At 38.2% G+C, this 142525-nt stretch overlaps 11 protein-coding genes across 22 annotated transcripts in view; 8 read left to right on the top strand and 3 right to left on the bottom strand.

The window, feature by feature from the left end:
• LOC103701802 (MADS-box protein JOINTLESS) overlaps nt 1–7347 on the bottom strand; it is an 11462-nt gene extending 4115 nt beyond the window's left edge. For 2 of the 5 annotated variants that reach the window (XM_039130055.1, XM_039130059.1), the window contains exons 1-6: nt 7118–7336; nt 6767–6963; nt 3636–3714; nt 1118–1179; nt 889–988; nt 770–811 (exon numbers count right to left, since the gene is read on the bottom strand). In XM_039130055.1, the coding sequence (XP_038985983.1) occupies nt 770–811; nt 889–988; nt 1118–1179; nt 3636–3714; nt 6767–6948 (465 nt within the window). In that variant the 5' untranslated portion in view covers nt 6949–6963; nt 7118–7336. Of the gene's footprint in view, nt 1–769; nt 812–888; nt 989–1117; nt 1180–3635; nt 3715–6766; nt 6964–7117 lie in introns of all 5 variants that reach the window. The other 3 variants (XM_039130056.1, XM_039130057.1, XM_039130058.1) reach the window with 3 other exon arrangements.
• An 8903-nt stretch (nt 7348–16250) lies between these two features.
• On the top strand, nt 16251–17938 carry LOC103701801. Its single transcript, XM_008783974.4, has one exon. The coding sequence runs from the start codon at nt 16325–16327 to the stop codon at nt 17543–17545; it is 1221 nt and encodes a 406-aa protein (XP_008782196.2). The 5' UTR covers nt 16251–16324; the 3' UTR covers nt 17546–17938.
• A 6583-nt stretch (nt 17939–24521) lies between these two features.
• Nucleotides 24522–35081, top strand: LOC103701800 (AP-4 complex subunit mu-like). 4 transcript variants are annotated; one of them, XR_005513307.1, is made up of 14 exons: nt 24522–24725; nt 26214–26308; nt 29428–29631; nt 29849–29965; nt 30083–30211; nt 30769–30895; nt 31401–31507; nt 31676–31780; nt 31899–31993; nt 32907–32994; nt 33183–33243; nt 33358–33431; nt 34254–34759; nt 34870–35081. XR_005513307.1 is itself a non-coding variant. In XM_008783973.4 (13 exons), exons 1-13 carry the CDS (start codon nt 24668–24670, stop codon nt 34350–34352), a joined length of 1356 nt encoding a protein of 451 aa, XP_008782195.1. In that variant the 5' UTR covers nt 24522–24667; the 3' UTR covers nt 34353–35080. The 4 variants fall into 4 exon arrangements, 2 of the variants coding, with proteins under 2 accessions (XP_008782195.1, XP_026658298.1); XR_005513306.1 differs by having other exon boundaries at nt 34853–35080; XM_008783973.4 differs by having other exon boundaries at nt 31404–31507; nt 34254–35080.
• Nucleotides 35082–37289: 2208 nt separating this feature from the next.
• Nucleotides 37290–38924, bottom strand: LOC103701799 (AT-hook motif nuclear-localized protein 17-like). Its single transcript, XM_039130053.1, has one exon. It carries the CDS (start codon nt 38322–38324, stop codon nt 37440–37442), a length of 885 nt encoding a protein of 294 aa, XP_038985981.1. The 5' UTR covers nt 38325–38924; the 3' UTR covers nt 37290–37439.
• A 9390-nt stretch (nt 38925–48314) lies between these two features.
• LOC120111895 (dolichyl-diphosphooligosaccharide--protein glycosyltransferase subunit 4A) lies at nt 48315–48625 on the top strand. Its single transcript, XM_039130054.1, has one exon. The coding sequence runs from the start codon at nt 48315–48317 to the stop codon at nt 48426–48428; it is 114 nt and encodes a 37-aa protein (XP_038985982.1). The 3' UTR covers nt 48429–48625.
• A 4871-nt stretch (nt 48626–53496) lies between these two features.
• Nucleotides 53497–64401, top strand: LOC120111993 (SEC12-like protein 2). The gene is made up of 12 exons (XM_039130568.1): nt 53497–53765; nt 56471–56565; nt 57221–57243; nt 57338–57488; nt 61203–61289; nt 62149–62162; nt 62302–62400; nt 62486–62561; nt 62646–62766; nt 63511–63624; nt 63742–63809; nt 63898–64401. Exons 1-12 carry the CDS (start codon nt 53497–53499, stop codon nt 63975–63977), a joined length of 1197 nt encoding a protein of 398 aa, XP_038986496.1. The 3' UTR covers nt 63978–64401.
• Nucleotides 64402–65486: 1085 nt separating this feature from the next.
• LOC120111894 (protein CutA 1, chloroplastic) lies at nt 65487–73365 on the bottom strand. The gene is made up of 6 exons (XM_039130051.1): nt 73273–73365; nt 71913–72028; nt 68944–69006; nt 66516–66547; nt 66012–66106; nt 65487–65841 (listed from the first exon to the last, which is right to left on the bottom strand). The coding sequence occupies exons 2-6, from the start codon at nt 71977–71979 to the stop codon at nt 65757–65759; spliced, it is 342 nt and encodes a 113-aa protein (XP_038985979.1). The 5' UTR covers nt 71980–72028; nt 73273–73365; the 3' UTR covers nt 65487–65756.
• Nucleotides 73366–75996: 2631 nt separating this feature from the next.
• On the top strand, nt 75997–78907 carry LOC120111893 (cyclin-D3-1-like). Its single transcript, XM_039130050.1, has 6 exons — nt 75997–76562; nt 77184–77270; nt 77441–77539; nt 77632–77833; nt 77940–78061; nt 78160–78907. The coding sequence occupies exons 1-6, from the start codon at nt 76245–76247 to the stop codon at nt 78388–78390; spliced, it is 1059 nt and encodes a 352-aa protein (XP_038985978.1). The 5' UTR covers nt 75997–76244; the 3' UTR covers nt 78391–78907.
• An 11967-nt stretch (nt 78908–90874) lies between these two features.
• On the top strand, nt 90875–94436 carry LOC103701895 (protein EMBRYO DEFECTIVE 514-like). The gene is made up of 2 exons (XM_008784112.3): nt 90875–91453; nt 93882–94436. The coding sequence occupies exons 1-2, from the start codon at nt 90959–90961 to the stop codon at nt 94212–94214; spliced, it is 828 nt and encodes a 275-aa protein (XP_008782334.2). The 5' UTR covers nt 90875–90958; the 3' UTR covers nt 94215–94436.
• A 4949-nt stretch (nt 94437–99385) lies between these two features.
• LOC103701792 (transcription factor SAC51) lies at nt 99386–102976 on the top strand. 2 transcript variants are annotated; one of them, XM_026802496.2, is made up of 4 exons: nt 99386–99550; nt 99990–100472; nt 100606–100748; nt 100846–102976. In XM_026802496.2, exon 4 carries the CDS (start codon nt 100871–100873, stop codon nt 101819–101821), a length of 951 nt encoding a protein of 316 aa, XP_026658297.1. In that variant the 5' UTR covers nt 99386–99550; nt 99990–100472; nt 100606–100748; nt 100846–100870; the 3' UTR covers nt 101822–102976. The 2 variants fall into 2 exon arrangements, with proteins under 2 accessions (XP_026658297.1, XP_026658296.1); XM_026802495.2 differs by having other exon boundaries at nt 100835–102976.
• A 2405-nt stretch (nt 102977–105381) lies between these two features.
• Nucleotides 105382–140838, top strand: LOC103701791 (WD and tetratricopeptide repeats protein 1-like). 4 transcript variants are annotated; one of them, XR_003384644.2, is made up of 21 exons: nt 105382–105728; nt 110507–110575; nt 114532–114609; nt 116131–116265; nt 116346–116453; nt 116693–116821; nt 120040–120155; nt 120275–120392; nt 120659–120764; nt 122623–122765; nt 122861–123031; nt 123109–123219; nt 123359–123470; nt 125995–126341; nt 126877–126967; nt 132740–132835; nt 132917–132987; nt 133057–133184; nt 135267–135393; nt 139897–140003; nt 140318–140838. XR_003384644.2 is itself a non-coding variant. In XM_008783963.4 (20 exons), exons 1-19 carry the CDS (start codon nt 105657–105659, stop codon nt 139976–139978), a joined length of 2283 nt encoding a protein of 760 aa, XP_008782185.2. In that variant the 5' UTR covers nt 105382–105656; the 3' UTR covers nt 139979–140003; nt 140318–140838. The 4 variants fall into 4 exon arrangements, 2 of the variants coding, with proteins under 2 accessions (XP_008782185.2, XP_008782186.2); XR_003384643.2 differs by lacking the exons at nt 135267–135393; nt 140318–140838 and adding an exon at nt 139512–139622 and having other exon boundaries at nt 139897–139984; XM_008783963.4 differs by lacking the exon at nt 135267–135393.
• Nucleotides 140839–142525: the final 1687 nt, after the last annotated feature.

Below are 142525 nucleotides of genomic sequence, written 5' to 3'. Positions count from 1 at the left end.
AAACTGAAAACATTTTTTCTTCTGATGATTTCGCAGGTTCAAATTCAGCATAACAGTGTATGAAAATATTTTGACGAGCACAGTAATATTCTAATTGTTTATTTGGTCATCTTCTTCACACTAGAGAAGGCCTGGCAATCTGCATCCTTCTGGGCACAGCGGAGATCAAAGAGAATTAAACCACAACTGAGTAGAGGCTTGAGATTTTCTAGTCCTGGCGATCTCTTGGTGCATTTGGAAGGAAAGAAACAACAGCATCTTCCTGAACAACAAATCTTTTTCCATGCAGATCTTGCATAAAATATAACTCCATTTTGAAGATTGCATGAGATTTGCACCAAAAAAACTGAAGGACTTGGAAGATTCTAAATCCTCTATTCACATGGCCTGTGTAGCTACTTTAGCCAGAAAAGAGAATGTCAAGCACTATAAGGTCTTTTTTTTTAAGTTTCCACCCGTTGAGGGGGCTTTGTTTTCTCCATCTTGAAGCTTGTTTTGCACTTTTTGTATTCTCATTGAAAGGTATGGTTTTTTTTTTTTTTTTTGCCTCATCCTTTTTCATTCAATAAAAATGTTTATTGTTAATAAATTATGAAATTGTTGTAGTACATAAAGCAAACTCCGTTATTTTATTTTTTGTTCTGAAGCCTAAACATCCTTCAATTGTTCCATAAATAAAGGAGAAGGCATTTATCAGTACTTATGGTGTAAATAAATTTGCACATTGCTCCAGAAGCCTAGCACGCAGTTTGTACATGTCCAGTCTCACCTTTTGTTGAAGACAATTGATCTGCTCCATAATTTGTTGACCCTGACACATTCATTATTCAAGAGGTGAATGAAGGGTATATGATGAATAAAAAGAACATCAAGGGCATGGAAACCTACCTTTCTTTCCAGCACACAGCTTAATCCTGTTTCAAGAGTTTTTTCTAGCTGCTGCAGCTCCTGTATGGTTAATCCTTGGAGCTCTTCTCCTCTCATCTGTCTGCAATATATGGAGCATACGCAAGTTCTCAATAATTGCTATATATGTATGCCTATTTGTATTTTTGTATGTATGTATACAAACATATTTATATTAGTTTATATATCACAGATTGAATATATGAAATACCTCAGTTGAAGGCTTGCTTCTGCAACTTGTTTGTTCAGTCTTGTGTAGTTGCTATTCTCTAGCTGAAAATAAAACACACAGTTGTTTATTAGCATTGCTGCTAAGCATGTGATCTATAGTTATAAATATGGTTGCATGGATACAAAAACGAGAACTGTATTTAGATATGTCAAAATGTTTTGACTAGGCAAGAAGAAAAAAAAGGAGATTTAGGGATAAATAGAAAATTAATTTTAACTAAATCATGTGTATTTAGATACTGTATAAATTTTTTTAGAAATATTATTTATTAAGGTCTTCCAAGATGGATGTTTCTTATCCAAACTTCCCTATTAGTTTAAAGATCTTATTAAAATGATATTTTATAAAGTCATTTTAATACCTACATTCTTGAATTTTTAAAAAAGAGCAAAATTTACTTTGAACGCTATTGTAGTAAGTCAACCACATTATTAATTTTAAGATCTGCAATTCAAAACTTGATAAATATCAAAGTGTCCAACATGTATGTATTGAGGATATGTTTCTGACATGGATTTTAAGACCTAGATGTCAGCGTCCATGGAATATAGGTTATAAACAACTATAGAAAGTTATCTACGGCCAGGGTACAAATTAAATAATAATACTTTTATGAATCCATGGATCAAAAGCAAAGATCTTGAGCACTACAAAATAGTAATATTTGTGCATATATTGCAATGCTAATGATTTGACTTGAGACATGACAAAAATGAATTTTATTGAAACATGTGAATGTAATTATAATTTCATATAGAGCACAACTTTAACCAGCTCATAGTGAAAGATCATTGCTAATGAGTAGTTTTAATCTCTTATGTTATGCCACTTCATTCAAGTTTAGTATTTGGCTCTCATAACTTCAACTGTAATATACCAAATATCTCATCTTTATTGTCAACCTATTGGATATATGGAACCAAACAATGTCATTAGTACCATATCATTCTGATAGAGAAACAGAATTGGGATAAATGAAGGATACAAACTGAAATGTACGACCGTCCCAGCCCATTCTGTCCGTCCCAATACTTGAGATGCACTAGGACGGTCAAGAGATGATCGGGATGAACCAAGATGCAAACCTTTTTATTTTTATTTTCATTCTTATGATTACAAACTATTTCAATCTGTTCGAACGCCATATAATCCCATCCTAGTACCGTATCATCCCAGGAGGAAAGTGAGAAGGGGTCCAAAGCCAAGATTTAAACCCTCGGATACAAGCTCATGCACATGTCAATATCATGAATTTTCAACTAAATGATAAATTCTTCACTTCACAATAGTGCAAAAAATAAAGAAGATTAAAGATTAAACAAAGTTACAATAGTCCCATCATCTACTTCCTAATCTTAATTGTAGATATATCAGTGAGTCCACATCATAGAATATGAAGCATATATGATTTTGACTCCACTGCCAAGTGCAAAAGACAAAAGTAAACATACTAGTATTAATGAGGTGACCAAATTTAATGTTGAACAGCAAGAAACAGTAATAATAGGGAGAAACTTTTTTTAGTAGCAAGGTAAAGGTTCATTTAGATTTCCCCTTCATAGTTATCAACCCTCCAGATCACTTGCCAATTTATCAAGGTAAATAATTTTCTCTTTTTCTACTTATATTTTCTTTAAGATAAAAGAAAATCCAATAAGCTTATGCTTTATGCTCAAGGCTTATGCCATGGCTTATTGAAATCCAAATGACTCACCTTAAACCACAATATCTGCAAAAATCTTAGCAAAATAAGCACACTTACAATGAGGTAAGATTGCTTTTTTCTAAGTAACCTTTTCTATAATTATATACAGTATATATGGAGATGGGTTTAATGCTCTCAAAGCATAACTAGTTTGGTTTGCTCCTGCATTGGAATGCACAGTGACTCATTATCCACATCATTCATTGCACTCTACATACTTAAATCACATGTGGACTAGGATTTAAGCTGTTTAAATAGCTACCAACAGGAGATTAAAACACATATTTTGTTTAGTTTTCGGTAATATATCTTTTACTCGTCGCTGGCTTTTCCAAAACATTTAAAATTAATAGATCATGCTTACAAACACTATGGATGTTCTATACATGATGGTTGTGTGGTTATCATTTAGATGCCCCATGAACATTAAAGTCATTCCAAAATTACATCTAGATCAATAACATACACTAACCATGAAGCTAATCAGTGGAATTCTAACACTTTTGTAATGTCCAAATTTTGGTAAAGTTGTAATCATCTGCAATTAATCCAGGTTCACCTCATACCCATTCAGAGACAGTACAAGAATTATGGAAAAAGATCAGAAATGACAGTATTTACTCCTATTTCTCTCCCAGTGGCCTGCTGATTTTCAAGTTGCATCCAGACAAAACAGACTAGAGATATAATGATACAATCCATTATCGCTTGTTTTGATTTGCCCGTATGAAGGCCAAATTGATAGAGTAAACCTGGAAAAAAAATAATGATAAGGATGTCAGGATAGCTTACATTCAAGTCAAGAGATGGTTGTTCTACTTTCTGTAGGTTCTTCGAATGCAGACTGTGCTTTTCGAGGATTTCCTTCATACTTCAAAAATAGAAAATAACAAAAAAAATAAGCATGTCAACAGCATTTTCATAATTTTGAAGCTATTGAGTTGTTTAAACTTTGCAGAATGCTTCAATAGGCACATACTTGGTGTTTCTTTACTGAACTTGAGTGATTAGTACTTGTTTCACATAGGGAAAAGCAGTTTATAGAAATAGAATCAGCGGTAATTTACAAACTATAGCGTCAAATCCTCAATAAAGAGGAGAGCTTTGTATCAAGCTCCTAAAGTTTTGATTATTTCCTCTCCTCCACAAGCTTCGATACTCAATTAAATTTGCGTACCGGAATGGTATTATAAACAGCATAAATTTTGGACCACTAAAGAAACACACTTTATTGGATAAGGATCTATCTAATCAAACTAGTCTGAATTCACATTGGCGCATTCTTATACATCATACCAGACTTGAACTATGTTGCTCAGCTTTTAATAAAGAGACTTAATTTACCTTAGGTTAGTTAGATACCATTATATATTCTTTCAAGAAAATTATTATAGTTTCAACTATTTGAGTGATTACGTAGATGTTAAGGGTTTAGCTTTTCCGTACATTTCCTCAAATGTAAATTCATAAGTTTCAAAACTGAGCAACATTTTTTTTTTAATTTGTGCTGATGGGGTGTGCTTTTCTATTCCAGAAAGGTACCTGAATCAATATCAGATGTTATCCATGACATGAAGAAATATTCTGACTCTACCTCAAAAAGAACTTGTTGAACATGTAATTTGATGGTATGCCACTAGGTAATGCCCAACATATTAGGAAATACTCTTCCCTGATAGTGTTCCTTATATACTTTTGGTTAAAGGTCTTGAGTTACATAGAGATATCTTGTATTGCTCATCCAGTAGATCAGGGTTTGACAAATAAGCCTGCCACTAGGTGCTCCTTAAAAATCATGTATCAGCACATTTAGCACAAATAACAAGTTCATTTAGAGCATAAAACACCAAAAAACAAAAAAAAAAAAAGAGAGGAAAGCATACAAAACATATGTTGTCTTCTTTCAGCCTTTTTATGGCTTTCTCTGAACTCCTTTTCCTTTGGTGAACAGTGAGTACACATCTAAAACATTTTCAGACTATAGATATCTTTGATTTTTCTTAACTAATAGGAGTAAATATATCGATCCTTTATATTTTCTTTTCTGTGAAATTATTCGTAAGAGCATATGATCTTTTTTGTCTGATCAAAGACTAAGCATATTAGTCTTAGTGTTATTAATGGGAATTTAGAAAATTAGTTACATCGGGTTCAACTGCTGGTCTTTTAAATATACTTATTGCTCCATAAGAGCCATGTCCAGGGATGTGCACTCCATTTAATTTTAATTATACATCACACTGTCCTGGATTAACAATTAAATTTACAAAGAGGTGTTTAAAATCCAAGACGACAGTGTATATTGTTTGGAGAGATGGTGGTGTTAAACTACTTCACTTTTACCAGATACTGTCATCTTTTGCTTTTTATGATTTGAAATTAAATAATTATGAAATCAAAGGAATTTTTAGAAGAGCTGGTAGCTAACTCCTTAATTGGTTCCCTGACAGTCAAGTAAGACCTAATTCATGATCATTTTAAAAAAGACAAGTGGAACTCTCTTCTATAACCCATGTAGAACTTTCTTAGGCATTAGATCATGGAAGATCACCACATTGCTCCACTCCCTCGTTTTGATATTTGTGATTGAGCATTTTGATGTGTGGTTGCTCATGTTAAGATGCTGGAGATCAAAGTCTAATAGCTTATTTTCCATGATATTTAAGCAACACACATGGTTTGATTTTTCACCTTCTAAGTAATCATTCAAGGCACGGCTTGCTTACCTAAAAAGCACATCTTTATACTACCAAACAAGTGTTAGTTACTTCATAATCACTTTGGATGGTCCTTTCTATCACAAAATAGTCATCCAAAGCTGATATTTGTTCTTTTGTTCACCAGGAAAAAGAAACATAATACTTTTTCCCATGTGAATGCTTATCCTTGTGCTTAGCTGATTAGATATAAAGATCTAGATGAATAGTCTGCCCAACTAAACCAGCTACATCTTCGAAGCTAAACCAGCTGTTGTCTTCTGAACAATGATGAATCTTCACTGAGTCTTAAGGTGCAAAATACTTGTGTCACATATACTACATGAACCAAAAGTCCCATCTCTTCCAGATCTTCTCATCATATCACATAGGTTTATTATATTACGACTGTCCACACTTGAGCACGTGTCCTCTGGGTAATAATCATTTTCACCGTAATCTCTCTAACCCGAGAAGGTTGCATCTTCCAAAGTGGCTCACTCGAAAGTGTCTACGGTGAACAACCTGTGATCACTAGCTACCTACGCCAAACTATGTGCACCCCAATTCTTCAAGGCAGGTTCTGATACCTCGACACTACCTGAAAGTGTACAATTGGTGACCAAGTCATCAAGACTATTCTCAGAATACTCTTCATTATGGATTAAAAGAAACAAATAAAGGACCCAAAACCCGCTTAGCTAAAAGCCCGAATGGAGCTTCACCCTGATCGAACACCTTAAAAACCCTAGAACCCAAGGAGATGATAAGAGTCCAACATATTATCCTAGAACCCAAAACAAATCCAAAAAGAACCCATGAAACCCACTTTACTCCCAAAAGGACAGTCATCTATAACTCTATAGTAACAGACAACTATCCAAGAACCTTCTTAAAAACCCCAGAAAGCCCAACAAGGTAATGGAGAAGATCGGTAAAACCTAGATCCTCTCTATTTATCCCATATTTTGTTGAACTACCCGGAGCTGAGGAGTTCCAAGAAAAGAATTCAGAAAACCAAAATCCAAAACCCAAACTAAGTTCCAAGAAAATTCAGCAAAAACACCATTCTACAATAAGTGAAAACAACTGAAACAAAGTTCAAAGACACGAAAGGAAATGGTGAAATTGAAAACCCAAAGCTAGCTCCTCCTTTATTATTATTATTATTTTTTATGTGTGTGTTTGTGCGTTGGGGGGTTCATCTTTTTTTGTCCAACTGCTTACTTTAAGCTGGAGAACTCAAAAAGCTTGCCAGTGGAGGAGAAGATGATGAGGGCGACGTCGGCGTCGCAAAGGATGGCGAGTTCCTCGGCCTTCTTGAAGAGCCCCCTCCTCCTCTTGGAGAAGGTCACCTGCCTCGCCGTCGCGTTGTCTATCTTCCTTATCTGAATCTTCTCCCTCGCCATCGCTCTCCTCCAAACCTGTAATTAAATAATCCACCAAACAAACCAAGAAAGAAAGGTTTCACTGAAAAAAAGAGATAAAAAGAAAAAGCCAAACCAAGAAAGAACAACCAAACAAAGTAACGAAGAGGGAATAAAAACTCCACGTAAATATGGCAAAAAAGAGCGGGACCTTTCCAAATTAAGTAGAAAGAGCCCTAAGACTAGTCAGTGAGGGTTTCTAATGGGATCGGAGGAAGAAGAAACAAGAAACGAACAGAGAAGAGGGAAGGCGAGGAATAACCCAACAATATCTTACACCTCGGATTCCGGATCTCTTTTTTTTCAACGCTTATGATCGAATTGGATTTGGCCTTCTATGGGGTGGTCCAGAGGCCAATGGGTGGGGGAGGGAGGGTAAAGAAGGGGGAAATGGCGATGCTTTTTATGGTAAATTTGCGCCACAGAAGGCACCAGTCACACCTCTGAGAAGGTCTTCCGTGTAGTCCCTTTCGGGGAACTGTGGCCTTTCGGAGTACAGTCAGCGTTATCTTTAACTCGAGAAAAAGTGGGGAGAAATTTAAGATGGGGTAGGTGGCGGAATCTTATTAGGCGGATGGGGGATGATTCGTCTGCTTGGGTGGAGAAATACATGGTTGTGTTAGGTCTCTTTCCACCACGTATCCGGTCGTTCACGGAAGGGATAACTAATGCAATTAATGGAAGGCTCCAGAGGCACTGCTCGGTGATGAATAAAACGAGAGTGATTAATAATAGAAAGATATCGTTTAACCGCTCGCATAGAAAAATTCTATGTACAAGTGAAAATAATCTCCCCTCACAATCACTATTGCCGCCGAGGAGGTGGATTAAATCTATCCCAAAAAAAAACAGTTGTCTAAAAGTTTTAATAATTTGATCGAAATTGAATCATGGGATTTTGTATTCAGATCAACTAAATTTTAATAGTTATAAAAAAATTAAATTTTCTAAATTGGTGAATTGGACCTCCTTGATGTCCATGCTTGGCCTGCATCACATGATCAAAAAGTCACATTTCATTGTAAATATCTTATCAGTGCCCCCCGAAAGACCTTCTAAACCTAGGATAGCTGTCAAAGCACTTTGCAAATAGTATTCTTTTTATTGCTTTTTGGCATGTTCAGAAGCCTCGTATGCTTTCCGTGGAATAAACAACTTAAAGAAAGAAAAGGAGAAGAAAGAGGAGAAGGAGGAGGAGGGGGAAAAAAAAAAAAAAGGAGGAGAAGAAGAAACAACAGAAGATGAACAAAGACAATTGCAGAAAGGATGAGAGAAGCACCAGCAAGAGAGCAATCCGAAAAACAAATAAATATTATGTTTTTTAAAAAAATATATACTTTTTTGGAACTATTATAAATGAAAGTTTCTCATGTATTAAGATACTTACTCTTTCATAAACTCCCATATTTTGAAAATGTATCAATATTATTTCACAGATAAAACATAACAATCCAAACAATTCCTTATGTAGGAATATATTAGCTTGGATGTTCACTATTAGACCACCTAATGATGCATCGTATTAATGACTCACTTATTCTAGAGATGCACGAGATGCCCGGCTAAGCAAGCTCAACGCATCCATTGTGCAAATGCACAATGTTTTCGCGTGCTTTAAGAGATTAATATAGGCATTAAATTTATTTTTATTTCTAATATGTGTTTGTCCAAGTATAGCTATATTCACCTTTCTCATTTGTTATCTTCTTTTTCAAATAAATAATTACTAGATATGTTAACAAACTTCTGTCTCATATTTATTACTCTATATCCTTGGAATCTAGATTTAGAAGCTCAGAACAATGGTACATAGAGTTCTGTCTCTTTTTTGTTTCATGTCAAAGAATTGGATGCCCCCTTGCTTTTTCAAAAAGCATACACCATACAAAAAAATATTAGCTACTGATAATATGAAGATAGATTGCTAACGAGGTATATAAAGTTAGAAAAGATATTAACTATGATTGGTAATAGTAGTCAAACTATTAGTTAAATGGTAAATATTAAGGATATTTACCATTTTTGTATTAAGGATATTCGTGACTTGTTTTTCATTTTTGTATCTCCATTCAAGTCAAATTAATTAGATCGTGACTTGTTTAAGTTTTCGAGTTAACCTGTCAATCCCCATCCCCGCCCTCTCTCTCGAATTCTAAGCATGCATAAAGTTCCTAAACCATGAATATATTGTCTTCTTCCATTAGAGGATGACAAGCAAGAGAAAAATGTACAAATAGGAGATCTGAAAAGGAGTGAGCTAAGATAATTGCAAAGAGAAATTTATATAGATGATTAAGAATATAAAAAGTAGTTGTACAATTGTTGACCAACCTAACTTATGGCATCCAAATATGGAATATCTGCAACAACACAATTTCCTCTTCCATCTTTGCAAATTCAAAAACTAAAAAAATAACGGTTCGAATATATAAAGAGAATGGAAGTATTATTCAACAAGACTTCCATGATTCGAGTGTTATAACCAAGTCGATCACCTAGGCTTTCACTTTTGCCATGTTTTAAAATAATAGCCATTATAGCATCACAACAAAATAGTTTCAGAAGAGGACTGTTGAGTTACAAACAATGCTTATTATTTCTTTGTTATTTCATTGTGTGGCTGTTATATAACAGGAAATCAAGATAGCTGTCATTATTTGATATTTGCACTATTCATTTAAATAAAATATTTTTAAAATATCCAACAGCTAAAAAAGGTTCTTTCATTTAAATGTTAATTAGACAGTGGTTTGATAGTTAAGAGTTGTTATTTTAGTAATTACTGACTGCTATTTTTCAACATTATCATGACAGCCACCATTCAAATATCTTTTTGTTCTCAAATAATTTTTATTCAAGCACATATATCTGGATGCATAATAGCTGTTATATTCCATCTGTGGGGAACAAGCAGCTGTCATCAAGTCATAACCATTATAATGGTGTCGTTCTAAGTGGATTGCGTTGTTATTGAAACTTTAGATCTGATTTGAAGTTTGATCTTTCACTCTCACATGTAATGTTGCTTCTTTGGCTTTTAATGGTTGAAGTCCGCATCGAGTACTACTGGAACTGGCTGTTCACCACTACTTGGCCATGAATGAAATTTTAGGCAGCCTCCTAACGTGCTTCCACCGAGAGAAATATTTGCCATCCCCAAAAGCCTGTCTATACAGACCATGAGGGTATAAAAAAAATAAGTATTCCATATTTTCGAATCAATCGAAGCTGCTTAGGTTCCAAATGGAACGAGTTATTCTTGAATAATTTGCCCGGCCTTATAACAACCTCACTAAAGTTCTTCTAGTTATGAGATGGATCAAGCTCGCCCTATCTTAGTTATAAAAAAATCAAACTGGACTGATCCTTGCCCATGAAACTACAAGCTTGGACCTAGTCCAAGAATCACCCATCACTATATTGTGCTAAAATATAGTATGACATCTAAGTTTATATGCAATACAAACTAATATATTGTATTTTTTAAAACTTACTAATTGATATTATTGCAAACTAGAGTAGTTTCCATCAACAAAAAGGAGAAAAAAATCCTATAATGTTTAAGATTATGATCGGTGGCAAAATTTAAAAAAAAAAAAAAAACAAAAACAAAAGCACGAGTGGATAACTGGCCTCTAAAGAATCTTGTTCCTCTAATAAAGATTACAAGGAGCTAAAACTAACAAAAAGAATCCATGCAGCAAGAAGAAATTCTAAGAATAACCCTCTTCTCGCTATCATACACTACAAAAGAAAGGATATCTCCCGACGGTTTTTTTGGTCTCTACCGACGCTTTTAAGCGTCGGCGAATATCCAGCCCACGCACCGCAAAGCGTGGGTCAGACATCGGGCAGGTGGGCGTGGGTCCAGTTTTTGCCGACGCTAAGAGAAAGCGTCGGCACAAAAAGGACTTTTCCGACGCTAATGAAAGCGTCGCGAAAATACTCAACGCCGACGCTTATAAGCGTCGGCGTTAGCAACCTGTTTTTTTAAAAAAAAAATAAAAACAGATGCATTAATGGCTTTCGAAAGCAAAGGAATTAAAAAAATACTCAGCTCTCTTCTCTTCCCCGCCTCCTCACCTTCAACTCCTTCCTCTCCCTTGCCGTCCGCCTCTTCTATTCTTCCTTCTTCTCCATTTAATTACTTCGGTTTCTCCCACTTCTGTAGCCTCTGGCTTTTCTATTGCCTCGGTCTCTCTCGCTTCCTCTCCCTCCGCTGAGCTGTCTTCTTCTTTCTTCTCCTCCTCCCCTTCACGAAAGGCATTCTCTTCTTCGGGAATGAGGCCTCCTTTGTCAACGGAGAAGCTCCATCTTCTCCTACGTTCGACGGAGAAACTGGCTCTCCTCGCTTCTTTCTCGCTGGAGTAGCTGTGACTCCTTACATCCCTCTCCGTGGAAAAGCTGTGCCGCCTCCTTTCCTTGTTTTTGGAAGAGGAGCTGCGCCCCGCTCCTTTCCTTTGCTCGGCGACGCGGGCCCGCCGCCTCCTCCTCCTCCTCCTCGATCGTGTTCAGATCGATCCCCATCCTCTCCCTCCCAACACCCCACGCCAAAGAGTAGCAGAAAGAAGAACGGAGAAGCCCAAAGGTGCAGTAGATAAAGAAAAGGGGAGAACGGGTGGGGTCTCCAGTGTGGGATTAAAAGAAGAACTTCGGCGGATGGAGCGGCTGGGTGAAAAAGGAGGGATCGGGGGAGCGGCTGGGTGAAGAAGGAGGGATCGGAGGAGTTGGGCCCCTTTTGGCCTCCGACGACGCTTTAAAGCGTCGTCGTCTCTAAGATCGGGGGACCCGCTGCGTGAAGAAGGAGGGATCGGGGTAGTTGGGCCCTTTTGGCCTCCGACGACGCTTTAAAGCGTCGTCGTCTCTAAATTTCACCCGACGCTATAAAAAGCGTCGTCGAGTTTCGACCCCCGCTCGAAATTCGCCGACGCTTTTTGATAGCGTCGGCGGGGAAGAGTCGGCAAAACCATATTTTTTTGTAGTGATATATAGCCTTCTCTCTCAGCCTTCTCATCTCTCTCATCCCTGTACTTAAAACCCTAAACATGTGCAGCTACCTCTTCATATATACTTTCCAAAACTTTTAGTATAAAACCATTGCCATTAGATCCTTTGTGTATGTCTTTCCCTTTCTCTCCAAGGCATAGTAAGAGAATCCCAGGGAAGCTTAGTTGAGTGATTAAACCCCTCTTATTTTATATTTCTTTGGTTAGGATGTCTAATTGCCAAGCAATTAGACCTTGTATTTTCTAGACATGACCCTTTTTATTGCTATATGACTCTGTCTCAACATTCGTTCCTTTTTTTACCTTAGTCGTAAAGAACAAACCATGATTTCCCCCATCAAGTGAATTCAAGGTTGTCATAACCTTGGAGCAATGGATCACTTTGATGCTCTGGATGCATGCTCCACGAGGTGTAGGGGCAAACCTATTTTGAGTTTTGGAAGAAGTTTGGTAAGGATGGCCATTGAAGGCCTAGGATTGGCTATGGAAGGCCTAGGATTATTCAGCAGGAGAAGAAGCTGGTTTTGGTGGTTTAGTGGATCCTTGGCAACAAAGAAGGCTAGTTTAAGTGGTTAGAGAAAAAGATGGAGCTAAGGATTACAAGATGTCCGATATGGACTTGGAATAACCAGGGAACATGTATTATAGGAATGATCTCTCTCGATCTCTCTCTCTCTCTCTCTCTCTCACACACACACACACACACACACACACACACACACACACACACACACACACACACGCATGCACACATAATCTATCTCCCACACGTGCACATGCACACACTCTTCTCAATCGTTTGGCCCTGTCATGTACTTCTTTTTGCTTCTCTTTTGAGAAACAAAGAAATTGACATCCCAACAAAAGTATTGATATAAGTGAAATTTGATCTTAATTGTAAAATTGATAACCAATTGAACAATCTTTGGTGCTATACTTTCATTCATAGCTTATTTGTCCATTTCGCATGAAGAATCTTGTTCTCCACTTCTTTATACAACTTATTTTTGTGACTTTGCTTTTAAGTCCGGCAAATCTACTCTCGATTGAACTCAGTGAAATGATGCCTCTTGTACAAATAAACTAATTTTGGTCCATATCAAGATCCATTGGACTGATTTTATCGCTATAGTTGACTTTTACAACTAATAGGTCTTGCTTTAGGCCTACTTAAAGCCACCTTAATTCATTGTATTGGTACTAGTGATGTGCTGGTTTTTTGTTACATTTCAATGAATCTCATGTAAAATGATGAATAAGATTTAGAATAATCTAGTGATGTGCCTTTTTTTAGAGCTAAGGTTGTTCCATCAAGATTTCTTCTTATAAAATAAAAAAGTATTTGCCCTAAAGGATATATTTGTTAAAAGCCATATCTCTTTTGGCTGCATAGTGAGCCTCCATTCTTGTTTGCAAACCTTTCTAAAAGTTGCATATTATACCATATTTGGCTGGTCTTTTGAATATTTTTATCTTGTATGACTAAATATTGATTAATGTATTGTGCACAGCTATTTAAATGCAAAACATCAAGCACAGACCTCAATATTTCAATACCGCATAGATTTTAGCATAATCCTATATTAATTTGTTGTTTTCTCTCATGAGATATCCCAATATTTCTTTACTAGCAATCCACGTGGTTAGCAATTTATACTATATGATTGCATTTTTCATGGGCATGATTTGTTCTTAACTAGGGATGGCAATTTGTGACTCAATTCATAAATGACTCGCTTTAAGCAGTTAGGGTTTGACATAAACGGATTTGGATTATAAATAGGTCAAACCGTCTAAACCTGTTTATTAGATGGGTTGAATTTAGATTTAAACCTTTAACCCATTTAAACCGTTTTGACTCGTTTAATAATTAGGTTAGGTTATTATCCGACCTATTTAATCTAATCCGCTTAACCTGTTTAAATCCATTTAACCCATTAAAAACCTATTTAACTCGCTTAACCTATTTAATAAATAGATTATGTGGGTCGGATCGGATTATCTATTTAATAAATAGATCAAATTTAGATTTAAAATTTTGACTTGTTTAATAAATACATCCGATTCGGATTGATAAATTTTTGATCCGACCTGATTGCTATCCCTATTCTTAACCTTATAGAAGCAATTGCATATATGAGTACCAAAATGGAGCACTCTTCTTTTGTTGCTTGGGTGGTAAGTTTTATCTAATTTTGTTTTATAGTTTATCATTATATAATTCCCATATCCTACTTTTAGCATCACATTATATATATTTATTGTCCTAACATTATTGCCGCTCTTCGAGATGCTGAATCAATTTCATGTGCGAAGATATTGAAATTGATTACTTTTTTATATAAAATACTAGCTTATCGCTTGTTCTACAATAGTGCTAAAGTATTTTTTTTTTGGCTATTTAGAAAATTTTTGAAAAAGAAGAATGAAAACTGGGGGATAGTAAACATAAATTTTTAATTTCTTTGACTTGGAAAGTCCATTAATTTCTTTTTAGGTTTCTACCATCCATATAATTGAAATTGTATTTTTAACAAATTTTTTGAGGTATTTTTGCGACAAATCAAACTCATAAAATTGAGTAGCTGAAGATACTCAAATATGATGTTACCACACCTCGCTTTTAGTTATTATGGTTCATTTTGCTTGGTGAAAAATATAAATTTATGATTATGGTGATGTACTTAAGTGGTTTATCATGAAGTTGTTGGAATAAAATCCGATCAAAAAGAAATGCGATGCCTCCATGCAGATAAAGAAATTTCCAAAACATTCCAACAGTTAACTGAAGATGAATATAAATAGCATAAAAGTAGATTGTGTTCTTTTGTAGCTTAAAATTTTTCATTCACTGTTATGTGCTCCTGTGTGCAACAGAGTTGGCTTTTTAGGGGAGATAAATTATGAAGAAATTTAAAAATTCTACATTTTAAATCTAGCTGATACGAATTTGGGCCTAGGTCCATTTCCTTAAAATTGATGGCAATAGAAGAATTTAAAAATTATACAACTTCAATATCTCCATTATATATATGATGGAGAAATCTTTACGTAAAAGGATGTTTTAGAATTCTAATATGCCACTATGTCTTCTTGGGTTTTGAATTTGCGAGGCTACTTATCTTTAGATTTCATGTACTTAAATCTTTTAAAATTAAATAAAAATAAAGTCAACACCTAGCTCCCTCATCTCCTCTTATTTTCTTATTCATATGCACCACTTGTCTCCATGTCTAGTTCTAAGGTCCCATTTAGCAGAGTTGTTGGCAATAGAGCTTTAGAAGTAGAGTTTTTGGAATAGAGATTTTCAAAGTAGTGCTTTTTATAAAAAACTATTTGTTATTTAGTAATTGCATTATTAAAGTGCCATAAAACTTTAATATGTGTTTCGTCAACAAACAAAAAAAATACTTTTGATATCACAAAATGGCCATAAAAAACAGTGTATTTCTCATCATCCTTCCTAAAAAGATAGCCAAACAATAAAGATTTCTGAGCGCCTGCCCGAGTGCTAAAAATCTTTTGGGCTGCTTGCAAATTTAGTTGAGTGATCACCAGTACAATAGAGCATAATAAAATATAATATATATCAATATATAAATATATAATATAGTCTAATATTACTGTAATATAATATAATAATATTCTAATATAGTTAATATAATATTATATACTATAGCATATTAATATAATATAATTCGATACTATATAACCTGACACATTAATATATTATAATATAATATTATATTGTATTATATTTATAATATAATATAATATTTTATATAAAATATTATAATATTTATTATTATATATCAATATTTATTTATATAATATTTTTAGATACTAATTTTTAGAAAAAAATATAGAAGCACGCAATTATATAGAGCCACGTGGCATTCACGACATGGGAGCTTTGGTCACACTGTGGTATATATCTCTCGGCTGCGCACGTATGTAGGATTTTTGACATTTTTTATCATTAATATCTTATATATACATGCAATTTTAAGAGAACCATTTCCGTATTAAAGTAGGACCCACATTGCAATGCAGTAAGTTACACGTGGCTTCCTGTTAAGCTTCTAGGACCATTTCTCGTCCAATGCAGCCACCACATCATCCCACGCTGATCAGCCAAAGTTGGTCACGGCACCCAAGGGGTGGGGCATTCTGGTCCGCCGCAGAGCATATGATATTTTTAAATGACCATGTGCCCCCTTTCGATTAACAATGAATATCTGTCATTTTAAGAGACTTCATGTCCTTTTTCGTCATTATGATCTTTCTCCAGCGCATATCCTATTTTCTTCCTCCTCCTTTCGCCGTACCACCAGAGAGTGCTGGAAGAAGCCATGGATCCCGGCGGCCGGGCAGAGGCGGAGCGGTGCCTGGCGATCGCGGAAAAGCTCCTCGCGGCGCGGGACCTCGTAGGGAGCAAGCGGTTCGCGGAGCGGTCTTTGGAGGCGGACCCCCTCATCGACGGCGTCGACCAGATACTCGCCGTCGCCGACGTTCTCCTCGACTCCCAGCGCCGCGTCAACAATCACATCGACTGGTACGCCGTCCTCCAGCTCCCTTCCTCCCCCGATGGCCGCGACCCCTCCGCTGTCAAGCTAGCCTACCGCCGCCTCGCCCTTCTCCTCCATCCCGATCGCAACCGCTCCCCTGGCGCTGATGCCGCCTTCCGCCTCGTCTGCGACGCCTGGTCCGTCCTTTCCGATCCCTCCAAGAAGTCCCTCTTCGACGCCGAGCTCCACATCGCCGCCTCTGCCGCCTCCAAACCCTCCCCATTCTCTGCCGCCGCCGGCGACTCCGCGGCCACCACCTTCTGGACCGCCTGCACCTTCTGCTGCCGGCTGCACCAGTATGCCCGCGCCTACCTGAACTGCTCCCTCCGCTGCCCCAACTGCCGCCGGGCGTTCAACGCCGCCGAGATCACCGCTCCGCCGCCCATCGTCCCCGGTACCGACATGTACTACTGCTCCTGGGGCTTCTTCCCCCTAGGTTTTCCCGGCGGGCCGGGCTTCGGCGGCACCCCGGATCTCAGTAGCGGGTGGAAGCCCTTCCATCCGATGTTCCCGAGGTCCGGGAACCACCCCTCGCAGCCGCCCCCCGACAACCAGCAGGGCCCCCGAAATGGGCCCAGCGAGACACCGCAGGATAATGAGAGGAGGGAAAATGCGATGAAGCCCCAGTGGACGACAGCGCCGGCCGCGAGGAATAAGAAGAAGATGGCGAGGAAGAAGGTTGGTGGGGACCTAAAGAAGAGGACTTGGAACACAGAGAGTGAGGGGAAGGGTGGCAACGAGGCTGAGCCAGCGATGCTTGGCCCTGAGGTATTGGAGGGCAGTAGGGCGAAGGCTGCCACCATTGATGTTGATGAAGAAGTAGAGTTCAGAGACATTAATATTAACGAAGCAGCCAAGGGTTCGGAGGGCAATGCTGAGATTGTGGGAGATGAAGGGGACACGATGAACTTTCATATCGACATGGATGCTACAGATGAGCTCCTGGGTAATCTTCAAAGCCTTCCCTTCTTGAAGGAGGAAGAGATTCCAGGGCATATGCCGTAATAACTGTTGTAGTAATAGGGAGCAAACTCATGGGGCAGAATAGATGGTAGTTGTGATGTGTTTTGCTTATGGGGTCGGAAATGTTGTATTCTAAATGGCCCTTGACTACATCCTAGAATGTACAATTGTGATGACGTGATTTTCTTTTTCAAAATTTTTGATGGCTGAGGTTCGGTTAAGCCACTCCTGTGGTATTTCAAGTTTTAAGTCAACCATTCTCAAGTTTGGATATCAGAGATCACTGCCTGCTTAGGTGGGAAAAGTGCAGTTGTCTCTGAACCGTTTTGGTTCAGGGGAATTTTCTATTACAACTCAGTACTTCTTCCCTCATGCTGCGGTAAATGTGAGGAATCATAATGGTATCTGTTAAGCTTTAAATTCTCTTCTTTACTTGATTTGATTATCTTTATCCATTCAATTGTTTATAATTTCATAGCAATTACAACTGATTTGGTTCTCTTAGGTTGGTGTCGTTTGGCTATCCATGTCCAATTGGTTTTGTGGCTTGTTGCTTGTTTTAATATGAAATCAGTAATGCGATCAATACTATATGATGATGGTGATGGTTATAACTTTACACTCTATATGCTATACATACTCATGAATTATATACTTTTTATTGTTGCCTGTTCTATAGTTTTTTATGTCATATGCCTTTGAATAGTATTGTCAGCATTTGGGTTTTGCAAGTATCTGACTTGTATGCTTGAGGTTGCAAAGCATTTGGATACTATAATTGGCACTGTCTTCTTAATGGTGTGGGTGCATTCTGTGTTACTTTAGAAATTGAAAGATGTGAGCTTTCTAACAGCAGATAGGTGAGACCCTTTACGTTACACTGCTCCTTTGCTCTTCTACGATATCATGTTATGGCTAGAGGGATAAGTTACAGGCTCCTGGGAGGTTATGAAAGCCATGGATTGAAATTCTTTTGGATCATACTACATTGGAGAGAAGTGTCATAGCATAAGTCCATTGAAGGATATTTTTCAATGAGGTCAAATGTTCTGTGGAGAAGATATATGTTTAAGTACAAAACTGTGTTGATTGAAAATCAAAGAATCAATGTTATAAGCAAGAGTTTCTTTCTTAGAAAAGAATGTGGATGAAATGGTAATGGTGTAGTATGGGGACGAGATATTCTAGGGGCATCTTATCTCGTTTGTAGCATCGAGTATCCTGTGTCTTTGGAACTAAAAGAAGCAAGAGCAAGTAATGCTGCTTGGGAACCATGTTCAGGTGCTATCCAGCTTCCTCTTCATTATGGAAGGGAGCTGCATAAAATTCTATACCTAAACGTTCCAAGAAAGAATACATATAAAATTTTCATAAGATTTATTTTTACAAAAAAGAGGATTTACTTCGAAATTTGTCTCTTCAGGATTTAATTAAGTATATATTGGAGATCATTGGAATATTGTGTTACAAATGAAGAAGCTGGTCCGACTGTTAGGGCATCATTGAAGGGTAAAATGTGTTAATGGTAGCAAAGCTTTGAAGACTCAATGTATAGGTTTTGTTGATTGCCTACATGGCATGGTCCATATCTTGAAAACATCTTTGCAGCTGATTATGATCTTATAATGTAATCTTTATCAAAGAATAGACCTGTCAATAATTACATAAAGTTGCTCCTGGTGTCAATTTTGTAATTGTTTACTAGTATTGAATCCCTAAAGGAAGCAAGGTTCCTGATGGTTCTTAATGTGGAGGTGAGACTTGATACAGCAACAACTTATACACCTATACCTGCGATGAATTTTTTTTAATTTGTGCTATGAATAGATGACGATTCAAAGATTCACCTTCAAGACAGGACCAGAAGGCCGAGAGCTGATCGCTGCTACAGGTCCCTACCCTTCTTATTGTAATAATGATGGTTGCTAGTGTGCATGTGCCTGTGTTGTAGGTAAGCAAGTAAAAAATTGGAGGAAACAATACGCATGAGTTTATGGACAAAGAAGGTAGAACTGTTTATAGCAATTCCTGAACAAAGAAGTCTTAGAATCCTTATGGTTTTGAGATTTCTGATTCTTAACCATGCATGTACGCCCTACTTCCTTGTCAACTACCAGCTTAATTATATGTGTTTGCGTTTGTCTTGCTTTTTTTTTTTTAAAAAAAAAAATCTTGATCTTTCTTCCTTATGAAGATTTAAACTATCTAGGAAAAGAGCTTCAAACAAGAAAGGAATCCGCTAACAAGTACAAATATGTTTTAAAGAAGGATAAAAAAATTGAAGGCCAGACTGAAGTGCTAGACTAGTTATTTACATGAGGATGTGTTAGAGGTTGATACACATAGACTACTGAGGAAACATAAGAGTGGAATTTTTTTTAGGTGAAGGGAGGTGCGAACACCACCCGGTTGAAGTGAAACCAGTTGAGGACAGGGAGATGGTGAATATGGTGAGATGATTTGGACATGTGCAATAAAGATCCAAGAAAGCCTGGGAGGTGCTTAATTCTTTGTTGGCATGTCTATGAAAAGGAGGGGATGACCTAAGCATCATGGGTGAAGGTTGTGGGAAAATATATAAAAAGCTTGTAGTAGAATTAGAGTTTGTCCTTCACAAGAATTATTGGTGAATGAGGATTTGTGAAGTAAATTTTAAGCAGTAGCAAAAAGGTTTGTTGGTTATGGTAATGATTATAGAGAAAACCTCATCAAGTTGATGAAGGTAGCTACAGGAAATATTTGCAGTAACTAATTTTGTGATTCAAATGAAGTGTGTATACCATGCATTATTTCTCACTTGTTTATTGTAGTTGATTAACAATTGGTTATTCTGATGCAGAAGTACTCCTGATTATTAGTGGCATGTTTGAGAATAATGAATTAGGGCTTAGTTCTTCTTGGTTTAAGGGAATAAAAGAACAAACAAGGACTAGAATAGGAACTCATTCTCCACATATAGCAACAATTTGATGAAGTTAATGCATCAGAAAATGAGGATCTAAATCCTAATATTTCAGTGAGAAGGATAACTAGACCGAATTTTACATTCTGTCTTGAATAAACTCTTGAAGTCCCTATTTTCAGAGAAGTGGGGTGCATAATAGAGGTCCTTGAGTTTACAGAAAATAATTGTAGTGGCTATTGTTCTCTCTTCAAACTGCAAAAATTCTTGGTTTTGCAGGGCTTTTGAGAATGATTACAGAATGAAAATGAGTTCGTGAAACAATGCCAAACATGGAAACAAAAACACTGCATTTGATACAATTTTGAATCAAAGTTTATCAGTTACTAGGAAATGAATGTATGAGGTCGAGGAACTTGACAAATATGATATGGTAAACAGTAGTCATGGCAACCATGTTTATCTTGAATCTTAAGAGCAATCTTAGCTATTTATCTAAGCATCATCAATTCTTATACTGACTCTTACCTATGTACAACCTGTAATATGACTTATTCTCTTGAATAAATGACTTGAGGTTATCATGTTCATACATATTAGTCATGCTTTTTGCTTCAGGTGGATCCACATTTGATGCACATTGGAAAGCAAATGTTGAAGTTCTTCTCGTTGAAGCATACTTCTGTTCAGGTTATTGGACTGCAATGATTGTTTTAAATTGAAACATTTTGATTTTTCTTGCATTATGCAGTAAAAAATTAAATTAAAATAAAAGAGAGTTCAAAAATCTAAATTTTGGAAGAAGGAAAAATGTTAATTTTCAAGTAGCCTATTGTTGTAAGAGTTGAAACAGTACATTGGTGATATTGCATAAATGATGCATATTGTGAACCTCTGATGCGAATAAGAATGTCAATGAAAAGGACATGATAATATACAAGGCTCTTGCCACTGTAGGGCCTGAGAATAGTCGGATGTACATAGCCTTACCCCCGCATGCATAGAGCCTGTTTCCATGCTTCAAACCTGTGACACCCAGATCAAAATGGAGCAACCTTACCGTTCTGACAAGACCCATCCTCTCAACTAAGAATTTTAACAAAAAACACTAAAAGATAATGCATTTCTAGAGTCGGGGGTTCAAAAAGACAAGTAATAACCAATTAAGAGAGTAATTGCTACCTAAATGGGATCAGAATATGGTGCATTTGTTTAAAATTTTCTGTTCCAATACTCTGACTTGCTTGTTTCACTGAGCTATTATTTTGTATATCTTGTAGATAAGAATGTGAATCCCAGTTAACAGCAAGTGGTCTAATGTGTAGACATGCACTATATCAGAGGCATATTTATCTTTAAGGCTTGAAAAACAGTTGCAGTATGCCAGCAGCTGAGGTACCGCATTTTGCCTGAGCAGTATGCAGCCACGTGGGTGGGTACCTAGACTGTTCGTATATGCCAAGAAATTAAAAAAATAAATAAATTCATAATCACAGATTAAAAAGGCAGAAAAATAGAAATAACTAGGAAAATGTAGAAAAATAACAAAAAGTTGGATAGAGGACAGGAGGAGAGGAAGCACTCGATCACTTATCCAAGGTTTGAGCTTATGCAGGCGACTTGGGCAGCCACAGTCTGTTCTTTGATACAATCCTTATCTTTTTTCGCCTTAAGTGGATGCTTCTCTTATAATAACCATTAAGGAACCACGCAACCCTAATCAAAACCATTATCCCCTCCCTTCTTTTTTACTTCTATCTTCCTCTCACCTTAATGGGTTTCAGGGGCATATTTCTGCTTAATTGCAAGGAAATTAAATCCTTACAGGTATTAGATCCTCAACTGATAAATTTTTGCTATTTTAGAATCCTTATTTTAATTTTTATGGTCCGAAACACTAAAAATAGGAACTGAAATGTCGACTACTTCTCATCTGATATCCCCAAGTTTTCACATTAGTTGATATCATGATGGAGCTTGTGTTTTTCTACAAAGCATTAAATGTTATTGGTTATAAGAGTCAGATTCATGTATATTCTTTTTATTCTTGTGCTGCAGTGCATTCATGCTACAATTCTTGTGTCATCATGACCTTGCCACCATCATCTTTATACCCCAATTTTTGTGCCCTTACCCAATGCTATTCTCACTGACACGCAAAAAAGACTTCTCTGAAATTTCTCGGTAGACCATTTCACCTGAGTGATGTTTGCACTCTGGATTTTTTTTCCCTGGGTAGGATACCATAACATAGAAATGAGCAACTAGTTTTGATTTGTATGCAGAGACCCATTCTGGTTTGGTTGGATTCATAAAGCAAGCCAATAAACAAAAGTATATCTTGAAAGCAAAGCATGCATAACAACTTACCAGCACCTGTTTTATATCCTGTTATAAATAAGTTGATCTTTGTCACTTGCACAGCATATCAAGGTTTTGTTTTTTCAATGGAACTCTAGTATATATCTTTTCTCTTGCCGACGCAAGCCTTGCTTATCATAGATAAGAATCATAAATAAACATTCTTCACCTCTCCTCTGTCCATCCTAACATCTTTTCCTAACCGAGATACCGATGTCTTTGTTGATTATTTCCTCTTTGAGTCTGCATTGATGTTAGTCAAATGCTGCCTTCTCATTAGAGAACCATCCTGTTATTACATTTCCCATCCCTTGACTCTGGCCTAAACTTCTTTCAGCAGCCACACCAATCTCTGGAGGTCTCTGGTCCTCTCTCTCAAATTTCTTTTTTGATACATCTGCTGTATCAACTTCAAATCGATCCACAGCCAGTTCTCATACAGAAGAGGAGAAACTATGCCAGAATAATCAGATCAAATCCTTACTCTTATTTTGATGGCACAGAACAGTCCCTTGCTGTTTCTTTCATCTGCTGAAACAATTCTAAAACAAGGATGTAATTGTCACACTAAACTCAGGGCTTCTGAAATTTGACTCAGTTATAATTGCATATATCATTTCAGCTGCTTGCAAATTCAAGCCCTCCAATCGATCCGTGCCTCTTTTCATGCTCCTAGAATTCGATACTTTGTGTTCACTTGAATCTTGCATTGGAAATCTCAGCAAATCCAGGATTCAGGTGGTTAGATTTGAAAACTGCCAGCATAATTAAATCAAGCCAGGCAAAGGCTTTAAGCGCAGGCTAATGATCGCGGACATGGCTTGGGATGGATTTGGGATTGCACAGAAATTGCTGTAGAGTGGTAGGATCATCAGCCACATTCAATGGTGCTATTGCATCCTAATTTACTGCACTGAAATGCCTGGCCACCAAAGGACCAAAGCCCTGTTTGGCAAAATGAAAGAAAAAATAAAAATCAGATTGCTGCATCCACACTATAACCACTCAGGACTATATCTAGAGGATATACATTCAAGAATCAAGCTTAGAATCTTTGGCTGCTAGGCAAAGGAAGGAGCAACTCTTACCTTTAGAAAATCTCATATGCGGGAAAAATAAAAGCAGCATATTCTAGCAAAATAATATTTCTTCTTTCAAATTGGCAAGTTCCAACAAAATGGTAAAGACTTGAAATGCTGTCTTCGACGAGGAAAATAGATAATGAACATCACCTTCTCAGGAAAGGTATGTTGCAAGAGTCTTTCAGTATCGCACTGCAGTATAAAATGTTGGCATCAATAAACAAAGAAAATCCTCTCATAATTAACGGGGTAAAAGATGAATATCGAATCATCATGTCTATTTACTTGGATTTTAGGTGGATGATATGAAGTCCGCCCATTAAAAGGCCTTAACGCTTCTGGAATCACTACAGAGTCATCCTCTCCCCAGCACGTGCGGTTGCAATAAGAGAGTGCACAAACTTTATAAATTTCACATTATTACTTTATCTAAGTATTATTATTATTATTATTATTGCTAAAATAAATATTTTATATACTATAAGTACCGAATAAATTTATTAAAATTAAAAAATAATAAGTTTCGGAGTGCTCTAACTCCTAAGCAACTTTCTTTTCTGAGTCTACTAGGTGTATTAGGAGTGACAGGCTATATAAAATATTACTTGGTTTATAATTTTATTGATCTTTTTAAATAAATGCTTAGTATTATTTAGGGCTTTTAATCGTGCCGACCTGATGACTACCATTATATATTTTCTTGGCGTGCAACGCACGTGTCGAAAGGCCCGGTGAGAACCGAAGGGCTCTTTAGCTAGCTACCAGCGTCGTCCGTCCGCCTTCTCCTTCGGGGCTTTCTTTGTTCCAAGCAAAGAAGCGATGATCTCGCAGTTCTTCGTGCTGTCGCAGCGAGGCGACAACATCGTCTTCCGTGACTGTATGCTCTCGCTCCTTCCCCTTCTCTCTCCTTTCCAGTTTACTCCCGAGATCCCATCGCGAAGCGCCCTTCTTCGGTGAATCAAAACCCTAACATTAGATCGGCGCGAGGGCGATGGTATCCGTGGGATACCACTGGCTGGAGAATCTCTGGATGCCTTCTTTGCTATCCTGAATTGGCCTTTGATGGATTCGAATATGATCTATGTCCCACGGGTTCCTTTCCACCGAATTGATGACCAGAAATCCATAGAGTAGTTATATTGGTTCTTTAAATCGATGCCTCAATTCTTGTTTGTGCTATAATGTCTTGAGTTGATCTCTTTTTTACGAGATCGGTCACGATCCCGGCTGCTTTTTGGAGCTAGAATTGTATACTGGTGCCCGGATTGCCGTTTGTTCCCTTGTAAATTAGTTGTAAAGCTGTATTGACAAGCCTTTTTTCCTCAATGTTATAACATTGATCATAAAAACAACTCCTTTCGGTAGTTATATTTCAGTGTTGCCCACGATGCCACCTTTGCCCTTGTTCGAGTTTTGATGTATTCTCTACTACACAGTGAGATTGATCGTGAATCTGACCTTTTTATTAGCTAATGCTATACAATTATCCAAGTTTCGTTTTTTGTTCCTGCATAATGTCTATATTTTGATGCTTTTCCTGCTTTGCCGCAGGACTGGTCATGCACCCTACTCCTTTCTGTAGCGAGAGTTATACCATGAATATGTGGATCATGTCAATTGCAGTTTTTGTTGAAATTTGAATTGCAAATACTGAACAAAAATGTATTCTGTAGTATATTTTGTTGTGTGGTTTTATCTGTATATAATGCTTCATCAAGGAAAAAAATCAGAGGAGGATATTGAGAAAGCTCGAAGTGTGTGAACTTTTTTACTAGACTAGGATGATCCATCAATGTTCGAAAAGCTTACTCGAGGCTTGCTTCACCTTTGACTTTGAGATGAGGCTCCCTGAAAACATACTAGGGCTCTAGAATGGAGATATATACATATATAGACAACATTTGCTTGAATTTTATATTTCTACATAATTATACATATATTTTTGTAGAGATACCCTTAGATTGTGCTCCCTCGTGCAGAATTTTGAAATCTCTAAAGGTTGGTATCCTTTGAAGCAGCTCTTTTCATATATGCAGGAATTTTTAGGTTTCTCTTTTATTATCTTTGAGATCTTCTCTTAAATGGGCCAGTATATCTATAGAATCAAAAATGATCACTTGTAGTTTTAAAACAAGTGTGCTACTATCTATAATAAAAGTAATGTGTTTATTAGCCATGGGACTATGATAAAAACTTGTCAATCAGCTATTTTGGTCTTTCTTCTTGTCTCTAATGTCAAACCATTTGAAGTTACTTTGTTGAGGTTTGAAGTTTGTTATGTTTTTTGTTCAGGATCATAGGTCTAAGCTAGGTTTGAAATCATTTTGGATATGAAATCAAATATCCCTTTATTACAATGATGCAGATCGTGGTGAAGTGCAGAAAGGGAGTGCAGAGATATTTTTTCGTAAAGTGAAGTTCTGGAAAGGGGATGAAGGAGAGGAGGCACCACCTGTCTTTGTAGGTATTTGCATATGCAAAGTTAATTTACAGTTCTATATCTTTGTTTCAAACACTATTATAAATATTTCAGAAGAGGCTGCAAGCTTAGCCTACTAAATCAACAGCTGAAGATGAAGCAACTTGTCCTCATGAAGTTTAATACCAGTTTGGCAATGTACAAATCACTGTGCTATTTTGTCTTGTCCTCGCCACTTATTTTATTTAGAAAATACCACTATTTATAGGCAAAGTTAATTTACAGCTCTATATCTTTGTTTCAAACACTATTATAAATATTTCAGAAGAGTCTGCAAGCTTAGCCTACTAAATCAACAGCTGAAGATGAAGCAACTTGTCCTCGTGAAGTTTAATACCAGTTTGGCAATGTACAAATCACTGTGCTATTTTATCTTGTCCTCGCCACTTATTTTATTTAGAAAATACCACTATTTATTGGCCGCTCACCCAATCTATGGCTCATGTAGTTTGTACACTAAGAGGGTGAAAATCTTATGCTATTATTTTCGTTACTAATCTTGTTCAAATATCAGTTATAGAGATGCATCATGTTCTGATTCCATCGTTCAACTTTCAAGGGGATGACTGAAATTTTTTTCTCCTAATAGGATCGACCACAAAGAGTTCTTAGTAATCATTATGGTCATGCAATCATAAATGATGCTACAATATGCTATGAAAGTTGCCAATTTGAAGTTCAAAATAATGGTTTGGAGTTATATCTCCTAGAATTGTTAGGATAGTGGCGGAAGTGACAATTCTAGATGTGTTATCCTCATTTGTGAGTAACATATTGTTTCTGGTAATTGCTTATTTATTTGAAGGAGAAAAATGGAGCATGGTAGATACATTTTTCAAGCAGCAAATGATAGTGAAAATATTCCCTTCTTTTTCTTGCAGTTTGATATTCAGCCTAAAAGTTGAAAACTTAGAATATGTAATGTTTCTTCTTATTCATCCAGAGGATGAGAATGCATTTTGAAAGATGCAGTACTCAATAGTAAAATGCTGATATGTGACACAGTTCTTCCTGTTAAAGTGAAACTTGGATAACATTTTGCTTGCCATTTTCTTGAGATGTAAGTTTTGTGACAGATGGATAATGTTGTTAGTGCAGCCACTAAAATGGAGTCTATTATGTACTACTTAAATTATATTTTTGCAACTATCACTTTGATCGACTTATTTGTGGTAGATCAATACCATCTCACATAATTGGCCTTCTTGGATGTGAATTAGTCTCCTTTACAAAGAAATAATTGTCATCAGAAGTTACACTTGAATACTAAACTTTTTTCAAATTAGTGTGAGTGCTATCATACATGATGGGGATTTACGAAAACCCTAAATCAACAATTAACACTATTTCAATTAAGAGAGCTTTTTCAAGAAATTGAGAAAAAAATCAAGAGTTCTGGGTAGTGACACATTGCCTCTAAAGTAGAATTCACACTTTTGCTTCAGCCACAAATTTACTCACAAGCTTCTGACTTTTGAGATGTTGTTTTATTGATCAGAATTATTCAAGCAGAGTTTATGCTATTGAAATAGCGAAGACATCATGCCCTCAAACAAAGGGACAAATGTGACAAGGTACTTCTGCTCATACCAGTCTTGTTGAGAGCAGAAATTCCACTTTTCAGATAGCATTTAAACTCCCCCCCCCACCCCCCCCAAAAAAAAAAAAAAAAACCCAAACAAAAGAAGAAGGAAACTTTTAACTAAGGTCCGTCGAACCGATACTGGGACCTGTGCCGGTCGGCTATTAGTTCGGTATGGGGTGAACCAGGCGGTTCACCTTGGTTCAATAAACCATGATTCAATCTTTTTAAAGAGGTGGGTTCGCACTGGTTCCGCTCTGAACCATTTGGTTCGAGGCAGGTTCAGAGCGGTCAGGACGGTTCGGAGAGTTTTCAAAAAATAGGGCGAACTAATCCGGTTCCCTACCGGTTCGGTTTGGTACGGGGTGAATCGGATAGTTCGGCGTACCTTACTTTTAACTGTTCATGTGGAGCTGCTGATTTAGATTTCCCCAAAGTGCTATGGTTCCATCTAGGCACCAAGTGTTCCATAAAATATTTTGGGGGAAAAGAGAGCCATCACTTGTGAATCTTGTGATGGGACAACAGGTTCTGCAGTTCAGTTCAAGCCTTGCAATGACTTCAACTTTTGGATGAAGGGCACCAACAAATGGGGCCAAAACAATTGTATACTCCCTGCATATGGTGTACTGCAATGTATGTTTCAACTTCTATCCATCTAGCGCAGAAAAGACCCATAAAGCCCAGTTAGATTTACCCTTTGGAATCTAGGCAGCATGAGGTTGACCCTCAGTATATGAATCATTTAGGCAGCACTTTCCCATTGTGGCTTGCGATTTTGTATCCTCTATATGTGCTGGTGTTGTTCATAGAAATTGTTTTAGCTTTGTGCCAAATACAATTTTGCTTGCTCTTTTTGTTTCTGTGTTTGCACTTGCATTTATCTCTGTTTGTGTATTGTTTTGGGGGATAGGATGGGGGAGGGCACTCCATCACTGATCTAGATTTAATTAAATTTTTTTTCGATTATATTGACTATGAAGATCTAGTATGTCATTTTCATAGTCTGATGCTGATTCACACTTTGTCAGCTTTTTTCCTTTCATGTTGATCACTTGGGTTTTGGTTATCTTCTTTCATCTTTAAATTAGTTTACATATACAGAGTAAAGAAGATAACTACACTGAAAGTCCACTTGAAAACATCAAAGTTTGGTTAAGTCCAAGGAGTTAAAGTTTGAAAGTACACTCAACACGGTTATGGAATCTGAGTCCATAAGAAGGGTTTCCTTTTTCTTTGTTAATTAAATTGAAAGGTATCAATGTTGGAGTTTAGATCTATGCTCAGTAGTGCAATTTAGTATATTTAGCTGTCCATTGTTCAATTTAATCCTTTGTTGCATTATATCATGCATAAATTATCTTGCATTATATTGTACTTGTTCTGTTCTGCTCATGTTTTTCCATCAATTATATGTTGACATTTTGCACATTTACTTTCTGATATCATCTAGCTGTACATCACCTCATCTTTTCATCATGAACTCTTACAATTCATTTCTTTTGTTTTTATTGATAGAATGTGGATGGTGTTAATTACATTCACGTGAAGGTTGCTGGATTGTTTTTTGTGGCAACTGCAAGGGTTAATGTTTCACCATCACTTGTTTTGGAGCTTTTACAAAGGATTGCACGCGTCATTAAGGACTACCTTGGAGTTCTTAATGAAGATTCATTACGGAAAAATTTTGTACTTGTGTATGAATTGCTCGATGAAGTCATTGTAAGTATTTTGTGCTATTATGTTTGGCATAAAAATATTTATTGCTTTGTCAATACATTATATATTTTTTTTCTTATTTTGTGATCTACAAGGCATAGTAAGTTGTTATTTTTTGCTAGTCTTTGACCATGAGATTTTATGATGGTTAAAAGTGATAACTAATCGAATGGTGATTTATTTCTGGTGGCATTTAATTTGTATTTAATCCTATTTTTAGGACTTTGGATATCCACAAACAACATCTACGGAGGTTTTGAAGTTGTATGTGTTTAATGAACCAATAATGGTTGATGCTGCACGTATGCCACCTCTTGGCCCTGCCGCCATGTTTATGGTATCATTTGCTTATATTGTCATTTTGCACTACTATGACAGATGCTCTGATGACATCTTCCATTTGCAGCTATTTTGATTTGATTTAGTGATTAACATTTGATATTTGGTATTGCAGCAAGGCACCAAACGGATGCCAGGTACAGCTGTTACCAAATCTGTTGTAGCCAATGAGCCTGGTGGTAAGAAGAGGGAGGAAATATTTGTTGATATTATTGAGAAAATAAGTGTGACATTCAGCTCTAGTGTGAGTAAATATGTCTTTTACTTTGTGCAATTTAGTTAATTTTTTCATTGAATGCAAATAATTTAAAATTTCCTTGGATACAAGTCATCGTTGATGAAGTGATGTGCATGTAATGCAGATGTTAAGTATTAGATTACCAATTTAGATGTTCATGCGGTGTATTTTAACAGCCAAGTAATTTTTTATTTATTGAAGTTAAAATTCTTATTACAGTGAGCTGTTTTTCTCCAATGATTTTTTATTGCTATTTTCCAAATTTGTTTGGCTAGTTCAAGTATGTAGACTCACAATTTGAACTTCATATAGTTATTCATTTAATGCAAAATTAGTCGAGGTCTTGTGGATTTTTTAAATACTCTGTTCTAATGTTGTTGAATGCTTAATACCGGTCTTTCAAATTTTCTGGTTACTTCTGTCTACTCTTGTTAAAAAATTTCTTATTATTATGTGGAATGTTGTATTAGCTCAGTTTTTTGTTTACTTTTGCCTTGTTGACACCTCTAACTGGATCTTCTTAGTTAGCAACAGGTTTCCTGATACTCTGCTTCTCTAAACAGGGCTACATACTGACCTCTGAGATTGATGGCACCATTCAAATGAAAAGTTATCTTAGTGGAAATCCAGAAATTCGTTTAGCTCTTAATGAGGATTTGAGCATTGGTAGAAGCGGGGCTTCTGTCTATGGTATAGTTCGTGATTCACATGCTTATTTACTTCTTTTTCTTTAAAGATTCTAAGTATCATAGTCATGTCTCTTTTTTTTTGCTTGTGGCAATGACTTTGATACTGTGATCATGTATTCTTCATCATTTAACCGACTCAACAAATATCCATTGTTAAAGGTAGTCCGTTATGGTACTGTTCATTTTTGTGACTAGAACAGATACTTCTAGCTAGTAAAATCTGCAAAGGCAATAATTCTCTAGTTGATCTTTTTGTGGTTCACTGAAAACTGACAATTATTTCCGATCAATTCAAGATCTGAAATACAATTACCCTGGCTATAGAATCCTGGTGTCGTTCCCAAATAGTAGTTTTTTTTTAATTAATTTTTTTTTTCCTCGTTAATGGCATGTTCCAGTTTAACTTAGAAATATGCAAATTTATATATTGCTAATTTACAGTTAATAGGATTTTGCAAACTCATTGATGGTTATGACACATTATTTTTATGAATTTGATTTTTCAACAGACTACAGAAGTTCTACTGGAGGAGGGCTTGTGATACTTGATGATTGTAATTTCCATGAATCTGTGCATCTTGACAGTTTTGACATGGACAGAACTTTGGCATTGGTGAGTAGAGTTCCCTGTAAGACACATCGACTGTGGCAAACAGTTTCAATTCTGACAAACCCCTCTTCTCCTATTTATGATTTGACACAATGGGACAACACTGTTCAATGCTTGCTCTTTTATCTTTGCAGCCAATTTAGGAACTTAACTTTTCTTTCTTGGTCACAGATCCCTCCAGATGGAGAATTTTCTGTAATGAACTATCGTATGACTCAGGAATTCAAGCCTCCTTTTCGTGTTAATGCATTTATCGAAGAAGCAGGACCATTAAAGGTGTAGACATGCTTCTCTGAGGTTTTTGCTGTTATGGCATGCTTCTGAAAAAATATAGTTAATATAATAAGTTTTGACTTCAATATGTCTGGATATATTTTATTCTATGATTGAATAGGCTGAAGTTATTCTGAAAATACGTGCTGATTTCTCCCCGAGTGTCACTGCTAACACGATTGCTGTACAAATGCCAGTTCCAACTTATACAACAAGGTGATTATTTTTTTCTTGCTTCTGCAACTCTTGTATTAGGCTGTTATGGGTGCCTCTTGTGGAATTGCCAATTTTGATGGTCTAAGTTCTTTAATGACGATGGTTATCTTTTTTGTGCTTTAAATGGGGTTTTCTTTTAATTGCTTCCAAATTCCATCTTTAGGTTTCCTTAACGGTTGGAAACTTTCAGTAAAATGGTTTTGGTGCACTTTTGATCTATATGATGTCATCAACCACATTTTTGACTGGAAGTAATGCATATATGGATTTGCAATATTTGTGTGTTTGTGTGTCCTTGTGAGCATTTTTCAGTTTACGACACAGAGACTCACAAGATATAGTCCTTAAACTCTACATATTGGCTATAAAAGGTATCAAAAATTGTACGAACCACTAATTTTTCAAACATGATTTTTTCCCACCTTTTATTTTAGGGTTTGCTTAGCTTCAAGGAAACCTGTGGAAAAGGAAAAGAAAATATTTTCCTTGTAAAAGAAAAAAATCCAAGTTCCAATGTTAATAAAAAGAAAAAAGAGACCCCAATTATACTTCTTCAGTAGGACCTTTGGTTTCATTTTTCATTTTCTGAAGGTTCTTAAAAGAAAATGAAATGTTCAGTTATCAAAAAAACAGTCATATATTTTTTCTGTGGAACCAAACAACTGGAAAATCAGATTTTCAAGAAAAAAAGGCAGTTTTCTGATCTGTTCTCATTGCAACCGAACAGACCTTAGTAGTCTTCTATGTAACCACATGGGAGCTCGATGCCCTGACATCATGAATCTTGTATATTTGATGTTAAACTAAAATTCAAGGTTTGTAACATGTGAGAGTAAATATTCTTCCTGGAATTTGAATTACATTATAATGTTTCTCTCCTGATTAATTCTTATTTTTGGAAAATTTTGTTTAGAGTTAGTTTTGAGTTGGAACCTGGTGCAGTCGGACAGACGACTGATTTTAAGGAAGGAATGAAGAGATTTGAATGGTGTCTAAAGAAGGCAAGACTCGTAGCTATTTTTTTTATTTATTTCTTATATTTTTTACATTAGTTTCGCTTGATCATTTAGCATCTCGATATGCGTCAATTTTGCGCTTATTTTATATACAGTCTGAACATGTACATTTTTTTGTCTAACTTATACTTGGCCACCTGCATGTTGGTTTAAAATAATCCATAATATTTCAGATTGTTGGTGGATCTGAACATACATTGCATGCAAAGCTCACCTTTTCTCAGGAGTCACATGGTATGCACAATATTTCAGTGGACCGAGCTTGATTCAGTTCTCTATTTTCTGTAATATTTTGTCTTTGAGTTAGTCTTAGCTCCTGTCAATACAAACCACTATTCTGTAATACAGGAAACCTCACGAGAGAAGCGGGGCCTGTAAACATGAATTTCACAATACCGATGTACAATGCATCGAGGCTTATGGTGAGGCAGTCAGTTGATTATGATTTCTTCATTTATTAATTTGTTCATTACTTCATCATCCTAGTCACTAAGCTAAACCAACATTTACACTTGTTTTTGTTCTGCATGGTTTTTGTTTTTCCTGTAAAACCATCACTTGACCCCAGACTGTTGAAATTTAAGTGGAAGTTCAGTTGTTGGATATCAAGTAACCACTTTTAGAAATTCTGTTAATTGTATGCAAACATGTCAAATGTTGTGATTGCAGACCTTTTGTAGGTAAAAGAGCTACTCCAACCACTTATTCACAACACTCCAAGAATAGACTGATTTGTTTATTTTTCTGTTAAAAGATAATCTTCATAAACTTGCTCCAATTTATCCTTGTGTGTTTAAGTAAGTGACCTATTTGAAGGTTGATCTTAGAGGATGCTGGTTGGGTTAACCATGGAAGGTAATTAAGTAATATTAGATGCTGTGCTGCAAGGCTGTAGTCAAGTGGACAAGTAACCTAAAATATTTTGGGCAACCTTTGACATGCTCATGACTTGGATCTTTAGCAGAAAAGTTTGCCATGAGAACGCTTGGTTGGGCAATGTATCGCTCTCTTATTTGGGCTTCGTGACCATGATGTGATCCTCCTTTTCTATTATCCACATCAAGCATCATGAGTCTCCTTAGGCTTTATAACTAAATGTATTACTGCTGCCGCGACAAACTCATCACGATGTATCGCTTCTGAAATTGTTAGCTTCTAAAAGAATATTTACAACCGGCATTACTTGAAATACTTTCAAAATTATTACTGATGGCATTTTTGTTTTGTTTTTCCCCCCAATGCAGGTAAGATATCTACATATAGCCAAAAAATCCAAGACCTACAATCCTTATCGGTGGGTGAGATATGTCACACAAGCAAATTCCTACGTTGCTCGCTTATGAGAAATTGTTTTTACCCCCCTCTCTTTGTTTATCATCTGCACTTGGTTGAATGTATCAGCAAGACATGATATGACCAATTCTTTCTGTTACATGTACCGCTTTCAATGATTTCAACTGCAGGGAGCCCTTTCTGGACCTTTAAAAGAAACTTTAGAGCCGTGAATACTTATGTATTGAACCGCCATATGCGCATCTCCCTGGCCATGCCATCTATATTCTCTATTGGTAATAACCCTCCTGTCGTTCTCCTTAGAATGCTGAGGAGCATGTCCTTTTTGTCATTTGGAGCCATTGGATTCCCTTACAGCTGCGATTTGTGAAAATTACATCGGCTAAGCTGAAGCTTAGCTATGGTATACGGAATATGCTGTTCCATGTAGCAGTGCAAAGAAGTCTAGATGACCCAGGTGGGAACCGGACTGCTTGAGCTTGGCTTGTTATATGGAAGGAGTAATTGAGCTTTTTTTGTTGAAGCTCGGCTCTTCTTACATGCGCTGCAGATGCCTTTTCTTTGCAGATTGCAAAAGCCTCGTATTATTGGAATCTAAAGCTGGCCTCTGCTCGTCATGCTCTTATAAAATCTTTGTGGACCCTGTGCCATGCAAGTCTTTGCGTCTTGTGGATTTATGGAGGACTATTGATTTGGCATGCCCACCAAGTGTTGAAATTTTGGAGTTATTAATTTAGTCATATAAAAAATTGCTACTATGAAATACTATTTATAGTTATATTTAACTCATGGCATACATTTGTAGTGACCAAAACATTTAATCCAAGCATTTTATCACTTGAAAAATCCTTGCCGCTAACCATATTTCCATTCCTATAAATCAATCATGTAGTCTGCTTCTGAGAAAAACAGGGGGTCGCTACTAAATTTCAGATGTTGTCTGTAGAAGTATCATTAACTCTGATCATGTATGTCAACCAAGCCCAAAAGATCTCCAATTTTATAATTATGTTGGTTTATGGAACTAGAATTATCTGTGTAACTCCTGTGTTCAATTTTCACGCATTCCATTATCCTACGATGATAGTCACCAATATTTGATTGAATTGGTTGTTTGGGTCATAACCTGATCATGATTAGCCATTAGTCTGTTGTATCATAGACAATATAGTGAAAAAATAATTATTGTTGCCCAGATGCCTACTGTATATATAAGGTGATAAGGAAACCCCAAAATCAGAAAAATAGTCAATAATTAAACCCATGGCTATCCTAGATATATGCATATATGCACGAGTCCCACCTTCCTCAAGGTGTAAGAGTTCAAAGTATTTGGAGGAAGGCTACATGTCGCGTACTTACACATAAACACATGTATGCGCACACAAATACCATGTAATTATTTCTATGTAATTTGTGAACAAAACACATAACAATCAACGTTAAGCATATAACTTATACACAACAATTTATATGATTTACTTGTCATATGTATTATAATATAATAAACATGCCTACAAACTAGGCTTTGGCCTAGCCATTACATCTTTTGGTCTAGGTTCTGTAGTTCAAATCTTGGATAGTCTTTCCAGCTATGAGAGAGAAGTAATTCAAGTTGATAGCGCTCCTATAATTCTCCTAAGAAAGAAACCATTCAATTTTCTTTATAAGAAAAGATATATAATACAAATCTATTCTCAAAAATATAAAAAAAAAATACCATTGCTTGGTGGAGGAAAAGAAAAAAACCGAAGCCTGAGAACAAGAGAAAAGATGCCATTTTTTAAAGATTGCACTTTCAACTTTAGTGGAGACAGGAAAGCAAGTCAAAAATCTGTTGTAAGTAAAACAATGTAATACCAAGATAAGTCTTAGTAATATATAGGACAATAAAATAAAGTTTAGTTCGCACCTATTAATACTAAATAATCTTGATAATAATAAAGTCTGCTAGCGATGGTCAGATCCTTCATTTCTCTCTAATTACATGCTTGATCGAGAGTACCTTTAGAAATTTGCAATTGTTTGAGCCTAGTAAATGTAAACTAGTTTTATGAGTCTCGTCTGCTAAAGGATTCCAACTGTATTTCTAAAGATATACTAGAATAAAATTCTTATATGGGGCAACTAGATTTATGATGTAGCTTCGCACGTGGCTAGCCACTCCGAAGGCATCTTATGAGTTGGATTTTTTTTTTAAATTTTATTGAGTGTATCCATTCTATAACGGTATAATTCATCTGCTTAAAAAAAAAAAAGTTATGAATATGGAACCATATTTCTTAATCAATCTGATTCATTAAATATAAATTATAATTGAGCCCAACTATCCAGGTTTTACAAAATATAAACTCTTTGCTGGACCATATGAATTCCACCATGTTTTGCTGCCCTCTGGTTCTGCCACATGCTAAACACAGGAAAGGAAGAAATTCTACCGTGTCCAGTTCATTGCACTTGGCCAATTCCATTTGTGACCCAAAGACAACACCATCACGACGCCGGCCTCTCGCTGCTGGCAGGCTGTCGGAGACTTAATTTTTAGTTGTACCTTTTGACGAACAGAAATATCTAATCAAGATGGTGCAGTGCTACAGGAGACGATGGTTTTGTTCCCCCAAAGATTGTTGGATGTTCTTATGTCGACCGGTGTATCTTTTGCAGAGCCGTGTAAGCAGCCGGTTTGGAAAAACGAAAAAGAACAAAAAAAAAAAAAAAAAAAAAGTGAAGACAATATCACTTTTGCTTTCCAAGAGAGGGAGATCAGATCGCGTTATCTCAAAGCACAACGTTCTTCTTTCTCTCGAAGATAGAAGAGGTAACAAGTGTTCCATTTCTTAGCCGTTTTCTAATGCACCTTTTAAGGCTGCTCCCTTCCGTCTTACTTTAATTAAGTCTTACTCCAAGCCTTCGTCTCTGTTTTAGTTCTTCTCCATGCAAGAATGACCCAAAGAGATACATGCACACACACACAAAACAAAAAGAAAGAACAAAAGAAGATGAATGTCAAGAGGACGCATCCCCGTCATCCATCGTTATCCACTTCACCATACATATAAGCCTCGAACTTTCAGTTCAAGAAAATAAAAATCAGATAATTTCTTTTTACAGCAAAGAAGAAGATAAAATCTAGAGACTCAATACGGTGGCGGCGGCGGCGGTGGATTTGGGGAGCAGAGGGTGGGATTCCACACATGGGGAGGGAAGTGACCACCGTAGATCCGTATGCTGTCGGACGATCCATGATCGTGATCGTGATCATAATGCCGGTGATGATAGTGATGCTGTGCTTCTTCGTCATGATCATTGTAATCATCCGCATCTTGATGAGGCTGGGCGGCAGCCTCATCTCCACCTCCGCCGCCGCCGCCGGAGAGCGAGGCGGAGGCCGAACCCGCCTGTTCCTCCATTGGCAGCCGGTGGAAGCTGGGCTGTGCGAACGCCGCCGCCACCACCACTACGGTCCCCGCTGCCACCAGCGGCCCTGCTACCATGCCCCCAAGCACCCTCCCCTGCGGCCCAGCCAGCGACACGGAGAACCCGCCGCCCGCGGCGACGGGAAGGGTCGGCGGGAAGAAGGTGGCGGAGATGGAGAGTATCTCGAAGCGGCCGCGAAACGTCACGGCAGCGGATCCGTCCGGCGGTACGGGTGGCTGGCGGAGGGTGACGCTGGCAACGGTACCGGAGGCGGCGAGGACGCAGATGCCGAGGGAGCGGTGGCGGGAGAAGGCGGCGAGGGCGGCAGCGACGTCGCGGCCGGCGGGGATCTCGAGGACGTGGGGCCGCATGGCAGGCGAGGGATCGATGAACTCCCGGGTGATGACGACCGGCGGCTTGAGCTTGTTCTTGGATCCTGGCGGGCGGCCTCTGGGCCTCTTGACGACCTCGATACTCGAACCATCCCCTCCTTTCCCTCCTCCTCCTCCTCCTCCTCCTCTAGTCCCTCCCTCCTCGGCCGTCTTCTTTTGTTTCTTGCGCTCTTCACAGCTCCTACTATCCACTTCCTCGGAGTAGCACTCCATCTTAGATAACAAAGCAAAGAGAGAACTGGAATGGAACGGAACTTGGCTTTGTTGTTGAAGTTTTAAAGCAGGGAATAGCTTTTGGATCGAGTAATGGGTTATTGGAGGAAGAAGGTAATGGTTTGGTACGGTACTTCGGAAGGAAGTAAAGAAAGGATTGAAAGGAGAAATGGTGCCGGAAATTGAGTGAGAAGGATGAGTGGGACCGAGTTGGTTGAGAGTGGGAGATATGGCTGCAGTGCTGATTACGCTTATATGGATTGGAAGGGTAGGGGTTGGTCTTCTTGCTTCACATCCAACTTTGTAAATATTTTGAGGAGCTTCAGAGTTTTTTTTTTTGTTGGTCTTTCACCCTCTGTCGCCGCCCCTAACTTTGGAAGGAAGTAGAGAAAGGATTGAAAGAAGTAATGGTGCCGGAGATTGAGAAGGATGAATGGGGCCGAGTTGGTAGGGAGTTGGAGATATGGCTGGAGTGATGATACATGGACTACGTTTATATGGATGGAAGGGTCGAGGTTGGTCTTTTTGGTTCACATTCAGCTTTGTATATATTTTGAGAAGCTTGAGGTTTTTTTTTATATATATTTTGTCTTTGGCCCTCCGCCGCCACCCCCTTGTCTCCACCTGTTTTTCTCCACACATTTATTGTTTTCTTTCTTACGCGGAGAGTTAGCTAGGCTGGCTTGGCCTCCGAGTACCAATACATGTTGTCAACATGCTTGTTTACTGGTTCTAGGTGGTCATCCTTTTGCTTTCCTGGGCTCGTTTGGTTGGAAAATAAAAAAAAATAGTGTTTTTATAGAAATAAAATTTCTATATTTTATATAAAAGATAAAATTTATATAAAATATTAAAAAAAGTCTAATTTCTACCGCTAGAATTATGGTATTTTTTTAAAAAAATATTTTTAGATAGAGCAGGATAATTTTTTTTATTAAAAACATAACAGATATTTTATATATTTTTTTAGAAAGATAAAGTCTCAGTCAAACATAAAATTTTTATATTTTATATAAAAGATAAAATTTATATAAAATATAAAAGAGTCTAATTTCTATGGCTAGAAAATATGGTATTTTTTTTAAAAAAATTTATCTTCAGCGGAATAAAATTTTTTTCTTTATTAAAAATATAATAGATATTTTATATAATTTTTTAGAAATGTAAAGCCTCAGCCAAACATTAGCTACTTGTGATATTTTCTCGGACGAGTCTCAAAACCCTTTCACTTGTCAAAACGGATGGCCTCACTTGGTTCGTACGTCTGCATCTTATCTAGTTATGGTCTTATGGATAAGCTTTAAGCTTTTTTCTTTTTTTTTTGTCATAAAGGCCACATTGGGGAGGATTGAGATAGAAGAAACGGAGAGCAGCAAAGCTGTGAGAACTAGAGCCTGGGACGTCAAAGAGAGAATACCTTTTAGATGATAGCAAAAAGTTAATGTAACATCTTTCTTGATAGAGCAATGCTGTAATAACCTAAAAAAAATAACTCAGCAAAGTTACTTAGGCATCTTGTATCAATCACTTTGCCTCATTAAACATCACAATTCATGATATCAACCCAAAGGAAGCAGCAAGAATACACAACACCAGCTGACTAACTAGTTGAGTGATATTTTTGAGTCACCCAAGCATTTTTGTTCTTAACATCAAAATCCCTGTGAATTCTATCTAGTAATCATTAAAATTTGAGCAATTCACGTATACAAATCAGTGTTCCAAAGAGTCCAAAAGAAAGAACCAATTAACTGAACTCTCATCAACAGCGGAAACTGCATGAATTAATTGGCAACAACTAGGGTTATGAAGTATTCATATTCATAGGTCAGTTTTACTCCAGATGAAATGTAAGCCATTCATTGTAAATTCTAGCAAATTAATTAATTTAACTCCGGCACCATGGACTAACTCAACCTCCATCATGTGTACCTACTGACTTCTTATCATGCTGCACTAATTACTCCAAATCATATTGCCTTCACATATCAATCTTGAAAGTAATCTTGCTGGAATGTGTCCTTTTAAAACTCATCTGACTAAGTGAGTAATTAATGCTTTTGTGTGAAAGAATGGTTGTTCTTCTCTCACAATATCGACCATTTGATGGAATTTTGCATAGATCTAAAAGTACTTCAATTTTTTTTTTTTTTGTGAATATCTACCTGCATAGATCTCTGAGCAAGCATTGCGACGATGGATCTGAGCGTGTGAAGAAAGATAAATTCTTTGGCATAAAAGATACAATCCCTGCCCAGTTAAAGGCCCAGTTGCCAACTCAGTATCGCGTGGGCCCACGAAATTTTTCATCTGCACTAGAGAGCATTTTTCTTGATCAAACATTGATGCAGGCGGCTAAAGATCATGCGAACGCATGCGGATTTAGTGGAAGATATGATCAGACTTTGACTATTCAATACTTCGTGTTTGTTCTTGTGAACCCTTTCCAAAAGAGGCACATATCAAGTTGACAAGTGGATTTATAAGCCCCCACCAACTTCTTCCAACCTCATCCTGTCTTTCTGGCCTTCATCTAAAGTTCAGACGATAGGATTTCCGAGAGCTTAGCTTTGAAATGTGGCCTGTGGTACCCCTTGAGTCTGGTCAATGGTGGTATTTTCTGATACATGAGCTTGTGGTTGGAGAAATTATTATCTAGACTCGGTCTACAAGCATCATGCAAATGATCATTCTGTCGCCTCAGCCATTCTAGTAATTAATTTCTGCCGTGGTTGGGTCTACATAGGCTAAAGCATGCGAAAATTCGCAAGATCTAATTTGGTACACCTACATTTATGGGAACAGTTGGATCTGTCCATGTCCTTATCACCCACTTCAATCACGTTATGGATTCAGTGTACCGTGCACAAGTTACTGCAAGGATATCAATTGATGACGAAGCATTATATACTTCGAGCACGAATACATCAAGATAACTCTAAAAATCAACAAATTTCGAAGTGCTTAAGCAAGGGGTTATTTGTCATAATATGCATCTTTTGGCGATACAATTTTTCCGGAAAAAAAAAAGATAAAATTAAAAAAAAAGTCATAAACAAGGGGTTATTTGTGCTACTATATTTTATTCCAAACTGTTATAAATTTTTGTGTTGGATCACTCGAAACAAGATTGGAGGAAAAAACAAAGCCCTAATGAAGTTCTCGAGTTCTAATAGTTCTCCCTTTTAAAGCATAGTAAATATAGAAAAAGGGACAACGTTAACAAGAAAAGACTGAAAAATAGTAACCAATTCGGGGCCCTTTTTTCCGCCTCCTTTTCTTCCTTCTTATCAAGAGGATGTAAACAGCTATGGAAAAAGAAGTGGGGAAAGGCTGGTATGTTAAACATCGAAATACGAGGAAGTTTAAGTTCAATATTTGGTGGTGATATATTCAGTGATTACAGGGGGCAATGTTATCCATCGTATAAGGATTGCAATAAAATATAAATGTCTGTATCTCTTTGTAACAAGCCTCCATGATTTTATAGTGCTGCAATACTTCCACGAGTCGAGATAATCCAAAAATAAAGCTTTTTTTTTTCACTTCTAATGGCATCGTTGACCGCTGTGGATGGATAGCTATTACAATTATGGATCATTTGGCTTGTGGCTTGACTGCCAATTTAACTGAAGGATCATACGCAGCTCCATTGGTACGCGTAAAGAGTCATAAATTCATCAACAAGCTAGAATGCTAGATCCGCACGACCAACTAGTGAAAAAATACTAACATGGCTAATCCTCCTTGAGTGAGGGCTCTGTAAGTAGCCTTCTAGTTATTGTTTTGTATCAGTAGCAGTATTGAACCCAAAGGGTCCAAACATTAGACGACTCCGCTTCCAGATCTTGTACAAGATCTAAGCTGAGTTTTTTATCGAGCCGGGTAAAAATTCCCATTTACTATTTTTTTAATTTCTAATATTCAGGATTAGCTCTGAATTTTAGATCTATTCTGTTCTACCTTGGAATTGGCTTTAACGGGCCTGGTAGCAAGCTGATCCGGTCGTTGGCAGCTCTAAAAAAGAAGAGGGCATGTTTATCATGTGGGAGATTTATGCTTAGCGGAATATTAAAGAAGCATAAATATTTTTACTAACCTCTGGCCCTCATTGATTAAGCACCTGCAACACCTCCGCTTGAGAAAGATTAAGCACCGAGGAGGAAGAGACCTGCGGGAGAGAGAGAGAGGAGGGGAGACATGACTTGAGTGCCTTAGATGATGGATCCATACTAGGTTAGAGATCCGGATCTTTATCTTTAAGGTTTATCTCTAATTAGTTTCCATCCATTATAGAAACTACCTGATAAGATAAACTCTGAATAACCTCTAATCAAATTAGATTAAGTCACCATTTAAACGAGGTCGTGTTTATCCTGATATGGGTAAACTTGATCAAGTGGGCCACATCAAGTTTCCTAAAATTAAAAAACATGCTAACATATCAAACTAGATAAATAACAATAATAGAAATAAATGATCTTTGGCTGCTTGGAAGCTCTCCTAACAACTTCATAATAGTAATACAATCTAGAAAAGCTTCCAAGAGGATTAGAGCAAATGAACGAACAGCTTGCAAAAGCTCAAATCAAGCTCGAAAGTTTAATAAATCAAGTTTGAATCGCCGAAACAAGCTCCAAATTCATTTGATCAGGCCTAGCTCGAAAAAAAGTTAAATATATTTATATTATGTTGCACTTTGCACAAATAATGTATTATTAAATTAAGGCTTAAATCATTTTTTTCTTTTTACATTAATTAAATACTAGTTTGGGCTCGAGCTATTCGAGCAAGTTCGATTCAAATTTGAATTGCGCTTGATTCAAAATGTAGAATTATTAAACTAATCAATTAGACTTGTTTTCGACTGGATTTAAAATTAAATTTAAATTGAGCTCGATGTAATCATAAAAAAACCAAGCTTGATCCATGGTTCAAGCTATAGATTTGTTTCAAATTAAGCTTGGTCGGACCCAAGCTCGACAGACTCGGTTAAATTACATCCCTAATTTCACACCCATCCGATGTGTCTATTTCACGTGATGGTGCACGTGCGCAGTACTGAGTACATTCTTTAGGTCATGCCCCCTCTGCTGCGGAACGAGGCAAGGCGAGACAAGGCGAGAGGCGTAGACGAGTTTTCTGGGAGGTTCCGATCGAGGCGAGGCAAAGGTGAGCAACCAGGGTCTCTCTGCGTTTCTTCGTCTGATCACTTAGGGTTCTCGACTTGATCGTTAACTTCCGTGGCTGTTTGATTTTTCGTTTTTTTTTTTTGAGAAAATTTGGGGCTTTTTGATCTCGTTTATGCTTAGTTATTCGATCTCTTAGATATTTGCCCTTTTTTTAGGCTTTTTTTAAATGTTTTTATATTTATCGCTGTTCTGGAGGCACTCTGTGTTAGATCCGAAGCCCTCTCCCGAAAATCTAACATCTATAGCCTGACTAGCATCGATCCATGTCCAAAATACCAAAAAGGAACAAAAACATCTTGCCCGTATTTTGTTTCTTTGTTTTATTTCATGTATTAATATAACGAGGAATATTTTCATGTTTTTTATTGATCTGGCTTGAACTCCATAAGCATTTCTTTTTGTACGAGATATATGAAGAAACTGAATTTTGAGTTAGCATATGAAATGTGGATTGTGAAGTTGGAGGAAAGCATTACAGAGAATTTCAGAGTATTTAATTTTACATGGCATAGCAGTTCGATGGTTGTGTCGTTTTTGTCATTTATATGGAATGAGAATGTCAATTCCCATCTATGGACGTGATATTGTAATCTTCCAGATGAGCATTTACATTACCCCCTGTATTGTTGTCTGAGCCATTACATAGTTGACTCTTATTGGTTTCTGGCGAAAGCTATAATGAACAGGACGCCATGTAGCATAAGGATTCTTCATAGGAAGAATAGAGTTAAGGCAAGTGGAGCATGTCTTGTTTAATGGAATCACTATTGTTATAGAAATGCTCTAAATAAATAATGGTTACAGTGAGTCGAGTCTTGAGCAAATAAAACTATTATTTTTCAGTTATTATCTGTTATCTCCTGTTATAAGTTTGTGGCTACTAATGACTCTTACAATAGCCATTGATTTATTTCTAGAAAAATCTATTCAATGATTGGAAAAATAATGTCCGATAATCTCATTCTAATGGTAAACAACTGTTTGGTGGGTGTCTATTAGTAGGGGATATCACCGCAGCATACATTAGGGCATAAGCTTTAAAGCATCCTAACAAAGCTTTTAATCAGTTAATAGTGCATGAGGAGTTTCTGCACTCCAATGGATATATGGTGATAGGAAAGATAGAGTGAGTATCTGCATTCGTGGAGAGCCATTTTCCACCTTTTGGTCATGCATCTTCATCTCCAAAAGGTTCTGTTCTCTTGGTTGAAATTCGTGAACAGTTATCATGACATGTCTCCCTAAAATACATAATGTTCTTAGGCATGTCCTCAGTGAAGTTAAACTATCTCTTCCCAATATTTTCTTGAGGTTATAATTGTTCCTACATCTTCTAGAAAGTTCATTATCTACTGTTTAGACAAAGCTTGAGATTTTCACATTGTCTTGACCCATGATGAAATCTTTCTTATAAGTCCATAAGGATTTCAGCATACTTGACACAATCCAATATTATTGGAGTCTTTGTTTTCCATAAAAGCATGTACTGTGAGATTTTTTTGGGGTTACGGTTCGCCCATGCTACTAGCGACTACGCTGCATTGAGGTGATATGTGCAGCATCTAGGGGGATATCATCATTTTTTTTAAAAAAAGAATTAGTGTTAACATGTTGTACTTACTATCAATGATTTATGTCTCGGTACTAGGCCCTGAGCCATTATCTTCCCGATACAGTGTGATATATGCCTTTTTACTGACACACGGTACACAATTATATTATTATGAAGATCTTTCTCAATGATTTTGATTCATGCAAGTGACTCTGGGGGTGGCAAATTGATTATTTACTCATTTAGTTTGAGGCACCCAGGTACATTCTCCTTGCTAGTTTTATGAGAGCAAAAATGCATGAAGCAACCTTATCTTACCTTTTGAGTTTTGAATGGGTGGAGTAATTGCTCTGTCAATGTAGGGTTGGTAATTAGCTATCTAGAATGTTGGTTGAAAGGTTATTTGGCATTACATGTTTGGAAAGAGGAGCTTCTAGGTTCTCCAGACCTTTATGTGGTTTGCAATTAATGAAAGGATTTTGGAAATGATCTAATTTTGATTCTAGATGCCTTCCTTTTCCATATCCATCTAAAGTGAATTCACTTGAATTCCTTGATGTATGTACTATAATCTGTTAAGAGTTGAGATGCCTCTAGATTTTGCTAGAGTCTTCCAGAATGACTTCAAGATGTAAAATAAGCTATTAAGGTATCACCTGGGATTTGCTTGATCCTACTAGCTCTTTGGTGGTAGATATGAAATATTACAATAAACAAGCCTATGGAATTCTTGAGTAAAAGAAGGACCTGATGTGTCCGGCTAAATGCCTTTCTTCAGAGTGAGAGTACTAACGGATGTTAGAAACTCATAAAGTGTTGTCATTATCCAGGATGGTTGTGATATTTCCTAGTGATTGGCTAAACTTGTATATGATGTTGCAACCTATAAATTGACTTGTAAATACAACTTCATGGTTGTGAATGTGTATTTAGTTTATTAGAAGCTTACAAATGTAAATGAAGATATTGCTAGAAGTTATGGCTACTCTAACCACATATATGCATCATTAAGTTATTATGAAGTACACATTTAAAAACAAGCAATGTGTTGGTATTTCTATGAAATGTTGGTAGTATCAATGGCTATTCCTTCGGAAGGAAGGTATTGAATGTGAGAAGAACCATTCAGTGAGTTGGTGCAGGGCCTAGAAATTGAAGAGGAGATTGTAGAATTGATGGATATGAGTAATGTGTTCTTTTTGATATTGCTTAAGCAGATTCAAAATAAATTAGGAGCTTTAACTCATCTTCTTTAGTGAGATATTGCAGAGGCAGGATTGACCAAGTCGTCATCTTGCTGGAGGACCCTTAATGGTGTCATGAAGGTTGAACATCCACTTGGCATCTATCTCTGGAAGTTTTGATGCAATCTGTGGTGTGAAGCGAATCAAGAGATGCATTCTCTGAGGTTTTCAAAACTGCCTATCATAGTTGGAATTTTTACATGCTTAGAAAGGATGAGGTGTCAAGATGTTCTGAGATAGTAGAAATGAATGGATATTGTGGAAACTTCAGTTAATTCTTTTGAAGGTTAATCTCTCATTACTATGAGGATATCTGATCGAAGTGGACCGGAAATAGAATCTATTCTGATACGAATGTAAAGAGCACTTGAGGATGGTAAAGTTGGCTTGATGACCTTGCAATAGGTTTTGATCTAGAAAAATCAATCCTTTTGTGGTTGTTGATCAGGGAAAGAATTTTGGTGTGCAACAATTTAGGTTAGAGTTTTTATAATTGATGGTTCTTGTTGCCACAGGGAGATGGTGTGTAAGTCTACGTATTCATTTGGGTCCTTTGGTGTTAATTGCTTGATTTCTTGGAGAATCTTGTACCCTTACAAGTTTGTGTCTGAGGTAAATGATAATTATGTTTCGTGACATTCTGCATTCGACTTTGCGGAGGTCCTTCAAACACCGTAGCATAAAATGCATGAATAGAAGTTATCAGGCGAAGAAGTTCGGGAAATTATGTAAAAGTTTCTTTGGACCTAGAGTGGATTTACTTGCCCTGTAACTAAATTTGCTTCAATATCAAGATAGGCAAAGTTGGAGTGGTTTTCCATAGTTTGTAACTAAAGGGGAACCATTAGGCGACAGGCCGAACTCTGAATCAAATTCTCTGGGATAAGGGGTGCTGTCATTCTCTTTCCCCAACAAAAATATGGATTCAAGTTATTTGGAGGAGTAGTGGGCTGGCTGATAAGGGACCTGCATTTGGTGGCACGGTGCCATCCCAGGTGATGCTCTAGAGTGCCGCAAGTGTATTTGAATATGTCATGACTACTGCAATTTCAAGAAAGGAAATCAATTGGCTGATCGGGCTTTGAAAGGGAGCCTTCCATTCTATGGAGGACTCTGGTTTGAGAATGGTTCTTTTCTTCTTTCTAATCTGCATATTTGTTAATTCAGGAGGTTCAAAGATTGGTTGTATAGTCTTAAGGCTTTTGTATCCACCATTGCTCAAAGAGAAGAAGGCTCTACAATCAATCATGTATCTGCATAGAGAGCAAATTGCACCCATTCACCTCCTTGAATAATGAGATTTATATTATAGTGAGAATGAGATATCCATGGTGGAGATAAGCTGATGAAGCATATGGACAGAGGAGTTGAGCTCCAAAAGTGGCAGTACATTTCTGGATGGTGGGACCCAGATTTTCTTTGTTTTCATACTTTTCCTCATATGCTCTGATCAGTGGTATGGAGTCTTGTTGAGTTGCTGAAAGTCATGGGAATAGTTGACGAGTGCTGATTGTTGTTCTTCTTTGGCATTTGTTGATTATTATATATAACTAATTGCTAACTTTCACATGCTGCCACGTTTCACATGAGAAATGCAGACCCTGATCTGAATTACACAAAAAAAAAGGAAAAAAAAGCAAGATGCTGCATTCTTTTTTTTTTTGTCAAGGATGTATGTGTTTCTAATCTCAGATAATATAAAGAATTCTGAACTTTGAAAGTCATTTATTTAAAATGAGCTAGCAAAGAAAAAAAATGTTTTGTCCAGGAAACCTCATGATTTGGAGACCTAATTTCGAACAATTATTTGATTTATACTCACCCAGTTGGAACTGGTTTGGAATTGCTGCATCCATTTGCACTGTATTTCGAAAATTAACTTGCATGTGTTGTTACTTTTCACATCTCTTCAGAAAACCTGCAAGTCATATGTTATGTATATAGCATGTCTTCCACCCAATCTTTGCTGATTAGCTGTTATTTTGTTTGTTCTATTTTGTAGATGATTGACGATCAAGACTTGGGATTCTTTGCCAATTTCCTTGGCATATTTATATTTATTTTGGTAATTGCTTATCACTACGTCATGGCTGACCCAAAATATGAAGGAAATTAATACTAAACTGTTGATGCTTTAGTAACAAGGAGACTAGAACTTTCATTGAGCAACATGGAGACATTTGTTGTTTAGTGTTACAAATTTGATGATGGTTTTGTCATGAGGAACTTTCTGCTTTCATTCTGCCAAAATGAATTGATACACTTTCTGCTTTTTTCTGCTTTATATGAAGTGAACATATTTTCTTTCTAGCAGTCCCTTCAAATCAAAATTGTTTGTCTGCTGTAGTACTGGTACTTCTCCATGTTAACCATTGCAACTTGGATTGGATTGTCGAGGGCTTGTTTAGCACCATTGATTTGTGTTTTTGCTTTTCTCTGAATTAGTGAAATTCCACGTAAAGATTGACGTTAAAGACAGTACTTCCAAAAAAATTAGGCTGTTCCTTGCCTTTTATTTTCTCTCATTTTTTGAAAGCAACAAATCTTTGTTTCTTAAGCTCTAAATATTTTGCAAACAATTTCAGAAAATAAGAGTTTCATCATGCAGGGTTTTCGTGCTATCAGCATGACCTAAGTATGGCCATTTTGCGAATCCTCAAAATGACAAAAGGTTTATTAAGGAAGTTTATGACAGTCAAATATGTAACAGCTTATGTGAGTTTTTTCCCCTTCTAATTACGAAAACAGTAGTACATTAGTACACCTACGTCCGGTGAAAGCCAGGCTCACTAATGACCTTTCACTTGAGGTTAGATGTAATTTTCTTTGCTTTGTGATCATAAGAGACATATCCATTCCAAGGTATTTAAAGTCATCCATCCATTCATTCATACATTCAATCCGAGGACCTATCTTGTTTACTGTTTAAGCTATGGGGGTCCAATGTGACCAAGAATACTCTCTTCCTAGGCCAGCCCAACTATCTGAAGTGCTGGAGGAAAAAAGGCCTGAGTAGAACTTTTGGGCCTTAAAAAAAAGTTGGCCACATCCCTTGTAAAAAGCCGAGCAAATGCCTATTTACGCCTGTCTTTTATGGAGGAGCAGCGCCGTTATACGATTTGTGAATGCAAAAACTACAACCTCTATTCGTGCATTTAATCTTCAAAAACCATTAAATTCGCAGCGTTTCTTTTTATTTCACATTTTCGTTATATAACTATCCATTTTATATGTTTATTTGTGCAAGTGAATATTATTTATCTGTTCTTCTCCTCTATAAGAGAGAACACTAGAGCGGCCTTCTCAATTGTCTAAAATTTAATCTTTTGTTTCATGGAAAAAAAGGTACCATATATGGATGCGGTCAAACTATAGTTAGCACTCAAAAAGCAATTTAATTTTAATATGTTCTCATGTTATGTGGATTTGTCGTGTACAATGGGAGGATAGAAATTGAAATTGCACAAAAGAATATGGATTCTCCTTTTTTTTTTTTTTTTTTTTGGTGCATGGCTGCATGATTAATTGAAGAAATGTTTTTGAAAAAGTGTTACCAAACATTTATTTTTCTAGAAAAGCATTTTAATTTTAAATGCCCGAAAGAATTTTTCTGCATGTGAAAACAATGTCAAGGAGTGAGACTTTGATGAATTATTTCAAGAGAAAATGAGCCTGGGCTTTGTGTTTGAATGACTACTTGAATGATTCTCTAACAATCAATTTAATCTAAAAATCCTGTTTATGATTGCCCTGTTGACATTCATCAAGAAGAGTGTCCTCAGTATCCTAAATGAGGTATCAATACCTAATTGAAGGTCAACTTGTTATAAGAGAAGCCAACAATCAAAATTTTCTACCGGAAAGTGAGTTGAAGTGCCATTTCCATGCACACAATGAATTCTTGGATTTATTACAGCAATTTCCAAAATTGCATTATTCCCCTTCTGCCACATGATAGCGAGAACCTTTCGTGTGCCTGTGACAATAGGAGTTGCATATTAGTATTCTTTTCTACAACTTATATTTTCTAATATAAATTAGCATTGGTTTATTTTCTGATATTAACCATTTAAATCTTTTTTATGTTTCGCTAAACAAATCTTAACCACTAACATTATGATTAAAAAAGAATGGGTGTAGCAAGCAATTTGTTTGGTTATTGAGAGAGAAATTTTAAGAAAACTGCCGAGAGCAAATTTAGAAAGATATCTATGATTAAAATAGCATATTTAAAATAAAGAAACAAAACCTCATTAGTGATATATGGTGGCAATCACTTTAGATTTCTGTTTTATTTGTAAGCTAATTATCTTGAAAGTAATTGATATCCATGAATTTGTGATTTATTCAAGATTATTTGACTTATTTAACAAAAAAAAAAATCACGCACCATTTCCGCAAGCCAGTGGCCCGTTCGTCTAGTGCTGTTCCTCTTCCATTAGATTTTATAGATTCTTGTGAAGTTTCATATGTTCTGCAGCTGTGCAGGGTTTTTTAAGACTTTTGAACCAGTTTCAAGGCAATCCCATTATGCTGCTAGAAACATGTAATGACAGCATGTATTTGCAAATAGTTATTTAGTAATACGAGGAGCCGGGCCTTGCCATGGTAATCATGACCCCCAGCCTTAGCGACCAGAGATTATCATTTCGAATCTTGGATAATGAATTTCTAAATACTGTGACGAGAAAACCTATCTCAATTTCCATCTTTCTCACTCTATTACTATCTCTGAAAAAAAAAGAGTTAGCTATTTAATCATAACACTATAATTAAAGTTAAAGTAAGTTACAAATTTTTTTTGTGATTAGAAATAAATTATACTTACACCTAATAATTTAAAAAATTTATACTTATTTTTATTCAATACTTTAATTCATAACTTAACAGAATGTCAGTAAATCTATTAATTTTGAATGGAACCCAAATAATGCATCATAAAAATTTTAAAAAATGATCAAAGTAATCTTAAAGAGACTTAACAACTATCCAAGAATGTGCATCATTCCCTCCATTGAAGAGTAATTTTGACTTTTTACATAAGGTAATCGATTTCACTGCTATTCTTAATTTAAGAGATAAAAATATGGATTTTATAATTTACTGGACATAAATGTAATAAATACAATTTGTTAAAAATATTGTCATCTACTCTAAATATTTAATAAATTCTCCTTTCCATGACGTTTTTATAATATTGCATGGCCGTGCATGGATGTCTCAACGAGCACGAGCCTGACATTACACAAAGGTCATCATGACTAATAACAGCCATAATTCTTCTAAAAATTCCAGATTCCCCGTCAACCCTAGACTTCAAAACCGTCGAGCCACCGTAATGTGACAACATCAATTCATCTTAAATAAAATTTTGATGCTAATCAGGTCGGAGATATATAAGATTAGGAAACTCCTTTTGACTGCACGCTCATCCTCCTGTAACCGCACCATCGAAGCCAACACGCATTTGGCCAGCCTCCCACACCCGTAACTCTACTTTCCCGGTGGATCCATTAATCCCCCCGCCCCTAAGAATAAGCCCCACGAAAGAGCCACAAACACGTTAACTCCCCCTTCCTCCTCCCCATCCAAATTGGATTCCTTCCTCCATATAAATTCAACCCCACAAAATTCTCGCCTCCCCGGGCTTCCATTACCTGTGCATCAAAAGCCCCGGCTGGTGGAGACCAAGATGATCTGATTCCAACGATCTCCACCGTCAATCCGAGGGTACATCGTAAGCCATGGAAGCCCGGCGCATCAAACAATTGATGCTCCTCTCCCTTCGAACCCCTAGCGCGCGTGCTGGCACTCGTGGGTGGTAACCACACCGCTGCCCGCTTCTGCACTCGCTAGTCTCACCGCCCGCATTTCCCCCTCCCTTCTCTCCCTCTCTCGCTCTCCTTCTGCACTCGCTAGTCTCACCGCCCGCATTTCCCCCTCCCTTCTCTCTCTCTCTCGCTCTCCTTCTGCACTCGCTAGTCTCACCGCCCGCATTTCCCCCTCCCTTCTCTCTCTCTCTCGCTCTCCTTCTGCACTCGCTGGTCTCACCGCCCGCATTTCCCCCTCCCTTCTCTCTCTCTCGCTCTCCTCTCCGCTCTCCGTTCTTCGCGAACTAATTCCTCTCTGTGAATAGACTTACGACCGGAAAACCACCGTTTTTTTTTTTTCCCGGAAGTCAGCCAGCCGTGAGAGATGAAGAAGGCGAGGGGCGGTTAGACGGGTCGGCGCCGCCGGCGCCGTCGAGGTCGGCCGCGACCGACTCGTGATCCGGCTCCCGGGCCCGCAGTTCCTGCGCCTCCTCGCCCGGTCGGTGCTCCTCGCTCTCGTGATCATGTCCTTCCCCTGGCTCCAGGCCGCGCTCCTCCGTCGCGCCTCCGCCGCGGAGAACGTCGCGCCTCTCGCCGCCGTCCCGCCGATCGACGACGAGGTGTTCGTGCTGCCGATGCTCCTCGGCGATCTGCGCCTCCGCGGGCTGCTCCGGCCCGAGCACCGCGCCGTGTTCCTCGGCGACCCCGGCGTCCGGCTTTCGTACCTGAAACAGAAGGGGGTCGAGCCGATCTCCCACGACCGGATGCCGGCGGTCCCCGACGAATCTGTCGACTTCGTCATCTCCGCCGACGAGGTGCTCGCCGCCGCCGGTCGCGACGGCTTCGATTTCATCGACCGGGCCCTCAAGATAAACGGCATCGCCGTCGTCCGCGTCAGCTCCGACCCACTGGAGCCGTTCCGCCTGCCGGAGAACTACCGGATGACCTACATCCGCCAGATCGGCGCCGCCACAATGGTGGCGATGAGGAAGAAATCCGCGGCGGCCGCGGCCGAGACCGACGCCTCCGCCGCACCGGCGGTGCGGCGACGGAGGGGCCGGCGGCTGCTGGCGGTGCCGGAGGCGAAGAAGGAGGCGCTGAACGGCTGGAGGGCGTGCTGCTGGAGCCGCCGCGTCCGTCGAGGCGGCGGCCACCACTGCGGCCGCGGTACCTGCCGGAGCTAACGGGGGACTCGCTGGCGGGGTACCCACGGCGGGTGTTCGTGGACGTGGGGCCGGCGGGGGCGAAGGCGGGGACCGCGGCGGCGTGGTTCAAGCGCCATTACCCGAAGGCGACCGCGACTTTGAGATCATCCGGGTGGTGGTGGCGGGGGACGAGGCGGAGGCGGCGGCGGCCGCGCGGGGCGAGGGCGGGATGGCGGAGTGGCTGGAAAAGAACGTCCGCGAGGAGGAGTACGTGGTGATGAAGGCGGAGGCGGGGGTGGTGGAGGAGGTGGTGAATGGGCGGGCAATCGGGCTGGTCGACGAGCTCTTCCTCGAGTGCGACCACCAGTGGGAGAAGAAGAAGAAGAAGAAGAAGGGAAGCAAAGAGACGAGAAGCCGGAGGGCCTACTGGGAGTGCCTCGCCCTCTATGGCAAGCTTCGGACGAAGGGGTGGCCGTCCACCAGTGGTTTGACTGATTGGTTCTTTAATTTTTCATCGAAAGGAAGAGAGTTCGAGGAGAAAATATAGAGGCCGAGTCGAAGAAGATGAAGAAGATGGGTTGCTAATTGGGGTGAGTTTTTTTTGGGTAAGAAGAATGTGGTTCCATTTCTTTCTTCTGTTGTGCATTACGAGGACATTGTCGTATTATGTTGTAAATGCTTCCCACTCGTCTCTCTCTTTTTTTTTAATGGTTTAATTGGTCATGGTGGAAATACTTTCCCATTTTGATCAGATGCCAAGAATGCTGCTTCCTTGTAAATTTGTCAAAATTAATGCCTACACCATAACCCTCATCTCATCCATTGCTCTGACAAATTTATTTTGGTACAAGTATAGTCTATGTTCATTACTAGACCAATCGGAATCATGGCTTTAAAAATAGATTTCTGATAATAATTTATGCTTGTTTCTGGGTGCAACAATTTCTCTAGTGATGAACCCTTGGCTTTTTACGCTGTTCCACTTTATTGGCTGGGTCTTCGATGAAGACCCTGGTAACATTATGAGCAAATAAGTTGTGGAAGAGAAGAGGATGCATCTGAAGTTGGGACAACTTGGATTCCGGCATGTATATCAAGATCTTCTGATATTAGAACTCAAGGATTGAAGCCGAGTCTATTTCATGTAGCATAGATATGGAGTTCCATCAGATTTGATGGGTGTGCTCTTAAAGTTTTTTTTGAAAAGCTTCCTTCAGTTGATGTATCATGGTTCTCGACTAAATTCAACATTTTTTAGAATAAAATGTCAACAAAAACTTCAGCTGTAATTTATTGACGAATTTTTTATTCCGAATTTTATTCAGACTAGGTGTCTTTTGGCATATATCAAAGTTTATGTAGGGATGGCATTATTAAAGAGACTGCTTATATTGGCTTGCATGGGATTGTAAGATGGCTTTTGATATTGAACAATTGTGAGTTATTAATTTTCTGGGGTGTGTGTGTGTAAGTGGATCATGCGCTACAGGTTTATGGCGATGTATTTGCATTGTTTCCTGGACATGCCACTGTGAAGAAAAAAGAAAAAAAATTCCCTGAAGGCATCTTAATGGCATCCTTGACAGCAAAAATACCCCATTGAGATTGTTGTTACGTGCTATGGCATCTTTCATCTCACTTGGCTTTAATATTAGTTCAAGGTTAGCTGGTAATCCACCTGAACAACCAATTCTTGAGTTCAATTTGAGCTACACTTATTTTTAATAGCTAGCTAGTGTTGGAACCCAACCTGTCTATCTTCTAATAATAACGGTTGAGCAAACCAAGCCACTGGAGAACAACTAGACCATGAATTTTTCTTTTTCTTTTTCTTTTTTTTAAAAAAAGTACAAGCAACTTATAACCAAGGTAACATACAAGGTTTCAATGCATGTTGTAACTCTACTTATTCTTGGTCCCTCTTTCTTTTTCAGTCACTCCATAGCAAGCCAAATGGGTCAACGAGGTAAGGGTGGTAAGTCAGAATATTCTGTAGCCTATGCATAAATATTTTTCATGGAGGGCTTTTTCTTTTCTTTTCTTTTTGTGATACAGCAACTGTTTACACTAATCTCGTGTGAGCATAACCAACAGAATCAAAAGAAAGAATACAACCTAGTGGAGAAAAAAACGGTAGATTGTTGAGTCCAGAGGACCTTTTTGATACATCAGCTGCTTACATTAATCGAAAGAAAGAATACAATTTAGTGGAGAAAGAACGGTGGAATGTTGAGTCCAAAAAACCTCTTCAGGACCTCTGTTTGCCACCAGATATTGCCTATCTCTTTCCATCCCTTTCTCAGTATCCATATTCAATCATCATGGTTGAGTCCCTCCCAAAATGATGCTCCTAGCTTCTAACATCTGTCTGGTATAAAAAATATCCTTTTATGTTGCCTTAAGCTCGCTCCAAAAAGCTACTGATGCCACAAAAGTCTCCAATCTCTGATTACAAATGCCGCCACCAGGCTAGCGTCAAAATTTACCCTTGCAGGGTGGGCGGTCGTCGGCCGCAAAAGCTGGAGAATTTAGTTGCGTTAAATTACTACGAGACTCCGAAGTGGCGCGTTCTCTCGGTCCCACCCTCCTCGGGATCTGACTACGACCGCCGCACTCGAAACGACGCCGACACTTCTTCGCTTATTACAGAGGCCGAAGCGTTAATAAGAGGGAAAAAAAGAAAGAGAAACAAAAGAGGAGAGATTCGAGCCAGAGGAGGGCGATGGCGAGGGGACGGCGGGAGATCCCACCCTGCTCCAAGACCTACGGCTTCCCCATCTACTGCGCCGCCTGGGTCCCATCGACCGGATCTCGGTCGCCGCTGTTGCGGCGGAGGCGGAGGAGAAGGAAGACAAGGACGAGGCGGCGGAGGAGGAGGCGGAGGAGAAGGAAGACGAGGGCAAGCAAGAAGGAGGCGAAGGAAGCGAGGGAGAGATTTCTCCTTCGTCTCAGAAAGATCGGCTCCTGGTGGCTCTGGGGGAGGCGGGGCGAAGGCCGGGAGCGGGGTTCCCAACGCTCTCGTCATTTCCGAGTTTGATCTCGCGTCACGATCCCCTCTCCGATCAGCCGGTAAATTTCGCTCCTTTTTTTATAAAAGAATTGCGATAGATTGCATCAATTTGGGAATTTGGATTGGATTGCACAGTCTGAAGTAGTTTTTAACCTTTCAAAGCTTAAATGTCGATCTTTTTTAACTGATTCAGGTGTTTTCGGATGGGAACGGATGCTGAGGTGCCTTATAGGATGGCTGTACACCCGGGGGAGACGGGATTCTTTGCTCATTTCCAAAGGGTTGCAGGTCTTTTCTAAAGTCATCTTAAACTAAATGCTCTTTCATATTGATTTTATTGTATGCATATGCAAGCTTTGTAAATTAATGATCGATGTCAAAGGCGTTTTTTTTCTTTTCTAAATCAGCCAGCAATTGGTTCCATATGGAAAAACCACAGTATTGGCGATAATTGTATGGTGACACGTTCTTCTGCTTCTTGTATCATTCTTTGTAAAGAGGAAGCAAGTATAAATATCTTAAAGTCTTTTCTACATTTAGAGGTTTTGCACATAACATTTACAATGTAAACTAATTTCTTTCTCAGGTTGCCAAATTTGAATAGTTATACATTATGGTGTCCAGGTATACTACAAAGCTCTTAGATAGTTTTATATATTTTTTTGGTTTTCCTTGATTAGTATTTTGTTCATGGGGCATCTTTTCCTCCTTGCCTTGTAAGTCTAACAGATATCTTCTATAGAAGAGATCATTGGGTAAAAATGTGTGCCTTTGGACTTAACATGATATTTTTTTTCCTTCAAAATTACTGGGATGTCTTACAAGTTATTAATTGTTTTTTTTAAATTCGAGTGTTAATTTCAGGATTTTCTTTTCCCGGTTACAATCATCTTTGATCGACATATTTGTATTTTAATCTTATAGATTGCTGGCTTGTTACCAGTTGTTTCTTCCTTCAGATGGACTGTATGATTGTGGAGCTCTAACCATGAAGAATCTTTCTTTGGCTTTTGATGACCATTCTAATACTTCTAATCTTTAGATTGTGATATTTGTGTAGGTGTTTGAATGGGATTTTCCAGAGAGAAAGGAATCCCATAAATTGGCTCTTAAGTCCTCTGAAAAGAAATTGTCACAGCTGGTGGAGGATGGGCTGCAGTTAGCGGTAGCCTTTAATGCAAGAAGGTTCAATGCTTCGACTGGTGGTAGAGGTAAATATCTTTCCTCATACCACTGTGTCTGTATGGTAGCCTTAATTTGTAACTTCAACAAATTAATTTCAGTCATTCTAGTAAGAACATAATTGTAGAAAAACTGATTGGTGCTCAATATTTTGTCGCTTTGGATTTTTTGTGTCTTTTTTTTTTCAGTAGCAGAGACATTCTGGAATGTTTTGTGTTCAACTTAACACTTTATTTTTGTGATATATGCTTACATAGCATGTCTAACAATTTTCCTGATGCCCAAAGTTGGCAAGGATTTAACTGTACAAGCAGCCATAATTAGTTATCAAGCAAAGAAATTCTTGAGGTTTGAGTGCAACTTCGTAATTTGATTTGTATGATCATTTATTATTATTTTTGCTCAATCCTAGAATTACTGGAAAATGTTAATAAGAAAATCCTTGTCTTCTTAATATTAACTGTAGTGCTGGGAAGAAACTAAAAGGCATGTTTGCCAATCGAGAGTGAGTATGTGACCTTACGATGTAACTTGATTGATTGAATAGAGGAAATTGGGGAAATATATGGCGTTTAAATGAGAACAGGTTGTTTGGGAAGTTGCAATGAATCTCTATACGGTTGGCATGCTTACAGCAGAACTAGGATGGTGGCAATATGTTATCTTCTAGTTGTTAAATGGCATGGTACATGTAGGCAATTGTAATTCCGTGTTCATTAAGAGATACCAGCCTCAATGATTTTAGAAGTTATGAACTTGGCAGACTGCTCAATACTTCAAGTCCATGCTAGCGATTTTTGATGAACGTAAAATAATTTAAAGTATATATTTTAGCTAATATTCGGATGACAGTCAATTGCATCTCTAACCCATTCATATAAAGTAAGCTTGAAACTAGAGAGAAATTTGGAGGGTAGAGAGAGAGAAGAGGAGAGATCACTACTGATTAGACCTTAAATATAATACTAGAATACATAACCCAGCATAGTAAGCAGCTTGTGAGGGTGGCAACAAGTTGACTAAAAATGTGCATTACATCAAATCTCCGGTGTGGATTTTGTAGGTTCAACTAATGTCCAAGAGCTGCTTGCAATAGGCATTTGAAGTTAGGAGAAGGAATATGATCTAAAAATGAGCACAGGGAGCAGCATGTATAATGTTGCTAGCAGCTTTAGTATCAAGTGGCATGTGAAAGGAGAGGAAGGGAAGAGGAGTGTTGCTCAGTATGGGTTGAACACAATAATCTTAGCAATTCTTGCTTTGAGATATTAGTAGGATATCAAAATAGACAGTTAGGCAATGCTTCAAAATTAGTAGGGAGGGAGCAAGGGTTTGAAAATTAGGAATGGGCCCAATATGTTCACTAATAGTATGATATGTACTGCATAGGGTGCTGTACTGACATCTGATACAGGCCAGCAATAGCTTTAAGCAGAAATAAAAAGGTGTAAAAAGAACCTTAAACTTAGTATCAAGTGTGCACAAGGTCAATCTAGGGCCAGTTCGCCCATGAATCAGTCCCAGGAGGTGCCAGCCTGCTGGGGTACCAGTTTCTAGCTGGTATGTTACTAATAGGCTGGTGTCCCTAGTATTTATATCCTTGAATAGGAGCGATCAAGTATCTGGTCAAATGGACTTTACAAACAACATGCCAATATTGTTTTTTATTAAGAAAGTGGATTTCCTTGAGAATTATTGGCTGTCTGCAGACCTAGAAACCAGTGTCGAGGTTCATGAAAACTTGGCACTTGAAGCACTCCTTGATTGGCTTGATATGATTGAGTCGTCTCTGGTATTTATGTTATCTGCAAAAAGGAATGATACATGACTTTAAGGATGTCTGTACAACTATGCCAGTATCAAGCAAGGCATGCTGTAGCAAGGCATGTTGTCTTGGTACCGGTTGCACTGGTATACTGGTGCCACCCTACTACTGTATCGCTATGCTTGGTACGGGAGGCCAGTTCGGCGTACTGAGTGCGGTATGCCCCCTATGTGTGTATTGTACTAAATCGGTATGATACGATATCCACCGTACCGTCCGGTTTGGTACGGTATCGCATGCCTTGGTATTAAGAGCACTCACATATATCAGCTGCTGAAATTCTTGATTGCACTTTTAAGATGCTTCTAAATTATGGATTTTAGACAATATAACTTTCCATCATGGAAGAAGTCATTAATATTTTTCCTTCTAAAATACATAGGAGGTCTGAAAGGTTGCTGCATTTGCATTCATGCCCTTGTCATCTTTTTGGGCAAGTATTTCACACCGAACAACAGGACTTGCAGTCCATGTTAGGCTCACATGATTTTTCTTCATCACGTTTTTAGGTTCTTCTTCACGTTAGGTGTGTGTGCAATATGTTTCTTCTCCAACAAAACAAACATTAGCCATTAGAGCTCTAATATGCTATAAACATGGTTCTAGTATTATCGGTCTTTGCATTGATTATTTAGTGTTATCGCCCCTTTAGAAAGAATTCCATTAAAACTTGTGGGCTTAACATTGTGTATCTTGCATGCCTCTTCAGGAGATGTTGGCATCTATGGATGCTGGATTTTGGTCAACTTAGATGTTGGACCACAAGTCGATGATCATCTTTCATTTAGATTTATTAGCTCCAGTAACTTGTAAATTACAGTCAACACGAAGTGATTGTCCCCCATTGAAGATAATCCAAAGGGAACTTTTTTATATAGTTGATGAGAATAATCTGATGCTATAACTTAGTGGAATTTCTTTCTTTTCATTTTCCTCGGCTCTTTATTTCTTTCAACCTCTGTCTTCTCATGGCTATCTATCATTGAAAATTGCACCATTTTCTCACATAAGCGATTTCTCCCCACTTCAGAATAGATGTTTAAGGTTGCTCTCAGGGCACAATTTTCAAAGGGATTAAGCTTGGCATCAAAATATGTAACATTACTTAATGCTTCTCTTCATTGTTCCGAGAGTTCTGGCTAAATGTACCATGCACATTGATCATCCATAACAATCTCCAGAAGTCTATTATTGCTGGGTAAGTTGACTTCCATGGTTACATCTATGTAGCAAAAAACTTCTCTGCAAGAAGAAAAATAGAATCCCATGTGGGTGTCTACTAGGCATTTGTCAAACATAATTGGACTGATGAAGTTTCTTTTACATCATCTTGTCTGTTGCTGCTGAGTGCAGAAAAGCTGTGAAGATGTCAGGACTGAGAGATCTTCCAATCTATCTTCAGGCTGAACATTCTCAGATACTGCCTTGATGCATGGTAGATGCAAATATGTGGTCTTCCATAGTAGAATTAGTTTGATAGTGATTCAATAGGAATGTCTTGGAATAAATCACAACCTTGTTAGGATCTTGCTCTCATAAGGCCTATTCATATTTGGAAGTGGAGAATCACAAAAGAATGCCCTTTTTTTCATTTCATTTCGCAACAAATATCAAGTATTTGCCTTAACGTTTGTTAGAGCATGTTTTAAATTACATTTGTAGGACCCTGAAAGGCGCATGATACATGCATTCCGATTGAATTCCAAAAGGCCAACTGAAGTCAGTGATGAGGATTTATGGTAGAGCAGCAGTCGTCCTGTTAGGAAGTATAGAAAAGTTGTAATATGCTTAGGTAATTCGTATTTGATGTATGGTAGATTGGGAATAACTAAAAGAGCTATAGATGGGATGAGCTTATGAGATAAATTGATGGGTTCTGGTGCCCTAGCTGCATGAGTTGAACTAAGTTACTGCTTAGGTGTCCCCACCTGCCGACTAGCTGTTTATGATTTAAGGCAGTTCAATGTCCTCATGACCTTGGGATACCGCATGCTGGTGAAGGAAGGTATGAGTTAATTGTCAGTCTGCAGGGGATTTCTGGGCTGGAAAATTCCAGAGACTCATAGCTTACCATCTTCATCTTAGGTCAATGATTTAGTTGATCACATTGCCAGAGCAAGTCGCTTGATGACAATTATCAAGTATATATCTTTGATGTTATCTTTTGATTGTTCTTTTATCTTTAAATTGATATCATTTACTATTATTTGAAGGAATAATCTTTAATTGGATTGTTGCTACTGCAAAAACATATTTATATTAGATTGCCCCCAAATTTAGCTAATTTTGGCAATAAAATCCTTTCAACAGCTGTCATAGTCTTATATTACATTTCTAATTTTCATTCCTGTTGAGAATGCTACCAAATTAGCAGATATGGAAGGTGTTACCTCCACTGTCATGTAGTTACATATCTGTCTGCTGCTTCCATTTGTTTGTCAATTGTGTCAATTGTCTCGAGATTTCTTGGAACCTCTTCTGTTAGCTTCCTCTTGGATATCTGGATCCTTATTATGTTTTATTGATCTTACCTTCCTTCTTTGTAACAATATATAGCTTTCTATTGCTACTAGGTTACTTGCTCCACATGTGACGATGATGTAATTCAGATCATTTTAGCTAAATATTATGCCTTGTAATAATTACTCTTTAGTGTTTTCTATTCTGTTAGATATTATCTACTCCATATGCTTGATCTAAATTAAAATCTTTAGATATCCTTGTTCTACCCTTCTTAATTCATGATTCTATAAATCTTCAGTGTTTCTTGCCATATTTCATGTAGGATGGGCATTTGAGGGGTCTTTCAAGTGGCCAAGTTGGAAATCATTCTCGATCAAACTGATGCTCATGTGACTGTGAAGGATTTGCATTTCAGGTTGACAGAAGGATGTTTAAATAAGAAAAAACTGTTCATACTTGAAGATTGCATTTTTATTTTTGTGCACATGCACTATGGAGTTGGAGCTCGTCATCTATGGAATCATATATATCATCTGCTTGGTCATGTTTTGCAGTCTCGATGGAAAGTTTCTGTATCATTAGGCAATAGTGGCCCTTGCAGGGTTTGGGATCTGATATCATCAACAGCTGTAGCGCATCTGCCAAGGGAAGATGTAAGCAATCCCTTCAGCGACTTTCTTTAAGTACCTGAACTGCTTTCTTGAATATGTGGACTTATAAACTATTACATCTCTCCAGGGTGAGGTTTTTGGCTTCTGCAGGTTTTCTCAAAGCACTGATAATAGTCAGATACTATTGATTACTGCAATGCATGGTGATGTTCCAGATTGCATTGATTCTTCTTCTTTATTTGTTCTAATATTTAACAGGACTGAATAGTACTAGCTTTAATTTTTAGGTGACCAAGGAAAGATAGTGTCTTGGAATACTCTTTCATGGAAGAGACTTGGGTCAAAGAAGGTAGTCCGTGACCCAATTTCTGCATTTCATGTAGCAACTGATGGTAAACTTTTTGCAATGTAAGTGATTCATTTTTAAACCTTATCACCATCATCCTACCAATTCCATCTAGTCTATATGATTTCATGATTACTCTATTATCATGATTGTTCTGTTTGCCCTTTTTCTACTGCTTTCTAAGGTGGACCTGCGATTACTGATATGGGTTCATGTATTGGAAGCAAAGAAAGCATATCCAGTTACACCTGGACTCTAAAATTTGTGCCACAAGCATTGATTTTTATTACAGTTTTTTGTACAATTCATCATCTGACCTGTAAACTTGGTGCATCATCCCTAAATTTGCATGAGTTTATTACTCTTATTAGTATTATTTTGGAGCAGGAACTATATTGAGTAGTCCTTTGGGTCTACATTTGGCTGGGATAGTTTCAATGCCATACAAAATGTGATGGTCTCTTAACTTCTCATATGTTTAGTCCATACAAAATGTGATAGTCCTTTGTGTCTACATTATGCTGGGAAAGTTTCAACTCCATACAAAATGTGATGGTCTTTATATAATTATATAAGGTCAGAAGCCTCAAGAGTAACAGAAATATTGTCTCCTATCTTCTCGGATGCTTATTCCTCGAGTCCTTGTTCGGTAATTAAGTACTGACATCATGTTATTGTGTTCTTTTTTTTCGGCTGAAATCCTGTTGTTAATGTTTAAATAAAATCCTGTTATTGTCTTTTTTTCCTTTTACTGGTCATCTTTCCACTCCTAAAACAATCACATTTACTTCTTGTGTACTCTGCAGTGGGACAGTAGAAGGAAACATCATGATCCTAAACTCAGATATGCAGGTTCAGACTATAGTTAAAAAAGCACACCTTGGCATTGTTACTGCATTAACATTCTCCCAAGATTCAAGGTTACCGTCCAAACTTCTTCCTAGCATTTAATTCAAAACTGAGAGTTGTGTAACTGATCCCATATCCATAACTAGCCAGCTGAGGATGTGGAATTAAGCTATTGTTCATGTGCACAGGGCCTTGATGTCTGCTTCCTTTGATTCAAGCGCACGAGTGACACTTATAGAAAGTAGAAAGAGTAGTGGTACACGATCATTCTAATCTTGGTTTCATTTTGTATTGTCCATTTTCCTTCTAGTTACATTTTGAATGTGTTGCTGTTGTTTCAACAGGGTTGAGCATGTTGCTCGTTGTCCTGGTTATTATACTGGCAATTCTGGTATATTTCATGAAGTTGAAGGGGGTCCTTTGAATTATTGTGCCATATGGAAAGGGAGAATTTGAATTCGAATTATTCCTGGAGTAGGAGTGAGCTGGAAAGATCAGCTCCTGTACCAGCAAAGCAGATAACTCAATATGATGGTGGATAGTTTTGTCTAAGCGTACACACACACACACACACACACACACACACACACACACAGAGATAGAAGGATTTTGGGTGTATATGTACACATCCTTTTATTTCGTCAATTTATGAGTGTTTCTTGTGTTTTTGTCGTTCTTTTTGCGATGACACTTTTTACCTGTTCTATACCATCAGAAATTCTTATTTTGAGACTAAAGTAGATATTCTCAATATTCATACTTAATATGTACTGAGCAAGAGATTATAAAGAGCTGCTATATTACACTGCAATGCGAGATTTTGTAAAAGATGGCATCTTCTTTTGTTATACTACCTTCCAGAATGTCTGACAAAATATTATGCAATCATATTTGTTGGATTTGAGTCAGAATCACTTTGTCGTTATTGTGCCGTAAACTTTGTTGTAATGGTCGCTTGGGGCTATTTATGCCACTTGGAACCGGATAATTGTGATATTAATGCGGTGGGTGGGGGAAGAGTAAAAATACCCGAAGTTTGATCGTTAAGGATCCGTTCTGTTCTTGTATTCAAAAATCCAAGAAGAAAATTGAAGTAAACTGAACGACACGCACCAAAAGACCTTTTGTTTTTTCAAATCATTTAGTCTTGAGAGCTTTGGAACATTGATTTGTTACTTTCAAAAAAATAAAAGCAAGAGATAACCAAAAGAATAGCAGAAGCTTTGCGCAAATGCTGTCTTTAGTATCAATCTCCATATAATATTTTATTAATTTATTGAGAAACAAAATAGACAAACGACAATAATGCTGAATAGGCCCTAAGATTTAAGTTGATTATCTTGAAATGGAATCCATATGGGAGGTGAGCAAGATAATATTAAATCTTGCTTCTATAGTGGGACTTTAATCCAAAAAGATCCAATCCTAATAAAATAATAAAATTATTCACAGGCCCTCGCCTTATTAACCGGCTAATTTGGTATATTTGGTCTGTGATCTCTTTGTCCAGAGTAGGAAAATGTCACGTTAGTATGCCAAAACATTTTAAAATTGCTAAAATATTGTTCCCCAGGCCAAAAAATCCGATTTCGATCATCTCTCTTTGCATTGCCGGTTTTCTCCTATTGCTCTTCCCTTCATAAGGTTTCACAAGAGCCTTGATAGCAATCTCCCGTCAGCAACACATGCCTGCTTAATAAAGTTTTGAGCACCCAAATCTAATATATGTTCCAGGAATCACGTAGTTGATAAAAAATTATATCTCCACTGGCAACTAAGAAATATGCTGTCAATTTTGATATCAATTTTCCAGATTCTTCAAGGGTTGAGTGAACGCTTGTTACTCCTGGTTCCCTGACCATCAGCTAGTTCCACCATCTCCTTCACAAACACACCCTTACCATATCACACCACAAAAAGAATGGCTCGGTGATTACATACATAAACAATATTGATATTGAATATGACAAATATATTGCTAAGCAAGTTTTGAGCTGAGAAACTTGGGAAGTGCACTAAGGGATTGCATTTTATTGATCATTCAAGGACATCTAGTTCCTACCCCTCCAAAGTACTCCCCACATAGGATCGAGCATAAACTAAGACAGCCTCCGTTACTTGCACTGTACTGCACTTAGGTCACACCAACCAAACCGTACAGCACTCAAGATCTCTACGTATTTGCATTGCATAACTTCTTATGTCAAATTTCCCTAGTACTGTTCTTGATCCATTCAAGGTACTTGAGGTTGCCACCAGTGATGGGCAAGGCAATCACTTCAGGGACCCTGTAAACATTTATTTATAGAAATCAGGTATCCAGCTAAAGTCCACTCTGCAATCTTATCATCGGAATGCAACAAATGTATGTGCCACTACAGTTAGTGGATTCAATGCAGCATTAATGTAAAAGATTGCCCTTGATTACATGGTGCCCAGTGTTCAGAATGAAGCTTACTCATATTCATGGTTGGCTTTAACATGGTCTGTCAAGGCACTCAGGAGGGACTCCCTCGTCTTGATTATGAGCAAATCCTCAGAATCTGTTTGAACCTGAAAAATAGATATTATGATAAGTCATACAATCCAGTCAAGGAGAGCATTCAGGCCAGCTGTTTGCCCTTTTTTTGTTGGTAAAATTATGGGGCATCAAATGGATACATCAGAATCATTGCAGGATGCACTAATGTTATTTCACTAAGGTTGCATATCTAACAGTTTGTAGATGATCATTGGCACAATCGATATTTTTCCCTAAAGCACAGCAATTGTATACAGGCAATTGTGGGTGTAGGGGTATATGGAAAAATTAATGGTAAATTATTTATAAACTTGTGGGTGTAGGGATTTATGGAATTATTTATGTCAAGAACTTCTTTGGTTAATTGGTAAATTAATGGTGCTTAAAAATGAATAATTGTCAAATGGAATAAAGCTTCATGTTTTGTATTGAAAATTCTACCTTACCGTCCCACCAATAAACAGACTCAATCCCTGCAATTACAGAACATATGCATAATTAGGAAATATACAATGAAACAAATTTATTTTGATAGTCAGCGGAGGAAATGAAAAGAAATGTGGTCTAACTAACATTTGTCACAATCAATCAAAATTGTAACTGGGTATTGCAGAGCACAGTATAGATCTATGGAGATCTATGGAATTTTGCAGCTGAGTCAAACAAACCATCACAACATATGGTTGTAGTATGACATCCAAATAGATGTTCATAGCTGCATTAAAAATCTTAAAATATCAAAAAAAGAAAACTATATTCTCTATCCATTAGCTAAATAAGGCTACTGATCTGCAAGGACGAATAAATTCAGTACCAAGTTATCATTTGATGATACAAAAAAATTAAAGAGTTAGAACCATTACCAGAATGGCGTTGCAAAATGTACCTTGAAGCCTGATACATGTGATTTTATCAGAATTGTTTAATTGACTCCTTGAAGTTGTTCTTTCATTGTATTTTGATAAGTGGTAGTAAAATACAATTCCTTCTTTTCATGCGGGTCCCTTGATGTTGAGGGGATCTCAAGCAAACATAGAAGCATTAAGGAATAAATGACAGACTTATGTTGTTTAAAAAGGGTTTCGTAGTCAATTCAATAAGCATTGGAAGCTCTAGCAAGATTTGGCATGAAAAGGACTCCATCTGTGACAGTTGCCTTATCAACATTTGATTATGACTCTATCCTCTCTCCTTAGTAACAACACACTAATAAGAGGAAAAGAGAGTCAAGACCTTTATTGAGTTCATTGTGATGGTTTGATGTCTTAAAATTAGGCAAGAAACTTCTCTATGAGCAAAGGATTTCCATAAACAGTGGACTGATCAATGGCCGATGAGAAAAGTGATGCTGGGACATGGAAAAGCTGTTAAGGGTATGGCCAAAGAGATCTCCAAAAAAAAGGTTCAAGGGAATTGACATGGATTCTTACGACCACAATAGGTATCTAAAAATGAGAAATTTGGTAGTCCAACTATAGTTTACGGCTCCTTAAGGATTTAGTTCTCTCAAGGATATGTTGAGTACATAAAAAGACAAGTAACCTGTGTCACTTCTTGAACACAGTGCACCCCTATAATTACCACATACATAGGGACATATAGATGGATTGATAAATATAGAGATACATAGACAAATCAAAAAGCTTCATCAGTAGAAATTAAGCTATAAGCAAAATTTTTGTGGTGGATTTGAGAGAAGGAGGGGGGGGGGGCTCTAAATTTTAATCCAGAATCTATCCGTCCATCATTTTGATCAGGCCCAATTCTGCTTTGACGAATTTTAAAAAGCTAGCATGCCCAACGCTAGTCAATGTCTCGAGCAGATTCATGCAGGAACTGTTAGTGGGAATATTAAATCTTCTAAAAAAAAGGGCAGCATATGCTTAAGGGAGGCTGCTGCTGTAGCTTTACGGGCTTATGCCAAACTCATCCCCCACCCCCTACCCTCTCCCCCCAACCCCCAACAACAAAAAAGGGGAAAAAGCAAAAGAAAAATACATATAGAGATAAAAGGTGGAATGATAGTAAAGCTGACAGAAACACAAGGGACAAGGAATCAAGGGCCAGTGGTAGCAGCACAATCAATGGTCAGAGCATCAAAAGTGGCATTTATAAAGTCAAGGGCTTGAGGGCAAGTGGTGAAAGTAGCTAGTGGTAAAGGGAGTTGGGGGGAGGTTTAACATGACAATTAACAGCCTCCAAACGATGCAATTGGAGGGTGAGATCCAATGATCACAAAAGCCAAGAAGCAAAGAAGAGAGGAGCTCTTGTTTAAGGATTTGACGTTCAATTAGAACATGCATAAATCAGACTGAGTAACTGTGATGACCCATGCGGTCATGTGTTTAGTTCCACATCGGTTATTCACTTGGTAGATTTTGGGTACTTATATAAAATCAAGAAATCCAAAAATTACTTTCCGATTAGCCTTTCTGGGTGAGGCCTTGGATTGTTACAAATAGTATCAGAGTGGATCCGGCCCATGACTTATGTGAATTACGGGACACTGCAGCACGAGTATATATGAGATGACCATAAGCTAATCGTGGTGTTTGTGATTGGAATTGAATAGATTTGGATCCTTAGCCTGGCGAAGATATCAGGACTTAAACGGAGAGAGTATGTGATGACCCGTGTGGTCGTATATTTAGTCCCACATCAATTATTCGCCAGATAGATCTCGGGTACTTATATAAGATCAAAAAATCCAAATAATACCTTCTGGCTAACATTTTTGGATGAGGTCAAGGATTGTTATAGTACCAATATATTCATTACTCAAAATAAAATAGGTCGGATAGTTTGTTAGATATATAGCCTCTATGCCTAATTGCTATCAGCGTATATAATTTAAGGATGAGGTGCATGCCTGGGACTTGATTCACACATGCAGCAAGCTTTTCCTTAATTATGCTCTCGGCAAGCTTCTTGCCTACATTCAAACAAACAAAACATTAGAGAACACATCATGCCACACTACCATAAGGTTATGTTGATTAAACTGTAACACTGCTCAAGTTTGGCAATGAGAATTATAGCTTTTGCAGTGACTCTATAAGGAATGAACCACCAAAATCATGGAGGGAGAGGTGACATGCACCTCCCAAATATGATGAAACCATGTCTACTGAGATGGCCGTTCAAAACAGTGATATGTGTATATAAAAGAAAGATAAAAAGGTGCCCTGCAGGCACTTCCACAACTTAAGAATACGATGGGAGTGACTAAAATAAAATGATTTGGTATCCTTGATGAACAAATCATAATTGTTCAATTAAGCAAGGTTATATAGTGCTAGGTTACAAGTTATTTCACATGAGGGGCCAATGACAAATGAGAGGCAAGTAAGCAAAGTCTACCAATGGATTAATATTCTGCCTTCCTATTTGTGAAGCAGAACACTGCTTCATATGATAAGTAGCTCATGCATAAAAATAAATGTTTTTTGCTGAATTTCAAAGTTCATCAACACAAAAGCCTGATTGCATTAATTTTGACTCGATCATGTGGAACTTATTTCGCCAGTTATTCATGTATTCAGTCAAGTCCTCTGAAATAGGAGCATCTTGAAATCATTGTTCTCTTCTTTCATCCAAGTCTCATTTGGCTTCCTGCTTTTCATCTCTGAGACACAAAACTGCATAAAAACTTTCTCACCCAGCCCTAATTTTATGCTCCAACAACACCACACCCTCATTTCAAACCAAATTCCTCCCGTAATTATCCTTCATGAACATCTATATTCCTCACTGTTGAAACTCTCATTATATTCCCATGACTGGTTGGTCTTTTTCCAATGAACGCAGATCCTTCTGTTTGTTCATCAGGACCAGGGCTGTTACTTTTTGGTACTGCTTTTGACTGAAGGTCATCAGGTTGACTTAACTTCTCTTCTTTCACTGATAGCCTATCATCAAAAAGAAAAATAGGAAAAAAGAAAAAAGAAACCCTTCATTTATACTCATGGGCACTCATCACTTAGACATTCTGAATCATTTAGTAGAAGAGCTCGCACCATAATTGACTAAAATTCTCCATCTAGTCTCAAACCTATTCAACAATCACAACATTTAAGAGGTGCATCTCTACTTCTTTTACGCTAATTTAATCTTTTTAGAGACACCCATGTCTATTTCTTGTGTATAATTGAACCAAGGTAGCAAATGGGAGTTGTTTGGAGAACCTATTGTTGCTCGGTTCTCATTTTATGCTCAAGTCCTCAATCACCTGCTACATTGATTGCTCAAAGAACAAACATCTAATCATTCAGAAATTGGGGTAAACAATGCATTTTTGAAATGGAACAATCATATATTTTTTAAACGCTCAGATGCTTGAGCTAATGATAGATATGTTTATTATGATGACAATATTGATATGTTCATTATGCAGTGCATTTTTTGCACTCTCTATTTTTCTCTAGCATGTTAAAGAAACTAGTTTGGATTTCTAGTCAACATAAAAGCAAGTTTTAATCCTTTGGTTATGAACCACCATAAACATACATAAAAGATAAACTTTCTACAAAAATATAAAAGTAGGCAGTATTAACCTCTCAATATGTCCAATTAAGGTTTTGGAAAGATTGTGTTCTTCACTAGTATCATAATCATCATAGGACACTGTATATGAGTCAACGATATCACAAAATATAAATGCCATGAATTGTTTCTTGTAGCAAAATAGACATCAACATGCACATACTTGGTAACCAATAAGTTTAGCATAGCCACATAAGATAAAACAACAACCATATACATCTATATGAACTCCTTGTCTTGTTGATCTTCAACCATATACATATAAAATAATAAAACAACCATACACATCTATAAAAACTCCTCATCACATTGATCTGCAACTGCGAGTGTTCGAACATCATTCCTATTGAAATTCCTATGTAGCTTTCTCATGGTTGCTAAATGTCAAGAAAGTGTTTCTTCATTATCATGATCATATGCCAAAGTCTTAGGATCTGTTTGTTTTCCAAGAAAATGAAAAAAGGAAAAGTATACCAAAGGAATAAATGAAGAGAAATGAAAACTTGAACTTTTTTCGTACTCATTTGAACTAGAAAAATTTCCAAGAAAGGTGGGACAGAAACGGTTGAGACATAGCTGAGTTATTCTGACCCACTTTTTCTTTTGTTAGTTCCTCTCAAAACACTACCTTCTAGATAAGAATAATGTTAGGCATGTCAGAGAAATTTTTGGCCCTTTATTGTCTCCTTATCTTTCTTGACCCTTTTTTTCCCATTGCCAATCTGTAGAAAAGAAGATTCCTTTAATTCCTTCTTTTCTTGCACTGTTTTAGCAATTAAAGTGATCCCTAATGTATTAACCACCCTGTCATGAATTCTCCATTCTAGGTAGTTTTCTAAGCACCATAATTCAATCTTGAACACACACAACTCAAGCATCATAGACCTCTTTTTGGGTTTATGCCCTCCTCCAATAAATCTTGCAGAGTTATTTCGTAATTGATATTTGTCATTAAGTCTACCAAGCTGTTCTTCATGCATTAAATTTTCGCTCCCCCCCCCCACCTCCCTTTTATTTCTCACAAAGACCTTTCGTGGAATACACACACAGATGGCAACTTGATGCAATGGTGTATCAAAATTATATCCTTCTCTAGGCTGCTGTTTCTTATTATTTTACTGCCAGTACGTCTGATTTCTTGATGTTATAATTAAATAAAAGAAGCATTAAACTATGTCATTGAAGTCGCCCATATAAATATGCATCAACAATTGTATCATCAATTGACCTAATACTCCTACATATTTTCTATTATAGCATGCTCGCATATTAGAAACTAAAACCATATAGACAGACCTGCTTGTTTGTTTGGAACAGTAACGTAAACAACAATGGCAGGTACTGTGGTGGATGCAGCCTCCATTCCTGTAGAATGAAGATTTCTTGCAGTTGGTTGATTAATGAATTTTGACCTGGAAGGTTTGCATTTACAGTAGATAAGCAGCAGTTAAAGCAAGAATAAATTTCTTGATTGGAAACTTGTCACACATAATAAGGGTCATATTAAATATTTTGATTGTTAAAATGGCAATCAGGCAGTGTGAAAAAAAAGAACAGAAAGAGAAGATGGAGGCATGTATCTAACCTACATTTGAAAAGATTGTTTTATTGTAAGTAATAGAAAAAGGATACAAAAAGAGAGAGAAGCAATATACCCTTTTGTGTTTTACTTTTCCTACACTATGGAAATAGAATATGAATGGCTGATTCCCTTGTGATACACTACTAATCAAAATAGTTTTACCAATTCTAAAAAAAATTACTTCTTTTTTTCAAAATAAGATCCTCTTTCAGACTTGCACCTATTTAAAGTCAAGAGATACAATCTAATACATTTCAATCTTTCTTGTGAGTTAATAACTTTTATTGGCAACTGGAGAAGGCATCACCTGGCTAAAAGATGGAACTTACATAATGTTGGTGAGGTTACCCAAACAACATGCATTGCATTGCATGCCATCAAAACATTAATAAATCAGCACAAACTCTTGTACTGGCCATTTTATTAGCTTAATATTTATCTTTTACAACCCTGATCCCAGGATGAGATTCAACCATGTAGTGCGAGTTTCCAAAAGATTGATGAGTCCACCAAGATCTCAGTCAGAGTCAGATGATGGCACACCCCTTAATTGAGAAACATTACATCAGAAATATATATGATATTGAGCAAAAATCCTCTTAGAATCCGCCTCATTAGATTCAATATGTTCGTTTCATAAACTTCAAATAGTCAAGACATCAAGTATTCTATAAACCAGTTGAAGAGTTATGGAAAGGAAAAGCATTCTCTTTCCACTAACTTCAACAATCATTGCCAGGCTGATTACCAGGGAGAAGGATATGATCTAAAACAGTTAAACAGAAATCGAAGCGATGTACAAGATAACAATGGGCCAAAAGAACCGAAAGCCATGATCACAAAACAAGTTCATGTACCAAAATTTCACATTTTTAAACGAGATTCTTGCCATTTTTCTCGTTTTTGCTGAAATTTCTTCGAAAAAAGAGAAATTCAACATCCCGGAATCCGAATTAAGATGAAGAAAGAAGAAAGCAGCAAAAAAAAAAACACCCTAGAAAAACCCTCTCGATTCCGCAGCCACGAGAAATCGAGAAGTCATCTCAGGGGGATGGAGGGGAGGGTGGGCTTTACCTGAGGAAAGGGAAGAAGCGGCGGTGGGACTGAGATCGCGAAGGGCCGGCGTGGATAGGGAGGGGAAGAGATCGCGAAGGTTCTAAAAAGGCTCGGGACCGGCATCTGCTCTGCTGTGGTACATATACCGGACTTCGATCATAGGTAAAAAGATGCTCGAAGAAACAAAAAGATGGCATGGCTTTGCCCGTGGGCTCCCATTCTCGAATCAGTTGGGCCCCCAGCCATTTTGGTCATGAGAAAGCCTTCAGGACTTCGGTAACACTAATACAGAGGACCCTCTCTAAGGCCCTAGTTTACTGTTATAATAAACAGAGGCTATACTCCTCTCAAGAGGAGAGATTATCTCAACCTCTTAATTCCAAGATCCATAGCAGGACAAACAAATAAAAAATTGATACTGTTTTGTTGTGATTTATATCACTAAAAATGCTTGAAAACCAAAAATCATGTATTTTGATTGTTTTCAACCAATGCAAACATGAACAATTAAAATGATATAAAACCATATTTGCTATGATTTAAGAACTAAAAGCTACTGATTTTCGACCTATCCATATTTTAACATATGTGGATTGTAATCGATTTCAATGTTTTTGTATTTTCACAAAGTAGGATAATAGAATCCATCCATTTTTGCGCCGATATGTTGCATAGATTAGAGACTATCAAAGTATGTAACTTTTAATTTTTGGATATTCCTAGTGGCGGTATTGACGATATTGACTACCATATTAAAAACTTAATTATCCTGAAATGTTTAATAATTTTAGCATTGGAATTTCCTTCTCCCAAAATCAACTAACCTTAGTAGGATAATTGCATATTAGAACTCAAGTGTTAATCTTCTTTTTATATCGTGCAACCGAAAGTCCAAGCTAATAGCAATGCTTTCCTATTGGTAAATACCCCTAGCCTTAGTTTTACACCCCACATTTGCATACACACATATCCATGGAGTATATTGCCATGTGAAAAATGCACTTTGGTTGAGATTTATTGATAATTTGAATTATTTAGTAGTTAAGAGTTTGAATAGAGATAATATTAGTTATAGAAACGAATGAGAAAGTTAATTTAGCAATAGAATATGATTTTTTTAAAGTTATTACACTGATGTGCTATTATAATATTTTTATTAAATAAAAAGATGATTTTTATAGAAAAATTTCATACCTATGGACTCAGGTAGCCCTTTTAATATAAATATATCAATGTGCATATTTTTATACACACAAGTATCCACGTTACCAAAAAAATTGACTTTCTACTAATTCAACTGATTTTCTAAATTGAAATCTCCATATCCATCCAAAAAACGTTTTATTATATAAATAATAACATAATTTAGTAGCACAATTATTTTATTATGGGTTTTTTGCATGTATACCTTCTAAATATACGAAATTGCATGATACCCTTGTAAATTACTATTTGCATGTATAACTTTTTTTTTCATATATACCCATACCATTTAACATCATTAAAAAATAAACAGTTTCAAATTAAAATAACTATGATATCCTTATGGATATATGTGCAAAAAAAAGTTATAAAGGTATATACACAAATAGCAACTTTACGAGAATATTCATATAATTTCTCATATTTAGAAGGGTATACGTTCAAAAAAAATATTTAAAAAATTAAAACTTGGCTGAAATTTGCTAAGTCTTTTATGATTTAATTGGATCGACAAGTCAAAAAAAAGATCGAGTCACATTGTCAATTTTTTTTTTTAAGATCTTGACTCGGTCAAGTTGGAATATTAGATGATTTTGTTAGCAATGTTATTCTCCATTTGATTTTGATATAATTATGATTATTGAATCTATGACATCCATATATTCTTCATTATGTTTAAAATATTAAAGCGTGTTGAATTAAAATTAATTATAGATGCTTTGATTAGTAAAATATTTTTTTGTGATTTGTAAATATTGAGTTGTTGTTTATTTTAGAGGTGAGAATTTCATAAAATAACATAATTTATCCTATAAGAATTGATATTAACATGAATTAATTTTTTTGTTATTTTTTTATTAATGAATTATCTTTATTAGATTTTGATTATTTTTTCTTAGATTTTTTTTAAATATATACCCTCCTAAATATGCATAATTGCATGAATATTCTCACAAAATTGCTATTTGCATGTATATATCCAGATAAAATTTTCTTTTTACATGTCTACTCGTAAGGATATTTTAGTAATTTTAATTTTAAATCGTTTGTTTTTTAATGGCATTAGATGATATGGATACATGTAAGTAAAAAAAGAATATGCATGTAAAATAAATATTTTATAAGGATATATATATATATATAAATAACAATTTTATGAGAATAATCATATAATTTTATATTTTGGAGGATATATATGAAAAAAAAAACTTCTTTATTATTGATTTCTTTTATTTTTCTTGCAACAAGTGATAAGGGTGAATTTTAGGTTACAAAATAAAATTGTTTATGAAAAGATTCCTTGACCTCGAAGATGATCAGATGGATCCACCGTAGTCATTGCATTGGCCCTCCATGAAATTTCCATACTCCCGGCTCACCAAATCATGCCATAATGTACTGCCACCCACATTAGTACAGTCATAATCATGTGGCTTGAAATCTCTTCCTTCCCCCAATCAAAAAATTATGGCATCATCATTCTTTCTTACACCAACCCCCTCTGAATCTCAACACCCAACAGCCATTAACCCCCCAAACAAAACATTTTATTTGTACGTCATTGTTTTCCTCCCCCTCAATCCTTACACCCCCTATTTGCCATTTCCCGCCGCTCCACCCATGCTTCCCAAAAGCCCTCTTTCCTCCATATTCCTCTTTTCTTCCTGTCTCTTTATCTCTTCACTGATGGCTAATAGTATGAAAGGCTCCATCTTCTAGACCTCCTCCACTCGAAAGAGAGCCATTTGAGGAGAGAGGAGAGAAGAAAACCTTTCAATCTAACTCCAATGGGTGTCACCCATACCTATGCTTCATTTAACCTCCTGTGTGCCGAGGATAATACCAGCATTCTGGAATTTGATGATGGGGAAGAGGAGGGATTCGATGGAGAAGCCAAGGGCCATGAGCATGGCTGGATTCCAGGACAAAGGACTGATTTTTATGGAGACTGCTCGAGGAGTTTTCCCTTACAATCAGAGGAATGCATCGCTTTGCTGGTTGAGAAGGAGTTAGAACATATTCCGAGAGAGGATTATGCTAAGAGGTTGCTGAATGGTGACTTGGACATTTCAATCAGGAGAGATGCTATTGATTGGATTGGAAAGGTCGGAGTTTTCTCTCTCCCTTTTTCTTTTCACCTCAATCTTATGAATTTCTTATTGGGCTTTGAGCTTCATCTATTTTCCGGCGATTTCTGTCCCATGGTGTTTGATTTTTGAGACCATTGATTCAGTCGGACAAATTTCATGTGTATTCTTCTGCATTTCTGCTTCTTTTTTTTTTTTTTTGTTCGCTAAAGAAGACTGTTTTTCTCTGTTGAGTTTGACCTATAATTAGTGATATAACTGTTTTCGACCGTTTTATAGGTTCTTTGCTATCTATTTGACAATGAGTGTAAATTTCCCTTTTTCCATCATTTATCTCTTGATGTGGATAGTAATTTTATGCAGCTTTCTTGATTTTCTGTATTTCCTTTCCTTTTTCTTCCTGGTTTGCATATAATTAATGCTATATGTGCTTTCAATAGTTCGAGATATTTTCTGCTTATGCCCAATAAAAAAAACCCCCAAATAAATGATGTTTTTGTTATCTATATAGAAATGGGTTTATTTTTCCCTTTTCCATCCATTTGTCCTATGATATTATCAATTCTTTTCTTTCTTATCTTTTGTTTGCTCAATGTATAAATATTCTCTCCTTTGTAATCAATGGGTTTTTACTGACAGGTTCATGCCCATTACAAGTTCGGACCTTTGAGTGCCTATTTGTCTGTAAATTACATGGATCGATTCCTTTCAGCCTATGAACTCCCAGTAAGAACCATTTCGGGGTATTCAATTGCAATCTTTATTTCATTGAGAACATTGTAGTGTAGACAGTAACTTTCCATAGGTGTTTGATTGGATGTGGTTGGATAAATTTGATTTTTTTAATTATTATTTACTTGTTTCCATTTCTCGCGTCTTTGTATGTCCATTTTTAGGAAGGTAAGGCTTGGATGATGCAGTTGCTCACTGTGACCTGCTTGTCTCTTGCTGCCAAGATTGAGGAAACTGAAGTTCCTCTATCACTAGATTTACAGGTGAAGGGTGACCACAAACAGATTTCTCTGTCAGTGTTCTTGGCTGCGGGGTTTTTTACTTACCTATCAGTGATTCTTATATGATCCTGTAGGTTGGCGAGGCAAAATATGTATTTGAAGCCAAGACTATACAAAGAATGGAGCTTTTAGTTCTAGGCACCCTCAAATGGAGGATGCAAGCTGTGACGCCTTTCTCCTTCATAGATTACTTTCTTCAAAAGTTTAATGATGGCAATTCCCCTACAAATTCATTAGTTTCCCGCACTGTGGAACTTATACTGAGTTCAGTTAGAGGTCAGTGATTCCATTTTATACATAAGTATATCTCTCTTGCTATCGGTGGTAGTGGATTGGGTCGAACTGCAAGCCTAACAAAAATATGGATTTAATTGATTTGCAGGAACAGGATTTCTAGGGTTCAGGCCCTCTGAGATTGCTGCTGCTGTTGCATTCTCGGCATTAAGAGAAATCCAGATTGTGGGAATCGAAAACGCTTTAACTCGTTGCATCCATGTAGATAAGGTACATTTTTCCATCTAACAAATGTTATGCGACACCGAACAGATGCCATCCATGCTCAGAGGCTTTTGTTCTGATCTGTATTGGGGTGATAATTGCAGGAGAGAGTTTTAAGATGTTATGAAGTGATCCAGCAGAAAACATTGATGGAGGAGAGTAGTCAAAGTGCTAGTCTATCAGTTTCCTCTATACCGCATAGCCCAATTGGGGTGTTGGATGCTGCATCACTGAGCTATAAAAGAGATGATATAGCTGTTGGGTCACATGCAAGTTCTCATCAACCCACTCCAGCTGCCAAGAAGAGGAAACTAAGCAGACCATCAATCTCATGAGAGAAGAGGGCTCTGTTAGTTGCATTCGCTTGTTTGGGAGGCTTGGTATCTTTCAAGTCAGTTTGGTTTGGTTAGTGGATTCTGCTGTGGTCTAGTAAGTGCCAAAGAAATGTGGATGAGTGAGACTTGACATGGATGAGGAAAAAAGGGAATAAATAGAACTAAGGGAGTCATCAGCCCATGCTGTTAATATGAATGAAGCAGTCGCCAGATGTAAAATTATAAAGTATAATAGAGAACTGTGAGGAAAAATGTGTGAGAGAGATTACAATTGAGCATTTTAGCGAGAAAATAGGGGATGCCAGATATAAATTGAGAAAATCTAATGCCCTTTGGATTTGTTTTTATTGTGAAAAATTATATAAAACTTTCCTATTTGTGATCTAGAAAGGACCATCCATGAGAAAGGTGAGGGAAGAAGAAAAGGCAGTGGGTTCGCTGTAATAGCCATTTATCACTGATATATTATTTATCTGATGACTTTCTTTTATATTTGTATTTTTGGTATTTCCTTCTATTGTTTGACTGCTTGTCTGCTTAGACTCTGGGATTTGCTGCATCTGTTATACAAAAGAAGAGCCCCTGGGTCAGTCCAAATCTTAGAATGGCAACATCCAAAAGAAAGACAATATTTATAAGGTTGGGGGGGGTGTGGAGGAGTGGAAGAGGTGGGGGACCTCTTGGAACTTTCAGGTTTCAGCACAAGCTGTTAAAAGAGCCTTTAAAAAATGATAGGGAATTATTCCCCTTCTGCCTTGGTTACTTTTCTTGCCCTTTCCTTTGATTTGTCTTATTTAATCCTTTGAATACAATTAGCAAGGCTTAAGTACTTCCTCAGATCCAATCTGTTAGGGGCTTAAGGCCATATACACTTTGAGGTCATTTTTGTGTGAGTGCGCTTTTAGTGGTTGTTATGCTCTTATCAAACAACAGCAAGGTACCATATGGACCCTAACAAAAGGCTAGCACATTGCCACATTAAAGTGACATCAAGGACCCCCAAGATTTTGTTTTCTTCATCTTATGAAGCTTCAGAGGGCTATTGATGATAAGTAAATACCTTTGCAACCTCTCTGGTTTCTTTCAACTTGAGAGGATTTCAATAAATTCACTCACGAATATTCTAGGCTACTGTCCTTTATTAAATTTGCCCCTTCCAAGAGCCTGGCAGGAAGTTTTCAATTTTACCCATTTCCAGTTGTCATGGTCCCTACCTGTGGACCCAGTATAGCATGTGTGCCTGGGCTTCCTAGAAATGTAACAGACCTTCAACCTTTAGTTATCGATTAAGTTTGTTTAAGTTAGAGCATATTGATCCCTAGGAGATATGTGAGAGAAACTGTGGCCATATTGTGGTCTCTGAAAAGGACCTCAGGGATTACTTGCTAGAACTTAGGAACATGGAAACTTATGTGCACCCTCATAGGAAATTGTCATATGGTGGTGAGGAGGAGCAGCTTCATACTATATGGTGACTATATGAGGGTGTTTCTCTTTGCTTTGAATTGGGTATTGGTGACCATATGATGCTGCAGAAGGCCCCTATGTCTGAGAGTGTGTGCACTTTATCAACTTCATCTTTTGGAAAAGTGCAGCGAATGCACCCATTTGGAGGAAAAGTCTTCCTATGTGAATCCACTTCTCCGAATGGTGCGTGGTTTCCTCTTGGTGTGCTTCCAAGTACAAGCCTCCAAAAAAGCTACTGCAGCATAACAATGACAGGGATCGGGTTCTATTGAAATAGTATGACATGTATTCCACTGAGCTAATTAAAAAGCTATCATTCTGTAGAGCCTGATGATTCACAGCTAGCTGTTCAACTCTTGTAGTGGAGTGGACTAAAAATTATGAAAGGATTAATACTTAGGTGAAACTTGAAAGCAGCTCTCTCTCTCTCTCTCTCTCTCGCTCAGCCGCTCTCACTCTCATGTTGTGCTATTGATAGCAGTGCATATATTTCAGAATATGGTTCATGCAAATTCTAGTAATTCGACTAATCATCTCGATCAAACCAGCAATTACTTCCCACCGACATTTCTTTGTTTGCTTAAATTTTGTCTTTCTGTATCCATGCTTATGCTTAATTGTAAATATTGCATTCCTGAAGCTTTCTTACACACTCTTTCGTGGTGTCACAAAGGAAGATGGTTTCATAAGTCATAAGTTTCTGAAACAATTAAAAAAAAATTTGTTTGCAAGCAATTTGGGCACCATAGATCTTTATGAATGATGCGGACTGATTCTTTTTCTGAATAACCAGTTACATACTTTTAACTACAGAGTGTAACCAAGTAGCTGCCAAGCAACAAAGAGTGCAAGGCTGAATTATACCAAGTCAGCTAACATCAGTTGATCATGGACTCAGCCAAGCTGTGATATGTGTAATAGTATACTAAGTTGATGGATAAGAAGTGTCATTTAAATTGGATTTGAGAGAGACAGAGAGAAGGGAAGGGGAGGACACCAGACAACCCATTTATAGAATGCTTGGAGCCAACCGAGCATGGGAATTAATGTTTTACTACCATGTCTATACTGCGCTGCTGCTACCACCATAGCAGAAAACGATTGGCAGAAAGAATGGGGGTAGGAATCTTAAACTTTTTAAAAGCCTACTACTCCATGCGCATTACGGCAGGCCTCTGGCAAAAGCTCTGAATGGCCGAGGACGCAGCAGATTAGTTACTTCCAGTGTTGAGCCATTTCACGTGTAGATGATGAAGTGAAATGCCATCTGAAACCTCTGGTGAGAAACAAAAACTTCTCTCACCACATCCGCTCCTAACTATTTTTAACTCGCACAGCACAATGACTCACTTCTCCGCACTGCTGAAATCTTGTCAAACGAATCTCTAGCTTTTCATGGAGTGAATGATTCTCTGAACGAGTCTCAATTAATTTGCAGCTGGTGAATTATTTAATTTCCATTAATATTAGGAGAAGTTTGCAAATATCATGGCTTGTTAAGGGGTATTTATGTGTCATGTGTTCATGATTACCACAGGCTAAGCCAAGCATGGGGCTGCTTGAAATCGGCGCGGTCGATCCCTGTTTGGGCTCGACTCAATCTTAGCACGGTCCTTCCGAGCCAAGTTTTGGTGACCCTTTGAAAGGCCAAGTTCCAATGATTTCGAGATTAAATTAGATTAGACAAGCTATTTCTATGCTGAGCATGAGCTATTCACGGATAGCTTCATTCATTGGAAAGGCTAATCACGACGTAATTAACGTTGTCATTAGTAATTTTGTTGCCACTATTCACTTGCAAGTCTGAACTTGTGCCCATTCTTTTTAAGCCACTAGCGCAGCTCGTTCACAATGTGACCGCATTAAAACGTGGCCTCAGCCCCACCCACTTTTCTTGAATTAGATCAAAATCAATAAAAATAGCAATCGTCCTCCTGCACCTCCAATAAAGCCTTTATATTAGTTAAACTTGGGACTGATAGAAAGCAAACATCCTTCTGCACCTTGAAAAAGGCCTCCTTCATAAATGGAAAAAGAGAGAATGGGAGGTAAGGTTACTTGTTCTTATCAGATTCCAATCCATCAAATACCAATTCTATGGGGAATAAATGTATCTATCCTTTCTTTTTTTCCTTTTGAGGAAAAAATAGACATGTTTCTTGGGACTTCCCTTTTCAGCCTCTCACACATCAGCAATCCCATCTGGAAGCCAAAGCTTAGCATGCATCAACAGATTAAAAGTCAAGTCCCGAAACATGGCTAATCCATAATAAGTCAAAAATAAAATATTAGTCAATCTAAAAATCTCCACATGGCCACACTCAATAAATACCTGGTAATTAACACTAGAACTACTTTGCTCTTTAGAGGCTAAGGCTGGGCTTCAGCTTAAGAGGGAAAGAGGGGTCAACTGAAGAGATATGGATCCATGGGGCTGGCACTAAAGACAAGGGACTGTTCAGGGTCACAAGGAGGAGGAGAACAGTTCCAGTTATTTTTGTCCCTTTGTTTGGAAATGCAGAGAGGAAGCCAGAGATAAACTTTAAAAATAACTGCAGCAATTCATCCATGCATGAACAGGATAAAAAACAAAATGAAAAAAAAAATCATCAATTAGGCTCACCTCAAACCTAATAAATCATCCTTTGTTGTTCTGTCATACTACAAGATGCTGCATGGCTGAACTTATCAGTAAATGAGATCAATATCTATCAAGAAGAGCATTTTTTATTTTTCCTTGTGCAGTAATGTTATTTCATTTTAACTCAGTTCAAAGGGAATGGCAATGAAGCTGGTGGGGATCATGGGAGGACCATCAGAATATGGGACTTGCTTTATTGCCGCGTGATCAGCTTAATTAGTTCCAACAGCCAACCAGTGAGAGGAGTCACCACCTGCGCGGCCGGCTCCAGCCTGGTGTTTGGAACCTGGCGCATTGATTTGGTTAGGGACCCACGGCCATCCGTCAGCGCAAGCCCAGCGGACTCATCAGGAGAGGCAGGAATTACCGGCACGCTGTCAAGGTTACTGACAAAATTTAATGGTTGGAAGGACGAGAACCCGGCATTTGGTCATCTTGTGCATTAATAATTTCTTCACAGATGGAGGACATGTTACTGCAAGGTGTGTGCCTGTTTTCATGGCGAAAAAGTAGAGGAAGGGAATGGAAAGAACTGCTCATTTTCACTGGATTATTCTGCGACTTACCAATCATCATAAGTTCTTTTTCAGTGGTGAATCTTGGTGCAGTAGCTGGAACAATTTTTTTCAACGAACACCAATTCAGCCTCTTCAAGTATCTGTACCGGTCCCAAGCTTATCGATAACTTATATGAACAGAGATTGAGACTTCAAAGAATGGCATGAGAGCACTGGTCCAGCCTTAGCTTACCTACTGTGCGAGCATGTATTTAGTCCTATAATTACTCCACACGAGTGATTGGACCACCATCTAGGTCAACTCAATCGAGTGCACTGGTCCTAACTAGTCGTCATATTATAGGAACCAATTATATATTTCACATCAGAAACCAATTTTTTAAAATAAACTACTACCTTCCAAAAAAAATAAAAACAGTGATGAGCACATCATACCTTTTTTATTTCTTTTTTGGAATGAAACAAGTCCAAAACCATAAACACCATCGGGCCTTTACCAACTATTAATTTTATGCTCTACTTTAGAATAAAATAAATTTGGTAAAACAATCTGTTGACATGAGGATTTTATTGTTTCGTTGCTACGAAAGTAGATCTGAGTTTTCCATGTTTATATCTGAATTAGGTGGAGACCATGACGATACTTCTCCGAATTTCATATTTTAAAGCAAAATCTATTTTTAGAGTTAAATGTGTTATCATACTAATTGTATTTATAATATTAAAGAAGCATCCAAAATCTGAAGTGATAGCAAGGAACTGCCATCAGATAAACAATAAATACAACAACTTGTCATAAATGATATAAACACTAATTGGCCATGTTCTAGTTTATCCTGCTTGATTTAGAGTGTTCATGGTCTCCGCATGTAATTAAAATAAGAAAAAAAATTCATATTTTAAAGCAAGAATCTATTTTAAGAGTTAAGTGGTTGTCCTACTAATTGTATTTATAATATTAAAAAAGCATCCAAGACATGAAGTTCTAGCAAGGAATTGCCATCGAGCAATTAATATAGTGTTCAAGTTTGCAAGGTGGAGAAAAAGTTCGCTCCAGGAGCATTTGCTTTAACATTCATGCATTATCGGGATTCTTTGCGTTCCAAGTGCTTGCGATAATGACCGACCTAGGGGACAAGACAGTGGGCAGCTCATCTGCCAGAGGGAGCCGAAGACCACTGGCACTGGACGAGGAGAAGGGGAACTAGGCGACGCCAAGAGGGTGGTCAACTCATGGGATCTTTAAAGAGAAGGTGGAGAGTCTTCGGCGGTATTTCACGGTGGTCTTGAGCTGCCGGAGGACCAGATCAAAGCCTCGAGGAAGGCATGGGAGAACTTGGCGGTTGTCGTCCGGTGTCTCGGCCACAGGATCCCGGCGGAGTGGATGGCCTGAAATGTGATGGTGCGGGGAAAGCTTCAGTATGAGGTGGAAGCCTTCCCACTAGCCAACAACCACATAGTTATTAGATTCAAAACGGAAGCCAATCGGGAGAATTCCCTCGCCGGCGGCCCCTGCGTGGTGGCGAGGCAGCTCCCTGCCATGGAGTCATGGGCTTCCGAGTTCATCTCGGGCTCGGATACGGTGAAAATGGCGGTGATGCGGATTCGTAGGCCGAACCTCCCAGTGGAGTACTGGGAGAGGGAGACCATATTGCATATCGCGGTTATGGTTGGTCAGCCAGTGGTCGTTGATGGCATCACCGACCAGCAGAAGAAGATGGCTTTTGCTAGGGTCAAGGTGGCCATCGACGCCACTGCGCCGCTGCTGCTAGGAATCTATATCAAGGGGAGGAACAAGCTCCTTCATATGGAGGGAGATTTACAAGCATGTTCCTACCATCTTGGCGAGCACCAGATAGCTGATTGGTAATGAGTGTAGCATGGATGTTGTGAAGGACCCTTAGGTGGATACCCTTCCATTGAGGCTCTCACCGACCATGGTCAATATTGAGGCCGTAGGTTTGCTGACTCTAGCCAGATTGGCCACCTATTTGGAGAGTACCTTGTAGAGAGAGTGTAGTCACTAGCAGTTCCTGGGTATGCTGGCCCGGATGCTAGGGTTTGGGGCACGTCCTATAGTCCCTAAGTTAGAGTTAGGGACATCAATGATCTCCTTTAGAGTGAGTAGCAATAGAGGCCGGACTGCGCCTAAATTTGAAGATTTGGTCTTCACCCAAGGGTTGCCTTGTTCCTCTAGAAAGTGACTTGGGGTCAACTATCGACGAGGTCTGTCCTGAGTAGGCATGAGATGAGCATCCTAACATTCTGCCTGATGTGCAAGGTGAAGAGGACCGTGGTCCATGTCTTGTTCCAGTGCGATCGAGCGCTGAGGGTGTGGAGCCTTGTTGAGATCCCGCCGGATGCCTTTTGCCAGTTCGGCTCCTTCACTTAGGCGCTTAGGAGATGGGTTGGCATGCCTCAGATCCGACATGTGGCTATTAGATCAACTTGCACTACTTACCATATTTGGCTAACCAGGATGCCTGAATTTTGAATGAGAGCAGTCCTACACCAAGGCTTATCATGGAGAGGGCCCAAGTGCAAGCTATGGCGATCACCTATGTTGGTTCATCGGATAGACCTTTTATAGCTCGGGACACCTGAGACTCTTTCTCTATTTTTGTAGCACCTCGGACGGTGTACCATACCTAGGAGCTCCCATCCTCGAGTTTCTTTAAGATCAACTTCAATGGATGTGTTTTGGATAGTGGCAAGAGACGTGGCGCGGGTTTCGTGATTAGAGGCTTGAACTCTAGAGTGGTGGCTACCAGAGGGTGCCCGACATTGCGGTTCCTGAGGTGAAGATGAGGGTAGCTTATGCTGGTTTGTGTCATGCTCGACTAACGCTGGTGGCCAACGCTATCCTACTTGAGTGTGACTCGGCCACAGTAATCGGTTGGATCCAGGGAAGTACTAGTGACATTGGTGGTTGTCACCCCTGCTCCGGGACATTTGGGGCATGGCTAGCGGTGACATTACCTTCCGAGCTTAGTACGTTTATAGAGAAGCTAATGGAGCTGCAGACTGAGTGGCTTCTTTTATGGCTAATCACTCCGAGGGGGTCCTTTGGACTGATGAGAGAGAGTTGCCTAGAGCACTCAGTGACTTGTCATATTTTGACTTCTTTAGATGTATTCATACGAGGTTGTTATGAGCTGTCCGGTGCAGCAAAAAATAAATAAATAAATACAACAACTTGTCGTATAGTGATATAATACTAGTAGGCCTTGTTCTAGTTTATCCTGCTTGATTTGGAACGTGAAAGAAATTTATGTAATAACATCATAAAGTTAAAAATATCATATGGGTCATTAGGCAATAAAAATGGTCACTGAATTTTAAGGTATGCATCATGTACCAATTATGTTTAGTTGCACGCATGTTTCAACAAAAAGGATAGAAATGAGCATGCAACTTGAAGAGCAAACTTTCACATGTTGCAAGAATGCAATAAAATTGCTATAGAGGAAATTAGGCACCATATATATGCATCTACTATGTTAAGTTAGACCCCCACAGCCCTTATTTTCCCACTCTTTATCGATTATATGTTCAGTGTTTTCTTGGTAATTGTATAAAAACACCTGATGGCATAAGTCTGTGGCAGGCTAAGAACTGCTTAGTAAACTAGATAAAGGTGATGAGAGCAATCATGGTGCAACTTAGGAACAATGATTATTTTTTTTTTCTTTTGGCCGATGAAACAATGATCATTACAGAATAATAAAGTGGATATGCCGAAACTCAAAAGTTATGTCTGAGTGAGAGACAAGGTGATGAGACCAACTAACTAAATGGTTTTGTTTGGCAATGCCTGGCCTTAAAAGTGTAGCAACAAATTTCAGATTAAGAATGCTCCCTAGCAAATGACTGCTCGTGAACATGATGCAACCTTCAAAGGAGGATTCAAAGAGGGAAAGATCGGCCCGAGAATAAATTATTGGACATTAAGCCACTAGCTACCCAAATCCGTTAATACATCAATACCACATGCCTTGTGTTTGTTTTTTTTGTTAACGCGGGTGTTTCATACTATATGGGTACGAATACAGCTAGAAGAGTCTGACATGCCTTGTGTGAACCGGAGAAAATTGTGGAATGGTTTGAAGTAGGAGCGAGAGGAGAGGGGTCAGGGGTAAGAGCTGACGAAATAGAAGACAAACCCAGGCCAGCTAAATAAGAGGGACAAAGTAAAGAAACAGAAAGCTAACAATAACAGAGAAGATGATGCTCAAAGAAAGTGGCATAACAAGAAGCCATAAATCCTAACCTTTACATTTTAATAGACAAATAGCTGAGAAGCCACAAGCTTAATGTGCTGGGTTGGTGAAAGGATTGAGGCAGTATGCATCTTTTGTTGGTTAGAGTGACCAGTTGAGTTGAATATGGTGGCTGCAGTGAACAGTTACTTCGAATATGGTAGCTATTTACCACTCAAGACAGAAACATCTAGCGATAGTATTCCCTGATTCAAGGTTCATGATACATCTTGACATGTACCTTGACATGCAAACGAATGGCACTAGCTTTTGCTAGAACTCAATAAACTTCCATCAAATGTAATATGCCTCCACCCAGGATTGAACATTGAAGGTGGCAACCAGCTGAACCAAGTCCTACCAATCTTAGTATGCCAACTCCCCTGCTCTCTCTGTGTTTTTTTTCTTTTTTTTTTTGTTTTGAGAGAGAGAGAGAGAGAGAGAGAAAGAAAGACCCGCCAGGATCGTAATAGCCTAAGACTGAATACTAGAGGATTCACCACCCAAGACTCGAACCTGAAACCTCTGATTGCTAAGTGGAAGGATTTGGCCATTTGGATAAGCCCCTGCTCGTAGTTGCAGACATATTAGAAGCTTGCAAATTAGAGAGTTGACACAGTCCTTCAATGCTTTGTCTCTCTCTTTTTGTCAACATTCTCATCTTAATCATCCCCAACTCCATGAGAAACATCAAGTGGATAACAGTTTTGAGCATCTAGACGGGGCCTAAACAGACTATGTTGAAATTTGCACAGTACTGGATGCTAACATAGAATTTTTGAAGTTTCAGTTCTTACCCTACCCTAGGCGGATACTTGTTTCTTTCTTTCTTTCTTTGAAAAGGATACCTATTCCTTTTTAAATTTTTAATTTAGATGTTTGGATTCTTTATTAAAAATTCATTACTCAGCTGCCCCAACAAGCAGTAACTGCAAGCAATGGGGAAGCATTTTGTTGCAAGTAGCATCCACTATGAGTTGAAACCTCTCCAATATTTGAATGTGGAAATACAATTACCAACCTCTTGTTGAATATGCACACATTATATCCAAGTATGACATTTCCAAGTGCATGATCCCTCGCATTGTCTTTTGGAGCAAATTTTGCGATGTCATAGAGATTCGCTTACAAGTACAAATTGAAAATTCCATTATATCAAAGATTTCTGACATTAGACGAATAAAGGATCGGAATCCTCTCTTAGCTCAACACACTAGGGGCATCTTAAATTTTGGGCAACAAAATCAATTAGAGGCTGTTTTGGAGTTTGTATTGCCATAGCCTTCTTTATTTGAAGCTCCGCTGTTCAGTTAATTGGAGATGATAGCCAAACATACTCAAGTATTAAAGCATGGACAATGGAGATACGTAGTTCACTCATTACCACTGACCCCAGCTAGAATTCTCACTAAATGCAGTGCATCTATAATGTGCTAACTCTACATGCAGCAGTAGCTTTTTAGCTGAAAAATCAGATCAAGGAAATCAAACATGTTGAATCACAATATAAACTTGTCAAGAATGACCGCAAATAAAATATACAACTCACTTGTCCAGCACCTTCAGCTGCACAAACTACAGCTGGTGTCTGTCTCAGTGAGATATTCAGAAAGAAAATCTGGCTGCTGTCATTAAAAAATCTCAATTTAGTTGGAAACATTCTGCTTTTCCTAGCATACATACCTCTGGGATTAACCCTATATCAACTGTCCACTAGCTAGTGATGCATGCATCGATTTCATAATACCAATGTCATGGTACACACTATGTGCCTGCAATTAAATTTAGAAATAAATGAAGAAATTCGATAATTAGATGATGAAAATGCATTATAAAACTAAAGAATTTGGCAGGATGCTGTAAGTTGTCTAAGCACTTCTCGACACCGCGCAAAAAATTTTCGATGATAATAGTACATTTAGTAGTGAATATAAGGAGAATCAAACAATAGCAATTGACACCATTTTGGACCTCCATATACGCAGATTTATAGCTCTTTGTGCTGCCTCAACAGCAGTGTCAAAGCATCCATCTCCTGCAGCACCGCACAATCAAACTACATGCAGTAAGCTCTGGCAAGTGTACAGGTAGTTGCAAATCATTTGCATGTCAAAGATGTCAAGATATCACAGACACACACACACACCGACACGCACGCGTGCACTCACATGTACGTGCGAACGGATGCACACAAAAAAAAGGGAAAAAAAAACTTAGCAGAACATTTCAGAATCAATTGCTTACATGATGCAAGAAAGAGCTACTCTCATACATCTCTTACAGCGCTGAAACCAAACTACCATGCAGTAAAGCCTCTCATTGCAGGTATGCCGACGGAGGCAAAATAGTCCACAGTCAAAGATGTCTATATATCAAATAATAAAAAAAATGTCATAAACAAAACGTTTTATAAATGATTTTCTAAACGTTATCATAAAGACTGCAGCAAGCGAAATTGGACCCAGAAATAAGGTAAAATATTACTAGGTGAGAAACAATGACATTGGAGAATATCAAAAGGTGTTTATTTTGGCTACAAAATTCCCATACATTTTGGTTGGTGAATAAGCGAGCATGTACATGCGTGCGCGCACATATGGAGAGATAGAGAGGGCAAATATTTGAGAAGTTTTTTTGTTTTTTTTCGGTACAACGGTCGCTCATGTTAATCGGGCATGAGTGCAACGAACTAAGTCAAGATACAATACATGGCATAAAGATGGGAGTACTGTAAGCAATAACTCACATACGCATGACAAGCCAGCATAAACAAGATTTCAGCCATATATCCATTCACGCAGATTACTCTCCACCGCAATTCATTCATGCGGATTCTGCTCCATATATCAAGCCTCCATTGTCCATAATTAGATCCTAAAATCATGCAATTTATTCATGCAGATTCTGTTCCACATATCAAGCCTCCATTGTACATATTGAGATCTTAAAATCATGCAATTCATTTATGCAGATTCTACTCCACATATCAAACCTCCATTATTAAATTCTAGAATCATGCTTGTACAGCTAGCCTCCATAATAAGATCCTAGAATCATGCTTGTACAACGTGTATATTTAACTATTTAAAGACATCTAATGCAATGAAAGCTGTGTGGTATTCTTGCATAACTTCTCTACAATTTGAGAAGTTTTTTTTTATTTTTTGGTACAACGGTCGCTCATGTTAATCAGGCGTAAGTGCAACCAATTAAGTCAAAATATAATACGTGGCATAAAAATGAGAGTACAATATCAGTCCATGTTCACCAGACCTCTTTGAGAAACTTTTCAAGATCACATTGCAAATCAGTTCTACCATACTAACAAATTAACAAAAATGAAGATCAAAAACTGCTTTCTATTTCCACCCAAAACCAAGAGCGTGATGCTTGACCACAGGTTGAAAGATCTATTCGGAATATTTATGCCTCAGATCATGGGTTGAAAGATCCATGTAGGTGTACCTACCGGGTCGGGTTAGCAGATATTGGATTGGTAGGGATAGGTCATAGGGTCCGCGTCTGATGCAGTTCGGATCCGGGTCAGGATTGGATTTCCCTCCTCAAAACCCTACAGGAGCGATTAAAACCCCCAGTTTCTTGGGGATCGAGGGTTTTTCCCATAAGAAGCTAGGGTTTTTCCCATACGTCCGAGCTCGTTCTCTGGTATCAGAGTTTCGATCATGGCGGAAGAACTCGCGGCGAACCCCCAATCCGACGAAGGAGACGCGCCGGTGGAAGCCGGATCTGCCGTAGACATGGAGCTGGAGGCCTCATCTCCACAAAACGCTGGTGATTCCGAGCCCCTGGGCGCAGACGACGAGCCTAACGGGGTGGAGAATCAGGCGGAGGTGGGCGGAGAAGGTGGGGCGAAGAGAGAGAGAGAGGAGGGAGGCGATGCGGCGGCAGCGGAGGAGGAGGACGAGGATGGAGCTTCGAAGAAACGGAAGGTCGAGAGGTCCTTGGAAGAGGAGAGGCTCGAGAAGGTGGAAGAGAAAGAGGAGAGGGAGGAATTGAAGGCGGCGGAGGAGGAGGAGAAGAAAGGTGCAGAAGGTGGGGACGAGAAGGATTCGATGACGGCAAGCCTGGGACCGAAGGTGTTTACCTCGTCGGTGGAGATGTTCGACTACTTCTTCAAGCTCCTTCATCACTGGTCTCCGAATCTCGATATCAACAAGGTGATTTTTTTGGGAAAATTGTCTTATAGTTTTTCTGCAGCGACCAAGTTACCAACTTCTTTTTAATTTAATGTGGCTTACTGATTGATGCTGAGTTAAATTTTTTGGAATTACATGTCTAAATATAATTTATAGGGTGTGCTTTTTTATTTTATCAGGGAACTTGGATTGTTGATGCAGTATTAGGTGGGGTTTTCGTGAAATTCGAATTTCTACAGTACAAATTTTACGTTATTTTCTGTTTGTTCTTTGCAATCTTCTGATTCATGCTTTTTTCCCGTTGTTTTCATTGCAAACCAGTTGGAATTACATGCCCAAATAGAATTTACAGTGAATGGTCTTTTATTAGATAAGAAACCTTGGATTGTTGGTATGGGATTTGATGAGTTTATATGTTTTCTGCATTGCAAAAATTAATATTTTGTCGGTAATTCTTAACGGTGTCCAGAATCGTGCTTTGTTCAAGTCGATTTGGTGAAAGTTTGCTGGGTTTTCATGCCTAAATAGAATATACAGAGGGTGAACTTTTACTGAGATCAGAGAATTTGCATTGTCAATAAGGACTTGATTGGATTGATGTGATAGAAATCTTGCTTAAATGGAGTTTCAGAGCACTTGTAAATGGCACTTTCAGTTGGTCCGTGATTTTAGTTATTATCTCTTTTTTCTGCTTTACACTCTCCCCTTATTTCATGGCTTTCTTTGGCACATAATTCTGTTTAGAGTCATGTTCTGTTTATAGTTTTGATTAAGGTACAATCTAATGGTAGTGGCTCCTCACAACCTTGGCCTTTTCATTAATTTGTTTGTAATATCGTGATATCATGGCTACATATTGTTTTGTATGTTCTACTTTGGAAGTGCTATTTTTGTTTCATTCGTTATTGGGTTTTAGTACTGTAGAATCTTTTCACCAAACTTTCTTTAGCTGACAAGTGCTATTGCTTTCTGAAGGTAAGATATATTACCTAATTTATATCTATTTCCAGTAGTAACATCATTATTTTTCATTTATAGTTTATTATAATATCTTGAGATTTGAAAGATATTACATGCATCTAGTGGACCATGATGAAAATTACATATGCCTTTTTTTAACCTATTGTTTTAATAGTAAAATGAATTTCTAATTTTTGCGAGGAGTCTAGAAGAAACAATAGACAAAAAAAAAATTAATTATGGGTTCAAAACTAGATTGTTTGTTGATTTCCACACCTATTGAAATTTTTGTTAATCATCGGCCATCAGATTTAACAAAAATTTTTTTGAGAATTTTAAACCTGTCTTAGTCTTTAATTCACAATCTAAACAATTGCACCAATGTTCTTCAAGACTTTAATAAAACTGATAGCCTATTGAAGAATATAGCTTGTTAGATTGATATGCTTCTTTGGCATTCCAAACAGTTGCTAATACATGTTTCTTCATCACGGATGGGTCCTTGTGCTTTCACTCTCTGAAGTATTGTTAGTTGCTATTCTCCCATGTCCCTAAGAGCGTGATGTCTTATATCAACGCAACACATTTGGGATCTGCCAAGTATTAGTAGTTCTCCCTTGTGATGTTTGAATTTGTTGGGGGAAAAGAAAACTTTTTACCTACTTCTTAGCTTAATGTGATATTTGAACTTGTTAGGGGAAAAGAAAACTTTTTACCTACTTCTTAGCTTAATGTGATATTGGACAACCTCTTTAGAAGGCGAAGCAAATGGAAAGTAAAGTGCCAATGGAAATTTTGTGGAATTATTATTAGTAAAGCTCAGATGCCTCTTCTGTATTTGTGTTTGTAATCAACTCATTTAATTAATCATGTCATGTTAGATTTTACCTTATATTAGTGGAGTATGATGGAAAACAAATCAACACAAGTCATGACCATATGCGAGACTCAGCATGGAAGATGGGAATAATATTTTTTGCTTGGGTTCCTGTGCTTTTACTTGATTTTGTTAAAATCTCGCTTATGTCTCATCGTATCAAATAGCTCCATCCTTCACACTTGAAAGTATGTTCTTATCATTTCGCCACAGTATTCTCTTCCATGATTTGGTGAATACTTTGCTACGATAGTTGCTTAATTTCTTATTTAATTTGCTGTTCTTCACTATTTGCCCATGCTTTGTACATTACTTTTCAGTGTAGATACTGTTCCCTCCAGTTTCAGGTTAAAACATCAGGTCCTCCCATATCCTAGGATCCTTGTCCATATAGGTCTGACATTGCCCAGCTGTTGTTTATATAACTAAATATTAAGCAGTCGCTGTATGCATAAAATAATCTCAGTTTCTCTTTATTGAACTCCTGCGCTGTAACTGACTTTGTCATTCTGTCTGCAAGCTAATGTCTGAAAGTTAAATAACATGTTTCTCCCACACTGCGTTCGGATTTAAGTTTAAGATGTTTCGACTCACATCCATTTGTTTGTGCAGTATGAGCACATGGTGCTGTTGAATTTACTGCAGAAGGGCCATCCGGAGCCTGACAAGAAGATTGGAGAAGGGATCCAAGCATTCCAGGTCCGCTACCATCCGACATGGAAGAGTCGTTGCTTCTTCATCGTACGGGTTGATGGAACTGATGATGATTTCAGCTTCCGTAAATGTATCGATCGGATTCTCCCATTACCTGACCAGATGAAAGTCCCGTCAGCCTCAAATGGCAAGAAGGTTGGCCATCAGAAGGGCGGCGGCGGCGGTGGTCGCGGAGGCAAAGGTGGGCGAGGCCAAGGTGGGCGAGGCCGTGGCAAAAGAGGCAGGAAGTAGGATCATATCCTGTTTTAGCCACAAAGTGGTCCAATTGGTACTTGGTGCTTATTTATGAGTGAAAGCTCTGGAGTTCTGCTGTTTCATGTTAAAACAAGGGTCATGCCAGCTTTAGTTCTATGGACTTAAAACATATATCTATTTTTTTTGTATGTTGACGTTATGTTTTGTTCTCTCCAAATCAGAATACCTTGCTGACTAATTTCTGGAGTTTCACTGGTAGCCTACTGCTTGCTGCCCAGTTTTCAGAATCTCACTGGCGAAGTATTGTATATATGTATAGAGAAAGTTGAAGGATATTAAAAAAAAAGAAAAATCCTTTGAACTTCTCCCCCTTGCTTGACTTCAAGAGTTTGATAGGCTTGGGGTGAGGTTCTCTCTTGAGCCTTCAAAGCCTAATTAACAATTTCTTCGAATATAGTAGTCTCCCACTTTTTAGGGGTTTCACTTGGTAGTTAGTTTTGGACGATAATAGCTTCCCACCTCCTCTAAATACAGGAGAATAATCTCTCATATGGTTTAACCTAAAAATAAAATTTTTAATGTAATGTTAATCTATCCTATGATAATAGCTAAATGGCCTGAGGCTTGGAAATGCGAGAAAAGACTTGCCAAGCCATGATCAACAGCAAAATTCCCATATCATAGGCTCATGTGACCTTACTGTTCAAAACTATGGTTCCATTCAGGCGTGACATGTCGATGTGGGCATCTCACAGCATGGCCGGGACCAGAAGAAGAGTTTGTGTGGGCATGTCAAGGACCCCTCGCGCGCTTCGTCATCCTGCGATCGACAGTCCCTGGTTTCATGCAGGTATTACATGTGGATGTGGACCTCTCGAACCAAGCCAACGATGATGGCCCTCGCCCGCAAAATTATAACATGGATGAAACGAATGATGGCTTGTTGCTTGGCACCAAAGAGTCACAAATACAAGGTAATTCTTCACGCTTGCGCAAATGCTCTCCTCTCCTGCTGACTTGTGGAGCCTAAGCATCATCATGACCGCTGTAAGTTTTGACAAAGACGACCACTGCGAGCCTTTGACATGAACGCCTCCTCTGTACGCACGTGCGAACTAATAAGCATGCCCTTTGGGACAAAAATTGCACGTGTGTGATGATGGAGGCTTTCGGGTCGGCTGACCATCCTCCTTGCCTCATCTTCTACGTATATAAAACAAGAAGCATATCAAGGCAGAGAAGGAACGGATCCGAGGGTCCACTGATTGATTCTTCGATTGGCCGGCTAATATTAGGGTTGGGGTTATACCTTTCATGCGAAAGAGAGAATGGTTCACTTTACTTTGAGTTCTGTGCAAATGGGTGAATGATGGAATTCAAAGTGCTTTGAGATCTATGCTGTGGGTGATCCAAGGGTGCGATATAATCCCGATACTTAAAACATCGAATAATTGATGGTGATGATGGAGGGGGCCATGGTTAAATGGCTTTACAAGTATGGTGTCTTTGTTGGAGAATCCATGAACTAAATAGTTCCATACTTTCTCAAAATATCTGATGGGAGAAATTACTAGGTAGAACAAAATCATCGTAGACCTAGGATGAAATCATCCTAGCTCGTGTTGCTTTTTCTTCTTTTTATGTGTAATAGCAATATGCACTAGAATGCTTTCATCTTGGATCTATGGTGGACATGATCCACCCAATAAATTCTCATCTGAGAGCCTCACACACAAGTCTCATGAGTCGAGATGTGTTTGAATGTATGCACTATTGGTAGGCCCTCTCCAAGTATAATATGGTGTTACTTCTGCGCGTAGAGAAGATTGTCATGTGTGTCTTTAGTTCACAACATGACTTTACTTAGTTTGCTTGCAAGATCAAGCCAACTTGGGACATAGAAATTTAAAATGAACAACTAATATACCAAAAGTTAAAAAGGCCCAATACTTCTCTAAACATAAATTATTAAGCAATCTTATTGTAATTATCTCCCTATGTCTTTGAAAATATTGTCTTTTGATGAAAAATACTCACTTGATGCTGTTTTGATTTTGGTATAATGTTGATAGCATTAAACGCTACATCTCAAGTGTCCCAAATCTTTAATAACACCAATCACTCTACTTCTTCCATCTCTCTACAGATACCACGTTAATTAAAATGCACCACAATCAGTTCTACTTTTGCTAAGAAGAAGAAACAAGACTAGTCTACTAGCTAAAAGCTTGGTGCATTTATCAAACAACGGGATTAAAAAAAAAAAAATCCTTGCTTTCTTTTAAGTGCACCAACATATCAAGCAAAATTGAATTTTTAAGTATTAAGAAACAAGTTGAAACAAGGTTTTTAGAAATATAAATTAGTTGGCAACTAAATTTTTTGGGCAAATGTTAGTGAATCTATTTGAGAATTTAATTGACCAAACTGAAATCCAATGGCTTCAAAATGTGTACTTAACAAACTTTAAAATAGCAAAATACGCAACAATCTTTATCATATACCAATTTAAGTGATCATCCACTTGAAATGTTTTGATTTGTTAAAAAATGGATGGGTAACACCTCCTGATTTCATAAAATGTCTGCGTACAACCATGCATAGGGTCACAACAACCGTACCAACAGAGTGCCTACTAACCATAATTTACGTAGTAGATATGTGACAAATAAAAATATATGTTTTTGATAAAATAGATTTATTATGCCAATCTAGGATAACTACGTTTATGAGCATCAGAATATAAAATATATGAAAACTTGGAAGAGATATCTATCCCAGCCATCCACCATCAAATATAGAAGGTAAAATATATTTTAATTTTAAAAATAAATGATGAACCCCATTGTAATCTCTCCTTATTTAAGCTTAAAAGGACGCCCCTCTGGGCGTGAAACTAAAAGATCGTGCTAAAGTTACAGTAGTATTATAGGTGATCTTGAACTATTTCTTAGCAGATCTTCTCCAAACCCTTAAGATTCGGCAGGGTTTAATATAATGGCATGTGTACTTGTGCAATATTCTGTCTCCTATTTTATATTGTGACTCCTTGCTTTGTTTATTACATAGGGTGCAACGTCACCATTTGCCTTTGGGGAATCAAATCCCCAAAAAGCTTTCTTGCAACCCCAGGTACCATAGGGTAGTGTGAGAATGAGCCAGTGCAAGTCTGATACACTGAAAATGATGTGATGATCCTGCTTTTGGAGTCAAATGTGATGGAAGAAATAAAACAGTGCGTTAATGGCTTGATCTAACAAGTATGGCCAATTGACATTTTCTAAGGGTTCATTTTTCTCATGTTTTTTGAGAGTTGAAAAGCCTCCTCATGCGAAGAGATTCTCTGAAATTTTTCGTGCCACCAAGTGATTCTAAAGCTGTCCTTGACTTTGTTTCCATTGCAAAGTAGGAACTTTATTTTTTGAATCTTCTTTTTCTTTTTTTGAGAGAGAAAATTATTCTCTTGATCTCGAGTGCAGTATAAAATCTATTTTCTGACTCATGGATGCTCCATATTAAAGATGAAATATCCAGTTATGTAATCATATGACTAGATTGATTCTATGTATGCCAAGTATTGCACAACCACATGCAGTTTAAACCTTTAGTATAATTTTCACTGCAAAGTGGACATAAGCCATGCACTAGACATTAAATGAATAAACAAACCAGGATAAGTAGTGCGACTTTGCCGTACACATACTTTTTCAAGATTAATTTTTCACTCTCAAGACATGTAAATTAAATACGGAAGAACTAATATCACGTACGTCATATAATGAAGGACATTAGAATTATTATTTAGATTATTCTTGTATTTCTGAGTTTTTTTCAAAAGGAAAGAAATAAATCGTATTAATTTAGAAATAAGTAATAGTTGATGAATTCCCGTTTCAACTGGCCAAATTTTACCCTTATATTAGTAAATCTTCCATGTGGTTTCAATTGTTATAAATCTAGCATTTTCAATTTATCTATTCAATTATATATTTGATCCTATTGAGTTAAGTTTTTGTAATTAACCAAGATCAGAATATGTACAATAGTTTGTTTAAATTTTTTTTGAAAGTTTGTTGAAAGAGAAAAAATTGGCCTTCAAATAATCTTATTCAAAATCTCTATCCAATAAATTACTGAGCCTAAAAGATGTTTAAGTATGTTCATTATGACCTTCCTCATAATACTTTCATATAGAGCAAATGGCTAAGAATTAATTATATAGATATTTGTGAATTTTCTTGTACCGATAGCCGTATACTCCATGCATTTCACAAGAAATAGTATTTTACAGCTGAAAAAGTTAGGGTGCATGAATTAATTAATTTGATCATAAAATTATTTTGAATTTTTTTTTAAATTTATCATCCACCAAAGTATAAAAAAATGTCTCAGAGAATACTATTGTATTCAATAGTTTTTGTTATCTTAAAAGTGGAGCCACTAAAACTGAGGATCGAAGTGGTTGGACGATATCGATTTGGTTTGGTTTTTACCAAACCCATATTACATAGTTAATGAAGGTGCTGACTAAAACTTGAATTGAAATTGGCGGCACATGATTTTTATAAAAGTTAGATCTAATGAATTTAGACACATGTTAGCTCGATTACATTGAAAAATCTTTCATTTCAAAACTTGAATCTAGCTCTAGCTCTAGTGCAGTTTGTCTAATGAACAGTTTAATTCTCACTGGAATCTCAGACTTAACCTAGTCTCAAAAGAACATTGGGTGAGTTAGATTCAAATATCATCCAATCACCTTGCACTGCAATAACACCATCATTTGATGAAAAATTTTCATCTAGCCCCAAATATATATTAATTGCAATCACATATTCTCATCAATTCTCCAGTGTGGTGGACACACTCATTCACGTGAACCCTGCTGCTCCTTTACCGTGGCACCCAAGAAATTAGGTTGATAATCCCATGGGTATTATGGGCATAAAAAGATCGAACGATTACATTTCCGCAGGGGAGATTCGTGTCCCCCTCCGCCAACCCCCAAACAATAACCCATGGGTCCGAGCACGCCTTCCCCTCTGGTCAACACCTTATTTGACCGCACCCCATTTATTAATTTAAACGACGAGGGCAACTACGTTGTTAAAAATTACATTTCAGAACCACTGAACGGTTCGTAAAATTATTAATGAGGAGGGGTAGTTTAGTCCCGGTGAACCGATAAAATCCACGCCCCTCTCTATTAATTCTGGTTCCGATTTTCCCCCTTCCGCGATCTTGCTCCCCCGCTTCCCGATCTCCTCTCTTGTTCCGCGCGTGGATTGGATCTTGGGTTCTCTCGATCCGTTTTGGGCGAAGCGATCTGAGGATTTCCCTCGGAATTGGTCTTTTTCCCGTGTTTTTTGGGTGTAAGTTGATGGATGTTTGAAGTCTTTCGATCTCTGCTCAAGAAATCGGTTCTTTTCTTGTGGTTTATGCTAGAATCTCTGGTTTTATTGGTTTTTTTTGAGGATTCTCAGCTAAAAATCGATTTTTTTCGTGCATATGCTCAAGAATTTCGTGTTGTTTTTTGGTTTTTTTTTTTCCCGCTCCGAGTTGATGGATATGGGAAGCTTTTTGGCCGAAGGTTAGTAAATTGGTTCCTTCCATGAGATTTGTGCTTGGTTATTCGAAATTTTATTGGCATTCTACTGGAACTTCCGCTCAAAATTGGAACTTTTTAGGGGCTTAGCCGTCTCCGAAGCTGTTTACTTTCAATTGTTAAGGGTTTGGAAGTGGTTTGAACTGTGATTTCTCGTTCATGAAGAAAGTTTTGGTGTTCTTCTGATGTAGAGTTCGGTGTTGCAGGGATCTAAGAGTGGTTGAAGAGTTTGAACAGCATGCGGTGGCTGAGCCTCTCCGTCGATGTTCTCCGGAAAGTTATTTCCTTGAACTTGTATTGTAGGGTTATTCTGTAACTCTGCTTCCGTTTCCCCTGCTCGCCTCTTTTTACTGCTTTCCTTCCTTTCTCTTGGTACGCGGCATCGAAGCCATATTCCCTTCTAACTCATCGAAACCTCGAAAAGAGAAAGACGAGAACAAGGGGACTTCTTCTTCTTCTGGTCTACTAGACTCGTCTAAGCTGCCTTCTGTGAAGAGTTACTGGGTTCTCTTCTCTTCCCATTTCTTGTGGTTTCTTTCCATTTTCCGGTGGAAAGGAGAGTAGTAATGGTGTGCCAAGCAGCGACGCAGTCGAGATTCCGAGCATTGAAACATGAGAATGGGATCGCCGGTAGCGCCACCATAATCGTTAGGATCATAGCTTGCTTCCAGCCATTACAGGATTGCCAGGTAAAAGATAAGAAGAAGAAGAGAAAGAACTCAAAGAAGCATAAAACCCGATTTCAGGGTTGAAAAGATCAAAGCTGAAGTTTTTCTAGCCTTCCTTAATTGCATAAGAATCTTATCCTTCTATTTTTTCCAGGCCCAGTACTTCCGCCACCTCCTCAAGCCCGTTACGTAGATTAGCTTCCTCTCTTCCGCTTCATCAAATAAAGCTGGAAATTTTGCAGTTTCCGGAAGGGATTCTTGTGGATAAGACATTCAGTCTTAGCTGATTTCTGCCTGGTAATTCGTGCTTTCTTCAGCTCATGAATTTAAATCGTTGTGTAGCTTTATATACTCTTCTGATTGGTTGGTGTTTATATCCAAAGTGGTGTTTTAGGTGATTTCTTTGTTCGTTTTTGTTGATGGGGAAGGACTTTGATCCTTGGATCCACTTGCTGCACTCACCATGGCGGTTTGGTAGCTCGAACTGTGCGAGTACTCTCCGGCAACCGGGTGCGAACACCAATTCCACGGTGTTTCCAACTTTCTTCAATCCTTATGGGTGTGCCTTCTCCGGCAATGCTGCCACCCCCTTCCCTGGGTTTCAAGAGCACAAATCCCTTGCGAGGACAACAGCATTGACCCCGCCTTCGATCCATGCTTATGGACTGCCGGAATTCCCTAATCCTCGGAAGAGATTCCTGGTTTTCGATCACTCGGGGGATCAAACGAGGTTAATCTTCAGCCCATCGGGCACCCTGTTTATGAGTCCGGGTCCCCTGAATCCAGGACTGGACCTGCAGGGGAGCAAAGAAACCAGTGTTTCCGATGGGCACGGCGGCGAGGAGATGCACGAAGACACTGAAGAAATCGATGCACTTCTGTACTCGGACTCCGACGATGACCGCGAGGAAGAAGAAGCCAGCACGGGGCACTCCCCGGTTGAGATGACGGGCGGGAGCGCCGAGGAGGTTGCTAGCTCTACCGTCCCAGCTGCCAAGAGAAGAAGAGTTGATGCAGAACTTGACGCATCCCTCGCGGACACGGCAAGCTCCGTGGTAGCGGTAGCGGACCAATACCATGAATTGCACGCAGACTGTAGGACCAAAGATAGCAGCGATGATGCCGAGTCGAGCTGCGTGAGGGGTGGCGAGAAAAGGGGAGTGGCAGAAGAAGAGCTGGAAAAACGCCATGACTCGAACCATGGAAACAAACGGCTGAAGAGGGCGAGGATACAAGAGACCGTCGGCGTGCTGCGAAGAATTATTCCGGGCGGAAAGGGCAAAGACGTGGCTACCATCCTCGACGAAGCCATTCGCTACCTCATGTCCCTCGAGCTGAAAACCAAGGCTCTGGGTGCTACTCCACTGTAGCAACACCATCAGCAGCAGCCCCACCATTATCAGTGCCCCTCTCTCTCTCTCTCTCTCTCTCTCTCTCTCTCTATATATATATATATATATATATATATATATATATATATATATATATGTGCATATGTGTGTGTGTGTATGTATGTATGTGGTTGTTTTAGTGTGTGTTATTGGCAGCAGTAGAAACAGTATAATGGACCTTTTTCTCTCCCCATGTATGATGAGTGAGAGAAAGACAGAAGCCAACGGGCTCTCTCCACACGTCTCCAACGATTGAAGGTGGGAATCAGCACTCCAGAGCACTTCTTGGCTGGGTTGCGAGTCCTCTCTCTCTCTGCGTGTGTCCTCGGCTTTTGATGGTGGGGGAGAAGGGAGGATGATGGGGCAATAAAGCAGTCCTACAGTGTCTTTGTGTGCCCGTGCGTGTGCTGGGCCTATGGGTGACGAAGGGAGAGAGTGAGAGCAGTTTCTTTTGACCGAAAGGGCATGATGGGGGGGGGCTTCAGGCAGTGCGCGTGTGACGGTGGATTCCGGAAGGGCGTGCGCGGGGGCCGCAGCCTAGCTTCGATGCCCTGTTGGGCTTGTGATCTAGCTTTAGCGGAAGGTGGGTTGGTGGTGGTCTCTAGTAGGGGAGTCGAGTGGTGATCTCTCTGTTTCTCTTTTGACGTGGAGACTCTATGATTTGCCTTTGTTGGGGGGGCGTTTTAGATGAAGAAAAGTTGCGTGCATGGATGCAAGGGTGGCCTAGATGGTGATCCAACTGGCATGTTTTTTTTTTTTTGAGCTAATGCGAGGTGGCATGATTGGACCCTGTCGGAAGGCCTGATTGGTATTTGTGGAGTGAATGGCCGAGGGCTGGAACTGGGAAAAGTGGGTGCCCATGCATTGTCGTTGATATATATGGTTTAAGGACTATTATTGGCTGAGTGCCACTTTGGCTTCCACGGTTGCATCTGCGTGATCGATGTTTGTCGATCTATCTGCGTCCACTGTCATTTGTCATGTCTTAATCATTTGTCCCCTCTGTAGTGTTGACCTTGAGTGGTTCAGCTGTTTGATCGATGTTACTGGTTTGCACTACCAATTTGATCAATTGATACTGCTTCAAGTCTGAATGATGATTTTGTTTTAATATCGCTTTCGATTCATAAGAAATTGCGAATTGTGATTGAGTGTGATCTTGTCTTGATTCATGAATATTTTCCAGAAATTCTCATTTCTTTTCGACTGCTCTTAGCGAATTGAGGCGTGAGATTTCTAAGCCACAGGGTTGGGCCGCAAACTGTGCATAGGAAAATCTCTGGTTCGTATACTGAAATGTTACAAAACCCATTGGCTCTGCCAGTAGATCTGTTTATGGATCAGATCCTGGCTCCAGACAGATATCATTAATTATTTTTGATGTTAGGCTATTTATCATGAGTTGAAGTACAACTTTATTTATTAGGTAAAGTTCATTAATTTATCTCTGCTATGTTACAACACGCGAGGAAAGTCCAGTAGAGAGCCTAGTGGGAGGCATAAAGAGTGGCAAATAAGGTAGAGGTTCTTCATTTAAAGGAAGAACCACCATTGTTGTCTGGAAGCCCCCACAACCAGATTTTATTAAAGCTAATTGCAATGGTTCAGTTTGGCCAAATGGTATGGGTGCGGTGGTGTTATTCAAAATCATACGGGATGAGTTCTGTATGCTGTGGCAATTTATAAATTTGACTATGAGACTTTTAAATTTTAATGAGAAAGTTTGGGATTGAGTATACTTTCGATTTCTTTGCTCTCTATTTTGAAAGTATGTATCTCTGTTCTGTGTTTATATAATGTATAAATGTCAAATACAAATTTATTTATTTATTTGGGATAAAAAAAGTTGATAGGCAATTTGGAGAATAACCCCCTCCTAAACGCATGCAACCCTAAGCCTTAGTTAAGATAGAATCTGAACTGAGATCTCTTGGTGCAACCATAAGAGTGTTACTAGTCTAGCTAGCTGGTTGCTCCATATAAGGTTATTTAGAAAATAATAGTGCAAACCAAGTGATTGTTTCATTGCATGGGAATTTTTTCGATGCGGATAATCTTAACAGTATTCTCTTTAAAATAGATCTTGTGAAAAATCGGTTTTATGAAACCAACCAAACATTCATTTTTATAAAAGTCATTCAATTTGAGTTTTTTTTATAAAACTATCTTAGCACCACTTTCTTGGCTCCTCTCATTGTCCTCCATGCTGGTGGTTCTTGTCACCTTGCTTAGTTTCTTCCATCTGCTCGTCCCTACTTGATTTCGCATCATTTGTGGTTTTCAGTAACGACGATGTCACCTTCTCGAATATACTCTGCAAGGTAGGCATCTCTCTCTCTTTGTCCCTTCAGCAACAGTTTAATCCAATAAGAAGTGTTAAAAAGTGAAACTTGGAAAGTTTTACACGAATCAGATGCTTGTGATAGAGTTTATGATAACTTCTTTTCAGTTTTCAGTCATTATTTTCTTTCGAAAAAAACTTCTTTCTATCAGTTAAACAACCAAGACGTAAATCAGCTTCTAGGAGATCCAACTACAATATCACCCTAAAATGTGGAAACACACAAATGACAGTACTCGCGAGTACGGCTATATGATTTGAACATCATAGTCAATTGAGCAATCAGAACGTGAAGTTCGCTATTCTTCGGGGTCCAATGTTACTGAAGTGTTGGGAGTTAAGACCAAATATAAGAAGATCTATGGGGATCTATGGGACGTAGAGGAGTCATTCTAACAGATCTGGAAATGGATATTTTGGAAGACATTATCTAGTTCCTTTAGGACATGATTTCGAACAGAGCATCCAGATGACTGATCATACTTAGATCGGAAGGGGATTGTTTCTTCGAAATTTTTGTACAAACGTCGTTAAAATTATCAAATTTAGCCTCAAGTTCATGCTTAAAATTTTCAATAAGTTTGGCTCTTATGACACCGACTTCTTGTTTAAATACTCCTGGCCAGCTACCAAGTTTATAATAGTCTCTGTTCTTTAACCATGAATTATTATAGAAATATTTGGGATTAAAATGCAATTCAGAGTAAGATTAGTTAGCTCGATATCTATTTAAGCTTCTGCAAGTTGCAAATTTCAGAGTTTCACTTGACCAACTCAATTGAGTACATAAGAAAGTTTCTCTCTCTAAATTGTCATGATATGCTTAATGAAAATAACCGGCAGACAAGAGCAAGGATTAGTAAACATTCACTCTTTCCCAAAAGCATAGTTCAAAATAATGGCCTCTTCAATATTATAGCGAAAGAAAATACTCCACTTTTGAGTGCGATTTAAACTATTGGTTTATGTAATTGAAAATAACCAATTAGATTTACAATGAAACCTAAAAGCCAATCACTGTTCTAATTTGAGTAACACAATGGTCGGGTCCACAGTACCAATATCCAAGCCCAGGTCGCTCGCTTGTCCGGCCTTAGAAATATGCCACGTGTCAACTAATGGATGAAAGGTTTGCTTCTACCGGGTCGCTATCCGATCCGGTGGGCCGATTGTCAAGAGTGCTCGATCGTACCTACTGGAAGCAGGTTGAGGCAACCCGAGGGGTAGATGAAAGCAAACCACGAACCGGGTGGCGTCAGACCGGAGACTGGCATCGTGTCCCCTTCTCCCTTCTCCCTTCTCCCTTCTCTGCTTCGCTGCCGCGCCCAAACCGACCTAAAGAAAAGAATTTATTGAGAGTAAGCGGCAGGGTTACAGAGAGAATAAGGCCCTCTCGCTCGTTTTTGAAGGAGAGGGAGGAAGAGCTAGGGTTAGGGATTCCCCACCCCCATCTTGGTCCTCGCTTCGTGGCTGATGGAGTCGTGGAGCTTCCCCGACGGCAACTTCGCCAATCTAGTGGAGAGCCGGCGCATCGACTCCCTCCCGGTATTCTCGCCCTCCCCTCCTAATCTCACCTCATTCCACTACGCCGTGTATTACAATTCTTCTTTTCTTTCTGTTTCTTTAGCGCTTTTCGCTCTTGCTCTTGTTTTCGTTCCATGTTTCTTTTCTTTTCTTTTATTTTCTTTTTCTGGGTTTTGTTGTGATCTGGAAGTGTTTCTTTTCTTTTCTTTTCTGGTTCTGGGGGTTCTTTTCTGTCCTGGAGCCACCAAGAGAATGTCGGACTATCAGTTTTCAATTGCTTGATTTTCTGAGATCTGCTGGGCAGAATGATAAGAAAAATTGGGCCTGTCTGGATGATTCTTTAAGTGGTACAAATGTTTCCGAGTTGAGCGGGTATTCGACGTTTGTGTAATTTTTCTGGTTCTTGGCATTGATTACTGTTTCTGGATTCAACTTTAAGAGGTCTGCTAGTGTTTGACTCCATTGAAGGGTTAAAATCGGACTGATGGTACAGTGAAAAATGGAGATGCTATATGATTGGGGGGCTTCTTTATGGTTGGAGGGCTTCTTTATGGTTCTTTAAAGCCGAGGCATCTGTGGTTATTCTTGGTCATAGAGCATCCAATCTCTGTTTTAGGTTGTTATATAGTTTGAGAACGATCAAAGGGGGATATGATGGATGTAAAGTGGAAGGGGATGTCAGTTTGGAGGTGTTTCATGGAGAAAGCAAAAGCTCACGAGTAGAAGCATATGTGGATACATAAAAACTGTGTGTTTTCATTGTTGGTATATCTGAAAAGTCGTCGAAGCTAACATTTGTTCTATAGATGGTTTTTTAATGTTTTCAAAATTTGAAGCAGCTGGTTCAAGTGGTTATACACTAATCACATAGATCTCTATAATGGATTGCAAGCATCAAGTATGGATTTGTTGTCACATTGGATTGCTAACTATGAAACAATGCATTTATGTGCTACACTTGTCAAGCCTAGGAGGCTATGTTTGCCTAGTAATCACGATATTCCTAAAGAAAACTAGACTGTCGTAGGCTCACGACTTTTTTATGCTAAATAAAATCATTTCCCACAATTTCAACTCAGCCATCTAGATGATAGATAGCGTCATAAGAGTTGACGATTATTTATACATGCCAGGCTGCATTTGTTGGTGAAAAGGTATGGTGAACCCTTATTTGATTGGGCTTGTGAAGTATTTCTTGTATATTTGCTGTCAAATTAATTGTTTACTTGTGCTTTGATCCTAAAGCTATTTTGGAAGATTTGTCAACTTTATCTGTTCACCTTTCAAAAGGTATCTTGCGCAACAACCCTTTTTACATTAGTTTGGCTAGGGGGACATTTTATTTCTGCGAAAGTTTTCTTACCTCCATTTTTTAGTAGTAAATGGTAATCTTCAATTAGTGTTGAATATATAAACAAACTTAAGGGGCACTATGAACAGGAGACATATGGAATATAATGGAGAATCTTTTATCATGATGCTATTGCTCTTGGGCTATGATGAAAAACTATCTGGTTTATGAGCCTATCTTTGTAAATTCAAATCTAGTGGGGGCGGTTTTTTATGAAATAAAAGAAAATACAAGTGAGGTATAGGGGTATGTTGCTCTTTGTTAGGGATGAACTGTTTCATTTAAACTACAGAGGCAAATCTTTTTGTTTACAAAAGGATTTGTTGTTATTCCCCTTAAAGGCAAATCATGAGTCTAAATTGAACAATTCAAGGCCTTTGTTTTGATTATATAAACCTGATTCAAAGAGTAATTGGTCAATAGTATTTGATTTTCTCCGATACCTCCATTTTAAGGATAAGAGTGATGAAACTTGGAAGCCACTTTAACTTATCTTACCAAAGCATTTACATCATTAAAAATTCTTATACCGTCATGGGTCTATAATGTTGCTTAGAAGTTCAATCAAATAAAACAAGCAGGATTTAAACCTTACTTCCCAGCCATTCTGTCTACAAAGTCTTAAATTAATTCTCTCCAAAATCCTTCTCTACGCTCCAAAATCAATATTTTGAGACCATATATGTTCCCACAGGTATCTAATTCTTGATTCAGATAAAATTATTTTTGATGTTTGACAGCTCTTAAAGAAACCTATGGCCCTTCCATTCTCCATATCTGAACAATTTTGATTTGATGTTAATCCATTGGCATTTTTCGGGAAGAAGGAAATATGCTTATCTGCTTCCTTAAGCCAGATGGCCCTTGTTGGAAAAATCTTCTCTCAAGTCCGATTCTGCATGCCTTTCAATGATCAATATTTGTACTTCACTGAGTCACCAAAAGTTGCGCTTTTGACAAATCCTTTTGTTGGACAATTTTAATTTTTCATAATGTTCACTAATGGTAAATAATTTCTATGAGAGCTGCATAAGGGATAAAGGTAAACAGATTCTCTTAAGACCATTTACTGAGGTATCATGTGATAGTGGTGGGCCAGTTTGGCATTGGCTCAGTTTGTGCCTTGCTGTGCTGGTTCTTGACACTCTTGGCATGCATTAGCATGGTTGTCGTACAAGTGCCATGTGTTTGTAAGGATTGGCATGATAATAATGTGTCCATGGCAGTTAAATTCGTGTTTTCTATTATACAATGACCTTTCTAAAATGTCTTGAAAACCTTCATATTAAGAAGCAAGGCATCCAAGAATCTTTTCCTTAACATTGCATTGCGCTAAGAGGAAATGATAAAGACCACAATATATGGGTATAGTACATACACGGGGATGCATGTATATGCATGCATTCTATTTGGCAGAATTATAATGCAAGTAGGTTGGGAATGAGGGTTTAAACTCATAACCACATGACCTAAATATCATGTTTTTATTCTTATGTCTCTAGAAAAAAAGGGATAAAGGCATTCCGGGGATTAGGTGCATCCAAACATGTTAATCACATGGTAAATGATGACAATTTTAATGCCCGGTTAGGTTACGAGATTACTCTTATAGTCTTATTATATTTCAAATGCACAGGATCGAAAGAAGGATAATATGTCATTTGTAATGAATTTGGGCCTACCTCTTTTCTCCTTGTTTTTATTATAACTACACCCATATATCCATATACATGTGCAAGAGACATTGGAGATGTAATAGATATTGGACGTTGTCTAAGAAACCAAGAGCATTAATTAAGTAGGTCATAAGAAATTAGGAGGAGAGGTTTTCTTAATTGGTATATTGATACTCAATCAACTGGTGTATTGATATTTAGGGACATGTATGCTGGAGCTCTAACGATCATTAGTGTATTTCCAGTCATAGTGGGCTTACACCAAGGACCTTACTAAGCCTTATCTTGTTGCACTTATTATAAACATTCTAGATATTTGTATTTAGAAGGATGTTTCATAGTGTGCAAGGAATGCTGAATCAATCCGTACTGGCTGGTTCGGCCTGTATCGAACCAATCTAGCGTTAAAAAACGATACTGGTCCGTATCGTTTAGGCCAATTTTTTTTTGGGCTTTTGAGTGTGTGAACCAAGCCGAACCAGTGGTACCAGTTCGAACCGATACCGAACTGTCCAGTGGCCGACCGGTATGCCTACAGGTATCGGCTTGGCGATCCTTGACCATGGTATGCTGAACCGGCTCGTATCGTACCGGTCGGTACTGGCCGGTTCAGCACGTACTGTACCAGTCTGGGCCTTGACCGGTACGGTTCAGCCATGAAAAACCGTACACAGTCCGTACCAATATAACCTAGCCGAAGCCGGGGAAGAAGAAGAGAAGGAGAGAGCGAGCGGGGAAGGGAGGGAGAAGGAGAGGCCTCCGCCGCCATCGGAGGGCCTCGGGGGGCCGGCGGAGGCCGAGGGGGGGTGACAATGCTAGTGGGGGGGGGGCGGTGGAGGCCGCGGGGGCGCGGTAGAGGCCGATGCCATGGCCGCGGAAAAAAATTGGAATTTTTAAGTGAAGTCGGCAAGCGAGTCGCCAACTTCACTTAAAAAATTTCAAAATTTTTTCCTGCAACCGCGGCCGGCCCCCTGCGGCCCTCCGCTAGCGGTGGAGGCCTCTCCTTCTCCCTTCCTCCCTCGCTTGCTCTCTCTTTCTGGCGAAGGCCTCTCCTTCTCCTTTCCTCCCTCGCTCGCTCTCTCTTTCATCTCGTCTTCTCCGGCTTCCGGCCCTCGGTATGAGCCCGGTACCGAAACGGTACCGAGAACGATGAACCGGTCCGGTAGGCCACCGGTACGGCTACCAGTACCGGTTCGAAATACCTTGCCGTGTACTATTGTTTTAATTTCTTCGTATATTAAGGGAAACAATCATAAAAGTTCCGTAGTTTTTATGGTCATTTTAGGTATGAAAATATTCTGAAGCAGCCTTAGGTTCTCAAGCTGCATAATTTCTTCCTGTTTTAGTGATAATTTGGGTGCTGACCTTACTTCTTACTTATTTTTCTTTCTTCCTGATTTGCTGTCCTGTCTTTTCTTTCTTTTAAATTTCTTTATGTAATAAAAGCATTTGCTTTTCCTGGCAATTAATGTTAAATGCAAGTAGCTCTTTTCTCTATCATGCCGAACTTTCCAGTTAACATTGCTGTTTCTTCCAAATATGTAAAAAATTAGGTGTTGTTTATACAAATAACCTTCACAGTTCACACCCTACTGTGGTTATTTTTTGTGGGCATTGTAGTGCATGCTGATACATTTATCAGAATTCTAGCCACTTTGAAGGACATCAACCTTATTATTTATTTCAGTGGCTTACTGAAGTTTTGTAAATTGGTTTGATCTTGGTAGACTGTATTGCTGCTTCGGAGTTACAATTTTCGTGCTGTTATGTAGGATGTGAATCGCAGATTGCAACTTCATTCATCTTTGATACAAAGGCTTGCCCTGGAGGAAGTTATGGAGGTATGAGTTGTTATAGAAGTTCTATTCTGCTTTTCTATGGTGTTTTTGTCCAAGCAATGTTTACTTTCCTGGATCCTGTAAACATTAAGAAGTGAATGCTATGGCTAAAAAATAATAATGAGATTGACTTTATTTGCTTGTAATTTCTTGTGCCTTGTATGCTTGATGTCTTGCTCGTGTATTTCTGGTTATCAATTGTTTAGTTGGGTAACATAGCTAACATAGCTTATACTATTATGTGATGACTTGACTAATGAAGCTCTAGAACAATTTATGGGTCTTGGGGCCGAGAAAAGGAATTTGTTACTTTAAAGAGAAGCTGTTAACAAGTTTGAATGGTATTTACTTTGTCAAGATAAGACACTAAATATGTAATGTCACGTTTTCCTAGCTTTATTTGTAGTTTACTTTGGATTTTCATTTTTACAATGGGCTAGAGTCTTATTTAGTGCTTCAAGCATTGTTCATCTTTTAAATTTGTACTTATGTTTTCGTAATCAGAAGTCAGCTAGACAACCTTTCTTTTTCAAAATACTCTATCACAACTTGATTTCATATTCATAAAAAGGACCTGAACATATGTACGTCCAAACTTATATGGAAAAAAGTTTAATCATGTGATTCTATCTACACTTCATGCTGGGTTGAACATGTAGTCGATCTTTTTCTCCTAGTGTTGCCACCATATTTTTTATGCTTGTCTTCTGACTCTTTAGAAGATCCCTAGTCATAGATATTCCAGATGGCTCTACCGTGCATTATGTCGAGCACTTAAAAATTCAACCAGGAAAGGTCTTATATGCTGCACTAACGAGGTACCTATTTACGGCCATGACATATTTATTTTATCCTTCACCGAGAACACTAAGAGAAGAGGAAAGAGGCTTTTTGATACTTCTTTGCTTCCAATTCATTGTGCAAAAATTTCTGCTGCAATTGTAAGTCTGTGCTAGAAAAGCAAAACTACACTGTTATCATAAAATTTTAAGTTTTTAACCCAGTTTTTCCATGCATGTAAGAATTTTGCCAAGGTATTTTATTTCATATGTCGTAAATCAACCTATAATCATATAGAGTATGACATGCCAATTTTATGATCAATTCCTTTTTGTGTCGGTCTAAATATGAAAAAGCAGTGGTGTGGTCCATTGTGCCCCAGCTTTTTGTATTTTTTCTTCCATGGGTATATATGAGGCTTCATCAATGGGAATTTAGGGAACAGCTGAACAGCCCTCCTGCTATAAGTAGAGCACCCTAGCTTCTCCTTAAATTTGCCTGTCAAATTGATTTATTTGAAGATTCTGCTTTATTGTTTTGCTTATTCATCGGGCTAGAAAGTTCTCTAGCTTACACATGATTATAATCAATGCAGATAATGCCATTCTTGTTGAAGGTAGGGTTATTTGGTCATATATATGGACTTTGGTTTCTTATTACTGACACTAATAACTTAGAGAGGAAACTTATCATGTTGAGGTTGAGTTATATATATGGATCACTGATCTTTGAAATAATCTGGCCCACAACCTGGGGTTTGATATTGCAGTTCATATTTGGATTTTTATTCTAAGCTACATAGACTCAGATTCCTGTGTTGAGTGTGTGTCTAAGTTTTGGATCTTTCAATATATAATAATTTCTCCTATGGAGCCATGTCTGAGTGTCTTACCAAATTCCGTGTTTACGTCATATGCGGGTATTTTTGGCTATATTGAAGGATCTGGCTATATTTTGTCGAGGTTGAGTTAATCACAGATCTTTCAACCACTCTTGTCCAGGACCTCGAGTTGGAGATTGTGGTTAATATTTAGGTTTATCCATAATTAATAGTTGTCTGACAGTCTTGATCTTCTTTGCTGGAAACCAGCAACAAGGAATAATTTTATGTTCATTAGGTGGTTCCTCCAGCCTCCAAGCTCTAGATAGTTAAACACATTGGAAGCAGCATGCATGGGAAGGAGAAAGAAGAAGTATAGAACTTTACACTTCATAATAAAATCCTACAACTCTAAATAGTCCAAGAGCCTACAACATAGACTTCCTAGAACCCACCCGATGGCTACAATAAGAAGAAAAGGAAGCCTTTTGGAGATGCATGATTGATTAGAAGGGAGGGAAATCTGGATCGAGTAGGCTACCTTCCTTTCTACTTATTCTTTCCTCTTTTCATCCCTTCTCTTTCTCTTCCCTCTTCTCTTCCCATATTTATTTCTTTTCTCTTTTCATCCTTTTTCATTTGCACCAAAGAGAGATTGGATGCTTCCCATGTTTATCACTGGTATGATAATTGATAGCAAACATGCACCTCCTTGCTTTGCAAAAATTAGGGTCCATCATAAAGCATCTAATCTCTGATATTCTGAACTTGGTAAGTTAAGGCCCAATGCTCAAATATGGACCGCGACAAATAAAAGAGACCAAGTAGAACACTTAAAAAATTATATAATATCATAAACTTTTTTATATTTTATAAAATCATAAACTTATCATCAAAAGAAAAAAAATCATAAGCTCAAGTAGAACATTTAGCCTAAAAGTTTACCTCCAGATGCTGGTTTTTGTCTTCCCTTAGTCTGAAACTGTGATTCTCAGTTTGAACTGCATCAAAGTAGAAGAAAAAGAAATAGTGAAGAAGAAAATATGAGTAAATGATTTCTAGACCTGGATCCCTTCTGATATTTGAAACATGATTGTGGAATTGTTCCACACTTCCATTTGATGTTTAAGAACCTTTTGGATTTTGAGATTTTCAGTGGAAATTTTGCACTTATGATTTTAGGGGCCTTTTGGTTTCTTGCAATTGGTAGTCTTAAAACTCAACTGCATCAAATGAGTGGCAGGCAGCTATTTGCAGTTGTCTGATTATATGCAACTCGTTTGCGATGCTGCAACTAGGTTACCAAAAAAGGGGGCCAAAAATTTCCTGGATCTTTTGCAGTAAAATTGATAGCAAAAGCTTTTCCAACTTAAGTTGCAAGTGGGGTGCGAAACCTTTTCCACCCACACGATCGAGACAACTCTCCCTTCTCGTAGCACACCAGGCTGCAAGCATGCTTTCCCCCTCCCCCCATTACCTGTTTGGTGATTCCCTGTCCTCTCTCACCTCTCTTTCCTCTCTTTTCCACCACCATTTGCAATTATCCTCTTCCCCTTGCACTATTAGTTGCCTTCATCCTTTTTTATCAGTCTCTCTTCTCCGTTGCCTCCCTTCTCCACCATCACTAGCTACACACTATTGTCCTTCTTGTCCACCTCTTCTCTTTCTTACACTGTTGCCTCCTCCTCTACTACTAACTGTGCATCATCGTCCTCCTCTTATGCTTCTCTCTCTTTCTCTCTCGCTCGCTCGCTCCCCCCTCTCTCTCCCATCGCTGTCTGCCACCATCCACTTTCCCTCCAGTGGCAAACACCTCCTTCCTCCTCTTCCACTGCCGCCTCCTGCCACCATCGCAGGCTGCCCATCATCCTTCTCTGCCACCTCCTCTCTCTCTCCGCGTGTGCGCGTGTTTTTATATATATATATATATATATATGTACAGGAATCTGATCTTAACCATGCAATGAAACAACACCCAATGCATTGCAGTTATAGTTGCCGACAACCCTAAAGAAAGCAGTTCTTGCAATTGCAAATTGTGCAACTGCAAATCCTTTTACAGTCAAATCGATTTGCAGGCATCAAGAAATTATAGCACTTGTTTTCTTACAAGTTAAAATGAGTTAGTTCCCATTTGGTAGTGAGTTGCTGCTTAACATTTATTGTTTATTCCTTTCAAGCATATGATCTTGAGTTTGAACAATTTGGTTTTGAGCTTAATTGTAACCCTCTTCTGCAGTGCCTACTTTGATTTTGAGTGGAGTTAGTCATTTCTTGTAGCAACTAATTGTACTTGTTTACATTGCCTTCATTTTCATTGCCATTATTGTTAATTATTACTTATGGCCTTTCGTGACAGGGCCATCAAGGCTGTGTTAATGCAATTGCTTGGAACTCAAAAGGCTCTCTTCTAATATCTGGATCAGATGATACAAGAGTATATTTCTCTGAACTTATTTGTCAAAAGAAATATTTCATGTTAACTAATCTGAAAGCATTAAGTCAATATGTTGGTTTTGATGTTGGCTTATATGCTACAGTATTTTTTACTATTTTTCCTGACTAAATTAAAAGTTTAAAGTGAGTTATGCAATTCTGTCTGGTATATGATGAATGTTATTTTATACTGTTGAAACACTTTGTGATATATGTATCGATTGTGCAAGAAATCTGGTAAAATTAAACTAAATAACCCATATGATATCCTACATATGTATAGAAGAATGCAAAGGTTATTCTTTAGGCCAGAATTGTCTTTTTTTGGTTCTTCCACAAAATTATTAAGACATGAGCAATGTGCACTATTTGATGATCATAGGGTGATGTTACCTTTTCTTTTCTTCTTAAAGTTGATTCTTTGACAGATGTAGTGCTATACTCCTGTAAGCCTTGTAGTGAGAATTTAGGTTCTGGTAGCAGTGGGCGTGCTGGCCACTGGCCTTCCTGTATTAGCATGCATGCTGCACCATGTCATAATAATAATAAAAAAGAACCTGGAAGGCTGGAACCCTTTTTAAACGAAAGTGTTTTAAGAGAAGAATTAATAGGTGCGGTGCCAACCCATGCTGAGTTCATGTTCTGGCCCCACATATGCTGGCACTTGAAACTTGCCTTGTTTACACAGAGTTGTGATTGGGTGGTGATTAAAAGGCTTCAGGCAATGCTATCCTTTTCATATTATTATGTCAAGATTGCCACAGATATTGCTACATACATAGCATATTATGGTGTCATCACCATGATACATGCTTTCATATCCTTGCTTGATTAATCAACACTGCTTTGTATTGAATCATATAGACATGCCCGATATGCATGAAACGTTAAAAAGCTATCGTATGTTTCCATAATCCTAATTTTTTTTTATTAATTGCAATTTATAGTGTAGATTTTTAGAAGTTGAGACTGCTAAGCAATGTTGTCAAAACCTGTATAAGAACCATGTTCTTGTTTTTTTATCTCTTGTGCTACTTTGAACCATGAGCAATATCAAATTTGAATAATTTTTGTAACTTCAATAAAACCTATCCTTATTTTACAAAGATCACCAGATAAGGACTTTTTTTTGTTAAGTCGGATTCTTCTTCTTTTCCTCGTTCCTACAATGATGGCCTATCTTTCATGGGGGGAACAGAAAATCTGTCATTATCTGTTCACCATCAATAGGTGGTTGCATAGATTACTGCCTCTCTCTCTCTCTTTATATATATATGTGTGTGTGTGTATCTTCTTCCCCCTCCTTCCCACCACCTTTGTTGTGTTTTGCATGTTTTGATGCTAATAACATTTTATCGTATGGATTCTATCAACAACGTTAGTTCATTCTTCCAGCTATGATGACCCTTTACTGTGTTTTTTAATCTAGTTTGCTTCATTCACCAACAATGACCTCATTAAGTAGCTGAAGAAAAGAAGTTTCATACCATGTCTATGATTACCTCTGCATTATTTCCTGCAGATTAATATATGGAGTTACAACAACTGGAGGCTTTTGCATAGTGTTGAGACTGGGCATTCTGCCAACATATTTTGCACAAAATTTGTCCCCGAGACATCTGATGAACTTGTTGTGTCAGGGGCTGGAGATGCAGAGGTTATACGCATACTGCCAAAAGTATTCTTGTTTATGTCGTTTGAGATTGTTAGTATGTAATTACTAAACTCTTGCTGTAGGTTCGGCTTTTCAATATATCTCGTTTAAATGGGAAAAGATCTAAAGAAATTGCTCTAGAACCTGCAGCATTGTACCAGTGTCACTCGAGGAGGGTCAAGAAGCTAGCTGTAATATTCCAACTCTATAGTAATATGTGGTTATATGAAATTTCATGGTTTGTCTGTAGATTGGTCATTCCATGACTCATGATCTGGAAATGCTACTTTTCCTTGAGGCATCAGCATCATATTTAAACATGTCTTTCAATTTGCAGTCTTTTTGATGTGTCGGACTTGTTTGGTTTGACCTGGATTTTCTGAATTTATGTTGAATGGCCGTTATTATGCTGCTGTCTTCTGTTATCTAGGTGGAAGTTGGAAATCCTAATGTAGTATGGAGTGCGAGTGAGGACGGGACTGTGAGACAGCATGACTTACGTGAAAGTGGTTCATGCCCGCCTGCTGGATCTTCAAACCAGGAATGCCGTAATGTACTAGTAAGTCAATGATCTTTTAAGTATGCTATAATTGGTCTATGTAAATAACCATCCCCGCTGCAAGAGAAGTATGCATTCCTACTAATGTTATGTTAGGTGCATCTTTCTTGTCAAGCCAATTCAGAAAGGAACCTAGTTTTTCTACACTGAGGAGATTTATATTTTCAGCAATCGATTCTGCAAATGGTCCTACTGACCTTTTTGCTTTATCAAAGGTTTCTAATGGCCGTTTCCCCTCTGTTATTAATGTTTTCCTATGTGGTTTTAAGAATACATGAAGTCTGATTTATAGAATGAATGTACTCACCGACAAGCAGATACAGTTATACACTTGACATATGTTTATGAAAGGACAGTATCTTATATGGATAGTATTTATATGATAAATGCCTTCTATGGGAGGTATTCTTTCAACAGGAGGCAAGTTTGCTATATGGATAACATTAGACAACGATAAACATCCGAATGCTTCTTTTTCTCCTTTTCTTTGTTTCATTTTTTATTCAGTAACTTGGGAACTCCAGTTTATATGTCCTATATAACAGTTGCAGGAGAAGTACAAAGTATTAGATTGAAAATGGGAATATTATTTATCATGAAACATGGGAAAAATAATTCCTTCACTTCCAAAGGGTTGGCTTATTGGATGCCACGTCCCAGTCATTCCTATACATTGCCAAATCCTTTGAACTGGACATCAAGTTAGGTTCTATTTTGTCATTTAAAGGTTTTTCTACAGCCACAGGAATGCTGTTAGGCTACTGTGCAATGGATTTATCAAAATTCTTCTTATCAAAATGCTGTTAGTTTTGAGGAAAACTGGAAATTTTGTGCTTTGAAACAAATGAGTATAGAAATTGGTTAATTTGATGAGTAGGCGTAATTGAACAAGATGCAGAACAATTCATCAAAAATGACAGTTTGTTCATTAAAATCGTGGATTATTCATGAAGTTGCCAAATATCAAATGGCATGCTATATATATTCTTGGGAAAAAAATTAGGAAAAGAATGTTTTGATTAACAAATTCAAGGGCAACTGTGGAACGTTTCTGTAATTTGGAGATAATTGTAACTTGGTCTACGATTGTCTCTTAAATTGACATTTACATGCCATAATATGTTACCTTTTTTTTCTTTTGGAAGAAGTTGCAACAAGTGATACCATGTTTATGATGCAACTCATTGTTGGTTGCCTGATTGAGGCCTACTGGTAAGAGGTTAAAGATCTACCTTGATGCATGTAAAAAAAATAATATTTAAAAGTTTGAAAATTAGTGCCAAATTATGCAGTAGAAAGGATGATGTTCGCTTGCTTTGGAAGGAAAATGAACTAAAATAGAGTATCACTAAACAAAGAATTGTGATTTGCTAAAAGGAGATTTACCAAAATGATGAAGTTACTATTTACACTATAGGGTTATACTGCTGTAGGTGAACCATCTAGCTAGGTTGTTATTATCAATAAAGCAACCCTTGCATCAAATTCGATGGAAAAGCTTGTGAGTTTCAGATTGAAGAATTGAAATATTTTCTATCTTAAGTTGATTTTGGTTGAATGGAATTATGACGACTGGGTATTTACAAGACCATTAAAAGCCATAAACATACTGAAAAACAATTCGGATAGAATTGATAATGTAATAATAAGAGTAGGTCCTGAAAGAAATGTTAAATTTTTTTTAAAAAAACATTTAGGAAAGTTGTAATAAACACTTGTAAATCTCTTCATATAAAAATCAAATGGAATACAAGGAGGACTGGTTGACAAACTCCACCCTTAATTGAGATGGAGGCACATCCCAAACTCATGCATGGGGCAGAGACAACATATGAAAGTATATTACTATGCGGATCTTTTTTGTATGGCACATACTGTGTGGGCAAAGTACGGGTTTGTTTTAAGTTAAATTACATGTAATAATATCTGTTTACATGTTGTTGCCAACTTGCTTAACAGCAAAGAATGCCAGTTCAGCCCGTACTGAACCGGTCCGGTTCGGCGTTAAAAAACAGTATTGGCCCATACCAGTTAGGCCAATTTTTTTTGGATTTTTGGATGCGTGAACCAGGCTGAATCAGTGGTACCGGTTCGAACCGATCCGGTGGCCGACCAGTACGCCTATTGGTACCAGTTTGGCGAGCCTTGCTTAACAGGGTGAGCTGTCAATTCTGCAGCTTTGCATGTTAATGTTGGGCTCCCAATATGAAATTGTAGAGTATGTTTACTAAGTTGCATTATAGATTATCAATGAGATTATTAATTTTTTCTCCCATTCTTGATGCACCTGTGGCTCAAGTTTGAGCCCTTTTTGGGTGATCTCTTGTATCTTTCTTCATGGAGTCAGGTTTGGTTGAGCTACTTATGAAGGAAACTTGCTTGGCCTCTCTTGTTTATCTGATGCTTGTCCACTGGCATCGGGATACTTTTATGGCTACACAGTGCTTTACTTCCACTTAATTGGCTTCATCCTCTAGCTCATCTTTGTGCTTTTTTGTGAAGTTTCTGCCCACTGTTAAGTAAACTTTCCAGATTTAGCCAAAGTAGGTAAGACTTAATGACCCTCTATTATGGTTATTGCCTTATTGGCTCTGAGAAGATCCACAGACAAGCAGTCCTATCACTTTTTCTGTCTATCATTGTCCACCAGTGATTAAGTTTCAGAAAGTGTGATGTTCTTTTCAACATGCAACTAACCTATTCAATGGTGCTTCATTTGCCATTATGCTACTCTGACTTTGTTAGATAGGGTTTTATTCTATCTATACACCAGGAATTGCAGCTGTTAACTTGCTCTTGTTAAGGAGAATTGTATTAATTTGCATTTGAGTATCTAGTATATTTTGTTATATTTAATACTGGATGAAATTGTTTGATTCTGGTTGTAATTTTGTTTTTTAATGTGGTGTACCAGATTTTTTACTGTTATAGTTATCAACATCAAGATACTTGGTGGAGATGCTTGGATTTTCATAAGTTAGTCATGTTTTATGGTTTTTTTAACGTAGGATTCTTAAATGGTCTTTCATAGCTTATCTGTCTTGTGATGCTATTTGTTCATGTGTTTAGCCTGTGTATTATTATGTCATACATTTGTTTTGGTGCTTAAAGGATTGCTATGACAAGGGCCTTCTTACGCTTTGATGTTTACAAATTAATTTTATATTTGTAGCTGTTGCTTTAATTTCTTTCCCTTCATGTTTGGTGTGTTGTGGCAGCTTGATCTTAGGTGCGGAGCAAAGAAATCGCTGGCTGATTCTCCTAAGCAATGTCTGGCATTAAAGTCTTGTGACATCAGTACCACTCGTCCCCATCAACTCCTTGTTGGTGGCAGGTAACCTTTTTGGGCTCCTTCAGCCCACAACACTTGTTTTGAACTTTAAAATGAGGACTGTTACTTCAAATAATTTTTATTTTCATGTTTTTGCTCTCCTGCCGTTGGTGCTTGCACAGTGATGCGTTTGCTCGGTTGTATGATCGAAGAATGCTTCCACCCTTGAGCTCTTGCCAGTTGAAAATGAAGCCACCTCCTTGTGTTAATTATTTCTGCCCAATGCATCTTTCTGAGCGTGTATGTTTAGAAGCTTTCAGCATTATGTATTGATTATATATGTTCTAAGTATGACATTGTAAATTTGGCATTCACAGTTCGTCGCTATATCTTATTTACCTATTATGATTGTTACACTAATCATTGTCTTTTTAATGATTGTTTTATTTTTTTGAAACAATTATTAGCCTTTTGAATTGCTTCCTCCACGATATTGCATCAGATTATTATAATTTGTTTTTTAAGTCAAACCCGTTGTTTTCAAGTTTAAAGTTGTCTATTTTCAGAGAAAGTCAACATTGCACCTGACACATGTTACATTCAGCCCAAACAGTGAAGAGCTGCTCTTGAGTTATAGCGGCGAACATGTTTACTTAATGGATGTTAACTATGGTATGCTTTATATCTTGCACTCTCTACTTCAAGTCTTTATATCCTTCCAAGGCATAACTAACATGTGTGCGTATTTAATGTTCCCAGTATATTGACTAACATATGTGTGCCTTGTGCCAAGATGCATGATAGGTAGTCAAAGTCTATTATCTACGGCATTATTCATGTTTTGCATATCATATGTAGATGAAAAGTTAAATGCACAAAGTACTTTCTAACAATTAACTTGCACAATTTATACTGTTAGTATTGTTCATTCTTGCCCTATGATGTGTTGGTAACAAGTATGTAAAGCATTTGAAATATTGCTTTGAGAATTTCATATGATGTTCAATGTGGTGAAAACATGGTTTTAAATGTGGGAATCTTACACGCTTAAAGATGGTGGCTGGTAAGGTAGATATGGGGAGCTAGTAAGTTCTTTTGATAGGAGAAATGGGATGCCAAGAGTTTTAGCAGGAAAAGGAGATACATGAATTGGAAGAACTCTATCATTACAATGATTGACTGCTATAGCACATATGCGTCCTTTAATAAAATGTTGATAAAAAGGTGAGATCAAATTATTTGAAATGTCTCACCGTGAGAAAATTTTCATCTTTGTTTGAAGTTAACTAATGAATTTGTATCATGGTATTGCTCTTTTTGTATCAGAGTATTTGATGCAAGTTGTCAAATTTCTGTTTGACAAACCTAATGTCCTTGCACAGGTTGGCTATGATTGCAAGATCTCAGATGAGAAATTCTAGAATGAGTTGGCATGTAGGTTAAAAAAGTGAAACTTATCATGTCCTTGCTTTGCATGGTGCCTGCACAACAAGGTGAAACGTGCTGCATTGTCTTTGACATACATCTCTATAATAATCCAGCGCTCTTTATTTCCATGTATAATATGGATAAAGTCTGTATATATGTATATAAAATTTTATTAAGAAAAATAGTACGAAGGAGAAGATAGAAAAGAGAAATAAGAGGGAGTTTGCTGGTTTGCTGTTAGGAGCTTCCCTGCACTATTAATTCATGAAATTAGTTAACTTTCAACTGAAATTATAACATTCTAAGAAATTTTAAGAAACTTCTTCCAAGTCACATAACCTAGGTACAATCTAATAAAATACAAGAATGCTTTTTGTCTTCCCATTTCGTACCTCTTAAGGACTGCACAGAGTAAACCTATTTCTAATCTCATAAATGTAGTAAGGTAAGTTGACCTTAGATATCCATGTATATTTAATTTTAGTTTGATCATTTTCTGTATTCTTCCCTACCAATATGTGCTAGTAATTTGACATTGCACACTCACTGTTGATCCCTTAGCAGCATTATGATTTCTTAAGACAAATTTCTTGAACAGAAGGCCATTAAGTAGTTAATATCTATACATATGGTTGTCATAATCCCTTACAAAATATGTCTTTGCTTACTTGACTACATATAAATACATACGTGTATGCATGTGTGAATGCTCATACTTTTAAGAGGGAATACCTGTGTAAGTTGGCATGCACTGGAAAAGTTGGCATGATCAGTGGGATGGTGGACATCATGTAAATTTCTAATTATGATATTCCTTTTTGATTCTTGTATGGAGTGTCATTTAAAAGGTGGAAAACATCATTATCTTGATAACTCAATAGTTGTAGGAACTGGGTGACCTACATTTTTCTATGTTCCTTGATCTGAAAGCATGGTGAGGTTGTGAATAGCAGCGACATTCAGTATCAAAACTTTTGTTAGTTTAGGTGCTGAAATTATTGCAGGTGATACTAATATGTTTGAGAAAGTATATTTGTACTTAAATTCATATTTTCATCTGGCACATCTGACTGCTAATGTACCTTTTATTTATAACTTCTAGATGGTCAGAGCATTATGAGATACACTGCTGATGATGTTCCAAGGCAATTGTATATAGATCCTTTATTTAAAGAAATGAAAGTACCTTCACCACCAGAAGTTTCCTCAGACAACTTGCCTGAAAGAAAATATGATTTGCGCAGGGTGGGAAAGTTTGACCTTTTTCTATTTAATGATGATTCAATATCTATATTTGTTTGTATATAGATCTTTATGCCTATGCTAATACCTAGTTGTAGCTTGACATGTGCAAGAAATTGGTTCAAGACGCGGCAAAAGCTTTGGATGAAGGCTCAAACTTATTTTATGGAATAGAAGCGTGTAATGAAGTACTGGATGGAAAAGGTCCTGAGATTGGCCTTGCACTACGACATGAGTGCCTGTGTATTCGAGCAGCATTGCTTCTTAAGGTTCAGCATAATCTTATTATTCTAAGTATAACACCCAATTTTGTCAGAATGTGCCAAACATGACATCTTGGTTTCAGAGGAAGTGGAAAAATGATGTTCATATGGCCATAAGGGATTGCAACAAAGCTCGATTTATAAATGCTTCATCAGTTAATGCGCACTATTACATGTCAGAAGCACTTCTTCAGGTACTTCCTTCAAGCTAATGTAAATCAGTAAGTGTTTTTGTGGACTTAGATAATGAAAAACTTCTCAAAGAAATCACTTGACTTTGATGTTAGATCCTTCTAGATGGATTTCTTTTGAATTGCTTGAAATTTGGTGCAGTTAGGGAAAAATAAAGAAGCTCTGGAGTATGCAGAGGCGGCTCATAATTTGGCTCCATTAAACTCTGATGCTGCTGAAATGGTAAAGAGAATAAAAGATCGTTTTGCTGCAGGTTAGTCTGTAGAATTTGAATATTCCAAATCTACCTTTCGCATTTTAGTTTAAGGCTCTCATGCTTTTACCATTGTTGGCACGCTTTTCCCACCATTTTCTTATTTTGCCTCATTTTTAAAAAGAGACCTTTGAGAAACAACACCTGCTGTGCTTGGTATGACAAAATCTTTGTAAATAGAGGGCACGTTCTGTAACTGCAGTTGGAACAGGATGATTCTCTGACTCTTGACTGAATGAATGTTGACATGTTACTTCAGGGGGTTCATTACTTGTTGTTCCCCTGAGGCTTGTAATAGATGCTTGTTCATCCTTTTCTTCAACTGATAAGTGGGACTCCTGCTAGTCACTTTTATATGTGCTTACACTGTAGTTGCCGCCCTCTGGTCAAGGATTGCATAAGAACAGTTGCAGTGCTGGTGTCCGATTGATTAGATTTTTCATGCTACCTTTTATATGCTTCTGTCATTTTTTTAATTTATGAGAGCCCATTATTTTTTATCTAGAGCTCATTATTCCTCTGATAGTTTGATGATCTTTTACAAGTTACTCTTCATGTTAGGTAACTGTACATTCACATGCATTCATTCTTTTATCTGTTAATATTGTTTTTTGGTAGTTTTTTGTACCACTCACCATATGGAATTTATTAGCATCATAATTATTTGTTTCTGTATGCAAAATTTGTAGTCACGGAACAATACGATAGAGGAATTAGCCTACTTCTTGCCAATATGGAGAGGCCATGCTATTAAATTTTTGATTTAATAAACTCATTACAATTGAAACAATCATCATGTCTAAATGCTTGGTTATTTAGGAGGAAATATGCAACTCGGATTAAGGCACCATATTGTACTGTACTAATCCATATCGTATGTTCTTTACTATGCTGAATAGATATGGCCGTATGGGCATGGAAAAGGTCGGAGAAACCGGTACCGGGCACTGTATCGATTTTCTGGTGGCACGAGTCGGTACAGGCCGTGCCAGGCCTGTATCGATGAGGGTATCGTGGGAGAGGAAAAGAGAGAGAGAGAGAAGGGGGAGAGAGGGAGAGAGGTTGGCGGATACCAGCAGAGGTCCGTGGGGGGCCGGTGGAGGCTGTGGCAGGCGAGGCTACGGCTGATTCCCCTGTTTTGAATGAAATAGGGGTCCAACCGCGGCTCAAAAAATTTTAGAATTTTTAAGTGAAGTCGGCTTTTAATTTCACAATTTTTTCGAAACCGGAGTTCAGCCGCAACGTAAAAAAATTCGGAATTTTTAAGTAAAATCAGCAAGCGATTTGCCGACTTTACTTAAAAATTTCAAAGTTTTTTAAGCCGCAGCCGGACCGCTATTTCATTCAAAACAAGGAAAGCAGTCGTGGCCTTGCCTGCTGCGGCCACCGCCGCCCCCTTGCGGCCTCTACCGCCCCCCCTCCCTCCCCCGCTCGCTCTCTTTTTCTGGCTCCGGCAATGGGTCTCGTTTTCGTTGCCAGAACTGTAACGGTGTGCCACCGGTACGGCTCGGAATGGCCGGAAAGATCCGGTTCGGGATGGTTCCGCCGGCCCACCTTGGGCATGGTACATAGGAATGTGCCTCTGTGTCTTGCATGTCAGTCTGTCTGATATTGTGCACTGGTAGGCTGATTTTCTGTGCCACAAGTCCTTGCACGTGACCAAGCATATGCTTGGCAGTTGGCACAATATTTTACAGTATGATAGCATGCCATGCCAACCCATGACTGGCAGAGGTATGTCAAACAGTTCTTTATTTCATGCACTTATCTGAAATGATATACATTTAGCATTCCTTGTAGATTGAATTACCATTCATGGGCTGGAGTAGCCTACCAGGTAAGATGGCGCTTGCTATTTAACCTTTTTTAAACATTTTTTGGAATTTCTTCACATATCATTGTGCCCTTTTCCTTTATCCATATATTTTGCCTACCATCGTATCCCTTTCACTCTCTTCTTCTGAGTTCTCTATTGTTTTTCTTTTCTCAAGTCTTTTGTCCATATTATATTTAAATTCTCCATGTCTAAAACTTATAATACTTGTCATTTTTTCTTGTGTTTTTGATTGCCCATCTAAAGTTCTGATGTTGAAGTCTGCTATACTAGGTAGGTTTTTACATGCATCAGCTGTTTTCTTTTTTTCTTTTATTTTCCTGTTCTTTTTCTTTTTTCCTTTTTGTTCTTCATGTGGGTTGGAGAGGTGTTCTTCATGGATGGATGATAATCAGTCACTTACTTCTGCGTACATCTACAATTTCATGAAATAGTGGAGGTGTAACTTTGTCGCAAATTGTTTCTATGAGTGTGATCAGTCCTGAATCCTGATCATTGTAATATGAACTATCTAAATATATTATGGCTACAGGTCCATTGCATATATAAATTCTCTATGCAACTTGTAATTGAGGAATTCTTTTTATTGCGTATATACATGTCTACACAGCACACTCTTTTGTGCATGGACAAATGTGTATTTGTGTCTACAAAATTTTGTCTTAAATGTGTTATGTTACTTTGATACAGCTGAAGCTGAGAAAAGCAAAAAGGATAATGAAGATACAGCTAAGAGTGAAGCACGGCATGGAAGGTTAAGATCCTTGAGTGATGTACTCTTCTGGTCAGAGCTAAGTAGCCCGTCTCAAGAGTTTCGGTATGACAGAGAAGATTCTGATTATGAGGAAGAAATGGAATTGGACTTTGAAACATCAATATCAGGAGATGAGGGTCGTGATAATGAGCCAAGCATTCTTCGAGGAAGTTTAAATTTGAGGTTTCATCGAAGAGATGACTCAGCTAGAGAAAACTGCAGTACGGATGGTTCACATGGATCTCCTTCATCTTCCTCTCAACATGAAAATTCTTCTTATCAGGTTTTCTATCCTGCAAAAACTTTTAACTGAATCTCACTTGTTAGTAATGACAAGTAGTTTGCACTGCAGATGCCTTTAGATTTGCATGCCATACATCTCAAGTTTTTCTGCCATAGTGGGATGCATCTGTTCCTGGCTGTTTTTTCTTCTCTCTCTCTCATTCCCGATATTGGCCGCATATTGGAGTAAAATAATTATTTTATTACAGAGATTTATTCAGTTCAAATTTCATGTGAGTTTGCGGACATCCATTCAAAAATTCATGTGCCAGTAGATCATGAATGACCTAAAAAGCTGGTTTTAACAAAGCTACATGTGGAACTGTACCACCATTCACTGTCATTATTCATTGTTCCAACAGTCAGCTGCTCATCATACTATTAAAATAATTGTCCAGTGGCCTGTAAGAATGGAAATTTGTACTGCACTATTTATGTGCAATGGCTGTTTTGATATTTAGTTGTTCTCCTTTTGGTTTCCCTTTCATTTTATTTTTTCATTTTCAGACAGTATGTGACTTTTCTATATTCTGCAGCCCGAGGTTGTGATTGATATGAAACAAAGATTTGTGGGCCATTGCAATGTGGGGACAGATATAAAGCAAGCTAGCTTTCTTGGTCAACAAGGTGCACAATATAAGCAAGTTTTTTTTTCTCTTTATTAATAAATGAAAATTTACATTTTAAGATAGTTGAACTTTTCTTGGAGCTCATATTCTATGTTTTTTATGTAAGGGATTGCCTATTTATTTACATTTTCTTCTTGTTCATAAGTGCTGGATTAGGTTCATCCAACAATTAAGTTCTCCGTGTATCTTTTTTCAATAAAATATGCTAGATTTTCATGTAAATATGAATTGCCACTTCTCTGCACCGGAACAAAAAGAAAAGATAATAAGACACTTTCTTGAATACTTGGTCTTGGAAGAGGGAAAGAGCAAGAGTCATTTTAAGACCAAGCATTAAGACCTGGAAGCCCAAGCACCACTATATTTGTGGAAAACTATCTATAACGCTGTATGCATGTTACATATACTTGCTCTTGCCACCATTTTCATGGAGATCAACCTACAAAGTTAATAGATGAAGATACAATACACTGCATAGAATTATCTAATTTTCATTGATGATCAGGATGCACCCATTGTAATGTGGGTTTCCACATCATTTAATGGGACATCTGGAATGAACAAGAGTGGATCCTTATTGGAAGGGGCAGGAATGGCTTTTATATTGAATGGCTGTGGTTCTTGGTTCTGCAATTAGGTCTCTGATAAGGAAGGTTACCCAATAAAATTTTCTTGACCATACAACTCATGAGTCACTCCAATTTTAATCTCGTTTGTCCCGATGACCAGTAAGGCAGCTTTGATCTGTCAAACCTGTCAAAACACCTAAAAACAAAATCAAAGATTACCAATTTGTTTTTAGAGAGTCTTTGCAAGTTGTGAATGTTTTTTTTTTTTGTGAAAAAAACATAAACGTACTTACGGTTTATTTATTGGTCTCTTGGCTAAGGTCAAATGCAAGACATGAATATATTGACAACATGTGGAACTAACTAATTCAAGCAACTAAAACCCCCCATTAGTGCTTTAGTTCTGTGATCATAATCCTTTCTATAGAATTTATTATGATGGCTTTCTCATACATGAAGAGGAAAATGATGGATCTGCTTGCTTGTGATCTTTTGTTAGAACTTAAGATTTTGTCTTAGTTCCAAATGATAAGAACATTACAACAAGCAGCCATGATACTGATTTTTTTTAACCTAAATTTCTCATCTTTTTAAATCCCATTTACATTCTCATAGGCTTCTCTTCATCTATTTGACAAAAAAAAGCTTCTTGCCTTTTTTTAATGTGGTAGCTACTGATGCAAGTGTAGGCTGTACTCATGTTATCAGTGTTACACCTAACATTAGTAAATTCAATTTAGTTCCCTCATATGAGATCATCAAGCAGCACTGTCATTCTCTTGATTTGTATTTCCAATCATTTTAATATATCATTTGGCTATTAATGGATATATATATATATATATATATATATATATATATATATATATATATATATATATATATATATTATTGTGAGGACCCGTGCGGGCGTGTGTTTAGTCCCACATCAGTTATTCGCTGGGTAGATCTTGGGTATTTATACAGGATCAAGGAACCCAAATAGTAACTTCCGGCTAGCCATTTTGGGTGAGATCCTGGGTTCTTACAAATGGTATCAGAGCGGACCCGGCCCATAATCTATGTGGACTAGGAGACACTGCAGCACGGATCCATTGGGGCTAACCATGAGCCGATGGTGTTTGTGATTAGATTTGAATGGATTTGAACCCTTAGTCTGACGAGGACGTCAGGGCTTGAACGGGAGGAGTATGTGAGGACCCGTGCGGGCGTGTGTTTAGTCCCACATCGGTTATTCGCTGGGTAGATCTTGGGTATTTATACAGGATCAAGGAACCCAAATAGTAACTTCCGGCTAGCCATTTTGGGTGAGATCCTGGGTTGTTACAATTATATTATATTATATATAAATATATATTATCTTTATACCTGTTACCTAGAGCTGATCAAACGCCGGGCCGAGATGAGATCTCCGGTATAAATTAGGACTGATGTTTATGCCCAGGCCAGGCAAGCCCAGCCCGGACATTGGGCCTCTATTTTTTGTCCAAGCCCCATCCACTCTTGAAAGGTCATTACCAGACCCGCCCAACAAACCTGATATTGATATTTATTAACATACAGTATAAGATTTTATTATTATAATATCTAATTAGTTAATATAATTAACATATAATATACATATTAAATATATATATTTTTCTCGGGTTGGGCCAATTTTTATTTTTTTCAGGCGTGACCCGATTCTCAAATTGGGCTTTTTTTTTTTTAATTTTTTTGCCCAGGGCTGTCCCTTGTGCCTATTTTTAGTGTCCAAGCTTGCAGACTTTTGGGCTAGGCTCGGCGAGCAGGCCGGGCTGTCAGGCTTGTGATCAGCTCTACTGCTATCTCTTGATGCGGGATGGACCTAAATAAACACTTATGCCATATAGGATGAAATGCATGAAATAGAATAAAAAATCCCAACAAGCATGACCTAATATCTGCAATATTCTGTAAGATAACAAGGAAACCTAATATGATGCAATCATGGTTGTCGGCTCAGATTAGCATATGAAAAAACCAACTATGAACACTCTTGGGGGCTGTTTGGTTGCCCGCAAACCAATTTACATGTAAAAGGATTCGCAGTTGCACATAGAAATGCTGCAAACTATTTGTATTTGCAAATTTGTTTCTATTTGATTACCTGTGACTATAATTACAAATGCATTTCTTGTTGTTTGGTCATATGTTTGATATCGGATCACTTGAACAAGAGGTGTAAGAGGATGACAGGCAGTTGGCCATGGTGGAGGAAGACGATGGTGGAAGGAAAGATGTTTGGGGGGGGGGGGAGGCAGAAGACGAGGAAAGAGGTAATTGACAATGGAGGGGGAAGAGGATGGTGGTGGGTGATGGTGGTGGATTGTGGAGAAAGGCAGTGGGAGAGAGGGTGGAGAGAGAGAGAGAGAGAGGATGAAGGTGGGCAACTTGTGGTGGTGGAGGAAGGCAGCAGCAGACAGAAGAGGACAACATTGGGCAGCTGGAGGTGCTGAACTGAGTGTGAGATAGAGCGAGATGTGGCTAGTAATGGATGGGGGAGAAGATGGTGGTGCATGGTGATGGAAGGAGGTAAGGAAGAGAGAGGGGTGGAAGGGGATGGGAGGTTGCCAAAGGAGGCGGCGGCTTGCTAAAAGGTTTGCTGCATGGAAAGGGAGCTTTCTGAAGGGGTTGTTGGATGTGGATGGGGCATGCAGCCTCAGGCATCGAGGGAAGGGGGTTTTATCTCGATTGAGTGGGGTCGAAAAGGTTTCCCACCTTAGAAAAAGAAGAAAAAAGTTGACTGCGGTATGTTGTCGATTATGCCCTTCCTTTGAATTCCTCCTTCAAACATGTGACCAAATTTTCTCCTGAATCATAAATATGGTTGCTGAGCTGTCAAGCGATTGGTTGAAACATGGAAGCCTTAGATGATCTCAAACTCCTCAAGTGGTCTAGGGAAGACACGGTATTGGATCAAGTTGTATTTTTAGTGCTTAGGACAGGTTGCTGGGGTTTGTTTCAAATCATGACAAGAGGTATTAAAACTTTGGCTTCAGGTCTGAGAAATGATTAGATGGCTAGATGGCTAGGGTTATGAATTTGCTGTTTGAGGGATCAGCAGGGTTCAGGTTTAAATAGTGGAAATGGCAGAGATCTAAGGGAATGAAATGGCGAATAGGGTGGTGAAGAGGCATCAGGGTTAGGTAATAAAACAATTGAAGGGGTCGTTGACTTTAGGGCTAATGGTATGCTGGTTAGGAATTGAAAGGGAGTACTTCCTTAAGAAGGGCACTAGAAAAAAATTGGTGGCCAAATTGTCCTGCATCTGGATGGACTGGTTATGGGCATGATCTAATGAATTTAAGGGCCAGCTTCTATGTTTCAAACAGCAACAACAGCTGGCTGCAAAGATGCATGAAGCAGGGTTGTTTGATGGCCATATGAGGATTGATCTTATGCAGTTGATGAAGGTGGAGGAAAAGGCATACAGAAGAAAGGATGAGAAGAAGATAGAAAGGTGAAAGGAGACAGGAGGGTGAGTGGAAGAAGACATTCAGATTCACTTTGAAGGTGGCCTCTCAGCATGCCGGCACCTTGTTCAAAGGTCAAAAGCAGAAGGCTCAAGAACAACTTAAAATTCATCGACGTACTTGTAAAACACGAAAGGCGTTGCTACATAAAGTAGGGAAAAGGTTCATTTCTCAAAATCCCTTCCTGGCTGAAACCTGACCATATGACATTTTGATGTCTTAAATTAAGTCCCTGGACCATCAATAGAGTAACATAAAGAGCTCTAGAAGGAAATAAAATAACTGAAACTCTAATGGCTAAGTTCACATTAAAGACTTAAGCTAAAGTGACCCTTGGCCTCTCTATCACAAGGTCAAAAGCTCGCCATTTAATTTCACCTCTAATATTCTTGAAAGGTGTGACAGACAATCTCCATCAACTCTTCGTGACTTGGAAATATTTATCCAGTGAAATGGAACCTATAGTAGTACATCATGTACAGTTTGGTCGAGTCTTTTTAGCTCCTCTCTGATCAACAAACATTCTAGAAAAGACCAACCCTACCAATTGACCAAAAACTTCAAGTGTATTTCTAGATGTGTGGAGATAGTCTGCAATCTAGGGTGTCTCCAATTGGTTTCCTTTATAACAATAGTATGGTAATATATATAGGTGTATTTCTGTATGTGTGGAGATGGTCTGCAATCTAGGGTGTCTCCAGTTGGTGTCCTTTATGAAAATAATTTAGTAATATATACATAGGGTAGGTATGGATGGGAGTGATGGTATAATGCTGGATGGGATGCACAAGGATGGGTTGAAAAATCAGGGTGTAGATACCCACCCATTCCAGGGATCAGTTGAGGCTTTTTTTTGCTTGCTTTTAAATCTTGCATGCCAAATACATTGCTAAGTACCAAGGTCTGCGATACCGGTTCGTATCGGTATCGTCTTGAACCGGTACCAGATCAGCATGGAATCCGGTACCAGGAGCTTATCGTTGGAGAATCGGTACGGAACCTGTACGGGCCGGTACGTGACTGGTACTGGCTGGTACGGGACCGGTATGTGGAACTCAAAAACTAGGCCATTTAACGGGACTGGTACGGAGTCAGTACGGACCAGTACCGTACCGGTACCGACGCAAAAAATGCCACTTTTTAAAAAGCATGTCATTATAACAACAATTGAATCCCATTACAAAATCCATGCTGAAGTCTTGCTACAGGGTTTGCGGCACTGGTAGTGAGTCCCATGTCATGCCTCCTTTCCTCTAATTTGCTATGCTAAACTGCAAAGAATATATGCCACAACCCTCTTGAGGCTAGCCCAATAGTAACTGTCCTCAAACAAGGCAATGGTTATCACATCCAAAATGGCATTCTGTACCCCAGCATGTAACTCCTCGACGAGATAATCTCTTGATGTTTAACAACAAATGCTTAGGCGACCTCTTAAAAGTTCGCCATCTATGCCGATGTCCATGTGTTCCCATCAAAGAGGTGTAGATTTTGTAAATCCAGACAGCATTGCACTCGTTATTTTTCATTCATATTCGATAAGTGCAATGTTTCTCATGCAAAATGTCCATTACTCTGCTTAATGTATTGGCTGCATTATTCTTGGCACTAGAACAATGTTCAGGATTGGAAGTGTATTAATGAATTAACCACTAAGGTAGTCATGCTTGCTGATGTTTCATCTCATACATTATGTTACTCGTGTAGGAGAGTATGTTGCTAGTGGAAGTGATGATGGTAGGTGGTTTATTTGGGAGAAGAGAACAGGAAGGCTAATTAAAATGCTTGCTGGTGATGAACATGGTAATAACTTCCTTTCTGTTTTAGTTGTATTTTTTTAAAAAAATCCTATCTCTTTCATGACTTGTTTTGCATCGTTTCTAGTTGTGAACTGTGTACAGTGCCATCCATTTGATTGTGCTATTGCAACTAGTGGAATTGATGACACAATTAAGGTAAGTATGATAAACTGGAATCTGCAATGGGTACTTTTGGCTGGAGATTCTAACAGTAGATATTTGCAGATGTGGACACCGCATGCAGAAGTTCCATCAATGGTTGCAGGAGGAACAGCAGAACCAGAGACTGCTGATGTGTTGAGTGCTATAGAAAACAATCAGCGCAAATTGTGCCGCAACCGTGAAGCTATGCTGTAAGATTATCATGACTGCTGCTCCAATACAAAATCCACACTTTTGACGTATTTTTGTAAGAGCTTGTTTGGCTTGATTATAAAGGTGTTTTTGGGACTTTATGAGGGGCAAAAAGTCCTTTTTAGTGGAAAAAATTGTTGTTGGCTAAGTAATTTCTTATTTCTAAGAGGGCATCATTAAAAAGTAGAGATTTTTATATTACTTTTAGGAGACATTAGGATTTGTGGCTTGCCTTAGCAGGAGCTTTTTGGTGCACATCTCTTGCCACAAGCTCGTTTCTTGCAAATGTCTTAGCCATAGAATGTCTACATCTGGTTCAGAATATTCAAAAGCAACTTATTTAATGTGAAAAGTTAGAAAGTTATTACCTACTTAATTTTACAAAGCAAATGTTTTCTTTCATAAAGACTCTAATTAAGAAAAGTGTTTGTCACTACAGTTGAGCAAATACATTATATGAGCACATGCTCTTTCTACAAAAACACTTTTCTAGATGTGTTTTTTAGAATCTAGAGGTTCTTTTTAGAAAACACTCACTCTTCAAGTGAGATCAATGCAGTGATTTTCCTTCTTATACTTGTCCGATTGGAATTATGGTGTATTTTTTCTCTAGGGTGACCATATTTGGATAGTTACAATGACATTATATAGGATATTTAAATTCCAACGGTGGGATGATAAGGCATCTAAGTCATCTTGTTGCACATCAACCGAAACAACAATCTTAATACCGTGGTCCTCCATACTGTATTGAACCGGGTGGTACGAGGCATACCGTACTGGTACCGGTATATGGTATGGGTGGCGTACCGACACTTAGTACACCAAATTGGCTCTCGTATTGGGTGTACTGACAGTGATAGGGTGGCTCCAGTACGGGGCCTGGTACCGAGACGGCGTACCTTGCTCAATAGTTATATTATTTTGATGCTGGCAACTAGCATGTTAGAAAATTTGGCATGATTTCCTTCCTTTCTTGTTAGAATTTTGGCTATTTTTTTGTGGCAAAAAAGAGGGGAAGGAGGGTAGTTACCTTCCTAGAATCAGCTCTAGGCTTCTCCTATGTTGATTTGCACTTTGGGTGGTAGGATATGAAGAAATGGGAGCACTCGCTTGCTCCCCTCACTCATCTCTTTTTATCATTCTAAACACAGCAAACAAAGAGAAAAAGGGTCCTTCACTTGGTGCCAACCAATATTGGGTGGAATTGGCAGCTAGCAATCAGCACCACTCAATACCAGTTGATACTGACTAGTATGAACTGGGTCAGCCTGGTATGCCCTGGAACAAGGCACTGACACCCAGTTTAGTACTGATTTTTTACCAGATTGGTACTATATGAGCTGTACATTCAGTTTGTCCAGTACCCGAATCTTTAATCTTAACGCTCATTTTATTTAGCTTAAAACTTCTTCACTCAGAGCTATTATATCTTGGGGCTTAGTGCTATCATTTTAGAAGACTAAAACAACTATAGCTTTCAAATTTCTTTGTTAAGCAAGGTGATATGTTGATTCTTGCTATTTTTGTAGATAGGAGGCCCCAAAAAAGAGAAATCATAACCAAATAGGAAATATCTGAATCAGTGTTTTAAGTACCCTTCTAATTGGGTAGTACGATATGCACCAAACTGAGCTGATAGGTATTGGTGCATACCATCCCAGAAGGGTATTGGCACTGGTACGGGGCCAGTTATGCCTGCATACTGACACATGATACCATTTTTTTTGCCGGATACAAAAGTGTACCATGTCTCAATCGGGGTGTGCCCAACCATACTAAAGCATACTGTACCATACAGATAAGGCATCAATATGGAGCCCAATATTGTGATTTAAGAATTAGTTTTGAGCCCAACACTGTGAATTAAGAATATAATTCTGAACACCATTGTCTTTGGCTACAATTGTCAAGCTGAATGTTCCAATTTCTTAATCTCCTTCAACTGTAATCCACCCCGAATTATGGATGCATAGACATCTGGTTTTATGAGGTACAATTGGATTTATTTTTTTTGCTACAGAACTGGTATGGAGCTTTTGGTCCATGTCATATTACATTGTTTGATTTTACAATTCCAGGATGTGACCAGCACATTAAAGGGATTTGTGTTGATTTGAACCATATCAGTAAGCTTCAACTAGAAGGATACTAGTTTACAAGGGCCAGTAAGATGGTCAGACCAACCCAAAGTTTACTATTTCACTTGTGAGCTTGTTTAGTTCTTATTCCCCTCTTGAACCTTCTCATCTCCTTGAGTGTGTCATCTTTGTTGTTGTTTATCTGATATAGCTCTAGTCCATCACAACTTATTTTTAGATTTTTTTTTAATGAATTATAGTGGCTATTGTTTTAGTTATTTATCATTTATTGGAATGCATCTTTATTATGACCTAAAATGATAGATATGCATAGATAGGTCAGAGATCTTACTTTGTTCAAAACATGTCTACGCATCACTGTAAAGGAATCACAAGTAGCAATGAAAATTTATTTTATCTGAAAACTTCTTCTGTTAGTGGCTTGTATTACTGTGTTGTTGCTTGTCATTTGTCAATACAGTACATGTTAGAACAGTATACGATGATGGTATCTAAACTTTCTAGTACAAATACAAGCCATGAATTCAGGGACTATTGATCCTGCGGACCTTTGGGATTTGCCAGAGGCATCAGAACAGTGACCTCTAAACTGTAGGTGAAGAATAGACTGCATTTGAATCGTTGAACAAGAAATCCATTATTCACATAAATTTGAAGGGTCATTGACTAGCAGTTACAAAAGGAATGGGTTTATTGGGTAATTTTAGAATTTCTGATTGCTTTTTACCTAAAGATTTGGTGTGCCACAACATTTTAGTGCCCGTGTTACGAGAATTTTGTCGATCCAAATGGCAAAAGTTTGTTGAATCTTAACTCTTGTGATCATCATGCTAGTTGCAGCTACTACTTAGGTTGCAGAAATTTCATAAGATGTACTTGCACTTTTAGCGGCCATGAATGTTTGATAGGAGAGTTATGGATTGTTGATTTAAGAGATGATAATAGAAAAGCAAGGTTCGTCGAACCGGTACTAGAGGGGGTATTGGTCAAGAACCAATTCCGCACGGTACTTGTACCGTGCCGTTCCGGGGCATACCGACTTAGGGAGAGCTGGAGAGGGAGTGGGAGAGGGAGAAGTGGGGAGAGAGAGGAAGGGAGGGAAGGAGGGGGCTCGGAAGCCCTTATCGACAAGGGGGTTGCCCCTATTTCGTTATGAAACAGGGGATGCCTTATTTCTTTTGTAAATTTTGAAGTGAAATCAGCAAACTATTTGCCGACTTTCTTTGGAGTGAAGTCAACAAACCATTTGTCAATTTCAATTTGAAATTTACACAAAAAAATTAGGCATCTCTTATTTTGAAATGAAATAGGGGCAATCTCCTGTTGTAGCAAGGGGGAGATGGAGGGGGGAGAGAGAGAGGGCTTGAAAATCCTTGTCTTCTATTTGGGGGGGGGGATTCCGAACGGAATATAAGAGGCGAACCATGTAGGTAACTGATTCGACACGGTTCGGCAAACCTTGCCTGATATGTAAGACTGCTGAAATTGCAAAAATAGCAGTCAGATCGCTGCTATTTTCAAAACAAAATTTATTTCTTAAGTTGAATCAGTCTTAGAGCTGGTGGAACAAGTAAACTACTTGATAAAGAGGAAAAGTTAAAGGAAACTCAATTCAGGTCAAGCAGATGCTGCTCAAATGAGTTTTATAGCGAAATACTAAGAAGCGCATCACCAAAGTAGTGCTTCTCATGAATGCAAATCATTAATGGAGGGGAAGAACTTTTAGCTTTTATTTATTTTTTCATGTGCCCATATGAACATGGCCTTTTCTTTTGTTGAACATGTTACTTCAACATAAATTCGTTCTACAACATTCCAAGGGGACTCCTGACTCGTACCTTTCTATAGGAGAGCCTACTCCTAGAAATAATAGAGAACATAAAACAGGGTACCAGGAGAGGACTGGCTTGTGATTAGGTTTCTCTTTTAGCTGCCTGCTTTGTGTTAGCCCTCATTGTGCTGGCCTCCTCTTTTGTCCTTATCAGTCATGCAGCAGAAAGCTCAAAGATTGTGTTTGTTCCTTTTTGCGGATGTCTTGGTGAATATTTTTTTCTTGAACTATTTTAGATGCTGAAGGAATGATGCTAACCAAGCCACATGTTTCTCCATCTCTCGGACTGAGAGGAACCCATCCTTTGATTCTCTTTCTTTGGAACTCATTAAGTAGCCAACTTCCTTGTAAAGCTCCCCGCTTTTAGCTCTCTCTTCCATCCTTCGTTCTGACCATGCAGAGAAGAGGCCTCTAGATGCCAATCATAAGGGCGGAGCCCATGTAACTGGCCATCCAACAGAAGCCCACTCTTTGTTTTCACTGCTTGTTTGAATGTACTGGCTTAAGGAGTACTGTTTTGGAAGAGATTTTAAATGGAAGGATCATCTATAGAAACAGTGGAAGACTCACCTGATTGATCTTGGTCATCCACAGGTTGTTTTGAAGAAGTTTTGAATCATGCTGAAATCATCAATTGGTTAATGCAAAAACCTTCTATACTTTTTAAATGTTTCTTTAATTATTGCTACATATATAATGACAAGTATAACCATAACCTATTAAGTAGAAGACTATTACAAATATAAAATAGACTCATGATCTAATCTAATGAAAGAAAAGGCAAAGCTGAATCCTCTGTTGAACATTAAGAGATTCCAAGCAGAAATTGACAATCATCTAATAATGTTATGGTTACCAGAGACCTAACATAACAATTACAAAGAAACGTATCACTGAAGAGCATATGTACTTGATTTGGTGAGTTTTGAATGTTTTTTGTGTTTTTCATGTAAAAAAAATATTGTTTAAAATTGGACAAGTAACCTGCCCAGTCATTTGATTCATGTTTCTTCTCTAAAGCAAAAGCTAGCCCATTCAAGTGAAATTTGACTTATCCTTGGAGAATGAGACTTGGCCAAGTCACAAGTTGATTCACCAAGATTTCCAACCAAGTATGCTACAATTAATCCTTGGCTGAACAGAAGTTCTCCATATTCCATGTGTCATGAGAACAGTCCTTCGTAAACAGTCCTCATAGATTATCCTGTATCAAACCAAGCCTCACTATGTCAAGCAAGTAATCTTGGTCAGGATTTTTCAAACTGCTTTGTATATGGTTTAACTTGCTCCATCTATAATCGTTAACCTTTCTTTGTTGCTAAATAATGTGACACAGGCATGTTAATTGATTTATGAACTTCACCATGCATGTAACTGAGAGCAGTTAGACAACATGAGGACCGTGCTTTTAACCAAGGGCTTTTCTGCAATTTGTTAAGATCATCAACTGGATAGTTCTTCTTAAAAATCATTAGGATAATTTTTTTTAATGTCGCAGAGCTTTTGTTTTGCTCATATTATGGTTCCTTGATAATGCCAGAGTTCCATGATCATCCTTTTTCCCCTCGATGGCAATGGCATTCTTTAATCCATGAGAACCAGTAGCCGTTACTATATTTCGTTGTTTATGTAGGGTTTCTGTTGTACTTTTTTCATTTCAATTGTTATTTCTATGAAACTTCTATGCATTGTTCATACATAATTATATCCGGTTAATAATAATTATATCCTATGTAGAAGTATATTGAAGCATCTGAAGTACATCATGCCGCCTGATCACTTGTGCAAAACAAGCCATCGGCGGCATGCATGATTAGATCATGTGCTGTTACTTTGATGATTTCCAAACTATGGCATAGTTCTCTTTCTTGGAGAGTATTTGTCTTGGCTTCTTGGTTATGCCAGAGGTCGATAAACTTCCTAATTCTTCCTTGCTGGCATTAATGTTATTTTTTACTTCGCTGTAGTTTCTGAAGTTTCTCTGGTTAGTCAAGATTCTGCCCTTGGACTTGATAGAGGTTTCTGTTGTATCCTCTTTTTTTCTTGTTTTCTTTTTTCCTTTTTCAATAAAGCGAGCTTAACTTCTTTCTGGTATAAATTTATAGTGAACCTGTTATTGATTAAATCCTATGTAGAATTTGATGTAAAATAAATCCTACCACCTTGACCTTGTCCTGACTCCCAACTCTCATACTTTCTGAAATATAATTTTGTTACTGACTGGTTATATTCCTTTTTAAATGTAAGCGGACATAAATCTGTATGGATTGGCTATTTATTTTAAAGATGTCAGGGTGTCATCATGTGGACTGAGTTTATAAATAAACTCTGCCCCACCCTATACTTCTCCATTAATCCCTTTTAATTTTGTGGCTGGATCTGTATGTGTGCAGCAAGGTTTCCTGAATTGTTACCGGGTGTTGTACCAGGCAGGAACAGGTTGCTATGGTACCATACTGTACCATATTGACAGGTGCCAGTCGATGATAAATGAGAGTAGAAAGGCATGGAGATGGTCTTTCGCCTCTGTTTTAGTCTATGATAGGCCTGGGAGTGGCCGGAACTGATTCAAATTCGGATTTGTTCCTGGCTTATTCCAAACTAAAACCAAGTACCGTTCCGGTTCTGCACCTGTTTGGTTTGGCATGCCCCAAACCTGATGGTTCATGAGAGTTTTGCCTTCGTTGGTGCACAGAATACTTGGTTCATATAATTCCTCTCTTCAGATAATTCCATATCGGAATATTCCTTTAAGTAATAAGGTCATATATTGTGCAGGTCTTTCGAATTCTTGGAGCGATTTAGGATGCATGAGTTTGCTGAAGGAACTTTACATCCTTTTGAGTGTGCCCAGAGCTAATATGTTATGTCTGCTCAACGCACAGGTATCCCTCTTTTCTTTTTTTCTTCTTTTTGAAGAGATATTACCTTGAACATACTTCAACTCGGGTGACATCCAGATGACATATTGTCTCTTAGATGTTACGCTAGTGTTGCCATTACTCAAATGGCAATTCCACTATAATTTCACTATTTTAGGAAAACTACCAACATTTCCTGTTACCTGGGTTCCTGGTTTTTCTTATAGGGCATAGGTGGGCAGTGATGCAATTCCCAGAGGAAAGACCTGATTTATTATCAACAATGATTTTCATTGTCTTTTGCTTATATGGTATTCCTTATTTTTTATCCAAAGCAGGACTTGAACCAAGTTGACTGTTGATAATTGAAGATGTTGGAGAAAGGAAAAAAAGGAACGGAGCAATCTGGCATTTGAGATTGCTGCAGCAGGAGCAAAGCATCCACTCAATATGCTTTTTGCATTTTGACAATATGATAATACAATAAGTGCTAACTGCATGATTATGTTTCCAGAAAATCCCAAGGCTTAGAATTTGGAGTTGTTCATGTACAGTGAGTGTGGAGTTCTTATGTTGTTTATAAACATCTTCATGGTGATTTTGTTGGTTTATTTTTCCATCTGTCGGTATCTTTTCTAAAGTACATGGAAAATTTTTGTTTGTAGACCGTCATTGCTTTCATGATTATCATTTTAATGTTCCAACCGCTCAAACCTTTGTACAGCAGTGTAAAAGAATAGTACATTCATTAAGACAAAGCGATGGTGCATGAAACGTGTCGTAGGATTGTGTTGTACAAATGAATCAATGAAATTGAAATAGTTGAAGAACAATGGGTGAAAGCCCATTTTTTGATGAATGATGTGTGCAAGGCAGTTTCATTCTCCTCTCTCTTTCTGGATGCCTTATATTTCACCGCACACAATCACTGAGCATATCTTCTGCTAGCTGGTGGCGAACGAGATCGGGGGGGGCTTAATCCAGTCAAGACGTACCATGTGAATCTTTCGTCCTTTACCTCGATGCCGGATATCTGGGTGATCGGGCAGTATCGATCCATCGGCTCGACCAGCAGCCACGCGTTGAGGGGGTGCTGTTGGACTTGACCTGCGATAGCGACGACAAGGCAGACCGATTCATCGGGGGGCAAGTAACCAAGCCTCCCGCAGGAGGCGCCCGAGGGCCAGCACAAGCTGTGATGCAGAGCGACAGGCCGCACTGCTTCACGATAACGCAGGCGGTGCCAGGGCCGTCGTGTGCGGACGTCCTGCGAGCGATGCAGCACGAGCCCGAGCTCATGTTCGAGGCGCTCGAGAGGCAGGTGGAGGAGTCCGACGCTCGGAGGTGAAGAGGTGGATGCCAACATTTGAGGTAGGCGATGCGCTGGAGGAACTTGAGGCGCGAGCTGGTCAGGATCGATGGCCTTGTTCTTGGAGAAGAAGATCTCTACGGAGCCGGGGGCCCACCGGAGCACCTGGTGGAGTCGGTTCGTCAGGTTGATTGGCACCGTCCCATTGACGGCAGGATGGTCTGCGAACTTGGAGGACACGACGACGGCCTGACGGGGGAGCTTGGGACGGTGGATCTGGGAGGAGGGGCGACTGCAGTGTCTACGCAGGCCAGGGCCGACATCTCTTCTCGATGAACGCAGTAGAGATTGGAAGAAGAAGAAAAGGCTCGATTTCTCTTAGATTTGAAGAAGGGGACTTTGAAAGCCGCCGAGGACAACGAGCCAGAAGAAATAGAGGATTTGCGAGCGGCGAAGACGATCACAATAAAGGTAGAAGAGATGATGGCAGCAAGTATGTGATCGATGGCTCTAATACCATATTGAAATATATGAAGAAGAAGAAGAAAAAATTAAAAAAAAATAGAGAGAAAAGTGATTTTATTTCTCTGTTCTATCATATATGATACAACTTCGGAGATATATGTATTCGTGTATAGACTCTATACATTGAAAATAATATAGGCTGATACAGGATCTCACTAACAATGAAAAATATTATACGTAATACATGTCGCATGTGATTCCTAAAATTACTTTAACAAGTTTACGCTAACAAATAAAACTAATATATAGGTTAACACAAAATCATTCTGATAAAGAAAAATATTATAAGTGATGAAGGTTGTAACATGATCCCTAAAATTATTCTAACACCTTTTTTCATGAACCAAATGAGTCTTTGAAGATTTTAGTAGGTTGGTAGTTTCTGAGTTTGAACCGGAAGGAGACCGAATGACATCAAAGATCAAGATGTCAAATGAGCCACTAATTGGTTTAGTCTATTTAAAACAGTCAATGTGATGACTTAAGTATAATAAATTTTAAAATAAAGCAAAAAGAAAGCATTAACTCGATATGTGCATTTGATTTGAAAGGTTATAATCAAATTCAAAATATGTACACTGAGAGCGGCGCCAATGAGTGGACCCAAAGTCTTGTTGGACACATTACACCAATCTCTTGTGAGTTCGGCTCAAAGGGGTCATGTTTCTGTCATTGTTTTCTAAATATAAGTAAATAAAATCCGATCACGGGT

This window comes from Phoenix dactylifera, chromosome 9, assembly GCF_009389715.1.
Source record: "Phoenix dactylifera cultivar Barhee BC4 chromosome 9, palm_55x_up_171113_PBpolish2nd_filt_p, whole genome shotgun sequence".
Classification (NCBI taxonomy): Eukaryota; Viridiplantae; Streptophyta; class Magnoliopsida; order Arecales; family Arecaceae; genus Phoenix; species Phoenix dactylifera.
This window is presented reverse-complemented; position numbering and strand designations above follow the sequence as displayed.

Excerpts from the sequence above, each read along its gene's own strand:
- LOC103701801 (XM_008783974.4), top strand. The coding sequence starts at position 16,325 with ATGGATCCCGGCGGCCGGGCAGAGGCGGAGCGGTGCCTGGCGATCGCG.
- LOC103701800 (XM_026802497.2), top strand. The coding sequence starts at position 24,668 with ATGATCTCGCAGTTCTTCGTGCTGTCGCAGCGAGGCGACAACATCGTC. Across the intron at positions 30,212-30,768 it reads GTGTGACATTCAGCTCTAGT|GGCTACATACTGACCTCTGA; the intron begins GTGAGTAAATAT and ends TTCTCTAAACAG. Across the intron at positions 31,994-32,906 it reads GTTCCAACTTATACAACAAG|AGTTAGTTTTGAGTTGGAAC; the intron begins GTGATTATTTTT and ends AATTTTGTTTAG.
- LOC103701799 (XM_039130053.1), bottom strand. The coding sequence starts at position 38,324 with ATGGAGTGCTACTCCGAGGAAGTGGATAGTAGGAGCTGTGAAGAGCGC.
- LOC120111895 (XM_039130054.1), top strand. The coding sequence starts at position 48,315 with ATGATTGACGATCAAGACTTGGGATTCTTTGCCAATTTCCTTGGCATA.
- LOC120111993 (XM_039130568.1), top strand. The coding sequence starts at position 53,497 with ATGGCGGAGTGGCTGGAAAAGAACGTCCGCGAGGAGGAGTACGTGGTG. Across the intron at positions 53,766-56,470 it reads ACCAGTGGTTTGACTGATTG|GTGTTTTCGGATGGGAACGG; the intron begins GTTCTTTAATTT and ends TAACTGATTCAG. Across the intron at positions 62,401-62,485 it reads CGCATCTGCCAAGGGAAGAT|GGTGAGGTTTTTGGCTTCTG; the intron begins GTAAGCAATCCC and ends ACATCTCTCCAG.
- LOC120111894 (XM_039130051.1), bottom strand. The coding sequence starts at position 71,979 with ATGGAGGCTGCATCCACCACAGTACCTGCCATTGTTGTTTACGTTACT. Across the intron at positions 66,548-68,943 it reads ATGTGTGAATCAAGTCCCAG|GGATTGAGTCTGTTTATTGG; the intron begins GCATGCACCTCA and ends CTGTAATTGCAG. Across the intron at positions 66,107-66,515 it reads TTTATTGGTGGGACGGTAAG|GTTCAAACAGATTCTGAGGA; the intron begins GTAGAATTTTCA and ends TCTATTTTTCAG.
- LOC120111893 (XM_039130050.1), top strand. The coding sequence starts at position 76,245 with ATGGGTGTCACCCATACCTATGCTTCATTTAACCTCCTGTGTGCCGAG. Across the intron at positions 77,834-77,939 it reads TATACTGAGTTCAGTTAGAG|GAACAGGATTTCTAGGGTTC; the intron begins GTCAGTGATTCC and ends ATTGATTTGCAG. Across the intron at positions 78,062-78,159 it reads GTTGCATCCATGTAGATAAG|GAGAGAGTTTTAAGATGTTA; the intron begins GTACATTTTTCC and ends TGATAATTGCAG.
- LOC103701895 (XM_008784112.3), top strand. The coding sequence starts at position 90,959 with ATGGCGGAAGAACTCGCGGCGAACCCCCAATCCGACGAAGGAGACGCG. Across the intron at positions 91,454-93,881 it reads CGAATCTCGATATCAACAAG|TATGAGCACATGGTGCTGTT; the intron begins GTGATTTTTTTG and ends TTGTTTGTGCAG.
- LOC103701792 (XM_026802496.2), top strand. The coding sequence starts at position 100,871 with ATGGGGAAGGACTTTGATCCTTGGATCCACTTGCTGCACTCACCATGG.
- LOC103701791 (XM_008783963.4), top strand. The coding sequence starts at position 105,657 with ATGGAGTCGTGGAGCTTCCCCGACGGCAACTTCGCCAATCTAGTGGAG. Across the intron at positions 126,342-126,876 it reads ATGAAAATTCTTCTTATCAG|CCCGAGGTTGTGATTGATAT; the intron begins GTTTTCTATCCT and ends TATATTCTGCAG. Across the intron at positions 132,836-132,916 it reads GCTTGCTGGTGATGAACATG|TTGTGAACTGTGTACAGTGC; the intron begins GTAATAACTTCC and ends CATCGTTTCTAG.